The sequence below is a fragment of the Oryctolagus cuniculus genome, chromosome 5 (genome assembly GCF_964237555.1).
Source record: "Oryctolagus cuniculus chromosome 5, mOryCun1.1, whole genome shotgun sequence".
Classification (NCBI taxonomy): Eukaryota; Metazoa; Chordata; class Mammalia; order Lagomorpha; family Leporidae; genus Oryctolagus; species Oryctolagus cuniculus.
Window position 1 is genome coordinate 36,504,416 of NC_091436.1, and position 144,179 is coordinate 36,648,594.

Here is a 144,179-nt window from a genome sequence, read left to right on the forward strand (position 1 = left end):
GTTACATTAGAAACTGTCAAAAATATCTAATTAGTTATTTTACTAATAATGTGAGATTCTCATTTCTCAAATTGTACATTGTTTCTGCTGCCTATCACAAGATTTTTTTTATCTACTTTACATTCCTGGTTATTTTTTACTATGTTTGAGACATTCTACTTAAAAAATTAATGTAATGGTTTGAGGACCGATGTTATATGTCCTTTCTCCAGAGAAAATTTGCCTTCACTTCTGGTATACAACTAGACTATTGAGCAATCTTGGATTACTCTAATCTCTACTATAGAAATTGTGAAAAGTAAAGGTTGAATTATTTACCCTTGGCCATAGGAAATAGTGATTTTCCAGTTTTATGCCAAAACATTGGTGATGGATGTGACCTGGCTCATCTTTTGTTCTTTTTTTATTGTGAGAAATTCAACTTATGTTGAATTATGTTGGAAAGTAACCTATGAGATTATTCATTTTAAAAAATCAATTAGCAGTCCATCCACATCAAGATTCATTCTCAGCTCTCCCCATACACAGAAGATCAATTCAGCACACACTAAGCAAAGACTTCACCAGCTTGCACCCACACAGAACACAAAGTGAAAAATACTGTTTGAGTACTAGTTATAGCATTTTAAGGGATCCTATTTCAATGAGATATTTTGGATTTTGAGACTTCTTGGCATCCTTGACAGGCATTCAAAAAAATCAAAATTTCAAAAATCTAAACTTTGACAATTTCCAGATGGGCCCCTGGAAATTGTCAAAGACACGTCGTCTCTCATCTTGTAGAGGCACCAACTAATCAGGCTATTTGGATTATGTTAGAAAAACTGCCAAGATGTGAAGTGGTGCTAAATTTAAAGTTTTTATAATATAAAATGCACTGATACAAATGTCTGAAAGCTAAAAAGCTAATGATCTTGTGTTGGACTGACTGAGAGAGGGAGCGGGAGATGGGAGGATTGTGGGTGGGAGGGAAGTTATGGGGGGAAAAGGCCATTGTAGTCCATGGACAGTACTTTGGAAATTTATATTTACTAAGTAATAGTTAAAAATATCATAAAATAATATATCCAAATTTGATCAGTTAAAAGGTTATTATCCAAATGTTTTAGAATAAGCATATATTTAAATAACCCATAGCTCTTAATAAAAACTCAGCTGTTTTTAAATAATTAGAATTTAACAGAGACATCAAGAGAACATAATAGACTACTTTACTTTAACAGAGGATCAGATTCTATGTCATAGGAAAATAATTAATAGCTTTTGTGTCCGAAATTTCTTTCTTTTATAACCTTCTGTGACTACCACACACCCTCTTAAAATTACTTGAAACATTCTATCATTTCCATTCCAGAGTAAACTAGCCATCAGGATGAAGTAATTCTTACAAACCGTGTCCTTTCTTTATTCAAAAAAACTCTTTCCTTCTTAACCTTCCTTACCAAGAACACTCTTTCCTTCTTAACCTTTCTTACCAAGTGCACATTTCTATGCTTGTGATGTGTTCTATCTGCCAATATCCTTGATTTACATTTTGAAATAACCTGTTAAAAATCTCCAAATTAAGACAACATTTTTAAATAAAGTAACACATCAAACTTCAAAAAAAAAAAAAATCAGTTAGCAGCCGGCACTGTGGCTCACTATGCTAATCCTCTGCCTGCGGTGCTGGCACCCCAGGTTCTAGTCCTGGTTTGGACGCTGGGTTCTGTACCAGTTGCTCCTCTTCCAGTCCAGCTCTCTGCTGTGGCCCGGGAAGGCAGTGGAGGATGGCCCAAGTCCTTGGACCCTGCATCCGCATTGGAGACCAGGAGGAAGCACCTGGCTCCTGGATTCGGATTGGCGCAGCATGCCTGCCGTAGCGGCCATTTGGGGGGTGAACCAACAGAAGGAAGACCTTTCTCTCTGTCTCTCTCTCACTGTCTAACTCTGCCTGTCAAAATAATTTTTAAAAAATCAATTAGCTATTTTTTTAAGAAAAAGAATAAAATATTCTTTGGGAATGTAGACAGTGAGAGACAGAGAGAGAAGGTAGAGAGAGAAGGGTCTTTAATCCGCTGGTTCTCTCCACAAAAGTCTACAGCAGTCAGGACTGGACCAGATGGAGGCCAGGAGGCAGCAAATAGATCTATCCATTAATCATCAGTTGTTCCCGGTGTATATATTATTAGGAAGTTGGGATTACAATTGTAGCCCAGATTTGAGCCTAAGACTCCAACATGAGATATCAGCATCTCAAGCAGTATCTTCACACTGTGCCAAATGCAAACCTCTTCAACTCTCGCTTTTTCCTGTTTCTTAGATTGCTTTACGTTATTTCAACACATGTTTAGTGTTGCAACACATGTATATAGCGTAATCTGCTCAAATAATACAATTAGCATTTGCATATCCTAGTTTTTTAAAAATAATTGGAACTTAAAAACTCTTTTCTCTAGTTCTTTTTATAGTTTAGAATGTTATTGTGAACTATAGTCCCCCTGCTGTGCTATAGAACACTGGGAACTGTCATTTTTATCTAACATGTTTGATACCTGTTATTGAACATCCTTCAATAGCCCCTCTGTGTCATCTTCTCAATTTCTTTACCATTGTTCTAAGTTCCAACCGAATTTTTTAATCTTGCATACATTAGAAAGAACGTGCAGTATTTGTGTCTTTATGTCTGGCTTGTTTTATTGAACACAATGTCTTATGGGTTCATACATTTTGCTGCAAATATAAAATATAATCCTTTTTATGGATGAGTAATATCCAATTACATATACATATATATATTTCTTTATCTATTTATACACTGACAGACAACTAGGTGGATTCCACATGTTTGTTATTGTGAATGGTATTGCAGTGAAAACGGGTATGCAGATATCTCTTTGATAGTGTAATTTCCTTTTTTTTATTTGATCTCCCAATTATTTATTTATTTTTTTAAATTTTATTTAATAAATATAAATTTCCAAAGTACAACTTTTGGATTATAGCGGCTTTTTACCCCCATAACCTCCCTCCCACCTACAACCATCCCATCTCCCACTCCCTCTCCCATCCCATTCACATCAAGATTCATTTTCAATTATCTTTTTATACAGAAGATCAATTTGGTATTTACTAAGTAAAGATGTCAACAATTTGCACCCACACAGATACACAAAGTATAAAGTACTGTTGGAGTACTAGTTATATAGCATTAATTCACATTGAACAACACATTAAGGACAGAGATCCCACACGAAGAGTAAGTGGACAGTGACTCCTGTTGTTAATTTAACAATTGACACTCTTATTTATGACGTCAGTAATCACCCGAGGCGCTTGTCATGAGCTGCTAAGGCTATGGAAGCCTCTTGAGTTCACCAACGCTGATCTTATTTAGACAAGGTCATAGACAAAGTGGAAGTTCTCTCCTGCCTTCAGAGAAAGGTACCTCCTTCTTTGATGGCCTCTACTTTCTGCTGGGACCTCACTCACGGAGATCTTTCATTTAGGTCCATTTTTTGTTTTGTTTTGTTTTTGCCAGAGTGTCTTGGCTTTCCTTGCCTGAAATACTCTCATGTGCTTTTTAGCTGTATCCGAATGCCTTAAGGGCTGATTCTGAGGCCAGAGTTCTGATTAGGACATCTGCCATTCTATGAGTCTATTATGCATCTTGATAGGGTAATTTCAATTCCCTTAGATACATACCCAGAAGTGGGATAGCTGTGTCGTATTGTAGATCTATTTTGAGATTTCTGAGGAAACTGCACACAGTTCTCCATGAAAACTGAACTAATTTGTATCCCTGCAACATTACGTAAGGATTTCCTCTTCTCTGCATCTTTACCAGCATTGGTTAGCTCTTTTGTCTTTTTTGTAATAGCCATTCTAACTAGAGTGAGATGATATCTCCCTATGGTTTTGAGCTTCCTTTCCATAATGGCTAGCAATATTGAGCATTTCTGCATGTTTGTCTGCTTTTTATTTTTTTTCTCTTGCCTGACTGCTCTGGCTAAATCTTCCAGTACTGCAGTGAAAAAGAGCAGTTAGAGTGGATATCCTTGACAGGTTCCTGATTTTAGAAGAAACGCTTTCAGCGTTTCCATGTTCAACATGATATTGAATGTGCGTTTGTCATACATAGCCTTTATTGTGTCAAAGTATGTTTCCTCTATTTCTAATTCATTCAGGGTTCTTATCATCAATGAATTTTGAATTTTATTGAATGTTTTATCTGAACCTATTAGTGACTGTAAGATTTTTATCCTCTATGCTGCTGAAGTGATGTACTATGTTATTGATTTTTGTTGAACAATTCCTGTATGCCTGGGATAAATCCCACTTAGAGTGAATGACCTTTTTTGTGTGTTTTCGGACTAAGTTTGCTAGTATTTTTTTTTTGAGAATCGTTGCTTTTATATTCACTAGGGATGTTGATCTAGAGTTTTCTTTTTCTTTTTTTTTTTAGATCCTTGTTTGATTTTTAACAATTGATTTTGGAAGATTCCCAGTTGCTAAATTTTTGGGGATAGTATGAGAAAAGTTGGTGTTAGTTCTTCTTTGTAAATCTAGGGAAAATTAGTAATGTAGTCAATCAGCACTGGGCTTTTCTCTGTTGGAAAGACTTTTATTTTATTAATTATTCAGTTGAATTATTGGTTATTGATCTGTTCAGGTTTTCTATGTCTTCATAGTTCAGTTTTAGAAAGTTGTATGTGTCCAGAAATGTTCACTTCTTCTAGGCTTTCCAATTTAGTGGTATATTGTTCACAAATGTCCCTAATAATGCATTGTATTTCTGTAGTATTAGTTGCAATAGCTCCTTTTTCATCTCTAATTTTATGTATTTGAGTCTTCTCTCCTTTTTTCTTGGCTAGACTAGCTAAAAGTTTATCCATTTCATTTATCTTTTCAAAGAACCAACTCTTCATATCAATGGTATTCTGTTTTGGGGGGTCATTATTTCATTTATTTCTACTCTGATGTTTGTTATTTCTATCCTTCTACTAACTTTGAGTTTGGCTTGTTGTTGCTTTTCTAGTCCCTGGAAAGGCATCTTTAAATTATTTGAGATTTTTCTTTATACACACACACACACGTGCACATGTGTATATATATATATATAATATGCTTATTACTTTACACATCTAGTCAAAACTGCTTTTGCTGTATCCCATAAGTTTAAATTTTGATATGTTGCATTTCTATTTTCATTTGTATCAAGGAATACTTTTCTTTTAATTTTGTCAAAAACTCATGGCTTATTTAGAAGCATATTGTTTACTCTCCACGTGTTTGGATAACTCCCTATATTTCTTTCATTGTTGATTTCTAGTTCTACTATACCACAGTCAAAAAATAATATATGATATGATTTTGAGTTTTTTGAAATTTTTGAGAGTTGTGGCCTATTGCATGGTCTATCCTAGAGAATGTTGCAGTTTCTAATCCAAAGAATGTATATCCTGCAGCTGTTGGCTGAAATGTCCTATAAATATCTGCTGGATCCATTTACTTAATGGTGTAATTTAACTGATGAGTCTTTGTTGTTTTTTGTCTGGATAATCTGTCCATTGATGAAAGTGGGTGGTTCCCATAATTATTGTGTTGGAGTTTATCTTGTCCTTTAGAACAAATAATGTCTGTTTTAAAAGAAGGGAGTGTTCTGGCGTTTGGTGCACATATATTTATAATCACTACATCTTTTTGCTTAATAAATTCCTTGATCATTATATGAAGACTTTGCCCTTTTTTCAATTATTGTCTTGAAGTCTATTTTCTTTTATATAAGTATTGCTACTCTTGCTTGCTTTTGGTTTCCATTTGCATACAATATCCTTTACAATCATTTCACTTTCAGACTAGACTTGTTTCACTGGTGAAATTATTTTCTTGCAGACAGCATATCATTAGGTCTTTTTGCTTATTCATTCAGTCAGTCTATCATTTACATGGAGAATTTAGTCCAAGTACAATCAAGCTTGTTACTGATAAGTAACGACTTTTGTCATTTAAAATTTTTTTCCTATTATTCTAAATATCTTTTTGCTATTTTTCTCATATATTTTGAACTTTCACAAGTTTCCATAATGCCTCCCCTTCTGTATGAAGGACTCCCTTAAGCATCTTTTGTAAACTTGATCTGGTGGTGGTGATGAATTGTATGTTCTTTCTTCCCCTGGAAAATCTTTATTTCTCCTTCATTTATGAAGTAGAGTTTTGCTGAGTATGATATCCTTGGTTAGCAATGCTCTTTTTCTTGCAGTACTCAGAATATGTCCTTCCATTCCTTCCTAGTCTTTAAGGTTCCTGTTGAGAAATTTACTCTTAGTTTAGTGACTTAACATATTTATACAGATTTTAGAATTGTCTATGTTGTACTTTTGAGAGTTTTATTATGAAGTGATCTTTTCTGATTCTATCTATTAGGACATATCTTTTTCAGGATTGGGAAGTTGGGGCCAGTGTTGTGGCATAACTGATTAAATAGATAAAATATATTTTAAAAACAAAAAGATTGGGGAAGTTTTCAGCTATTAATTACTTATGTAAGTTTTATATATATATGTACATACATACATATATATATCTTTACTCCTTAATTCTTCTATAGAAACATTCACTATTCAAATATTTATTAATTTAGTAGTGTTCCAAAGTCTCAGAATCTGTTTTAATTCTTTTATATATTTTACTTTGTTTTTTTATGTGACCAAGATATTTAAATACTTGCATCCATGTTCAGACATTTTTTATAGAGATTTTTATTTATTTATTTGAGAGGAAAAGTTACAAGCAGTGAGAGGGAGAAATAGAGAGAAAGGTCTTCCAACAACTGGTTCACTCCCCAAATGGCTGCAATGGCTGGAGCTGAGCCAATCCAAAGCTAGGAGCCAGGAACTTCCTCTAGGTCTCCAAAGTGGGTTCAGGGGCCCAAGTGCTTGGGCCATCTTCTACTGCTTTCCCAGACAATAGCAGAGAGCTGGATCAGAAAGGAACAGCTGGGACTAGAACCGGTGCCCATATGGGATGCCAGTGCCACAGGCAGGGGATTAACCTCCTGCACCACAGCACTGGCCCCTCGGATATATTCTTTCTACTATTTGATAGTTGTGAAGACTCTTAATTTTTTTGTCTGACAGTTTTTTGTTTCCAAGATTTCTGTATTTTTTTTTGAAGATTTCTATCTCCTTGCTGAATTTCTTATTTATATCACACATTGTATTCTTGACATCATTCAACCATGTGTCTTTATTCTCTTTTATCTCCTTGAACATTCTTGTAATTATTCTTTCAAATTCTTGTTCAGCTATTTCATCAATATCACTTTCTTTGAAATCTGGTAAAACATTATTATGTTATCTGAGGGCATGGCACTGCCTGCTTTTTCATACTTCCTGTAATCGCACATTGGTTTGTATGCATCTGGCATATTATTTGTTTCTATATCTTTTAATAAGTGGTTTTGTAGCCTAAAAGTTTTACCCTCAAGATGTGTTTTCGAGTATTGATTTTGTAGGTTATTTTGGCTTTAGTCCAATTAGATGCTGCAGTGTAATCTCCCAAATCTTCTTCCATGGTAGTGGCAGTAGTGTCAGTGAATTCCTCTTAGTATCAGCATGGGCAAATGGGTCTCAGCGGCAATTCAAGGCATGTTGTCTGAGGTTCTTGGGGTGCTTCCCTCAGTCTGCATAGTTGGGGTCATGGGAGCACCAAGTTGCAGTTTTAAAGGAGTTGCTTGAATCTGTATGTTGCAGGAGCATGGCCAAGGTTATAGTAGTACCTCTCCAAAGTCAGATAGAGGTTCATGGGTCCCCACGGGGCAGGCACCAGGTTTCTATGCAATATTTTGTCACCTACCTACTTTTCTTCTCCCAGGCAATTACTCTCTCCATATTATGCGGTCTGGGGTTATGGGAGCTATGGAGTGACCGATCTTGTGTTCATCTCAACAGCAATGCTAGATCATATCCAGAGACCAGAGCCTGCCAAGACTGGGGAAACACAAGAGACCAGCATCTACTTCTTTCCAGACTTCTTGCTGCAGTGATGGACTTATGTTCCAAGGCCACAGCAACCACAGCACAGGGGATAGTGGCCAATCCAATGGACTGGGCCACTAGTCTCCACTTGGGAATGGGGCAGATCCAGATGTTCATCCAGAGTCACTGGCCTGGGCAAAAGGACCATTAATATCTTCTAGTGATGGATTTACCAGCTTCAAGATATAGCCTGTGTTCACTTAAGTGCTCCACTCCCCAGTAGCTGGAGTCTTGTTACTTACTATCTGCCCAGGATTGGAGAAGGCATGATGATGCAGTCCCTTTGTTGCCCAGGCTGACCTTGGCACAGGGGACACTATCTAATTGTGGTCTCAGCTCAGCAGACCCAGCCCTGAGCTTTAAGTTCAAGACCTAAGCTCATGTTTTACCAAACTACCAGAAATCAGAAACCTGCTTCTCTGTCCAACTGAGGATTGGGAAGGTTTGATGGAGGTAATCCCTTGGCTGCCTGTCTAAGGAAAGTCTCAAAAGTTCACTCTATAAATTCTAGTCCAGGGGCAGCGATGGCAGGTTCTTTCCAGGTGTAAATAGCAGGCCTCATGCTGAGTTTCAAGTCTAAAGTTCAGATTTATTCCCTCTTTCTCTCCCAAGCAGAATATCTCTTTCTCTCTGCTATATGACTTAGAGTGAGGGAGGAGTGATGTGGGCAACTCTTTCCTAGGACGAATGCCTTCTTCAACGCATATTTACTATTAATGTTGTACTAAAAACAGGTGCTGTAATCTCCACTGGCTTCCCTAAGTCTTGGTTGGGGGATGGCTTGCTGCATGCATTGCTGTTTGAATTTGTGTCTCTTATCTTTCTTGTTAGAATTTAAAACCTAATACTTTCCCATTAATCCAACAAAGTTGTTAAAAAGTTTGCTTATCTCTGCCAGCACCGTGGCTCACTAGGCTAATCCTCTGCCTGTGGCACCAGCACCCCGGGGTTCTAGTCCCAGTCAGGGCACCAGATTCTGTCCTAGTTGCTCCTCTTCCAGTCCAGCTCTCTGCTGTGGCCCGGGAGGGCAATGGAGGATGGCCCAAGTGTTTGGGCCCTGCACCCACATGGGAGACCAGGAGGAAGCACCTGCTCCTGGCTTCGGATCAGCGCAGCGTGCCGGCCATAGCAGCCATTTTGGGGGGTGAACCAACAGAAGGAAGACCTTTCTCTTTGTCTCTTTCTCACTAACTCTGCCTGTCAAAAAAAAAAAAAAAAGTCTGCTTATATCTTCATCAAAACTGTTTCTACAAAGTGGGCAATTGCAGCACTCTTAGTATCCCTATTAGGATGTCTGTGACCCATATAAGAGCTCCTGGACTGGAGTCCCAGCCCCACTTCACATTCCAGCTTCTCGCTAATGTGCACTCTGGAAAGCAGGAGATGATGGCTCAAATACTTTGGTCCATGCTAACCATGTCTGAGATCTGAAATGAGTTCTGAGCTCCTGGTTTCAGCCTAGCCCTGTCCTTTGTTGGGGGAAGGGGAGGAAGTGAGTTAGCAGATGGAAAGTTTCTGTTTCTTTTCTTTCTTTTAAAAACTTGCCGCCGGCGCCGTGGCTCACTAGGCTAATCTTCCACCTTGCGGCGCCGGCACACCAGGTTCTAGTCCCGGTCGGGGCGCCAGATTCTGTCCCGGTTGCCCCTCTTCCAAACCAGCTCTCTGCTGTGGCCAGGGAGTGCAGTGGAGGATGGCCCAAGTCCTTGGGCCCTGCACCCCATGGGAGACCAGGAGAAGTACCTGACTCCTGCCATCGGATCAGCGCGGTGCGCCGGCCACAGCACGCCGGCCGCGGCGGGCATTGGAGGGTGAACCAATGGCAAAAAGGAAGACCTTTCTCTCTGTCTCTCTCTCTCACTGTCCACTCTGCCTGTCAAAAAATAAAAAAATAAAAAAAATAAAACTTGCCATGGAGCCCCTAATCACCTTAAGCTTGGTGGTAAAAATAGCATTTTAAGTGTTAAAGTGATAATATGAATAGGATTAAGTGTTAAAGTGATCATTAATTGTTAAAGTGATAGGATTGTTTGGTAATAATAATAGACAGAATTAGAAAGCAGTGAATGCTCCAACATAGGAAACAGTCCATGCAGCAGACTCATAGTATGACAATTGCTTTAAGTAGTACTCTGACCTTAAAATCATCCCTTAAGGCATTCTGGTCTGGTTGAAAAGCCCATGAGAACATGTGGCAAAAAGAGTCCTACCTGAAGGGCCTCTGTGGGTGAGACCCCAGTGGAAAGAAGTGGTCATCAAAGAAGGAGGTACTTTTCTCTGAAGGGAAGTGAGAACTTCCACTTTGCTTATGACCTTGTCTAAATACGGAAGGAGTTTGTGGATTCAAAAGGCTTCCATAGCCTAGTTAGCTCATGTCAAGATCCTGGGGTGATCACTGACATCATACCTAAGAGTGTTAATTGTTAAATTAACAAGAGGGGTCACTGTGCACTAACTTCACATGCAGGACCTTGGTCCTCAAAGAATTGTACTAATAATAAAACTTGTTCTCAAAAATTTACTTCATTTTAGTGTATTAAGTGAAAGATATTCTTATGCCCCATGAGTTATAGTTAGTCTAAGTGCTCACAAAAGATGTGTCATTCTTGAGTTATTCTTTAAAGTTAATTAAGTCCCCCCCCCAAAAAAAAAAAAAAAAAAAAAGAATGCATAAAGAAAAAAAGTGAAATTAACTTGGAGATGCAACGACTTTGAACAGCCCTTGTCTCAAATGTTGAGGAACAGTTTTGGGTTTTTTTTTTTTTCATACAATTTGTTGAACTCTTTATTTGGTATAGAGTTAATCTTTTGTGTATAAAGTTAATTCAAAATAGATGTTAGTTAAAAATAAGACTGGGAATAGGAGCAGGAGGAGGAAGAGTGATGGGAGTGTGAGTGAATCACTATGTTCCTAAGATTATATTTATGAAATGCATGAAGTTTATATTCCTTAAATAAAGTTTTCTTTGGGAAAAAATAAAATAAAATTTTAAAAAACTAATGAATTAATTTTAAAATTGTAACCTCTTTTTTAAAGAAAAATAATTCCTTTCTACTAAAAAAAGAAAAAGACTTTTGAGTTCTTTTAATCTCTCAAGGTCATAGGACCTGTTTAAGTGAAAAGATAATGTCACAAGATTGGCCAGCTTTTTAGTGATGATTGGTCCTCTGCTCACAATAATTCTATCTTGACGATTTTTTAGTTCAATGAGCTTAATTTAAAATAGGTTGTTTACATTACTCTTAAAATAAATTTCCTTTCAGTAGATACTGTAAATAATACCTTTTTATCCTTAATTATTCCTGGTACAGGTACATACACGTCATTATACTTACTATTGTTTGAAATTAGAATCCTAATTGGAAATCATTAATTAAAAATATTGTAATTTTAATGCATAACTCCACAAATAGACATAAGAAAAAAGAAAAACAAATATTTATACAACATTCCTCCACCACAGTTTAGTTCCATTGTACAAAATTCCCAAGACACCAATTCCAAAATGTTATTTAAAGTATTTTATTTCAACTTATTTATTTGAAAGACAGAGAGACAAACAGAAAGGCAGAAAGAGAACTCCCATCCCAAGATTCACTTCCCAAATGCCCACAAACCAGGACATGATCAGGATGAGTTAAAGAGCTGTGAATTCACTCTGATTTCCCTACAAGGTGGCAGTGACCCCAGAACTTGAACCATCACCTGCTGCTTCCCTCGATGCACATTACTAGTATACTGGACTTGGAAGCAGAGCTGAGACTTGAACCAAGTCACCACAATATGGGATGTAGACATCTCAAGCAGCATCCTAACAACTGTCAAACAACAACCCACAAAAGGACATTTATTGAATCAACAATGTTCAGAGAACAGAATATAAAATTATACAATGCATCATTTATACTCTTTAATAGGTGGTTTTTACATTATTATAGTATTTTTGGCCCAAAAAATCTTCTTGGAAAATGAAACATACACTATTTTTAGGTGAGAAAAACTGTTGAGAAAAGTTGGAGAAATGAAGCATATACTATTTCTAAGTGACTACAGTTGGTGTAGAAATGACAACTGGTAGTGATAACTGCTAACTCTTTCATACTTTCCATTTGTGAATGATAATTGTACCAGCCTTTTTTTTTTTTTTAAGATTTATTCATTTATTTGAAAGGCAGAGTTACAGAGAGGGAATAACACACACAGGATGTGTCCATCTACTGGTGCACTCCTCAAATGGCTTCAATGGCCAGTGCTGGGCCAGGCCCAAGCCAGGAAGCAGGAGCTTCATCTGGGTCTCCCATGTGGCTGCTTTCCTAGGTGAATTAGCAGGGAGCTGGATTGGAATGGAGCAACCAGAACTTGAACCTGTGCCCATATAGGATGCTGGTGCTGCAAGGCAGTGGTTTAGCAAGCTGTGAGAGCACTGGCCCCAAGCCAGCTTTTGTGGTAGATTTTTCCACTTGCAAAATTTGGGGTCAATGTCTGAAGTTCCTGCCTATTCTCAAAACTGAATTAATTGTCTCACAATATTCTGAGTGAACATCCCAAGCCTGTTTTATAGCCAGTAACTAGAAAAAGCTTACCTCCTAGCCTCAAAACTCCTGGCACAAAAGCATTTAAGCCACAGGAAAGCAGTAAATAAGCAAATACCTGGGATGCATCATCACGCATGGAATGTCTCTGCCAGGGACCACACAAAACTGATATTCTGAAGTCATAACCCATGATATATTTAGGGTGGGCCCTACTCCAAGATAACCTGTGTGCTTACAAAAGAAGATGTCGGGTCATAGACACAGGGAGGAAGAACCTGTCAGCACACAGAAAGAAAACAGCTACCTGCAAGCCCAGAAGAGACTCTCAGAATAAACCATTCTGAAGGTACCTTGATCTTAGGTATCTTAGCCTCTGGAATTGTGAACAGTGAATTTATGTCGTATGAGATCCCAGAGTGGGGGGACTTTATAATAGGCGCTCTTGCAAACTGAGAGAGTGTAAGAAGAGACGAATGTATCTTCACCTGAAGACAAATGAGAGTTGAGCATATAAGAGAAGGCATTCAAGATTCCATGACCAAAAAGTTAGAATTAAGCAAAATGGAAGAAACAAGTACACATGGAAAAGGAAATACAGAAAACATTGAGAAAAGGGACACATGTGAACCAATGGATCATTTATTATTTAGTGTAGCAAGTATTTCTACAAAGTTTTAATCTTCATATTACTTTTTCATTGGCTAGCTTTGAAAAGTACTGTATTTCCCCATATTGAAAGCGTTTACTCATTTTTCCATCTTATTTTAACATAAAATCACAATTTTGAAAATATCATTAATTTTCAATTTAATGCTTATACTTAATCTGAAAACAAACTAAGGGTGGATGAACTATTTTTAAAAACTTTCCCACTTAAAATAAGTTTTAAGGCTTTCCTAAACCAAGGGTAAAATAAAGCATAAATTACAGGATTCATGGCTGAGTTGTAATAAGCACACCAACAGCAGATCTCATAAATATAGGCAGGGGTTATAAAGCCCATAAAAGCATCAACTAATGTTTCAATCGTATATGGTAACCATGACATCATAAATGCTATCACCGTGACCCCCAGGGTTTTAGCTGCTTTTCTCTCTCTCTTGGCTACTCTGGCTTTGTAACTCTCTGAGGATGAGTCTGCTTTGCTACTAGTAGATTCAATTTTTATTGCTTGTTGCTTAGCTACAAGAAAAATCTTACTGTAAAGAATTATCATAACAAGGGTCGGTATGAAGAACAACAGGCAATCTATCAAAACCCAGTCTTGGTTCACAGCAATTTGACAGCCCCCTATACAGTTAAGAGCAGTTACTAAGCTTTCCATCCCATCATCATTGAGACCTGTGGCGAACACGGCCCAGCTGTACACCAGGGGCAGGATCCAGGAGATGCTGATGCAAATTCCTGACACAGACATGGTGAACTTGGCAGGATAGACCAGAGGGTCAGTGACAGCAATGTACCGGTCGATGGAGATGAAGCACAAGTGGAAGAGAGAAGAGTAGCAAAAAGCCGCATCACAGCAACTGTGAAAAGTACAAAACTTGCTTCCAAAATACCAGCAGCTCTCCACGGACCTGACCATGCTGAAGGGCATCACAGTCACACCGACCAGGAAGTCGGCACCGGCCAGGGAGGCGATGAGGAAGTTGGTGGGAGTGTGCAGCTGCTTGAAATGAAGAACTGAAGTCATCACCAGGAGGTTTCCAAACACAGCCATCAGGGACCCAAAGCCAAACACTGTGTACAGGAGCACCCGGGACCCCGGCGAGTAGGGAGTTTTGATGCAAGATCCGTTCACATTCTCAAAGCAAAGCTGCGCTGCAGGCTTTGTGAAATTGCTGAGCATGGTTCTGCTTCTTAGATGCTTGCTGTGCATCTGCTTCCTTCGTGGTGGACAATCATAGCCTTGAGTTCTGAAAATTTAAAAAAATTCAAACTTCATATCTTAGCCACAGCTTTTATATATTGCCTGTAACTTTTTCCATTGTGGTTACAAAGTAAAATGAAATGAAATTTTAAAATGTAGCACTCATTGTCTCTGTCTTTAATCATGTATTTCTGTGATTATGTCCTAAACACATAGTCAACCCCCTACCAAATATACTATAGATTTGTTCAGCCCCAAATCATATTATCTGAATTGAATGAATTTTAATTTCAATACCTATTTTTCTGCTTCTGTGGAGGTCTTCCTTGCAAAAGAAAAGCACAAATAATGTAATCATATGTTTAAAAAATCACCTTTTATTGGCTTCCACTTCCTAGAATGTTATAGGGAGCCAGCCAATCAACTTCACTCACTATGGTTTCCTAACAAGGAGTCCCTATGGTGTAAGGTGTGAATCACAAAAGGAAACTTACTTCTAATCATTATAATTCATAAGTTCTTCTACAAAACATTTCTTTATTCTGTGCTACTTTGTAAAATCACATGATTTTTATAATGAGAGCATTTTTTTAAAATTTGACTATCTGAATAGTCTAGCCCAGTATTTGACACTAATGTTGCCTAAAATCTACTTGCAAGACTGTATACAAAATTTGTAAGATCCAGTGCAAAATAATAATACAAGGAACCTTGTTAAGAAATATGAAACTAATTTTCATTAAAGTAGTAATGCGTGTCACATGTGTTTATGTCTAATTTGAGTCTCAGCACGCACAAAGCCCACCAATTACCAGTTTCTCCTTCTTGCCAGTTTCTGAACCACTATGATATGGCTTGTATCACAATCTTTGACTTTCAAAACCATAAACCTAACAAACTCCTTTTCATTATAAATAACCCAATCTTTGGGATTCGTTTATACCAACAGCAGATGGATAAGATAATGAAGTATTTTAAGAGGGCAACATTGTGGCACATCAGGATAAGCTGCTGCCTGCAGTGCCAGTATCAGTGTGAGCGCTGGTTCTAGCCCCAACTGCTCCACATCTTTTTAAAAAAAAAATTTTACAGATTTTATTTATTTATTTGAAAGGTAGAGTTACAGACAGTAAGAGGGAGAGACAGAGAGAAAGGGCTTCCTTCCGTTGGTTCACCCCCAAAATGGCCGCAACAGCCGGAACTACGCCGATCTGAAGCCAGGAGCTTCTTCCTGGTCTTCCACGCAGGTGCAGGGGCCCAAGGACTTGGGCCCTCCTCTACTGCTTCCTCAGGCCATAGCAGCTTTCTGCTGGGACTAGAACCGGCGCCTATAAGGGATGCTGGTGCCAGAGGCGGAGGATTAACCTACTGCGCCACAGTGCCAGCTCCTCCACTTCTAATTCAGTTCCCTGTTATTGGGTCTAGGAAGGCTGTGGAGTGTGACACATGTGTTTGAGTTCCTGCCACCCATGTGCACATGCCTCTAAAACTAGAGGCTTTCTCCTTCTGGGAAATAATCCATCCACACTTGAGTTTGGGTCTACAGTCCCCAATCATTTCACTTCATTGCATGTTGTTACCCATCAATCTTACAACATGGTAACTGGAGGTATAAGACATCTGTGAAAATGATAAAAACTTTACATTATATAATGATTATATTTACCCAAGATAGGCTCAACTTTCTCCTCAACATGACTAGACTTACGACAACTCTGACTTCTCTTTTCTTAGAGCCCTGACTTTAGAAAAACTGTAGTTGTAAATTCTTTCTTTGTTCCTTTCAGATATAAATGTTTTTAAAAGCTTTCTGCCAGTTTTATAACCTGGATCAGTCTTTCTGAAGGACCTAGAAGCCAACCCTCTTAAATTTAATCATCCAGGAAGCTATCTCCCTATCTTCCAGTTTCTATAGGAAGGTAAGATCCTAACTTCTGAGGATGCTTTTCTCCATGTTGAAAGACTAGCTTCTGTCATGAAAATATGAGAAAGTTTACTTTAACTTCCTGTAAGACCAGTTAACAAATGCAGATGGCCTGGAATTACCTACTCTTCAGCTCTTAAAACCTCTTGAGCTCTTTGTTTCAGTACAGCTCAGCTCAAACTGAGTTCTGGCCTCTCTCCCCTGTTATGATAGTCTTGAATAAAGTCTTCCTTGTCTTTAACTTTTGTAAGACTTTGTTTTTTTTTTCTTTTAAAGATTTATTTATTTATTTGAAAGGCAAAGCTATAGGGAGGCAAAGGCAGAGAAAAGAGAGAGAGAGAGAGAGAGAGAGAGAGAGTGTCTTCCATCTGTTGCTTCATTCCCAAATGGCCACAATGGCTGGACATGGGCCAATCTGAAGCCAGAAGCCAGGAGCTTCCTCAAGGTTTCTCATGCAGGTGCAGGGGCCCAAGGACTTGGGCTATCTTCCGCTGTTTCCCTAGGCCACAGTAGAGAGCTAGATTGGAAGTGGAGCAACCGGGACTTGAACCACCACCTATACGGGATGCCAGTGCTGCAGGCAGCAGCCTTACATGCTACACTACAGAGCCAGCCCCCAAGACTTTGATTTTGACACAAAAAGATAGTATGGTGTTCATTAGGTAGCCATTTCATGTAGCTGTCACTACATTTAACATTGAGCACTTACTTCTCACACACGTGACCTGAAGCTGAGTTGGCTCTACTTAAGGCTGTGGTTACTGGGGAAGGGGAGAAGAAAACTCAAGTAACAATGCAACCCCTTGAGTGTTCTATTTTTTAAAAATATTTATTTATTTGAAAATCAGAGTTACACAGAGAGAGGAGAGGCAGAGAGAAAGAGAGGTCTTCCATCTGCTGGATCATGCCACAATTGGCCACAACAGCTAGAGCTGTGCCCATCCGAAGCCAGAAGCTTCTTCCTGGTCTCCCAGGTGGGTGCAGGGACCCAAAGACTTCAGCTGTCTTCTATTGCTTTCTCAGGCCATAGCAGAGAGCTGGATCAGAAATGGAGCATCTGTGACTTGAGCTGGCACCCATATGGGATGCCGGCTCTGCAGGAGTGGCTTTACCCGTTACGTCACAATGCCGGCCCCAAGCATCCTATTTTATGTCACTATATTCATAAAATTTTTGTTACTATAACAAAATACTTGAGATAAACTACATATAAAGAATAGAGGTCTATTTTGGCTCATGGTTCTGGAGTTTCACAGTCCATGGGTCAGGTCCAGTTGGTTTCGACCTCAGATCGGGGCAGCTGATGCTAATGGAAGAATACCTATGGAGCTTGGATCATATGGTGGGCCAAGGAGAAGAGTTGGGGTCTGAGAATACAAAATTTTATAACCAATATTTTGAGAATTACTTTCTGAGGGTTCACCATGGATGATCTAAGGACCTCTTGATAAGCCCACAACATCAACCTCTTAGTACCATGGTCACAGGACTTTGAGGTTTAAATAAATTCCTATATGACTTCAAGGGCCAAGTTGTGTACAAACCTGAACAGTCACATTGATTCTTACATTGATGGTACTGTGCTGAATGAGCAGAGTAACTAACTGACATTTTGCAAACTGAAGTCCTTGGTAAGATATGTGTTTCCTAGGAGTTTTCAGATAAGCCCTCTGTAGGTGTGGGGCCCTTCACTTTATTAATTAGGGATATCCCATCTAAAAGGAAACAAATGACATAATTTTGTATCTCTTGTACTGAAGAAGGATACACGGTGTTTGGTAGAACTCTTCAGGATCTGATGGCGACACATTCACACTTCGTAATACCACACTGGTCCATGCACTGGGTGATAAAAAATTCTTCCAGTTTTGTGTGGCCCTGAATGAGAAGACTGCAGTGGTTCTGGGGTACAGGATAAGTGCCACATAGTGTAGTGATTTTGTAATGAATAAATTTGTAGTGGAAGAAGATCCAGTGTAGATTTTATAGGTGGCTCCACTGGGAGAAACACAAGGCAGTCCTTTGGGGTTCTGGAGTAAGATTGTGCTATTTGAGGTTAAGACAACTCTTGAAAGATGGCTGTGGTATGGTACTGAGCCCAGATAGTGATAGGATACTAGACTGTGTAACATCAACTGATCATGTACCTGAAACTACTTATTATTATGAGTTTGTTATTATGAATTAAGTCTCATTGAGTCCTCAGATAAAAATGATACATCTGAGACTGAATGCTAGCTAAGCCAGGAGACACACACAACCTCCATGAGCTCAGAGCCCCCTGTTACTTAGCTCCCCTACACCAGTATCCCCTCTGCCTCACACTCAAGGCAACTAGAAAGGTGGTTTTACAGAGATCCTGTCTCTGCATGTGTGTTAACCAAAGATGAATTTCAGTTATGTTATAAGCTCATTTCGTGTTGGCCTTGCACAACTTTGTAGAGGGAAAATCTTCCCAATTGGAGTGGATTTGGATTTACCTGATTGATATTAACAGAGTGAGACTAGAAAATTGTCCCATCTAAATGAATCTTCCCTAAAATTCACTCATAGTATTTTATTATTTCTATAGATGATATTTTTCTTAACTTCTACAATTTTTCTTGTATCTTCATCTGCTACCAGCTCAGAAGGCAATCCTCTGGGAATGGTATGCTTATTGTTATACTTTCATATAAACAATTTAATTCACTCAGCAAACATTGTTTTGCAGCTCATAGTACTGGTTGGAAAGGACACAGCACAAGCAGATTGATCACAGCCTAGAACACAGGGGAGCTCCAAGGAGACAGCAGAAAGTATGGACAGGGTATGTGGGGTAGTTCCAAATGGATTTTTCTTGCTTCACAAATTTAACTAGGACAAAGTACACCAGGGATTTGTGTGTATTCTTATTTTTGAAAGGGTCTAGAATGATCTACAATGCTTATCTTGGTATTTTCTTCAGTAAATGCTGAAACAGTACCTACTGGCCTTAGATGTGTATGTGTGCTGGGGACAGGGGGACAGCGTAAGATATAAATGTCTGCTCCTATGTCTTCTCTGGAAAGATAATCTATGACTCTTCATTTCTTTTTTTTTTTTTTTTTTTTTTTTGACAGGCAGAGTGGACAGTGAGAGAGAGAGACAGAGAGAAAGGTCTTCCTTTGCCGTTGGTTCACCCTCCAATGACTCTTCATTTCTAAGACATGCTGTTGGAGGGCTGGCACTGTGGTGTAACGGGAAGAGCTGCTGCCCGCGGCTCTGGCAGCCCACATAGGCAGCAGTTCAGGTCCTAGCTGCTCCACTTCTAATCCAGTTCCCTGCAGCAGCGGATGGTCCAGGTGCTTAGACCCCTATACCCATGTGGTAGATCCCAAAGAAGCTCCTGGCTCTCAGCTTTGGACTGGGCCAGCTCTGGCCATTGAGACCATCTCAGCAAGTAGAAGATCTGTCTCTGCCTCCCTCTCTCTCTCTCTCTCTCTCTAGCTCTTTCAAATTAAAAATAAATAAATAACAAGTAAAAAAAAAAAAAAGGAATGCTGTTGGTTTTTCTGATTGATTTGATTGATTCACAATGATGGTAAACATTGGCCATGAAGACAAGCATGAATCTAAATATCCCAGCTCTGGAATTTAGAGGATTCGCCTGTCCTGAGCTTGTTTCCTGATTGATAGATCTTCTTAATTGCTAGTAACAAGAACAGAATATTAATTCTAAACACCCATGTGAAAGGAATGTAAAGAAGCAGTTTGTTCAAATGCCCTATTATTCTGTAGCAACAGGTAATCTTTAATCTGCGCATTTGGATTTCTGCTGTCTTTATTCTTAGGGAGACTGGAAGTGATCGCTTCTCTTCCGAAGTTTTCTTTTTTAATTTTCTGAATCAGCAAAATGGCTCCCACAATAGAACTCACAGCTCTTCCTGAGCCCTCATTTATAATTATAAGATAACATTTTCAATACTGTATACAATAGCCAAATGGTCTTTCTGGGTTAACAGAATTGATGATATGACCAGAAAATCAATGTTTTAAGGGTCTGTTTTGAAAATGTCTCAAATAGAACAACCTTATAGAATCCTGTCTACTGAGAACATTTAGAAAATATGAAACAAAAATATTTAGCTTATTTACTGGCTCCTTGGTCTTCAAAATTTGAATACTTAATCTGCAGATTTGTTTTACCTCATGGTCGGTACAGCATAAAATGTTAATGAGAATATTCCCTTATTATTGCCATCTTTGATGCAGATAATGCAGGACAAGAATGAAAATTTGCCTTGATTTCTGATGGGCTTGGGAGCACTCACATTTGGTTCCTAACCTCACCTGGAGTCCTATTGAGGCCCAGTAGGCCCTTCAAAGAGAAAGAGAAGGAAAGAAGATCATGAAATGGCCTTTACATTTGCATAAGGCTTTGCCATTTTCAGACTATATCTCTATGTATTTTCTCTTGATGTAAAACAACCCTGTAATATAGGCAGGAATGAGAAAAAAAGGCTTTCCAGAAAAAAAAAAAAAACCACGATATTTTCAGTGAACATTAAATTACTTGATTTACAAAGTGTAGGAATACAGGTACTTCAAGAAGTTTATGGAGCAGTGAGCATTTGGTACAGTGTTTGGTTGGCACCGCTTGGGACATCCACATCCCATATCGGAGTGCCTGGCTTGAATTCTGGCTACCCAGCTTCCAGCCCTGCTTCCTGCTAATGTGCATTCTGGGAGGCAACAGATGATGCCTAAAGTACCTGGGTCCCTGCCCAGCTTGAGTGCCGGCATCCCATATGGGCACCAGTTCAAGTCCCGGTTGTTCCACTACCAGTCTAGCACCTTGCTATTTCACCTGGGAAAGCAGTGGAAGATGGCCCAAGTCCTTGGGCCCCTGCACCCATGTGGGAGACCCAGAAGAAACTCCTGGATCCTGGCTTCGGATTGTCTTAGCTTTGGCTGCTGTGGCCATTTGGGGAGAGAACCAGCAGATGGAAGATTTTCTTTCTCTCCTCTGCCTCTGTTGTAACTCTGCCTTTCAAATAAATAAATAAATCTTAAAAAAAAAAAAAAAAAGATAAATCCTGGCTCTGCCTTTTATTAGCTGTGTAACCTTAGACAAATGACTTAACCTCAGGCTGATTTCCTCATCTGTGAAACAGATAATATTTCAGGGAAGTTCAATGGTGTTTGATATGTTAAAATTAATAAACACTTAAGATTACAATCTACACATAAAATCTGAAAACAGAATATTGATTACTAGAGACTTAGAAGGGTGGAAGGGATAAAAAGAGTAAGATTCGAAAAAAAAAAAAGGAAACTACATGTGTTTCATGTACTGTGACAAAGGTGTTAATATGAGATGTTAATAGGGGATCTGGGGTGCGGGCTTTTATGGGAACTCATTATGATACTACCTCATAATTTTTGTTTTATAAATTTAAAATTACTAATGAAATACTTTTAAGAGATAAATTTATTTTAGCTCCAAAAATCCCTTGAAATCTATGCATAGATTTTCATATTTGCATTTTCCACGAACTTTTGTGTATCTGTCTAAAGTTGAAGAATTTCTAAAAACCTGAAAAAAAAATCTAAAATACTAATATCCCGTAAACAGATCTAGTTTAAAAATACTTTGTAAAGTAAATGGGAGAAATGGGGAAAAGTAGATAAAAAAGACACAGAAAAGAAGATATGTAGGATCAACAAGTCTAGAGATCTAATGTTGGTAATAAAATTATATTGTATCAAAGATGTTTGTTAAATAAGTACCCTTAGCTACTATTGTCATAAAAATAACTATGTTGGACAATAGATATGTTCACTTCCTTCACACAGTAGCCATTTTACTATCTGTATGTATCCCATCATATCATGTTGTGAACCCAACATATACAATTAAATAAATAAATAATAAAAAAGAAAATATTATAAACATAATTAATATTCTGAATGTAAAATGGCATATATGTTATCTTTAATACTTGCATCAAAATAATTTTATTTTTAAATTAATATTAATGCTTCTGCTTTTTTTCAAATATAAATGCTGTGCTGAAGTGACTATTCTTTGATCTTTAAATAGGGTACGGTATACCAAAAAAAGAGTGAAAAGGCAAATCAAGGGTGTTTCAGCTGACAAAAACCAAGCATTGAATCTTTAAAAATTGTAAACACATGAGGGGTTCACGATTTCCAGTTATACATCAATTATGACAACAGCAATAAATGAAAAAACTCTTCAATGGGAATATTCAGTTAAACTGGGAACCTAGATATTAAAGATGGTTTCTTCTGTGCTCATCCCATGTTACTGGCAGACTTTCACAGTCGTGACTCTACTTGATAAAAGTGCTTTCCTCTTGACCACCCCTGAAGCAAACAATATCATTTGGTCTTTAATTTTTGATGTCTGAGAACTCTGTTTCAATATTTTTTAAAGATTTTATTTATCTATTTGACAGGTAGAGTTGCAGAGGGAAGGAGAGAGCCAGAGAGAGAGGTCTTCCACTTCCTGATTCACTCCTCAAATGGCCACAAAGTCCTGAGCTAAGCCAGTCTAAAGCCAGGAGCAAGAAGCTTCTGGGTCTCCCATGTGCGTGCAGGGACCCAAGTAGTTGGGCCATCCTCTGTTGATTTCCCAGGCCATAAGCAGAGAGCTGGATAGAAAGATGAACAGCCAGGACATAAATTGGAGTCCATATTGTATGACAGTGCTGCAGGCAGAGGCTTAGCCTGCTACACCACAGTGCTGGCCCCTCCATTTCAATATTTTAAAAACTATGTGAAACTCCACACAATACAGCAGTTGTCTTTTCATGTCAAGTAACGGAAAAATGCATGAAGACAAAAGCAACTAGGTATTCAGCAATATTTGTAAATAAACATGTATTTTACTAATACCAATTAAGCGTGTATTTTAAATAATAGTACATATATGTGAGTGACAGCATTTATATGGCTACCACTTGGGGGCATAAATGAATTAAATTACCTTTTTTTTTTTTCAAATGGACATTTTGAGATTCGATAATTGTTTACAGCTCCTGTCTCGAAAGTTGAGGATAGTGCCTTTTTTCTTCATTATTCACTATTTGTAGTATATTTAGTAGTGCAGGGTTAATCTTATGCATATAAAGCAAACTTGTAATGGATCTTGCAAAAAATAAGAGTGGGAATAGGAGAGGGAGGAGGAAGAAAAGTGGGAGTGTGGGCAGAAGGGAGGGTAGGGTAGGAAGATATCGCTATGTTCCTGAATCTGTATATATGAAATTTGTATACCTTAAATTAAAAAGAAAAGAGCCAAAAAATACTTCTTTATAATAGTTCTGCAGCTTTCCCTTGGCCAATGCAAACAATTTGCAGCCAAACATCAGCAGGATTCAGAGACCAAGCTCAGGAATTTGTTCTATTGTCAGATTTTATTTTTCAGAGTCTTGCAGAATGGAATCTACTTCCAAGCTTGGTGTGCCTTGTTCCAAATATATGTGTGGCTCTGCAGCAACTGTATACATAGATGGCAAAGGCATTCATAGCCTATTTGGATAAATAAATGAGGTGCAGAAGAGAGGAGTAGCATGGTACTAAAAATCTAGTTAGTTAGTTCTTTAGGGAAAAAATTAGGACTTTTTGATCGAAAGACTTCCTTTATGAAAGGTTACAGAAAGAGTAGAAAAACTAAACAAGAATATATTGGAAGGATATTTTCCATGTACTGTGGTAGATAAGTGATTGAAAACATCACTGGACAGTATTTATTTTTACAATCAGTTCACTCAAAGTTATACTTTACATAATTCAAGCGAATTGAATAGTATATGCTTTGTAAGTTCTCCTAAATTGCTTTTCTTGCCATTGGTGAGTGGCAATGTGAAGTTCACATTTGGAATCAAGAGAAGAAACACACATCTTTATGAAGACATTGCCAACTTTCCATCAAGGGGACAAAACCTTTGAGCTATTTTCTTAAGGAAAGAGACTAAGGGGACTTTACTGTGATTGTTTGAAAGGTGGTCGAGAGTTTTCCTGGAGACTATGACGTGATCCACAGTTTTTCTGCTATGAAGAATGTTATATTCCTTTCATCTTCTTTAACCTTTATATGTTTTCCTCCTAGCTATGTTCGGCACTATTTGAAAGGTATTAATGCACAAATATAAAAACAACTCACTCTTAAGTTTTTCCTGTTTCATCCACAAAACATTTACTAAGTAATACTTAGATAACTATTTTTACTTTATTATCTTTCCTTTGCCATTCATAAAACAATTTATCACAGATCATCTGTGAAAATCATCTACCAAAACAAAGACTCAAGGTAGTGATTCAGACTTGAAAATACAAATCATCCTGTCATTAGCTCATTCAAACTCCTGTACTGTGAAATATTCAACAAATATTTGAATTAAAATGAATTAAAACTCACACTGAGTTTAAAATGTTTATCAGATGAGAAAATTGAGGTTATTAGCAGAATTTATGTGGAGTCATCAAAAAAATCTATGATAAATGCATATTATGAAGAAAACTATATAAAGATTTAAAAAATTTTGTATCAAAATAAATATCTTTTACTGCCATATTTTCATGAACTTTTTGAAGCATCCTCATATAATGCCAGTTTGAGTATTCGCTATTTTGCAACAATCATTGGTTATATTTGGATCACTCTATGCATTTGCAATGTCTAATACAGTATCTGGTACAGAATAAGAACTGTTGAGTGTTTAGCACATTGGGCTTCGGACACCCATGTCCCATATCAGAGTGCTTGGGTTTGAGACTTAGCTCCACTCCAAATTACAACTTTCTGCTAATGCATAACCTTGAGAGATAGCCGGTGATGGCTCAAGTACTTGGGCCTACCACCCACATAGGAGACTCAGATGTAGTTTCTGGCTTCTGGCTTTGGCCTAACTCAGTCTTGGCTGTTGCAGCCATTTGGAGAGCAAAGGAGCAGATGGAAGATTCTCTCTTTCTCTCTCCCTCTCTCTCTCTCTCTACTTCCCCTTCTCTCTCCCTCTCTGTCACTTTCTCTTTCTCTCTCTTTTAAATAAATGAAAATAAATAAACCTAAAAGTAAAAACTTAAAAGTGAAAAAATGTTAACTTGTATTGATCTAATTTTTTAATTTTGATTCAAATTATTTTAAAAAATCTACAAAAGCCATCTTTTGGTTCACAAGCTTATTCTACAATAACAAATTACATTCTTCAAAACTATAATGTGGGGCCGGCGCTGTGGCTCACTTGGTTAATCCTCCACCTGTGGCACCGGCATTCCATAAAGACACCAGGTTCTAGTCCCAGTTGCCCCTCTTCCAGTCCAGCTCTCTGCTGTGGCCCAGGAGGGCAATGGAGGATGGCCTAAGTGCTGGGGCCCCTGCACCCGCATGGGAGACCAGGAAGAAACACCTGGCCCCTGGCTTTGGATCGGCACAGCTCCGACCATAGCGGCCATTTGGGGAGTGAGCCAATGGAAGAAGGCCTTTCTCTCTGTTTCTCTCTCTCTGTCTATAAATCTACTTGTCCAAAAAAAAAAAAAAAAAAAAAAAAAAAGCAAAAAAAAAAAAAACACTATGATGTAATGTAAAACCATACCTGCACTAATCACATTCTTTGCAAGCATAATCTCTTAAATGGAGAGGAAGAAACTCTAGTATTTAGAAAACACACAAGCTAAAGATCTTTCCAGATGACTTTCTTTTTCTTCTCTTAGAAAACTTTTATTTAATAAATATAAATTTTGAAAGTATAACTTTTGGATTATAGCAGTTCTTCCCCCCATAAACACCCTCCCACCCGCAAACCATCCCATCTCCTACTCCCTCTCCCATCCCATTATTCATTAAGATTCATTTTCAATTATCAGATGACTTTCAATCACTAGAAAGTTCTACACTTCATCTCTCTATAAAACCTTTTCAGGGGCAGGTGCTGTGGCATAGTAGGCTAAGCCTTGACCTGCAGCACTAATATCCCATATGGGCACTAGTTCGTGTCATGGCTGCTCCTCTTCAATCCAACTCTCCGCTTATGGCCTGGGAAAGCAGTGGAACATAGCCTAAGTGCTTCGGTCCCTGCACCCACATGGAAAACCCAAAATAAGCTCCTGGCTCCTGGCTTCAGATAGGCTCAGCTCTGGCCTTGTAGCCATCTGGGGAGAGAACCAGCAAATGGAAGATCTCTCTCTCTCTGTGTCTCTCTCCATCTGTAACTTTTTTTATTAAAATATCCTTGTAGATTCAAAAAAGTTTCAAGAGAAAAATACTGTGTTTACAATGCAAGCAAAATATACATTAAGGGAGATTTTTTGTCCCCAGAAATCTGGTAAATTAGGCAGGAGCTTTTATTTTCTCCTTTGTGTATTTTAGACAATTGAACACTGATCTTCAGTGTGACAGAAATGCCAAGGTTCAAATGATTTAAAGAAACAAGTAGGAATTTAAGGAAAGAAGGTAAAGGAATCAGAAAATCAGAAAAGGATACTAAATGGGAAGGATTCTACACATTTTATTCATTTATCACTAACTTCTAAAAGACAACAAATGCTTTAGAACGACTTGAATGTAGTACCCTCCTACTTGGGAAAAGATTATACTTGCCTCTCCAGATCCAAGTGTTTATTTTTTGCACTTGACCCTAATTCCAAGTTAGCTGTGAGATTCTTGAGTAATCTTTTTAATCTATATCTGCCTCTTCAGAGAATAAATTAGTGGTTGACAAATCACTCTTTAAGACTTTGCCAGTAATAATAAGTTTTACTGCCTTCCGAAACCATGGGTAAAAGAAAGCATATATCAAGGGGTTCATAGCTGAATTATAATAAACACACCACACTAAAATCTCATAAACATAAGGAGGAGTTATGAAATTCATGTAAGCATCAATCATTGCATCAATAATATATGGTAGCCAGGAGACCAGAAAAGCTGCCACAGCTATCCCCAATGTTTTGGCAGCCTTTCTCTCTCTTTTTGATACTCTTTCCTTGTAAGTCTCTGATGAGGACTCAGCTTGGCTGGCTGTACTCTCTATCTTCCTAGCCTGATGCTTAGCCACCAAAAATATCTTACCATACATAAACACCATGGCAACCGAGGGTACAAAGAACAGAAGAAAACAAAGAAGAACCCACTTTTGATTCAAGGGAGCCTGACAGCCTCCTACACAGGTGAGTGCGACTACTAATTCCTCAATCCCTTCTTCATTGGCTCCAGTGTAAAAGATGCAAAAGCTGTAGGTGACAGAAAAGAACCAAGAGAGAGCAATGCATATTCCTGAGACGGACGCTGTGAACTTGGTTGGGTAAGTCAGAGGATCAGTAACAGCAATGTATCTATCAACAGAGATACAGCATAAATGCAATAAAGAAGCAAAACAGAAGGAAGTATCAAAGCACGTGTGGAATTTACAATAGCTCTCTCCAAAGTACCAGCAGCTCTCCACCGACCTCACCGTGCTAAAGGGCATCACGGTGACTCCCACCAAGAAGTCAGCACAGGCCAGGGACGCGATGAGAAAGTGTGTAGGTGTGTGCAGCTGCTTGAAGAGAAGGACAGCGCTGATGACCAGCAGGTTTCCCAGAACAGCCAGCACAGCCCCCAGACCAAGGACTGCATAGAGCATTGCCCGAGGGCCTGGTGAATAAGGGGTTTTAATGCAGGATCCGTTTACATTCTCATAACAGAACTCCACAGCTGCCATCTCGGGGGTACCGTCCTCCATTGCCTTCTTTCAGCTATTTTCAAGTTCCAGTCTCAACACTTTAAAATAAGAAGCAGATGACAATTTCAAAAGTTTCTGAAAGGGAAAAAATAATTCTCTCATTACAACGCCAGTAACTTTGAGAACAATTTTTTTGCATAATATTTTCATTTTGGTCTTTCCAAAAATATTCCTAGGTTTTTAATGTATTAAGAGTGAGGATGTGTTGCAGAAAGACATTAAAATATAGTTAAATACATTACTAAATAAATGGCTAACAATGCACTAACTCTTGTATTAATATAAATGTAACATCTATATAATAGAGTGTAACTTGCTAATCAAAGAAAAACCACTTTGTGTGTGTGTGTTGCCTTACCTTTCGAAAATCTCAACTGAGACTACCTGAGTTGAGAAATAATTAGGCTACCAAAAGCTGAGTTTTATGTACTAACTTATGTCCCCAGAGTAACCACTTCAGTGCTAATGACAAACTAGATTTCATTTTTTCAAGAAGGAAGAAAGACATTACATCTCCTTTAAATTATAATCTCAGAGTCCCTGGAGTCTAGAGTGTGAAGAATGAGGAAGTTTACTCAGAGTAACTTTCAGCATACTCTGATAATAGATTTCTTTCCATGTTGCTTATATTTTCAGAGTTTGTCTTTTTTACCTATTGTGTTTATTCATGGTTTGGACAAAGTCAAATGATTTGAAGAACTATTCTTATCTAATTGATACAAATATCTTCAGGATAAAAGTATTTTCCAGGCGAATAGCAAGTTGTAGGTATCTAAAATCAATGAGAATTCATTAAAATAAGTAATAGCACTTGACCTTCTAATCTTTAAAAAAAAAAAAAAAAGGTAGTGTGTTTTTTTTAAAACATCCTACAGAGGTAGGCAACCACTCAGAAGACTGGCATGGTGTGTTCAAGTTATCCATGTCCTAAGGTTCAAGTAGAGATCAAGTTGCTTTCTCTTGGGTGTTGAGTCTACTCTTATACAAAGGCATATGGTCTTAAGAAGGTTTACAAGGCCTGGTATTACAGCACAGCAGGTTAAACTACTGTCTGCAATACCAGCATCCCATATCAAGTGCCAGTTTGAGTCCTGGCTACTCTGCTTCTGATCCAGCTTCTTGCTAACGCATCTGGGATGGTAGTAGAAAATGGCTTACAGAGACTAGGATGGAATTCCTGGCTTCAGCCCCTCCCAGGCCCACCTATTGTGGTCATTTGAGGAGTGAACCAGCAGATGGAAGGTTTCTCTCTATATATCTTTCTCTGTTGTTGTGCTTTTCAAACAAACACATAATTCTTTAAAAATAGAGGCTTACAGAATTCACCTAACAACTGGGGAAAAGTAATTTTTACTTCATATAATAATGAATAAGTCTCACCTTGCATTTAAATCTTAATCTTTGCACTAGGGACTAGAATCTTGTTATTACCATTTGTCCCATGCCCTAAGCCTGGGTTCTGTTGAAAGTACAAGAGCCTATAAAGAGTGATCTGCAGCTGGCACCACTGCTCAATAGGCTAATCCTCCACCTGCGGAGCCGGCACCCCAGGTTCTAGTCCCCGTCCGGGGCGCCAGATTCTGTTCCGGTTGCCCCTCTTCCAGGCCAGCTCTCTGCTATGGCCCAGGAGTGCAGTGGAGAATGGCCCAAGGACTTGGACTGTACCCGCATGGGAGACCAGGAGAAGCACCTGGCTCCTGGCTTCGGATCAGTGCAGTGCACCGGCCGCAGCGCGCCAGCCGCAGTAGCCTAGCCGCTGTGGGGGGTGGGGGTGGGGGTATGAACCAACAGAAAAGGAAGACCTTTCTCTCTGTCTCTCACTGTCTACTCTGCCTGTCAAAAAAAAATAAAAGAGTTATCTGCATACCTGCATGCATATAATTTTATCTCTGTGTCTAGACTCTCAGCATAGCTAGTCTGAGTGCTGACTTCTTCGAGGATTTTACTCATATACGTTTTGGAAAGCATCAGTGATTTTACCATTCTTCCACCCAAGCTTTACCATATATTTGTTGTTTATTGCTGCTTCAATTTTCACAGAATTCATGTTGGTAAAATGAAGAGCTCTTTTCAATCTTATTTCTTATTGTCTCCAATTAGATCCTATTAAGGAATGTTTCAGCCAGTTTCACAATGGTTTATATTGTTGTAAAAAATATTGAAACCCATGCATAGTTTTTTCATCACTGGGGTTTTCCGCTAACTTTTGGAGTGCCTCTTCATATTTTCTTGGTTTTGATGGAAATGCATTTGTCAGTTAGATATAATTTAATTAAAAATACTATAAATTATTATGGCTAAAAATAAGATCCCTAAAACACTGGTGGGAAAACATGAAGGAGTTTGGGACATATTGCTCATAATTTTTCAGCATTTTCTTATACTTCATTGAAAGTATTGCCATTCTGTTTTAAGCGCCCCCCCCCCTTAGTTTCCTGGACTCTGCTGCCCCTTTGTGGTCAATCTGTGCAACACTAAACTCATCAGACAAGTGAACTCCAAACCAAACAGGGAAGTGTCTGTATAAAAACAATCCCCACACAAACACTTTGAAAGCATGCCAGTTAGGTAACTATCTACTCTTCTGTCCAAGTTACCCACACCCTACAAAAATCACTCAAAGAAAGGTTTTTGAACTCATGTCTTTTTTTTTTTTTCCCCAGTTGTTGAATCACAGGATGTGCTCTGTTAAGATTTTTATGTCCTTCACTTGTAAGTTTTCAAAATACGCTTTTGAAATCAAGCACCCCAAAAGATTCTAGCATCCCAAAGAGCACTTTTGGATGAACACTGATCCAGGAGAAGTAGTATGGTAATAAATGAAAGGACTAAAAACTTGGAGTTAGAAGTATCAGATGCGTTGGCGCCGCGGCTCACTAGGCTAATCCTCTGCCTTGCGGTGCCGGCACACCGGGTTCTAGTCCTGGTTGGGGCGCCGGATTCTGTCCCAGCTGCCCCTCTTCCAGGCCAGCTCTCTGCTGTGGCCAGGGAGTGCAGTGGAGGATGGCCCAAGTGCTTGGGCCCTGCAGCCCATGGGAGACCAGGATAAGTACCTGGCTCCTGCCATTGGATCAGCCTAGTGCGCCGGCCGCAGTGCGTCGGCCATGGCGGCCATTGGAGGGTGAACCAATGGCAAAAGGAAGATCTTTCTCTTTGTCTCTCTCTCTCACTGTCCACTCTGCCTGTCAAAAAAAAAAAAAAAAAAAAAAGAAGTATCAGATGCATTGATTCTACTTAACAAACATCTGTAGCAAGTGCTGAGAATACAGATAAAATCCTGGCCTGAATAAGTTCAGAGTCTAGTGTGGGAGAGGCCAAGTAAACAATTGCAATGCTTTGAGATAAGCAGTCTGGAAAGAGAGAGGTAGAGCATACATAGGAGAAGAAAGGAGCAGTACAGGAAAGGCTTTGGGCAAGTCAGGCTAAAGACATTCACTGTGGAAAGTTCTCCAGGCAAAGAGTTTTTAAACTGAGTTAGTAAGGACAGGTGGCATTCAAGTTGCTAATTTGTGTGATCCTGCAGATATTGACAAATTTTCTGGGCTTCAATTTAACACTCACATAAGAAAAAAATAAGTCATATACAAGTCAATTCAAAGTTATTTGAGTCTTTATGATGCTTTTCACTTTTCCTTGACAGTATGTTTACAGTTTAAAGTTGTTAGAGTGCATTTGTAAGAGATAAAATAACCAGTCCCAAGATACCAAGTACTGCCAACCCAGTGCTTAATGGTCTTGTTTATATGTGTGATCCACACATCCTATGAAAAGCATTTTGCAAGTCTTCCAACTAAAAGAGAATCCTAACTGCCCATTGAATTTCACCTCATAATCATCAACCAAACAGAAATATATAATACACTTTTGTTTAGTCCTTTCATTGATCATGAAACTTCAGTTAACTTGTGGAAGGTGCAATAGGAAAATAGGATGAGCTAATGTGAACTTAGGGGAGACATATCTGTGGTGGTACAGTGAAAACAATCAGAAAACAAGGGACAGAGGGCATCTGAGAAAAAGAAGTGATTCTCCACCACCACAATCTACACATTTCAGTGATTCTTCTTCGGTGCCCAGGGACACAATGCCACCTCCTTCCTGTGGTCCTATGCAAAGCGACACCTGCATGCATGATTGGGGTTCTTATCTTGCCCATGAGTCTTGTGAAGATCAGTTAAGGCTTACTGAGCACTTAGCTGGGTACTGTAAAGCACACTTCATATTGTTAACTCATGGAATCATCACAAGTGTGTAAAATAACATTATAACCCCTACTTGACATGTGAAAACTGAGAACACACACTTTGAGCAATTTATTCAAAACCAGACTGTGAGTGGCAGAGGTAGAGTTCCAACCTGTGTCCTTGTCTTCTATCCTTACTGGAAGTGAACTGAAGGCATAGACATTTTAGCCCCTTCTTTTCATTAACCACCTCTATTCAGTGGTTTATGAAATGTGACACACACACACACACACACACACATACACACAGAGGTGTTAATGACTTAAAGGAAAAGAAGTTGGAAGGGGGAGTGGTTAGCAAGTGTTGAAGAGAATGTTAGCTGAGATTGTAACTAGAAATATTCTACCATCAGCGGTATATCTTCTAACTTTAGAGTTAAGGATTAGCTGATTATTGTACAAAGTGCTGCAATATTTTTATATCTATTCTTTTAAAAACTGCGCATCAGGGGTGGGCATTGTGGCATAGCACACTAAACTGCCACCTGGGATGCCTACATTCCACATCATGGTGCCTAGAATCAGTTACCACTTCCACTTTTGCTCCAGTTTCCTGCTGATGCACACCCCCGGAGGGAGCAAATGACCTACCAAGTGCTTGGGTCTCAGAGAAACTCAGATGGGGTTTCTGGCCCCTGGCTTCAGCCTCCTTCAACCCTGGAGGTGGAAGTTGTTTTTGTGTTTTTTGGGTCTTTTTTTCTGTCTCTTTCACTCCCTCCTTCTATCTCTCTCTATAACTTTCATCTCTATCTCAGTCTCTCTCTCTCTCTCTCTCTCTCTCTCTCTCTCTCTCTCTCTCCTGCTCTGCCTTTAAAATAAACTTAAAAAAGATTAACACTTTTAAATATAGAGTGTCAAAGCAATTCAATTAGTATTCAACAAATTAAAGAAAAACTTTAATCTTACCATAACAAATTGAATCTGAAATCATTCTCTCTTCAACTGCTCTGAACAGAGATTTATTTTATCTCAGGGCCGACTGACGTCCTGAGCTATGGCATTCCCACTCTCTGACTATCTACATATCTTTTATTTATTTTCACATAGGAGACAGCTCTATTTATTTTCCCTGTGTATTTTGTTAAAGCAAAAACATTGAACAGTTTAGAAGTACATAAAATAGTTACAAATTTACAGTTAGCATTCATACTCTTCAGGTGTTGCTTTTTCTATTTTTTTTTAAATTGTATCATGTCACATATCGATTTTTATCTGGATTTTTAGAAAATTTATTTATTTATTTTGAAAGAGAGAGAGCGAGAAAGAGGGAACTTCCATCTGCTGGTTCACTCTCCAAATGTCCACAACATTAGGAATGGGCCAGACTGAAGCCAAAGGCGAGGAGCTCCAGCTGTCTCTCGTGCAGGTGGTGGAGACCCAAGCACTTAGACCATCATCTGCTGCCTCCCAAGATGTGCATTAATAGGAAGCTGGATCAGAATTCAAACCCAGCTCCCTGATATGGAATATAGCATCTGAAGCTGCAGCGTAAGTATTAAATCACAACATCTGTCCTGCGGCAGAATTTTTACATTTAATATATACAGATACCTTTGGGTGACAATAACATAAATCTAGTAACAGTAGCTATGTGTCTTAGTCCATTTTCTGTTGCTAACAATGTAATGCCACAGACTGGGTAAATTATAAAATCTAAGTCTATAAAAATAAGTAAATAAAACATTTCCAACCATAAAGAATCTAAAAGCCTAGAAAATTTGGGCAGTATAAGCAGCTTTCCCTTATTTTCTCCTTAGGAAATAAATGTAAACAATATAGAAGGAAAATTAACATTGTTCTTTAAATATTGAGTCGTTCTAAAATGATAATCTTTGTCACAGAAGGAAGCACCATTATTTACTAGGATTATAAACCAATTAATTGGCTGACATTTTGCGGCTGACTGTGGATTGGCATTTGAAGAAAGAAGGCCATTTTTACCAACTGCAATTTTACAGTTTCACTTCATCCATTACCATTTTGTTTTAAACAATTTTTGTGCTTAAAAACAAGGTTCCAATGTGTTCAAGTCAAATTTTTTTCCACAGTCATATAGTTAAAAAATGACAAAATGGGTTCCGGCGCTGTGGCATAGAGAGTAAACCCACTTCCTACAGTATTGGCATCCTGTAAGAGCACCAGTTCGAGTCCCAGCTACTCCACTCCTTATCCAGCTCCTTGCTAATGCACCTAGGAAGGCAGTGGAAGGTGCCCCAAGTACTTGGACACCTGAATCCATGTGGGAGACCCGGATTAAACTCCTGGCTCCTGGCTTTGGACCAGCCCAGCTCAAGCCGTTGCGGCCATTTAAGGAGTGAACCAATAGATTAAAGATCTCTCATGCTCTCTCTCTAACTCTGCCTTTCAAATAAATAAAACTAAAATCTTAAAAAAAGTAGCAAAATAAAGTTTTAACCTAGTTTAGTCTGATTTCAAATCCTAACCTTTGCTGCCATGTAATTTATTTCTGTACTTCACTATAACTTTTAGTGTTTTGCTGACTGAAATCAAAGTTTGCTGAGTTTGATACAATTCCCATTGTTTTTCTGAAAGATATCAGTAAAAACTCTGTGATTAATTCTAAACTAATATTAGGCTGTTATAAATGCATGTAATAAACCCAAATCAACATGAATGTCTTTTTCCTGATCTCTTTTTCTTTTCCTTTCAATAAAAACTCACTCTATTAAAAAAAAAAAGTTTTATTTTGGTGCACAGTTCTGGACCAAGGTTGAGGGTCCCAAGATAGCCTAGTACATCACATGGTATGAGACAGGGAATGTGCAAGAAATCTAGCTAAATTGGCTTTTATAGCAGACCCACTCCTGAGATAATCCATTGGCTCACTAATCCACTAATCAGATGAATAGGATAATCCATTCATTAGGGCAGAGTCCTAATCACCTCTTAAAGGTCCTACCTGTGCTCACCTTTTGATATCTAATAATGGGGATCAAACGTCAGCATGAGTTTCAGAGAAACAAATCATACTCAAACCATGACACCACACTACAAAGATAATCTAATATGCAAGGCACTATATACTTTATTTTCTAATATTTATTTATTTATTTGAAAGGCAGAGTTATACAGAAAGGAGAGGCAGAGAGAGAGAGAGAGAGAGGTCTTCCATCCACTGTTTCACTCCCTAGATGGCTGTGCCAATCCAAAGCCAGGAGCCAGGAGCTTCCACGCAGGTGCAGGGGCCCAGGGACTTGGGCCATCTTCTACTGCTTTCCCATGCAAGAACAGAGAGCTGGATCGGAAGTGGGACAGCCAGGACTTGAATAGGTGCCCATACGGGATGCCGGCACTGCAGGCGGCAGCTTTACCCACTATGACACAGCACTGGCCCTGGCACTGGCCCTGGCACTATATATATATATATATATATATATATATATATATATATATTTATATATGTTTAAGATTTATTTTATTTATTTGAAAGTCAGAGTTACACAGAGAGAGAAGAGGCAGAGAGAGAGAGACATCTTCCATCTGCTGCTTCACTCCCCAATTGGCTGCAATGACCAGAGCTGCGCCAATCCAAAGCCAGAATCCTGGAGCTTCTCCAGGTCTCCCATGCGGGTGCAGGGGCCCAAGGATTAGGCCATCTTCTACTGCTTTCCCAGGCCATAGCAGAGAGCTGGATAGGAAATGGAGCAGCCGGGTCTCGAACTGGTGCCCATATGGATGCCAGTGCTTCAAGCCAGGGTGTTAACCAGCTGTGCCTTAGCCACGGCCCCCTGCACTATATACTTTCATCTAATCATTTATCTAATCCTCCCATCAAGTCCATATGGTATAGATAGCTCTCTTTACCAGATAAGAAAACTGAGGCACAGAGACGTGAACTGCCCCAGATCACACATCTATAAGTGCTGGAGCCAGAGCTGGGACCCAGGCAGTCCAACTGGAAAGAGCACATTTTTAACCATCATGCTATGTTCTGTTATCTTCATAAATGGGCACATAATTCATTGTTGTGTATGCAAGTGTTATTCATGAATCCCATTGATTTTTTTAACTTTTATTTAGTAAATATAAATTTCCAAAGTACAGTTTATGGATTACAATGGCTTCCCCCCCATAACTTCCCTCCCACTCGCACCCCTCCCATCTCCCGCTCCCTCTCCCATTCCATTCACATCAAGATTCATTTTCAATTATCTTTATATACAGAAGATCGATTTAGTATATATTAAGTAAAGATTTCATCAGTTTGCACCCATACAGAAACACAAAGTGTAAAATACTGTTTCAGTACTAGTTATAGCATTACTTCACATTGGACAACACATTAAGGACAGATCCCACATGAGGAGTAAGTACACAGTGACTCCTGTTGTTGACTTAACAATTTGACACTCTTGTTTATGGCGTCAGTAATCTCCCTAGGCTCTAGTCATGAGTTGCCAAGGCTATGGAAGGCTTTTGAGTTCGCCGACTTCGATCTTATTCTGACAGGGTCATAGTCAAAGTGGAAGTTCTCTCCTCCCTTCAGAGAAAGGTACCTCCTAGTCCAAGTGATCAATTTCAGTTCACAATTGATCACATTGATAGGTCTAAGAGTCAGAGGGATCACACAAACAAGACTAGTGTCTGCGAATACTAACTGATAGAATAAAAAAGGGAAAGAACAATCCAACATGGGAAGCGGGATACACAGCAGACTCATAGAATGGCAGATGTCCTAAACAGCACTCTGGCCTCAGAATCAGCCCTTAAGGCATTCGGATATGGCTGAAGAGCCCATGAGAGTATTTTAGGCATGGAAAGCCAAGACACTCTGGAAAAAAAAAAAAAAAAAAAAAAAAAAAAAAAAAAAAAAACAAAACCTAAATGAAATATCTCTGCAAGTGAGATCCCAGTGGAAAGAACAGGGAATCCACTGATATTTACTATTTTCATGTGTTTGCTATTTAAAGCAATATGGTTTTGTGTCATTTCAGCACATTTGTTTATGCATTTCTGTTAGGTAGCAAGAGAGACATTCGTCTATGTATGTGAGGGGGCAGAAGGAAATGGGAATTTTTGTGCAGTGGAATGAGGGAAGAAATGGAGAAGCAAGCCTTGGAAGCCAAACACACACTTTTTATTTATGTTTTTCATTAATATGAGAATAGACTTAATGTGCTTCATACATACAATTCTAAGAATGATACTTCTCTCCTTCCCCACCCCTTCATTTCTTTTTCTTTTAATTTTGTGATAAAATAATTTAAATGTACATTATACTCAAAGGTTTAATGCACCACTAAATAAAGAGATAGATAATACAGAGAAGAGATGGAGGGGGGGAAGAGGGAGAGAGGGAGAGGGAGAGGGAGGGAGGGAGGGAGGGAGGGAGGGAGAGGGAGAGAGAGAGAGAGATCTTACATCTACTGTTCACCCCCCAAATAGTTGCAATGGCCAGGTCTGGGGTCATGCTAAACCCAGGAGCCTAGAACTCCATTTGGATCTCCCATGTGACCTCCAACTGCTTTCCCAAGCACACTAGCAGGGAGTGGGATTGGAAGTTGTGCAGCTGGGACTCGAGCCAACACCCTTGTGAAATTCCAGCATAGCAGGCTGTGGCTTAACGTTCTGTGCCACAATGCACCCTCTCCCCCACCCCTACTTTTTTTTAACCCCGTGATTAGTTGATGGGCATCTAGCTTGATTTCATATCTTAGCTACTGTGAATTGAGCTGCCATAAACATGGGAGTACAGATAACTCATTACGCTTATTCCATTTCCTTTGGGTATATTATCAGGAGTGGGATAGTTGGGTCGTATGTTAGATCTATTTTCAGTTTTCTGAGGAATCTGTATATTGTCTTTCATAGTGGTTGTACTGCTTACTTTCCCACCAACAGTGTATTAGGGTACTTTTTTCTCTACATCCTTTCTAGCAGTTGTAACTTTTTGATTTTTGGATGACAGCCATTCTAACTGGATTGAGGTGATACCTCATTGTGTTTTTCATTTACATTCCCCTATGACTAGTGACCTTTAGCATCTGTGTGTATGTGTGTGTGTGTGTGTGTGTATATGTGTGTCTGTTGACCATTTGTATTTCATCTTTTGAAAAGTGCCTGTTTGTGTCCTTCGCCCATTTCTTAACTGGATTGCTTGTTTTGCTGTTGCTGAGTTTCTTGACCTCCTTAAATATATGGATATTAATCATTTATCAGATGCATAGTTGCAAATATTTCTCCTATTCTGTTGATTGCCTCTTCACTTTGTTTAGTGTTTCCTTTGCTGTGCAAAAGCATATTAGTTTAGTGTAATCCCATTTGTCTATTTTTGCTTTTTATTGCCTGTGCTTCTGGGATTTTATCCAAGAAATCTTTGCCTATGCCAAATATCATGCCACATTTTCACCATATTTTCTTCTAGTAATTTAATGGTTTCAGGTTTAGGTTTAGATTGTTTATCCATTGTGAGCTGATTTTTGTATAAAGTATAAGGTAAGGGTCTTGTTTCATCTTTCTGCATTTTGAGATCCAATTTTCCCAACACCATTTATTCAAGACGCTGCAGACCAGTGTTTGCACATCAAAGTCTTACCCCTTGATATGAAAACCTTGTTAGGTGGGTCCTATCCACTCCATGGGGGTAGGGGTAAGGGTGGGGGTAGGGAGTCTTAGAGGAATCCTCTTTGCCATTTGCCAGGGAGCTATTAGGTCCAATTACACAGTGCTGGAAGGAATTTTAGAAGTTCCACACCAGAAAGCCCTTCCCACCCAGCATTATCTCAAAAGAGATATCCGGTCTAAAACAGATGAACTCTCAGTTCTTTCCTGAGATTTCTAGTCTCACATCTGAAATCCTTTTCTTGTCTGAAGATAAGGACCTCTGATATATCCATGACCTATAACAGTCTCAGTGTTGATTTCTGATGGTTGAGTCGATAGACTGAAGAGTCAGTCTACTACACTTAAAACTTTACAGAAAGATTGCATCAATTTACAGAGCTGCCATACTAAGAGTGTAATCCATACCCATATTCCTAATCCTTGTTAAAGCTGAGTATTATCATTGTCTCTCACATGAGTGGTTTCTGAGGTCTCATAATGCTGGATTTCACCAGATCCATGAAATTCTAGAAAACAGTGATGGTTAAAGAACCATCCCTCCCCACCAACCATGTTTTGTGGACTAGGAAAGACAAAGAATGGCCCTTCCCTACTGTTCTTACTCAGACAAGACTCATACTGTCTCTGCTTGCTTCTTTGTGACAGGGCCAGACGTAGATCCTCCAAATTTCCATTCTTGGCATCATAAAAGATTGGCTGAACTTCTGATCTCCACTGATCCATAAGAACAAAATGCTTATTAATGAAGTCTCTGCTAATCAAGTCCCTAAATTTTGGATTATTTTCAGCCAGAGCTAGAAAACAGTACACCCTTCTTAATAGCCCATGCTGAGAATTAGATGGGCCTGGGGTAAAATTTCTCTGATCTATTGTGTGTTATTTTCACTTCTGTTTATCCTGCATGCCCACACCCAATTCTTTCCATTCTTATTTTCTGTTCTCTATAGACGAGAAATACTTTTGCCTAGCCCGTGAGACCCTTGCAGATCCTTTTCAAAAAGACTTATTTTGTTTATTTGAAAGGCAAAGCAAAAGAGACAGGGAGAGACCTAGAGATAAAAAGATTGCCCATTTGTTGGTTAACTCCCAAAATGACCATTGGTGGAGCTGGGTCAGGCTGAAGCCAGGAGCTTTTAACTCCATCTGGGTCTTCCACATGGGTGATTAGGGTCCAAGCACTTGAGCCATCTTCTTTTGGTTTCTCAGTTGTTTTAGTAGGGAGCTGGATCTAAAACAAAGCAGCTGGGACTCAAACTGGTCCTCTTAACCTTCTGTGCCACAATGTTGGCCTCCATTTGCAGAGCTTATGTTAAAGGGTTCTCTATTGCAGTAGTTTCTTTCCCCGATTATGGTAAACTTTCTGATTAAGTCTTTCCTTATAAAATCCAGATATTTTTATTTGACAAAACAAAAACAACAAAACATTATGTTTTACTTTTATTTCACTTACATTTGTGGATTTTTGTTCTACTACTGTTGATCAATTCAAACTCAGACACTACAAAAGTAAAAGGACTTTATTTGGAGGGTCTTAGGAATCACAGCTTGAGAGACACAGACCCAGATAGCTCTACATCAGGAAGGCAGGAAAAGTGAGTGCTTGTGTGTTAAGGAGGAAAAGAGACTGTGGTACTGACAGAAGAAAGAGAAAAGGATGTGCAAATAGAGTGGAAACATCCATCAAACAAGTTTGATGGCCTCCAGACATGCATCCAGAGGAGCCTCTGGGCCCAGTGCAACTGTCTTAGGGTCTTGACTGTTAAAGATACTGGAGGTCAAAGGGTGGAAGTGACCAAAGTTCACATTTCAGGCAGCAGCTGGAATCCTGCATAAGCTCTTTTCTAATCCCCTTTCAGTTCCATTTTGAGATGCTCTTTCAATGTTATTTTCATTGTAATTTTCCTTCTATTTTCATCATATTCAACTGTAATTATTGGCTACTTTGATTCTTTCCTGTGCAGTTTATAAACCGCCCCAGATGTACTTAGTTCTAGGTGCCTCCATGACTGCAGTCATTTGTTCTCAGGAGACCTCAGTCAACAGAGATCTTGCCTAATTAACACTGCTGGATGTCTTTCCTGTCCCACTTTGAGTCTGAGTTTCTGTGAAGCCTCCACTGTGCGCTCTGAGAGGTAATCACAGCGCTAGCACACAGCTACTCACCAATGCAACTCACAGAGAGGCTATATTTTCTCCCCCACTGTCCATCTCCATCCAGCTCTCCCACATGGATGGCAGAGGCTCAAGTACTTAGAACATCTTCTGCTGCTTTCACAGGCACATTAGCAGGGAGCTGGATCACAAGTAGAGCATCTGGGACTCAAACCAAAGCTCATGTGGGATGCCACCATTGCAGAAGGTGGCTTAACCTGCTGTGCTCCAACACCAGCCCTCACCTCTCATCCAGCCCTATACTTGGTTCTACTTTGGATCTGACTTTGCAGAGAATCTGGATAACACAACCTGGACGTGTAGGGCACTTAGTGTCCCCAGGGTAAATTTTGTTTCAGAAGAATCAATGAAGGAAATTCCTCTTTCTTCTCCCCTTTCCCTCACACTTCACCAAATTTCGTTCAAAGTCACAGTGGTTCTATAGGTTGGCCTGGAAAATGTCCCAATTCACTGATCACAGTGACTAAGCCATGTTTTCTTGAAGATAAGCCATTGTGTGTTTGCTCTCCCTTCTTCCTGGTTTCCCTTCCCTTATACCTTGCTTCTGCTGCCCTAGGATTATTGTAAAGCCTTAGTGTCCTTAGATAAAAACCACAGGAGGCAATTGTTTGGCACTAAGCATTAGCACTGGGCCCCAACAGACCAGGTTAAAAATCAAAATGGTGCTAAAGTTCACTAAGCTACTTATCTGACTTCTGAGATATGAGGATTAGAAAGAAACCAACCAAATTTCCCAAACAGGTCATTTTCATTTGGCTTGACAATGAAGTTCCCTTTGCTTTACTCCTTATATAAAAGAAGCAAACTGAAATAACCAGATGGCAACCACCACTTTCTGGCTGTTCTGTCTCTGTGTCCCCACCTTCCACAGAAAGTAACTTTAAAGGGATCAATCTGTTTTTTGGTCTTTCGTTTCTGCTTTCTTCAGTCTTTCTCTGCCTACAAAACTAAACTTCTTCTACTTAGCCCACAGGAATACTTATTCCATTTTATGGAAAGAAGTGTTGTCCAATTCTAAAGATGAAAGTAAAGCCAATCGAAATGTTTACATCTAAACTGTAATTCCACCCTTCAACAGTATAAAAAACTTTGCTTTCAGCTCTATTTTTTAGGAACTTGGAGTAAGAAGTCTGTGAGTCATCTATGTTGAGCCTTTGTAATTTTTCTTTTTTTTTAATAAAAAGCTTTTATTTAGGCCGGCACCGCGGCTCAATAGGCTAATCCTCCACCTAGCGGCGCCGGCACACCGGGTTCTAGTCCCGGTCAGGGCACCGGATTCTGTCCCAGTTGCCCCTCTTCCAAGCCAGCTCTCTGCTGTGGCCCGGGAGAGCAGTGGAGGATGGTCCAAGTGCTTGGGCCCTGCACCCCATGGGAGACCAGGAGAAGCACCTGGCTCCTGCCTTCGGATCAGCGCGGCGCGCCGGCCGCAGCGCGCCAGCCGCGGCGGCCATTGGAGGGTGAACCAACGGCAAAGGAAGACCTTTCTCTCTGTCTCTCTCTCTCTCACTGTCCACTCTGCCTGTTAAAAAAAAAAGCTTTTGGCCGGCGCCGCGGCTCACTAGGCTAATCCTCCGCCTAGCGGCGCCGGCACACCGGGTTCTAGTCCCGGTCGGGGCGCCGGATTCTGTCCCGGTTGCCCCTCTTCCAGGCCAGCCCTCTGCTGTGGCCAGGGAGTGCAGTGGAGGATGGCCCAGGTGCTTGGGCCCTGCACCCCATGGGAGACCAGGAAAAGCACCTGGCTCCTGGCTCCTGCCATCGGATCAGCGCGGTGCGCTGGCCGCAGCGCGCCAGCAGCGGCGGCCATTGGAGGGTGAACCAACGGCAAAGGAAGACCTTTCTCTCTGTCTCTCTCTCTCACTGTCCACTCTGCCTGTCAAAAAAATAAAAAAATAAATAAAAAAAAAGCTTTTATTTAATAAATATAAATTTTGCAAGTATAATTTTTGAATTTTAGCAGTTGGAAGACACATTCTTTTTTTTTAACTTTTATTTAGTAAATATAAATTTCCAAAGTACAACTTTTGGATTATAGTGGCTTTTTCCCCCCATAACCACCCTCCCACCCGCAACCATCCCATCTCCCACTCCCTCTCCCATCCCATTCTTCATCAAGATTCATTTTCAATTATCTTTATGGTATCTTATGCTGGCTCCTCTAGAGGCAGATGCAGGGAAGAACAAGAGAATTTAGGAATACTCACAGGAGCAGGTGACTAAGGAAGTGGCATGCAATGGCGAAATACCATGGATAGGGTCTTGGCCGACACCAACTTCAGCTGGATCCCAAGGGGGAGCTCTGGAGTGCGTGTTGCCCCACAGAAGTGGCTCCTCCATGAGTACATATGATGCTCCCATATTCAGTTGCATTTCACCTCCTATCCCACAGCCCAGAGTTCTAGCAAAGGAGACACAAGCATGGTTGGAAACAGCACTAGACATCATGTAGATGTAAGTACCTTGCACGACAGTTCCTTGAATGGTTGAAGTGCCTCTTTCTCAAGTTCCTCAATCACTTTCTAACTCTAAGTCCAACATACAATTTTCAATTTACTTGAACTTTCTGTGACCCAAAACATCATAGCCTGTTCCTTTTTTTTGAAATGTTTTCCTTCACTCTCTAGTTCACCTTTTTCTGGTTTATTTCTTATCTCTCCCACTCCTTTTCAGGGTTTTTCTTTTTCTGTCCCTGTCTGTTTCTTCCACACAAATAGTCCATAATGCCCCACACTTAAAGTAAGTAAGCTCTTCTCTTCCCATAACTTCAACTGTAACTCTGCCCAGAACTGTAGATCACATTTTCAAATACCCGCAAGACACCAGACATCTCAAACGTAGATATTCAAGAGTCCCATAATCTTGAAAATACCATGTCCAAAACTAACTTTCTTGTCACTTTGTTCCCTCTTCTCACCACCTCCATTCTCAAACTGCAATTGCTCTATAGCAATCTTAGCGATCAGAGAGCTACATCATGTACAGTGCAGCTTCCCACATCAGAAGATTAGGAATTACCTTGTTTACGCTACATCTCCAGTTAATTTCAAGTCTTCTTAAGTATTTCCATCTGAAGCTTCACTCCTCAAATGGCCACAACAGCCAGGGCTGGACCAGGCTGAAGCCAGGAACCTAGAATTTCATCTGGGTCTCAAACATATGTGGCAGATGCCCAAGCACTTGGGCCATCTTCCACATCTTTCCCAGGCACATCAGCAGGGATGCTGGATCAGAAGTGGAGCAGCCAGAACTTGAATAGGCACTATATGGGATGCTGACATCACAGGCAGTAGCTTAACCTCTGTGCCATACCAGCCCCCAGCAGTCTTCTTAAATATTTCTCAAGTTGGTTTTCCCATCTTCTCCAACGAATTGGTCTTAGTGTAGTCCTTCAATATCTCTGATATACAACAGCTTCCTGAGTGGTCTCTCTCATTGTCCCCAACCCTCTCCATTCTCAATATTATTTTACTTTCATTTCCTCTACTTCTCCAAAGTTCTCTTCATGGCATGGAATTATCCACACCTTACACCCTTGACTAAATCCTTTAATGGTTCAACTTTTATTAGGTTGCCACTCAACAGGACATAGAGGCTTTTTGTTACATGAATTCCACTTGCCTTTTCAGTCTCATTCCCACCCAATTTATCGACTATGCTTTCTGTAAATAAATTTATTCAGGCATCCTAGAAATTTACTCTTGCCTATGATGTTATGAAGCTTCATGTGTTCTTCCTTTCACCCACAATGTCCTTTCACATTTCATGTTCCAACAAACTCTCACACTTTTCAAATTCTGTTATCACTTCCTCTGCACAATAAGGCAACTCCATTTCTGGGTTTCCACCACGCAATGAACAGATCTATACCATAGCATATCTTATCTGTCCTGGGAAGGACCTCCACTCCTTAAGCTCCTTTGAAGAAAATACTACATCCTACTTACCTTGACATCTGCAGTACTTGGCATGTGGCAGGATCTCAATGAACATTTTCTGAATGAATGAAACAGTAGGAAAGATTCTAAATTCTGAATTAGGCTATCTGGACCTGTGCTGTTCATAATTTGTGATTTTCATATTTCTTTGGGTTTCGGTTTCTTTAATCTATGAAATGAGGAAGTGGCACTAGATTTTCCACAAGGGTCTCTCCAGCTTCAGGGGCTGTCACTGCTGCCTACTATTTGAGTTCAAACACATACTTTGTCTGATCAGAGAATGTTTCATAACAATTTGAGAACATCAAAAAAGAAAACTTCACATATCACACACACACATACACACACAAATAGAATTTCCACTATATCCCGAAAAGCAGACAATTTGACTTTATTGGCCAATATTCCCAAACATTCACAATGGTCATATCTGAATCACACTGCCTTTAGGTGAGGGTGTGCCCTCTACTTGGCCAGCAAGCCCATCTCTTTGTATTATTTCCATCTCACAGAGGTAAAGACTAGTCCTGATGTATTCAGGGATATACATGTGCATGTATAACACCAAACAGCCTAGAATTTTCTAAGTAGTACTAATTCAAAACACTTTGTGCTTAGTGTTTTGTTTTGCTTTTCTAAGTAGCCCTAGACTTCTCACTTAATCTTATGATCTTTTTGGAAAACAATGTTGCCTTGATAGGAGCAAAGGCCAAGCCATTGTATCTTCTAATTAGTTTAGTAAAGTATTTCTCTCACTTGAAGCAACTGATGCTTTTCAGGTAATACTTCCTATTGAATATTTATTATTGGAACATTCTCTTCCAATTTTAAAGTCCACGAAGATTGCTTCTTGCCTTTCAAGGATGTTTGGACTGACTTGCGTGATCAAGAAAAGCTAGTCCACTGAGTGAGTACCCGGGGTGTTCCCCTGTCCCTTCATTGTTCCTGCTAGGATGGCGTATCTGCGTTTGCATTTTCGAATGGAGCTGTGCATTCGGTCTACGGCGGAGTTAAAGGTTAGGAAAGGAGACAGGGAAGAGCCTAAGGCGGGGGCGGGGTGAAGGCACGAGTCCAGGGGGTTGGCTTCATGGGATGAAGAAGACGAATACCCTCCATTTCCTCCTCTTTTCTTCTGTATGCAGGCTAAGGCTTCCACCATTTGTGTGCCCGCCTTCAAAGAACTGCCCCCTGCAATTTTGCTGGCGCTTCCATTCCTTCGCTGTGAACCAGAGGGGGCGGGAGAGGTTCTCTGTCACTCAGTCCCTAAAGCCAATGGGTGAGGAGCTAGCCCCTCTAGCCTCGCCTTCTTCTCCGGGTTACACTGGGAGCATGCGCAGTGGGTGTTCCTGTGCCGCCGCCCATCAGCTGAGAGTTGCAGCTGGGGGCTGTGGGGCCCCGGGGTGACAGCGGCCGCTGGAGGAGGAGGAAGCCGAAGTGGTCAGGGTAAGAGAGGCGTGGGGCAGGGGGCTCTGGCTGGGCGGCCGGAGTCGCGGTGTCCCTGCAGCGTTGCCACCTGCTCTGTGCGCTTGGTCCGCCGGCCGCCGCCCTGAGCTCTGCGGCAGACTCGCGGGAGGCGAAGGGCGGGTGCTGCCCGTGCTCCCGGAGCGCCGGCCGTCCCCAAGCCCCCCGGGCCCGTCGCTGGACCCGCACTCGCGGCCGAGGTGAGGCGGTTCGGCCGGCCTCGCCAGCTCCGCCAGTCCGGCGCTTGCCGGGTGGCAGCCGCCTGGAGCCGCCCAGGGCTGCGCTCCCGAGGCTGGAGAGAACAGACAAGAGACCTCTTCCTCCTTTTAACTTACGGGTCGACAAACACATGCTTGAAACTTCCCGAAAACAGGGGCACGAGAGTCAAATGCTTGTGGTAGACAAACCCTAGACGTGTGTTCAGCGGCCCTTTGTGTTTGGCTTTGGTGACTTTGACATGCCAACTTTCTTTTTATTACATTTTTAAGGCCTTGGAAATCACAATATTTTAAGAATTCCGAGCACCTCCATACCCCTCTCTTTCTTTAAATTTAGACAGAATGGGTTAATAGGAACATTGCTTTTATGATCAAATGCTGTGTTTTCTCTCTCATATTTCTGACATTTGCTTGGCTCTTACACTTGTGTATTCGTTTTTTGTACCTCCGATCACTGTATTCGACACAGTTATATATAATTTAAATCTTGCCCGGAATCTGGAAGAAAAGGAAGTAATTATGAAATGCTGTACTGTTTAGTAATGTCGGAGGTGGGTGTTCCTTCTGCTCTGAGCTGCACCTGGGCAGAGACTGGGGGAAAAAATGTTCCACTACATCTGCATCTGGTGTTGTGGATCAGCCTCAGCCTTGTGACAAGTTAGAAATTGGGCTGTAGTTTGAAAGTGTCTAATGAGTATCATTCACTTCTACAAAGTTTATGTCATTTTTCCTTCAGATGTTTTACTTATGCTGCAGATAACAAGTCAATTCTAATTTTAGTTATGTTCCCAAACTTCAGCCAAGTACTGGTAGTTGAAAATTAAATTATATAAAATATCTGCAGTAAGTCTGAGTGAGGCTTTCCTGTGATTCCATGTAATTTGAAAGCTTAATGTGGGAAAAGTGAAAACAAAGCCCTTGGTAATGTGAACTAACACTGAGTAGTGTAATGGCTCATCCTGTGGAGGTAGTGGCTTGAGGAATGCCTCTGTTGAGCAGGTGTAGAGATTACTAAGCCGTAGTGAGCGCTCTCACTTTCATTGAGCATCTACTGTGCACCTGGTACTACACGTACCACAAGATGACAACGTTGGATATCTGTTGTGTTCCAAAGATGAGGATAGACATAAGCATATGCCAATTAAATAATTAGATAGTGATGAGTGTTAGGGAGCACTGAGAGAGAATGACAGAGTGGCAGGAGTGGTGAATTCTCACATCAGGCCTGGCTTTCTCTAGCATGTGATAGATAACTCCTGGGAAAAGTAGCCTGTCCCGTGCAGATCACGGGAAAGAGCATTCCAAGGTTGGGAAATGGCATCAGGCACAAGACAACCATAACCTTGGGGCATCCTTTTGGGATCTGAAAGAGGCTTTGGAATCCAGTGCTTTAGAAATGGAAGTGTGAATGTACATCAGAATGCTTATGTAGAAGTAGAAAGAAAAGATAAGTTTATTTTGGTGCAAAACGTTTTTGAAATTCACGCATAAATTTTTTGTGATAGGTATTTTCCATGAACTTTCTGAAGACCCCTTATATATACCCTCAGGATGGGTCCATGTCTCTCAGAAGTATGGTCATTTTATTCATTTGTTCTACAAATATTAATTGAGCACCTATTATGTACCTGAATTCTGAAAATCAAACAGTCCACACACATACACACACACAAGTTATCACCCCCATGACTCCGGGAACTTATGTATTGGTGCACAACCTGCAAAGAAATTCAGTATTATATGCTGGTGCTGATGATTGAGAAAGTGAAACTGACCACTTCTTTGCCCAGCCTAGATTTAAAGAACACAAGATCTATGCTTACTGGAATCTTAAAGGTTCTGCAGCATGGCCACTGGTAAGTGAGGACAGTGTTTGTCACCCAGGGTTCCATTTTGAAATTCCCTTTGTTCCTTTAGAAGCAGTCTGAGAAGACTCGTTATGAGTGCTGCGCTTTGATCTACCCTGCCCCTTTTTCTCTTTGTAGTGCCCAGACCTCGTATATCTCCACAAAGATAATTACCGAGGTGAGATCAGCATCATCCTCGCAGAACTTGCTGCAAGCATGGAAGTGGACGGTCCAGGAGCTGTCTGGGCTTTGGACACTAGCCACATACAATCTTTGAACCCTTGAGAGGTTGCTGTTATGACTCAGGGCTGAATTTTTCTTTTGACTTAATTGTAGTTTTAATAGCTTATGGAGTTTGTGACTACTCTGTTAGACAGTGCAGGTCCAGATAATGTTATGTAATTGTCAGTCTGAGGAATGAAACTAGGAATTCTAAATGGACTTTGAAAGGGATTCCATAAGAGTGCTTTAGGCAGTAGCAGCTTGAGCTAGGTCCTGAAAACAGATGTGGAAAGCAAACATTTGAAAAACTTGGCAACAATTTAACCTGTATGCAAAGTTCATAACCTTTTAGGTCAGTTTATAGTTAACTGTCTATTTGTGTGTGCCCGTTTTAGAGTAAAGTCATCCTTTTGGTCCCTTATTTCTCATATTTTACTCCAGAAGAACCAACCATTGTTGCCTTTTATATATTGCTTATTAGTAGAATAGGAGAGGAGTATGCTATTCAGTTGTATTACTGTGGCTAACTCACCTACTTATACCAAACCTATTTCCTCATCTTTAGAGTGGGTATGGCAAAACTTCTTAGAGGGCCTGCAAAAAGTTGGTAAATTTGACTTTTCTAATTGAGTGGGTTCACCTGTCTGTAATTTTGTTTTATTGGAAAGCAATATTATTTAGTGTTTTAAAAAAAGTAAACTATATAAGGTTTAGTTTCAAGTATTGACTCTTTTGCTGATCTTCAGCAAGTTAGTCTCAATTTCTTAAATCACAGTAATAATTATACTTAGTTCAAAGGTTTAATGTAAGGATTAACTGAAAAGTTGCTGGCACTGTGGTGTAGTAGGCTAAGCCTCTGCCCTGTCCCGGTATTCCATGTAGGTGCCGGTTAGTGTCCCAGCTACCCCTCTTCCATTCTAGCTCTCTGCTTATGGCCTGGGAAAGCAGTGGAGGATGGCCCATGTGCTTGGACCCCTGCACCCGTGTGGGAGACCTGGAAGAAGCTCCTGGCTCTTGGCTTTGGATCAGCCTAGCTCCAGACATTGCAGCCATTTGGGGAGTAAACCAGCAGATGATAGACCTCTCTCTCTCTCTCCCTCTCTCTGTAACTCTGCATCTCAAATAAATAAATAAATCCTAAAAAGAATTAACTGCAAAAATAAATGTAAAAGCCCTAGGCACTAGGGTCAGTATTGTGGTACAGCGGGTTAAACTACTGCCTGCAATGCCGACATCCCATATCAGTGCTGGTTCAAGTCCTGGCTGCTCCACTTCTGATTCAGCTCCCTACTGATGCACCTTGGGAAACAGCAGAACAGATGGCCCAAGTATTTGGGCCCCTGCCACCCATGTGGGAGGCCTGGATGGAGTTCCAGGCTTCTGGCTTCAGCCTGGCCCAGCCCCGGTTGTTGTGGCCATTTGGGGAGTGAACCAGCAGGTGGAAGATCCCTCTGTCTCCACCTCTCTGTGTAAATCTGCCTTTCAAATATATAAAATAAATCTTTAATGAAAAGAAAGTCCTAAACATCATGATTAAGAAATAGTAAGTCTTGGGTAAATGTTAGCCATTATTATTCTTCTTTAATTTTTATTTATCTTTCTCTTCTATAATTTACAAATTTCTTTTAATTTTTTGTTTTTGTTTTTTCATTTTTATTATTTTTTATGAAAGACACAGTTACAGAGAGAGGTAGAGCCAGAGAGAGAGAAAGAGGGGTCTTTCATTCCACTTTCACTCTGCAAATGACTGCAACAGCCAGAGCTGAGCTAATCCAAAGCCAGGAGCCAAGAGCTTCTTCTGAATCTCTTATGCGGGTGCAGGGGCCCAAGGACTTGTGCCATTTTCTACTGCTTTCCCAGGCCATAGCAGAGAGCTAGATGGAAAAATGGAGCAGCCAGGACTCGAACTGGCACCCATATGGAATGCCAGCGCTGCAGGCTGGGGCTTTAACCCACTGTGCCACCACGCCAACCCCCACAAATTGCTTTTCATTCTTCACTCAAGACTGAGCTAGAGTGATCACCCAGGTGCCCCTTCCCTAATTTCCACACAGACCAAGAATAGCAGCCTCTTGTATAAATGAAGCCTAATTCTCTCAGTAGAAAGAACATTCTCAAGGTTAGTTGCTTGAATGAAAAGAAAAGGAAGATTTGATAAATCCCTGGAGAGGCAAAAAAAGATAGCTTCTAATGAGAACAGTGAGAAGCTATCTTACTACGCTCAAATTGAGAAGACTATGATTTACTGTCTTTGGGGGTAAAGTGGGTCTCGTAAAGTGGATTTCAGGTGACTGTGATCTCTGATACCGATGAGGTTGGCGTACTCTTGGCTGATGCTGCCCTGCATATGCAAGAGCAGATTAGACCATTCCTCCCTGTAAGTTGGAAAAGCACTTGTTCCCTGATTGTGCATTATCTCCTGTTAATCGTGGCAGCAGCCCAAGTGCTAAGTGTCTTGCCCAAGGTAGAGATTTCTGGTTGTCACTTCCACTGAACAGGGAGTTGGGGAGTTCATGTAGCTTCAAAGACATGGAGACAATAGACAGAGTTTAGAATATTACTTGGAGGTATGGATATGAAACTCAATATGTGTTTAAGTTAAAATGGAACCATATGGCTATAGAAGCCCCCAAGGGAGTACATTAATAAGAAACAGCATTTTCTCATTCCTTGTGTTTGTGTTGGCTCTTAGATCTAGTTGATAGAGGGAAAGGAGACAGGAAGAGGTCATTGTGCCAATAGATTATTGTCTTTATACATACAGTGGAATAAAAAGTGGCAATAAAAGGAACGAAGTACTGAAACATACTACAATGTGAATGGCCCTTGAAAACATAGTTGAGAATGAAGCCAGTCACAAAGAATACATATTGTATGCTTCTGTTAATATGGACTGTCTAGAAAAGGCCAAGCAATAAAGACACAAAGCAGATCAACAGTTTCCCAGGCTGGGGAAATTGGGGAGGAATAGGGCGTAACCACAAATGGATATGGACTTTATTTTTAGTGTAATGAAAACACTTTCAAAGTAATGTGATGATGGTTACACAACTTTGTGAATATATTTTTAAAAAAATTAAATTGTGTACTTTAAATGTGTGATGTATATGGTATGTGAATTATATCTCAGTAAAGCCTTTATTATTTTTTGCAATTGAAGAATTTAGAGATCCATTTGGTGGTTTTTAGTAGGCTTGGTATAGTGGTGGTCTCAATGAATCACCAGTTCTTGTCTTGTTCTGTGTGGGCCCCAACACTTCATATAGCTGCAGGCCCAAGTTCAAGGCTTCTTGGATGGGGGTTTAACCTTGCCCTGCTACAGCAATTCATTTGTCTCAGTTGAGGTTTGAATTTACACTTTAATGTAATTTGTTTTGTGTCTACTTATAGGATGTGTTGAGGCCCAAAGGGCCCAGAACAGGTAAATGGGACCTATGGAGCAGTGAAAGGTAGTGGAGTACCTATGAAAGCTCCCAGGACCTGCAGGGCAGCCAGGCACATTCCACCAGGCACCAGGGTTCTGGGCATGGAACCAGCACTGTTCTGCTGGTCTCAACAGTTTCCTAACAAAAAAGCTGTGGATTTCATTGTGGTCTCTTTTCCCATACCAGGGATCTCCTGTGGTTTCTTATTGCGGTATATCCAAACTCAGCCTAGTATCCAGGGCTCTTCCTCTTCACTGGCATTTGTTCTGTGTTAACAAGCATGGGTAGCTTTGGAATCAGAACCCTGGAATTGACTCCCATCTCCACCTTCGGGTGAGCTCTGCTATCTTGGACCAGTTACTTAATTTTATTCTTTTCTTTCTTTTTTTCTTTCTTTCTTTATCCATGTCTCCAGTAAAAGTTTTACTGAAATTAGAACTACTTTTAAATGTCATTATTTTAACTGACGCATAGAATAATACATACTTGTGGGGTACCACATGATGTTTAGATTTAATATGCATTGTACAATGTCCAGATCTGGGAAAATCTATTTCCTCAAACATTTATCATTTTTTAATGGTGAAAACATTCAAAACCCTTTCTTCTTTTTTTAAGAATAATTGTACAGTAGTACACCAGAACTTAACTTATATCTAATTATAACTTAGTACCCACTAATCAACCTCTCCCCATCCTTCCTACTCACTACTCTCCCCAGCCTCTAGCAACCAACTGAGATCGACTTTTTAGATTCTTCACATGAGTGAGATCATGTAGTACTTGCTTTTCTGTGTTTGGCTTATTTTATTTATTTATTATTTATTTAAGATTTATTTATTTATTTGAAAGAGAGAGAGGGAGAGACAGAGAGTGAAAGAGGCTTCCCTTCTGCTGATTCACTCCCCAGATGGCCACAATGGCTGGGACTGTACAGGGCTAAAGTTGGGAGCCTGGAGCTTCGTCTGGGTCTCTTACATGGGTGACAGGGTCCTGAGTATTTGGGCCATTCTTTGTTTCCTTCTCAGGCATGTTAGCAGAACGCTGGATCAGAAATGGAACATTTGGAACTCAGACTAACATGCATGGGATGCCAGCATTCACAGGCAGACTTAACTCACTATGCCACGATGCTGACCCCTTGCCTTATTTTATTTATCATAATGACCTCCAGTTCCACCCATGTTATTGTAAGTGACAATATTTCATCCTTGTTTAAGTGACTGAATAATACTCCATTGTATGTATATATGTATATATATATGCATACATATATATGCATATCGTATTTTCTATATCCACTCATCAGTGAATGGACACTTAGATTGTATCCATTTTTTTAGCTGTTGTGAATGGTGCTTCAATAAACATTGGAATGCAGATGTTTCTTCAACAAACTGATTTCATTTCTCTGGATATATCCAGTAGTGGGGTTGCAGGATTGTATGGTAGTTCTCTTTTTTTAGTTTTTTTTTTTTTTTGTGGAACTTCCATACTGTTTTCCACAATGGCTGTACTAGTTTAAATTCCTACCAAAAATGTACAAGCGTTCTCCACATCTTCACCAACATTTGTGATCATTTGTCTTTTTGATAATAAGCGATCTGACTGGAGTGGGGTGATATCTCCTTTCAGTTTTGATTTGAATTTCTCTGATAATTAGTGATTTTGAACATTTTTATCATATACCTATTGGCAACTTATAAGTCTTTCTTTGAAAAATGTCTTTTTAGACCTACTATCCAATTATTTTCCCTTTTTTTGTTGTTTTGTTATTTGAAAGGCAGAGTGGCAGAGAGAGACAGAGAAAGATCTTCCATGTACTTGCTCACCCCCCAAGTGCCCATCAATAGCCAAGGCTGGATGAGGCTAAAGCCAGGAGCCCAGGATTCAATCTGAGTCTCTGACATGGGTGGCTAGCACCTTCACGTGCTGCCACCCATCCTATGCATCACAGGAAGCTGAATCAGAAATGGATGAGCCAGAAGTCAAACCAGGCTCTCTGATGTGGGAGGCTTCTCAGTTGATGACCTAACCACTGCACCCTGTGGCTACCCCAACTGTCCATTTTTTAATTGGGTTATTTGAAGTGTCGCCCCCACCCCGTATAGTTGTTTACATTCCTGATATATTCTGACTGATTCCTTGTCAAATGTATAGCTTGCACATCTTTTCTTTTGTACAGTGTGTTGTATCTTCACTCTCTTAATTGTTTCCTTTGGTAGAAGCTCTTTAGTTACATGAAATACTCTTTGATTTTGCTTTTGTTTCTTGTGCTTTTGGGGTCTGAGTCAAAAAATCCTTGCCCGTTGCTGTGTCCTGAAGTGTTTTCCCTATATTTTCATCTGTTCCTGAGTTTCAGGTTTTACATTTAGATATAAATAATTAAGCTTTATAAGCCATAGTTTTCTCAACATTGAAACAAGAATAATGCCTCCTGAGAATTAAATTAGACAGCCTGTGTGAAATACTTTTCATTTCACAAATACACAGTGAATGTTAGTCATTACTCTCTTCCCCTTCTGCATTTCCTCCGCTTGTCCCAGCCCTGGATCATCTTGTGTTTGTGTGGCTGAACACCTCTGCTTCCTTGGCAGATTTCCAACTGTGTGCACCCTTTCCTCCTGTTCTGGATGTATCCACCAATGTTGCCATGTACTTGCTTTTATTGTTCTCCAAGCCATTCATATCCAGGTATCCAAATCTTATGTTTCTGTTTCATAAATTCCTTCTCAACAAAAATGATAGTGATATTTCTTTTTTGTCACTCTTGCCTAACATATGACTTTTTATTGGTTTATATTGCTTTGTGTTGTTTTGCATTACCAGTATTATCCCTTCTCCTTCGTGAAAAACTTGAACAGAGACTTTATCTTTTTGTTTGTTTTGTTTGCATCTCCTAAACACTTCGTTTACTGCTAGGCATGTATAGGCTCTCAGTGGAGAGTTCGCTTCCAAATTGACCACCACCAGCTTTGCAATATTCCAGTGCATAGTTGGTAAAAATGGGTGTTAAGAGTAGTTGAAATGTTTTGCTGTTCACAGTTGTATACACAAGGACGCCCCTTCACAACCTTCTTTCCAAACCCTACGTAATGGAGAGTGGAGTGGAGTGGAGTGAGTGGAGTGGAGTGGGGTGGAGGCGAGTGGGGTGGAGTGGAGTGGATAAGGAAGGAGCTTTGTCTTCACTCCCTGCCACAACATCTGAGCTTTGCTTTCATCGTGAGAAGCAGACTGCTGGGAAAGAAGAGTGGTTTGTTCTCCATGCTCTGTCAGGAAGGTGTGATGGGCATTTTCCAGGACATTCTCTTGCTTCTTAGGACTTGGCTCTGCTATTTTAGCTTTTCCCCTTAACATTTGATACCTGTGAGTCAGAGGTTCCTGCACTGTGTTAAATTAGGTATCATGAGCTTTCTGGGGCTTTCATAGGTCTGAAACTGTGTTCCTTTTAAGGTCTTTAAATGCGTCTTCTGTGCTAAGGGCTGATTTAAATGTTAGAGAAAGACACATAGCATGCAGGGCTGTCTTACAGCTGTTTAGTTCAGGAGGAAATATAAGTATTAGACAAACTGATGCACAGAGAAGGGATTTAATAATTCTGCCTTGGAGAGATCAAAGAAGTTTATGAAGGGAATGTGCAATGTGGCACGTTTTAACCGTTACACTTGTTTAACATGACTCTGTCCTTTGAAGTCAAGTTTTTTTGACAGACATTAGAGTTTTGCTGGTTAATGCATGAATTTGCCATGCATTTGCCATGTTTGGTTGATCAGGTTTGTATTTATAACCTCCCAGATTGTTAATTCAGAAAATGTAAGCCTAAATCACTTTAAAAATATAGCTATTTGACTTCTCTTTTATGTTCTTTAGGTGACTGCTGTGAAATCTGCACAGCCCACCAACAGCTGATGAAATTAGTGAATCAGCCATGTCTTACACTCCAGGAATCGTTGGGGACCCCGCCCAGCTGGCCCAGCGCATCTCATCCAACATCCAGAAGATCACACAGTGTTGTGAGTTGAGTTTCATATTGACTCTACTGTTTTTAATTCTGAACTGAATTTGCTGGAGGTTCCCAAAGGGACAGCTGTGCTTGTAGGAAGGAGGAGCATTCCTTAAGAACAGCTTTCAGAATGACTAAGGAATAATTATATTAGGCCAGGTGACATGCACTGTATTTTTCTGTACAGGCCAGAGCCAGACACATAAGGTATTATTTCACGAATGAAATAAAGATGCAAAAGGATAACATATATTAACATTTTCCTTAAAATTATCTAGTTCTAGATGAGATTATGGGACTTGTTGGCTCAATCCCATAGTTTACAACTGGAGAACACTGTTAAGAACATAAGGAACAATGTTTATTAAAAATGAAATCTGCCTAGATCATTGATCAGGTTAATTTTACAAAGGCAAATGCTTGGTATGTTATTAAGGAGCATGGAAGAACTAAGGATGGAATTTTTTAATCTATTGAGACAGCTATAATAGTAGTGATCAGAGACAGAAAATCAATAGGCTGATCCAGTGTGGCAGTTTGCTGGTAGTTATTACTCCTCAGAATATAAAAATTTTAAAAAATCATAGTAGCAGATTTGAGCTTATAGATTTTTAAAAAATTTATATTTGTCCCTAAATCATAGCTAACAGCATTCTGTAGATTCTAGTCATCTTGCTGTGTTTGACTATTTGGGGCATTTACCTGAACCCTTCAGAGTACATTAATCCTGTTGTTTTCTTCAGCTTAGTTCCCTAAGGCTGCTCTCTTTACCTGAATGCTATCACATGCTGAGATACAGAATGTTTTCAAATTACCATGCTTGGTTTCTTTATTAAATCATTAACTTCCCAATAGACTTTACACAAATATTTTAAGGGAAATGCCAGTTTGTTGAGGTAAAGGGAATAAAATTAGATTGCAGATGATTCAAAAAATGTATCACCATGTAGAGTTGTGTGAAATAACCCTTATTCTGATTTGAGGCAGTTCTTGTTTTCTTTGGCCATTCTTAGAGGAGCAAGGAAGTGAACAGTGTTGAAGTTTGCTGTCCACGGTAGACAATGTAGGCATAGGACATCAAAGGATGGTCAGAGGCACCAGCATGGACTCTCCCTAGCTCCTCTAGCTTCAGGTCTGTTCTGGTAGGAGCCACAAAAGAGCTTTTCCTTCTTATGGCTTCCATGGTACTGGTTAGAAATACTGCTGACAGGGGCAGGCATTTTGGCACGGTGGGTTAAGCTGTCTTTTGTTACCTAACATCCCGTATCAGTGCACTGGTTCAAGCCCAGGCTATTCTGCTTCCAGCCCAGCTCCCTGCTGATGTGCCTGGGAAGCTGCAGATGATGGCTCAAGTGCTTGAGTCCCTGCCATCCATGTGGGAGAGCTGGATAGATTTCCTGGCTTCGGACTTTGGCCTACACTGGCTCTTGAGGCCATTTGGAAAGTGAACCAGCAGATGAAAGCCATCTCTCTCAGTCTCTGTCACCCTGCTTTTCAAATAAATAAATCTTTAAAAAAATTAGACAAGAAAAGAAGTGCTGCTATTCTGCCTCAGGTGAATCTGGTTCCTTGTATGGAAATGAGGGGAGCTTATAATTTAAATTTATATGTGTGGAAAATCAAGACCTTTGTAAAAGAAAGAAGGCCAAAGTTCTTCTTCCCGAAAGTGAGACAGGCATCTTGTGCTGGAAAAGTAGATAATGTCAGCGTGTCAGGAACTCTAGGAAAAGTATATGGAATGACTGTACTGTACCAAGATTACAGAAGTAGTAAGTGCTAGGTGGTATGAAAGTTACATGGGTTGGAGATTGTGTGTGAACTTGAACTAGAAGGAGGTAATGGTTAACTTAAATCAGACCAACTCTGTAAGAAAGGTTAATCCAGTTGGATGAAAAATGATAAATTGGGCCAAAGATGAATATTCACGGTATGTCTGATAGCTAAGTGTATAACTACACTGTGATCCAGTGAGAACTTGGGTTGTGGGAGGATGGTGCAATAGCCCCTAAAAGTTCTAAGTGAAGAACGGAGAGGAAGACTAGGACTGAAGCATCGTTGTGTGTGGAACAGAAGCCATGCATTCTGTACAACCATAGTGGCCTCAAGTGTATGGCAGCTCCAAGTAGTCACACTCCAACTTGAGAATGAGGAAGGGCTTTTGAATAGATTGTTAAGTAGGGAAATGCCTCTCTCAGGAGGAGGTCTCTGTTGCTGAGCGACCCAAGATGATGGTCACATGCTTCTCAGATCTCTAAGAGCATTAAACATTGGAATAATGGTTCACATCAAATGGCTTTCAATGTTGACTTCAGGCAAGAAATAATTTGAGCACCTGCTACTTGCTAGGCACTGTTTGAGACAGTCAGAATCTGAAAGTAAACACAATCTATAAGGACAAGCTCTCAATGTAGTTTACAGTGTAGGAAGGAGCAACAGGTGGTTAAAACACTTGTAAGCACTATAATTTCCTGAGAGAGTGTCGTGAGAGCAGGAACCAGGGAGGCAGCCTGAATGATGTTGAGGAGAGACTGACAGTAAGAAGACACAGGGAAAGTACATTTCAGAGAGGATAATAGCTAGTAGTAAAATCCTAAAGCACTCCATAATCCAGAGCTTCAGGTATATAGAAAATATGGGAAAAAAGAGCAATTCAGTGTGGCTTCATTCAGACAAGAGTAGCAGGAGGGGAACTAAGAGAGGAGGGCAGGGAAGGGCCTCTGGGGCCTTTTGGCCATTTGAGGAGTTTAGATTCCATTCTGAGAGGGAGAGGAAATCATTGGAAGCTTTTAGGCAACAGAGAGACACAATCATATCTACACTTTGAAAAGCTTAGAAAGTGGATGACGGGGGAGGAGCAAAGTGACGTTTTGGTTATTGCAGAGGTCTGCTGAGAGAGATGTTGGCTTGTACCAAAGTGATACAGGTGGGGATGGAGAGAAGGGACAGGTGTATTTTGGAGGCAGAGCCAGTAGGACTGCTGATGAAAGTGGGTGGCGTGGGAGGGAGAGTGAAGTCAAAGAAGACAGCACAGTTTTTGCATCAAGCAGGTGAATGATTGGTGGCAAGCATGTCCGTGATGGTGCAGGATCACAGGTCAGGACAAGTAGGAGAGAGTTTTATTTCAGACAAGTAGATCTTGAGATGTCTGTTAAATATCTTAAGTGGAGATATCAAACATCTAGGTTAGATGAGTTCAAGGTGGCTTTAGAATATAAGTGGCATTTAAAAGCAGAATTTAAAATAGTCATGATGACTAAGGACAATTAAAAGGGTTGGAGAAAAACAAAATGGTAGGGAGGTGGTGTTGTGGCACAATGGATAAAGCTGCCACCTGTGATGCCAGCATCCCATATAGGAGCAGGTTTGAGTCCCAGCTTCTCCACTTCTGATCCAGCTCCATGCAATGACTTGGGAAAAGCAGCAGCAGGTGGCTCAAGTGCTTGGGCCCCTGCTACCGATGTGGGAAACCCAGAAAGAGCTCCTTGCTCCTGGCTTCCACCTGACCCAGTCCTGGCCCTTGCAGCCATCTGGGGAATGAACCAGCGAATAGAAGATTTTCTCTCTCTCTCTCTCTCTCTCTCTCTCTCTCTCTCATGCTCTCTCTGTCCTTCTGATTTTCAAATAAGTAAATATATCTTTTAAAAAAAACATTGGTGGGCAGGACTAGAGTATTAAAAAATGTCCAAGTTAGGAGGCAGGGAGAAAAACAACATTAAAGTCTTCCAGAAGGAGTGATAGATGGCCAGAAATAAAAAAATAAAGTTTCCAGAATGAAACTGTTGGATTCAAGAATGAGTGAAGCATCATCTGTCTAATGCTGTTGAGAGACCAAGCAAATGCAGAAGATTTGATTTGGCAAACTGATGACTTTGAAAAGAGTGTTCTCATATCCATATTCCAAATGTAGAAGGTGGAAGAACGAGTTACTCTTCTCATTTTAAAAAAACTTTCCAGAGTCCTGATTACTTCTGCTTAGGTTATTGACCACAAGGCTGCACCTACTCAGAATGCTGAAAACGTGTGTCAGCCAGACTTCAGTGTACTCATTAAAATTGGGGTTACTCTGTTTCAGAAAGAACAGATGACTGAGTATTTCATAGGCAGCTAACAGACTGTGCTGTGGAAGTAGAAGAGGGTCAAAGAAAGTGTTGGCATTTTTCCACAACAAAAGAAAGATTCTAGTGAAAATATAATTGCAAAAGAAAAGTCTTTGAAGGTGAGAGGGAATGGGAAATGGACCACTATTGAGGGATTTGCCTTTTGTTCACTGTACAGAAGCCAGGCTGAGTGTGATATGAATGGAAGCATGGTGGATCTGTGTTTAAATGGAGTACAAGAAGTCGCTGGACAGAGAATGGGAGGGAAAGTGGTTCATGGAAAGAACAGGAAATGGGTTACTTATAGTTTTGGACAATTGATAGGATGGACATGCTGGGAGGTAGAGTCAGGGGAACTGGCAGGTTGAGTACACATTTGAGATTTGGGATCATGAATTTAGTCAAACCAGGTACCACTGCATACTTTTTTCTAATTCTGAAATTCTGAGTCTAAACAAATGGAAGTTTAGATGCAGATAGAGTAAGTTACTGTTAAAAGTCTAACCTAACATCCGGGATGCATTACTGATGAGAACTGTGCAGAAATCACGTGGAAGTGAAAGGCAGAAGTGTGAAATTTCAGTTCGCCTTTTCCCCCCGTCTGGCAAGGCTAATAATATTGGGTGTGATTGAAAAAACAGTGCTTTGTACCGCATTTTGGTTCTTCTCTTCATGCTACATTTGCATCTTTTGAATTTGTGTCAGTATTTACAAAAGAAATCTAAATAGACCATGGTGTAGGTAAGGTAAATACCTTTGCGGTCAGAAGATGGATATCTGTTTAGCTGAAGCTAAAGTCTTCCTCAGTACCCCTATGGGAAAAGTTTATTTTCATACTAATTTGATCAGGTAAATAAGAACTTATAAATTATTGAGTTGACTGGTTTAGTTTATACTAAAAAAGAAAATAATAATGAAAAATGATTATTAATTATTGAAAGTACAAATAGTAAAATTGAAATTTTGTTGTCTTTACTAGTATTATAGCAGTTACATTTTGCAGAGTAAGATCAGTAATACAATGTTTTTATACTGACGCCATAAACAAGAGTGTCAATTTGTTAAGTCAACAACAGGAATCACTGTGCACTTACTCCTCATATAGGATCTCTGTCCTTAATGTGTTGTTCAATGTGAATTAATGCTATAACTAATACTCAAACAGTATTTTACACTTTATGTTCTGTGTGGGTGCAAAATGATTAAATCTTTACTTAATATATACTAAATTGATCTTCTATATATAAAGATAATTGAAAATGAATCTTGATGTGAATGGAATGGGAGAGGGAGCGGGAGTTGGGAGGGTTACAGATGGGAGGGAAGTTATGGAGGGGAAAAGCCATTGTAATCCATAAGCTGTACTTTGGAAATTTATATTTACTAAATAAAAGTTAAAAAAAAAACAATGTTTTTAAATGTAAGCATTTTTGGTTAACTTTTTTGGTTAAAAATAATCCATAATCTTATGAATTTGCTTCACTGGGAAAGCATTTAAACTATATTATAGTAATATCATATTAAACAAAATATTTAAGTACTGTGAATGCTTATATATAATAATAATATGATAACTAAAATAATACAATTTCATTAGAATAAGTTAAATAAATATAACAAAGTATAGAGCTTTATTACTGAATCTTATGTGAATTTCTCTGTTAGCATTAATATGATTAAAAAAAATTTTTGTCCATTGGGACAGTGTCCTTTTGACTCCTTAGCAGAGTCTGCAAGACACTTGTCCCAATGACTGCCCGTGGAATAAACAGTTTTCTATCATTGGCCCAACATAGCAGCAAATCTCTCTCAGCTCAGGGCTCCAGGCAGCCATCCCAGGTAGACCAAAGTTGGCACTCAAATAGAACTATGCATTACCATAGGTCTGGAAGATCCTAGTATACCTAAGAAGTCTTTACATTTAGTTCTGGAACTTTGATTTTGCATATTCATAAGTAACACTTTATTAGCAACATCTGAGAATGAAGTAGATGTCCATTTACCTCTTTTCATCCTTATCACATTTTCTTTGAGATTAGATCCTACCTGTGTTTAGTATAAGGATATGGAAGCTTTGGGCATTGAAATAACTGAGCCTAACATATAAATAAGTCAGAGTAGCACGTTTTCACAGGGCCATTCATCCTTGCCCAAACACGAACAACACAGAGCACACACAGAACTCATGTTTTTAACGAAGCTGAATAAATATGGTAAAACACATTATATAAGCAAAGTTAGGATATTTTTCAAGCTTTTAAAAATATAAATATTTTGCACATAAATTATTAGAGTATAATTAATGAATTAGCTTCAAGAAATAGGATATTACCATTTCTCTGTAGCCCTTTGCAGGCTTATACCCCCTCAGCACTGTTCTTACGATAAACAATATCCTGACTTTTAACAACACTGATCTATTTTCCTGGTTTTTAAACTTTATGTAATGGAATTAAGTAGTGTGTTTCATATCGTGTTAGGCTTCTTTCTCTTGTGTTTATGAGACTCATCTATGTAATTGTTCATTTGTTGTCATTACTATGCATCATTCCATACTCCAACATACCATATTTTATTTATTCCATCTACTATGTGATCTTTCCATTTTCTCCTAATAGTTTTTGTTATTTACTATTACAAACAATGCTTCAATGAACTTTCTTGTATGTTTATTTGTTGCCCATGTGAATAGCTAGGATTTGTGTTGTTAGTTCATGGGTTATCTGTACATTGAGTTTAGTAGGTGTAGTTAAACAGTTTCCTAAAGTGATTGTCCCAGGTTATAGTCCCACTAGACAGTGTATCATAGTTCTTACTGCTCAAAATCCTTGCCAACATTTGGCATTTACATTCTGTTAAATTTATTAGCCATATTTTTGTCTCATTGTGGTTTAATTTGCAATACTCCAATTAGAATCAGATTTTTAAAAATGTAGCTAAGATAGGGAAAATCAGTGAGGCAAAGGGGAAGATTTCTCATGAGGCAAGCCATTTGTACTTATGCATCCACTTCCTGAAATCATACCCAAATAGCACAGTGAGCTTGAGTAAACTACTTAACCTTCCAGTGCATGATTTTGCTATATATACTTTTTCATGAGATGAATTATGGTCTTTTCCAAATTTAATAGACTATAATTCTAAGTAAAGTTTTAAAAAGTCCAGAAAGCTCTGCTGACATATTCAGGATTGTTCTTTTTATTATTAGGAGACCAAACTGCTCGTTTAGACCCATAATATATGCTTATAAAATCCTGTAGTAACAGGAATTCACAAGACCAGCTAGAATTCTACCAGGACTTATGTGTTATTTCTAAGTATTAGAAGATGGGACAATTGTGGACATAAAGATTTCTGATGTGAATTGTGTCACAATTAACAAAATTATTAATAAATTAAGAAATAGAAATAAGAACAGCTGATCATGAAACATAGTTCTTGGAATAACATTTTCCCTTATTTATGTATTATAGTAAGACTTATCTCTGGTACTAATGAATATTCTGGCATTGAGTATATTGTAATGAATAATCTGAAAAGAAATGGAAAATGGCTAAAAGTTGAGTTCCTTTCTCCTAGTTTTATTCTACCCATCTCTGGTTGTTGCAGGCATTTGAGGAATGAATTAGTAGATGGGAACTCTGACTCTGACTCTGTTTCTCTACCTTCCAAATATAATAATAATAATAATAATAATAAATACTGTTGTGTTACATGTGCTTCTATGTATATTTGTATGTTTTCCAGAAAATTTGGGAAGACAGAACTTTCTAGAGAGGCAGAAAAGATGAACCTAAGGGTCCAGCATTGTGTCACAGCAGTTTAAGCTGCTGCCTGAAACATCAGTATACCATATAAGCACTGGTTTGAGTGCCAGCTGCTCCACTTTCCATCCTGCTCCCTGATAATGCCTCTGGGAAAGCAGCAGAACATGGCCCAAGGGCTTGGGCCCCAACCACCTGTGTAGGAGACCCAGATGGAGTTCTGTACTCCTGGCTTCAGTCTGTCCTAGCCCCAGCTGTTCAGGCCATTTGGGGAGTGAACCAGTGGATCGACATTTTCTCTCTTTCTCTCTCTCTGTCTTACTCTCTGTCACTATTTCTCTCTTTGTCTCTCTCTAACTGCCTATCAAGTAAATAAAATAAATTATTAAAAAAGTATGAACTTGTGCCTGTATTGTGAATGTTAATAGGAGGTGACTGAAAAAGTACTTCTGTGACTCATTTGCTTCATGTTTTATCACTCGTCTCCTGTTGATTGGAGCTGTTAATTCAGCACAGATTTGTTTGAAATTGAGCAAATGTTCTTGGTGTTTTGGTGCTCTAATTAACTTCTCATGTTGTGTGTGTACTTGCCTTGTTTAGTAAGAAGGACCAGGATATGGCTCTTGTCTCCATAAAGTTCCTAGGACTTTGAGATGAAATATAAAGTTCCTATCAAAATGAGAGCCCTTTTGGGAATGAGTAGTGTTCTTTCAACTTGGGTCTGGTGAAGGGGACACTTGTTGCCCCTTAACAGTGACTGCAAATAAAAGGGAGCTGATATCATCAACAGCCCTATTTTTGGTGCCAGAGTAGGCTAATCTTTAAAAAGAGAGGTCCAGTCATGAGAAATTATGAATTTATTGAAACTATGTATTTTCTCAGGAATGAGAAATGTTTCCTTTTTTTCTGGGGTGGACTTTTGGTGGGAGGGGAAGGCATGTTATAGAAGAAAGTTGAAAGCTTGTCTCCCCTCTCTCTGGAACAATGTTTGATATACCTGCTCCTGATGTCACACATCTGCAAATATTTGGTTGGAGTGTGGAGAAGAACTTCAGTAGCTTTGATTTCATGGTTGCAATTTTCTTATGCCTAAGATGTTGACATAAAACAGAGATAGTTATAGAACTTAATATCCAATATTTTAGCAGAGATTGACAGCTTTTCTTCTCATCACTGACTTTTCCTGATGAACAGGAAAGCTGTTTTTGACTGCATGTGAGTGAGCTCCTTTTGTTTGTTTTATGAATGAAATCTTTAAGCTATGGCTCCAGGGTGCGTCAGAGACCTTTCTGTGTCACTGTTCCTATCTGAACCATCTCATTCCTCTGCCCTGAATGTGAACTTTCTTACCATCCCATATCCAGTCTGAGTGCCGTCCTGTTGATTCTACCTGCTACGTTCATCCGTTTCTCTCCATGTCCTCTGTCACCACCCAGGTCCAAGCCACTGCCAGTCTCTGGATGACTGCAGCCTCCTGATTGTTCTCCCTGCTTCCATTCCTGCAGACCTATGGTCTTTTCCATGTAGTAGTTTATTTGAAAGGCAGAGCAGCAGAGAAAGGAGATAAGGAGAGAGATCTTTCACCTGCAGTTTCACTCCCCAGATGCCCACGAAGCCAGGAGCCAGCAACTCCATCCAAGTCTTCTGTATGGGTGGAAGGGATCCAAGTACTTGGGCCATCATCTGCTGCCTTCCAGGTTGTATATTAATGGGGAGCTGGATCTGAAGCAGAAGTGGGACTCAATGCTAGGCACTCTGATATGGAATATGAGTGTCTCAAGAAACAGCTTAACTCACTGCACCACAACACCTGCCGCTGCTTAGTGTCTACTAAAATATTTTCTACTAACCATAAGTTCCTGAGAAAAGGTGTTTAATATGTCTCAGGTACAGAAGTATTTGTAAATAATTGTAATCATTCTTTTTTTTTTTTTTTTTTTTTGTGAAAGTGAGATCATACTGCATGTATTTTTGTGGTTGATTAGCTTTTTCTTCTATACTTGCTGGATAATTCCCTATTGTATGCATGTGTCATACATCATTTAACCAATCTCTATTAATGAACATGGTTTCCTAAGGTTATATATTTAAGAATTGAGGAACTTAGTGATTTATGTTACTTTCCCACATTAATACTCTGAATTCTATATAGATAATATGAGATGCTGACTATATGTTAAGAATCTTTTTATGTATACTTCTGTAGTACATTTGTTTAAACGTTCTTAGTTTTTTCATAATAAATAGTATCTTTGATTAGAATTATATTACAGAGTAGCTTCCTTTTTTATTAAATATAACTTGTGGTTTAGTTGACCTGTTCCTGATGTGGGAATCAGACAGCAGGGTTTAGGCTTGCTGCATTTAGTTTTGATTTGCTGTAATGCTTTTGACCATTGTTGTCCTCATCACTTTGGTCCCTTTTTGTTATCATCCCTAATTACTGAAAAGTATTGTTCATTAAATAGTGTCCTTTGAACTTAATCCAAACTGGATTTGTTTTTCTCTCTTTTTCAAAAGATTTATTTATTTATTTGAAAGACAGAGTTACAGAGGTAGAGGGAGCAATAGAGAGAGGGGAATGTTCCATTTGCTGATTAACTCCCCAGATGGCCATAATGGCTGGCTGGGGCTGGGCCTGTCCAAAGCCAGGCGCTGGGAGATTCTTCTGAGTCTCCCACATCGTTGGCAGGGGCCCAAGGACTTGGGCCATCTTCCACTGCTTTCCAGGTGCATCAACAGTGAACTGTACTGGAAGCAGAACAGCCACGATTTGAAATGGTGCTCAGTTTAATTTTCCCAGGCTTCTTTCTTGAAATAGTGTTGGTATGATCATTCTCTGAAGATATCACCAATGCCATAACCAAGTAATGACCTTGAGAATGACCACCTAGTTCTCTGGTGGTAGTTTGATTTTCATCCCATGTAAAGTGAAAGAATTCCCACAGACATCTCCGACATCCCTGCCAGCCCCTGCACTGCTGTTTTCCTATTTGGTTGTGTGAGATCCTTCAGCTAAAATCCGCCTGAGATCTGCTTGTTTGTGAGCACTCAGAGTGCTGCCTTATATGGGGCTTGTGTGCTAAGAGGGACAGAATAGCATAAATACATCCAGTGGTTGCAATTGTACAGTATTGCCTACACACCCTGATTATTCAGTAATTTCTTTCTGAAAGATAAATCTACAATAGTTTAAAAGGTTGTTTTTTTGTTTTGTTTTGTTTTGCTGTTTACTTACTTATTTGAAAGTCAGACAGAAAGATAGACAGAGTTCCCATTCACTGTTTCAATCTTCAAATACCTGCAACAATCAGGGCTGGGCCAGGCTGAAGGCAGGGGCCAGGAACTCAATCCAGGTCTTGAACATGAGTAGCAGGAACCCAAACACTTGAGCTGTTGTCACCTGCTGTTTCCCAGGTCTACATTAGCAGGAAGCTAGAATCAGGCACCAAGCCAGGAGTGGAACCCAGGCAATCCAGTATGGGATGCAGGTGTCCAAAGTGGTATTTCAAACACTAGGCCAAATGCCTACCCCTCGGCTAGTGCTTTTTAATTGTCTCTAATTAACCATTTATGCTTTGTATTCAGTAGTTTATGTCGAGAGCAGGATACATAAGGAATACTAATGTGGCTGTTTTTAAAAGATTTTTTTTAAAGATTTTTAAGGCATAATGACAGAGGGAGAGACAGAGAAAGAGCAAACTGCATCCATGTCTCCCATGTGGGTGGCAGGGACACAGGTGTTTGAGCCATCATCTGCTGCCTTCCCAGGCACATCCAGGACGCACGTCCAAGGCAGAATAGCCAGGCTCCGACAAGCACTCCAGTATTGGAGGTGGGCATCTCAAGTATTGGCTTATCCCACTGCATCACAATGCCTGCCCCAACATTTGTATAACCAAGAATTGAAATAACCGATAAATAAGGCAGGAGTCCTGGTGGGCAGAATGGCATTGATAACAGGAGGAAGTGTGGCATCATGAACTAAAAATGACTAACACCACACTAGGTGGCAAGGAAGGAGTCTGAGACTTCCTGTGACTTTGCACTTTCTTATGCTCCTGATCATTTCATTGTCATCTTTCAATTTTGTTTCTCTTTCTTTCCTGAGCCTCTCTAGTTTGTACCTTAGCAGTGCCTATTATCTGTTCTTCTCTTCAAGGAGTTCTTTTGTGATCTTTCTTCAAAACTGCCATTGCCTCATTGAGTTGTTTCTTTGTTTTAATTTGAGTTCTCAATTTCACCTTATCCTCTCTGGAACAGCATTTGTTCCTGCCACGGGTTAATTGTAAGGAGCTTCACATTTCTTTCCCAGATTGGGGTACCGTCTTGCGTGGTTACTGTACCGTTTCTTTTTGCTATGCATTGGAATGAGTTTAACTTTCCTGGCAGGAGATTTCTAGGAAAGGTCAAAGCAAGTGCCTGGTTTCTCTGCTGAAGAGCTCCTTTTGCATGGCCCGTGCTGTGGCATAATGAGTACAGACGCCATCTGTAGTGCACCTGCAGTGCCAGCGTGAGTCCCAGCTGCTCCACTCCAACCCAGCTCCTTGCTAATGCACCTGGAAAAGCAGAGGAAGATGGTTCAAGTCTTTGGGCCCGTGCACCTACGTGAGACCCAGACGAAGCTCCTTGCTCCTAGCTTCAGATGTACCCAGCTTCAGTCATTTTGCTGCCATTTGGGGAGTGAACCAGCGGATGGAAAATCTCTCTCTCTGTCTCTTTTTGTCTCTGCAACTCTGCCACTCAAATAAATAAATAAATATTTGAAAAACAACAAAAAAGAGCTCCTTTTCCTCCTGATTCTGCCATGAAGGAGTGTTCCTTTTTGCCTCTGCCCCCCTGTACCTGACCTGGGAGAGCTGAGTTTCCTCCTCCATCCTGCGTTCACACCAGAATGCCACAGGCCCCCAGATGCACCGCACTTCCTTCCAAGGCTGTTCCCTCCCTCAGAGAAAGTGGACAGCCCAGGGGCTCCTGTGTAGGTGCTGAGCCCCCCTTTTCCAACACCCTCACCTCTAGCAATATGCCTAGGTCCTTTGTGGCACATTTTTGAGGGGGGGAGAAAAGCAGTTTTATTTTAGCTCCAAGTTATGGTATAAGGTTGAAAGACTGCAAGTTCTAGATGGCAGAGTCCTGAAGCTGTGCAGGACATAACATGGACTTATAAAGTGCCTCTAGGAGACAACAAGCTACTTTGACTTTTATTGCAGACCCCCTGAGAGAACCCACTTAAGTGTGTCCTCGGTCATTCTTGAGGGAGAGACCTAATGACCCCTTAAAGGGACCTCCTTTTAATTTCTGATAATGGGAATTACATTTTCACAAGAGATTCAGATGGGATGAAGCAGGTGTCTTCCCTGGGTTGGTACTTAACAAATTATTTCAATTTCTGTTTGCTATGGAAGATCCTTATTTCTCCTTCTTTCATAAATGAGAGTTTTGCAGGGTACAGTAATCTGGATTGACAATTTCTTTCTCTTAGGACTTGGAGTATGTCTCACAATTCTCTCCTTGTCTGTAGGATTTGTGATGAGAAATCTGAGTGAGTTTAATCAGGTTTCCTCTTAATGTAATTTGGTGTTTCTCTCAGGCACGTTTTAGGATCTTTTCTTCATGTGTTACTGAGGAGAGCTTTGCCACTATGTGTCTAGATGAGGATCTATTTTGGTCGTGTCTATTGGGAGTTCTGTGTACTTCCTTTTTTTAAACTTTTATTTAATAAATATAAATTTCCAAAGCATAACTTTTGGATTGTAGCGGCTTTTCCCCCCCATAACGTCCCTCCCACCCACAACCATCCCATCTCCCACTCCCTCTCCCATCCTATTCACATCAAGATTCATTTTCAATTATCTTTATATACAGAAGATCAATTCAGTATATACTAAGTAAAGATTTCAACAGTTTGCACCCAGACAGAAACAAAAAGTGTAAAGTACTGTTTGAGTACTAGTTATGCCGTTACTTCACATAGTGCAGCACATTAAGGACAGAGATCCTACATGAGGAGTAAATGCACAGTGACTCCTGTTGTTGATTTAACAATTGACACTCTTATGACAGACAAGAGCCTTGGGTGATTACTGAAGTCACAAATAAAAGTGCCAATTGTGGCACTTTTGAAATCCATGAATATGAGAGGCTCTTCAAAAAAATTCATAGAAAATGCATATTTTCAAAAAATTGCATGGATTTGTAAAAAAAAAAAAAAGTCGTACCAAGATGAATTAATTCTTCAATGTTTCCATGAACTATATTTTTTAAAGTTTTATTTGATTTATTTGAAAGGCAGAGTGAGAGAGATTGAAAGAGAGAATGAGGTCCTCCTGCTGTTGATTTCACTCCCCAATGACCATAATGAATCCAGGAAACTGAAACTCCATCTTCCTTGTAGGGGCAGGGACCCAAGAACTTTGGCCATCCTCCACTGGTTTTCTCAGGAACATTAGCCAGGAGCTAGATCAGAACCAGAGCATCTAGGACTCTAAGAGGCACTCTGATATGAGATCTGGCATCACAGACTGTGGCTAACCCCCCTGTACCACAATGCCAGCCCTCCATGAATTTTTTTGAAGTACTCTTGTAGATAATGAGCTTTCTTGGGTGTGATACCCAAGTCTGAGCATGGAATTCATTTATATTCATATGTACCTTATACACATAGGCTGAAGGTGATTTTATATGGTGTTTTTAATAATTTTGTGCATGGGGGCCGGCACCATGGCACAGTAGGTTAATCCTCTGCCTGCAGCACCGGCATCCCATATGGGCGGCGGTTCTAGTCCCAGTTGCTCCTCTTCCAGTCCAGCTCTCTGCTGTGGCCCGGGAAGGCAGTGGAGGATGGCCCAAGTGCTTGGGCCCTGCACCCACATGGGAGACCAGGAGGAAGCACCTGGCTCCTGGGTTTGGATCAGCATAGTTCCAGCCATAGCAGCCATTTAGGGGGGTGAACCAATGGAAGGAAGACCTTTCTCTCTGTCTTTCTCGCTCATTGTCTAACTCTGTCAAATAAAAAAAAAAAAAATTTGTGCATGAACCAAAGTTCATGATATGGAGTTTTCCAATGTGGTGTCACATCAGTTCTCAAAGTTTTGGAGTTGGGAACATTTTGGATTTTCCAATGAGGGCTGCTCAAGGTGAAGTGAATATTTGCTGGTGCCCTTTGGAGCTCTGCCTCCTCTGCCTCCCTCTGCAGCCTTCCTTGTTCTCTGCCCCACCCATACAGCTTCCCACCCAGGAGCTGCTCGTTTCTGTTGCTTTTGGCTATATTTATACATTTTTGAGAATCTTTGTGTTTAAATTTTCTCCATATCATCTGTATGGGTTTTCTTCTTCTTTTCCCTCTCTGTTCTACATGTCTTGAGGAGGGAAAAAGAGGGAAAATTCAGAAATAAGCTTCTTCCACGTTCCTATAAGAAGCAGAAATCCAGTTTCAGAGTTTTAGAAATGTCTGAGTAGTGATATCTTAGCAGTTAGAGAAATTAGGAGAGGTAAAGGTTTGGAAATCACTGCCATATAAACTGGAGGTGAGCTTGTAACCTGGCTCATCCTCAGCTATGTTGGAGAATTATTGGGCCATCCAGTGAGTGACAGGAAGGAAGCAGGTGGAGATCGCAGGCCAAACAGGGCATCGGGAGGGCTAGAATACTCGCAGGTGCAGGACTGCACCACTGCTGGTTACTTACCTGTTTGCTTCTTGCCACATCACACTCTCAAGGGGCCAAGTCCTCCACGGGGCCCTATCACTTGTTTCTAGACTGCCTCAGAGCGGATCAACAGAGCAGGTGCATGTGATGAAATGTGAGGATTACCTTTGCTAAGAGACGGCTTGTAATGGCCCCGCCATCTAGAAAGCCAAGTTCATTGTTTACACACAGTTTTCAAATGATTTATTTTTCTACTTTGTTTAGTTTTTGTCTTCAGACTTAGCTCTTTATTACTCTACAGTAACTTTAAAATGCTCCAAATTTTATCTTTGTTCCTTCTTTTGAAGTATCTGGAAGTAAAAACAGTGAGAAACTTGAAATTAAGTCTGTTGTAAATTTGAGATTCCTCGCGGAAGCAGGATGGGCCTGCAGGACTGTGTGCCAGGAGGGAGAGCTCAGTCCCTAGTACCCTTGGTCCTGGGTTGGAGGCTCCTCCTGAGCCTCAGAATTAGAAACATCTAATTATTCTTCTCCTTCTCCTCTTCCTCCTTCTCCTCCTCCTACTCCTTACCCCCTCCTTCTTTTTATTCTTGATTTATTTGAAAGATAGAATTAGAGAGAGAGAGAGAGAAATCTTTTGTCAGCTGGTTCACTCCTCAAATGGCCACAATGGCCAGGGCTGGACCAGGCCAAAGCCAAGAGCCAGAAGCTTCATCCGGGTCTCCCACATGAGTGGCAGGGGCCCAAGCACTTGGGCCATCTTCCACTGCTTTCCCAGGTGCATTAGCAAGGAACTGGATTGGAAGTGGAGCAGCCAGTACTTGAACAGGCACACATACGAGATGCCTGTGTCGCTGGTGGTGGCTTTACCCGCTATGACACAATGCACTCTTCTGTCCCCATCTGAGCTTCTTGGTTTGAGACTTAACGATTAGAAGAACCTTCTCCATCTCCCTCCCCCACCCTTGTGATCTCTACAATCTGTAAAGCTTTTACTTGCAGAGGATAAGCATCCTGTGAAGGTCACAAGATAGAGCATGGGACACAGAACTTGTTGAAACAAGCCAATTATGAGGGTACTGCGAGAACCATATGGGAAATGCATGTTATGAAAAAATTATGCATGGATTTTTAAAAATTTTGCATGAAAATAAACTCATTTTTTATTCCATTTTCCACAACTTTTAAAGTACACTCATATTTTACTATCATTATGGTTTTTGACAGAGTTTTTCCACTTGTGATAGGCTTTTTTGATTCTAATATACTTTTCTTGCTTTTCTGGTTCTTTGTAGTGTACTTTTCTTGGTTTTTCTTGATAAATGAAACATAGCAAATTCACTTGATTTTTTTCTCAGAGCTTTCTGTGTTGATATTTACTTATTTTTTATAAAGTCTTTTCTTTGTTATTTATTTATTTGAAAGGCAGAGTGACAGAGAGGCAGAGGCAGAGAGAGAAAGAAAGAAGTCTTCCATCCACTGGTTCCCTCCTCAGGTGGCTGCAATGGCTGGAGCTGTGCTGATCCAAAGCCAGAAGCCAGGAGCTTTCTATGGGTCTCCCACTCAGGCAGGGGCCCAAGGACTTGGGCCATCTTCCACAGCTTTCCCAGGCCATAGCAGAGAGCTGTATTGGAAGTGGAGCAGCTGGGACTCGAACCAGTGCCCATATAGGATGCTGGCACTGCAGGCGGCAGCTTTACCTGCTATGCCACAGTGCCGGTCATATATTTACTTATTATTTATTTATTTATTTGAAAGAGTTACACAGAGAGAGGAGAGGCAGAAAGAGAGTGAGAGAAAGGGCTTCCATCCGCTGGTTCACGCCTCAAATGAACACAGTGGCCAGAGCTGAGTTGATCCGAAGTCAGGAGCCAAGAGCCTCTTTGGGGTCTTCCACACAGGGTGCAGAGGCCCAAGGACTTGGGCCTTCTTCTACTGCTTTCCCAGGCCACAGCAGAGAGCTGGATCGGAAGTGGAGCATCCAGAACTCAAACCAGTGCCCATATGGGATGCCAGCTCTTCAGGCCAGGGCGTTAACCTGCTGTGCTACAGCATTGGCCCCAATATTTACTTATTTTTAATAAACCACTTGATGTAAATATTTTCTAATGCTATATTCTCTGTGCACCTTGTATTTTATAATGTACTTGGATTCTAACTCAATATAGAAAACTTTCTGGTAACAGCATCTGTATTCTCAGAGATCTGTGCCATTTCCAAAATATTTCTTTTATTTTAAATTTTATTTATTTGAAAGTCAGAGTTACACAGAGAGAAGAGAGGCAGAGAGAGAGAGAGAGAGAGGTCTTCCATCCATTGGTTCACCCCCCAGATGACCGCAATGGCGCAGCTGTGCCGATCCGAAGCCAGGAGCCAGGAGCTTCTTCTGGGTCTCCCACGCGGGTGCAGGGGCCCAAGGATGTGGGCCTTCTTCTACTACTATTCCAGGCCATAGCAGAGGGCTGGATCAGAAGTGGAACAGCCGGGACTCGAACCAGCGCCCATATGGGATGCCGGCGCTTTAGGCCAGGGCTTTAACCCACTGCGCCACAGCCCCAGCCCCTCCAAAATATTTCATGTATATCTTTTTTTTTTTTTTTTAATTTATTTGAAAGGCAGAATGGCAGAGAGGAAGAGACAAAGAGAGCGATACCTTCCATCTGGTAATTCACTTCCCAGGTGGTTACAATAGCCAGGGCTGAGCCAGGCTGAAGCCAGGAGCCAGGAACTCTATCTGTATGTCCCACATGAGTACCAGGGAACCAAGCACTTGGGCCATCTTCCACTGCCTTCCCAAGTGCATTAGCGGGGAGCTGCATTAGAAGCAGAGTAGCTGGGACTACAGTGGGATACCAGTGTTGCATGTGGTTGCTTAACCTGCTATGCCACAATACTGGCCTTTCATATATATCTTAATACTTCAAACCAACCTTCAACACAGGTAGAAAAATGTTTGATAAATGAGAAAAGATTTGAGTCTAAAACAAAATTTTTTTAAATATTTCATTTTCTCTAGTCCTTTTTCAATTATATCATTTACATGCAACTGTTGGATATATGTCATTGTCAAATAGTAGCTAAATTCTTTAATTATGGATTATAACTCTCTTGTGCCAATTGATTCTTATCATTGCTACAATTCTTATAATAAATCACAGATTATTAAGTTTTAGTGCTTTCCTCAAGCATGGTTCACATTAGTTAAGGTATGTTACTAAGAGTGTTCTTATTGTTCATTTCTGCCTTCCAGGAAAATAAACATAATCCACTTCATACTATTAGCTCATTCATTGACCTCTTAGCTATATCAAGTACAGCTGCTTGCCTGCATTATTCTCAGTTAAAGTTCATGACAGCTGAGAAGGTGCCTTCTCTCTACTTGACTATTGTAACAATTAGAGCTCAGAGAAATGAGATAAAGTACCCAGTGTCAGCAGCTAAGAAGTTACATCAGTTTCCAAATCAGGGTTTCTGGGTCCAAGTTTACCTGCTGGTGTCTGTTAAATTGTACTTCATTTTCGAAGTCACCTGTCCAAGGGCTCACCAACCATAATTTTTTTTTCTGTGATTTTTTTTTTTTTTTGACAGGCAGAGTGGGCAGTGAGAGACAGAGAGAAAGGTCTTCCTTTTCCGTTGGTTCACCCCACAGTTGCTGCTGTGGCCCGTGCACTGCGGCCGGCGCACCACCGCGCTGATCCGAAGCCAGAAGCCAGGTGCTTCTCCTGGTCTCCCATGCGGGTGCAGGGCCCAAGGACCTGGGCCATCCTCCACTGTACTCCCGGGCCACAGCAGAGAGCTGGACTGGAAGAGGAGCAACCGGGACAGAATCTGGCGCCCCAACCGGGACTAGAACCCAGGGTGCCTGCTCCGCAGGGGGAAGATTAGCCTATTGAGCTGCGTTATTACAACGCAGTTATTTTGGGTTGAGCAGCAGAAATGTTTTCTTCCTAAGGAGAAGATAGTCTTGCTTAGTTATGTGGAGCCAGTTACTGGAAGGTGCACTGTATTGTAGGGACGGCCTTTGGTGCTTCTGCATCTTGGCCACTTGTTTGCCAGACAGCATTCTCAAGAGCTCCCCACTCCCCTATGTGACATTACGTAGGCGCTGATGCCAACTTGTAACTAGGATTTTATGACAAAAGTATTCTTTTTCTTGAGAACACCACTAGATGGCAGCAGACCTTCATGGAACAGAATAGGTCCGTCCATACCCGCATATCATAGTTCCTTCAAAAAACTATTCATAGTGAAAAAAATTCTAACATGAAAAGTTTTTTAATTTTCATGTAGCACGTATTTTTTTTCTTGAATTGGGTTTAGGCTAATTAAAATGGAATCTGACTATCCTATAAACTGGATGATGAAACGGACCATATATACTGGGCTTGAGAGAAGCTAGCAGAGTTGTCATTTTTTTTCCAGATCATCATGCTCTCTCTACCTCTACCTCTCTACCTCTACTTCTACCTCTAACTCCAGCTCTAAGATTATTTTTCTCAAGTATTTTTAACATAATAAAGCTGTGGCAAAAGACCCTGTGAACCACTTTCCTACTATGCTTATCTTCCACAAGCAAAAGAATTTAGGAACTAGGCAGATTTTCAAGTAAAGAGACAAAGTGGTGACAATACAGCAATTGCAAAAAAATGTTTATATCCAATACAGTGGAAAGGTAACTCATTCTGTTTCCAAGTTACTGTGAGTGGCAGGTGAAAATAACCTACTGAAGACGGCAGCTACGGGATATAATCTTTTTGAAACTCACAGAAGTTTGACTCGGTGTATGTGTATGTTCGGTGAAAATTTTGTAATATTGTTAAATATTTTCTTAGATTGATTTAGTGAAGTGATGTATACTGAGCACACTCCAGTGACATCTGAGTTAACTTTGTGAATACAAAGCGTAAGTCTTCATAATACAAGGCAGGGATCAGCCAACTTTTTCTGTAAAGGGTCAGGTAGTGAATATTTTGGCTTTACAGACCACATATGGTCTTTTGAATATTCTTTGTTTTGTTTTGCTTTGCCTTTTTTTTTTTTTTTTTTTGTTAGCCTTTAAAAAAATACATTAGCCATTCTCAGCTTGAAAACCACATGAAGCCAGGTTGCAGGCCGCTGCAGACCATCGTTTGCTCTCCCCATTACAGGAGGTTAGTACAGTAGTATGTAAAGTGCTGTCTCTCAGTCTTGCCAGTTCATAAAGCCTAAAGAAATGGCAGCATTGGTTTCCTGATCAGTTTCTGTGGAGCAGAAGAACCCTCCTAACCCACCGTGGGCTGACACTGGGGGGTCTGCTGGAAACACCCGAGCATCTCCACCCAGCTTCGTCAAACTCCTTCTCCTGGTTTGTCCTTTGCTTTGTCAACTAACACACACACACACCCAGATTATGAAATCAATATTTTAAAATAAACTTATCTCTTTTTTTAAGATTTATTTATTTACTTGAAAGGCAGAGTTACAGAGAGAGAGACAGACAGACAATGAGAGTGAGGTCATCCATCCACTGATTCACTCCCCAAGTGACCACAACGGCCAAGCCAAAGCCAGGAGCCAGTAACTCCATTCAGGTTTCCCACACGAGTGGCAGGGACCCAAGCACTTGGGTCATCTTCACAGCTTTCTCAGGCACATTAGCAGGGAGCTGGATTAGAACTAGAGCATCCAGGCTTTGAACCGGCACCCACATGGGATGCCAGTGCTGTAGGCAGCGGCTTAACCCTCAGTTGCCAAAGTACCAGCTCTTGAAATTATCTTTCAACAAGTCTTTTACTTTGTTTTTGAAAAATACCATTTTGAAAAACCAGAAATCAATGTCTTAACCCCAGCTCTTCCATAGTTACAGTTCCTCGGATAGATCAGTTATTCTTTGTGACTGTCAACCTTTTTGTTTGTAAAATAGGATTGGACTGATGCCAACCCTATTGTAGCCTATATTATTTTTTCTAAAGTTAGTAATTTCAAGTTTTTGTAAGCATAGGCCATTTATCACCTGATCAGATGATGCCTTCAATTGTTCCGCAAGTATAGGCCAGTGGTTAGTTTTCCTTGTGGCATTTATTAAATAATCTGATTAGTTCTTCACTTAATGTACTTTTTTAAAGACTTTTTAAAAGACTTATTTATTTATTTGAAAAAGTTACAGAGAGAGAGAGAGAGAGGGAGAGAGAGAGAGAATCTTCCATCCACTGATTCACTCCTCAAGTGGCTGAAACAGCCAAGCCAAAGCCAGGAACCAGAAGCTTCTTCTGAGTCTCATAGGTGGCAGGGGCCCAAGCACATGGGCCATCTTCTGCTGCTATTCCCAGGCCATTAGCAGGGAGCTGGATGAGAAGTGGAGAAGCCAGGACATGAACCAGTGCCCGTATGGGATGCCAGCATCGCGAGTGGTAGCTTAACCCGTTGCACCACAATGCTGGCCCCTGTATCTTTCTTATAAAGCAGAAGCCATGAGCACTGAGATAAATACCTACCTCTATTCTACAGAAGCCCATAGCACAGCATTTTATTATCAACATACTTTTTGAAGGTAGGGGGGCAAAACTTTAATAAAGTCCTTAGAACACAGCAGTCCAATAAAATATGTTGAGGTTGAGAGGCAAGCAGCCATAAACTCAAAAGAGCAAACAAAATTTCTCCATCCTATGAAAAGAGAATGGACACCAACAAAAGTTAAAAGAAATTTCTTTGAAACAAGCTGAATGACAGCAGTTGCTGTTGGCTGTGTGACTCCTCTCCAGGATTTGCACTCTTCACTTTGATGTGGAAGCACTGCTTATCATATCATCCTCAGTGAACAAAAGCTAGCCTGTATTTTGGAATATTTTATCATTCCCTTGATCCCATGAATAAATAATGACTCTAAAAAACTGCTTTCTTTAAATAAAAAGAATGAATGAATGAATACGAGTGTTTTCTTTTTTAAAAAAATTATTTTATTTATTTGAAAGAGTTACAGAGAGGGGTAGATCCAGAGAGAGAAAGAGAGAGAGAGACAGAGATAGAGAAAGGTCCTCCATCCACTGGTTCACTCCCCAAATGACCACAATGGCCAGAGCCGAGTTGATCCAAAGCCAGGAGCCAGAAGCTTCTTTGGGCTCTCCCACACCAGGTGCAGGGGCCCAAGAACTTGGGCCATCTTCTACCTCTTTCCCAGGCCACAGCAGAGAGCTAGATCGGAAGTAGAGCATCCAGAACTAGAACTGGCGCCCATATGGGATGCCAGCGCTGCAGGCTGAGGCTTTAAACCACTGCGCCACAGCACCAGCCCCAAAATAGGATTGTTTTCTCTCACTCTTGGAAATCTGAAACTTATTTCTACTGGATATTTCCATTACGAGAGGAGCTTTTTTCTTTTTTTTTTTTTTTTTAAACTACAGTGGTCTGAAGACTGGACTGTGAGCTTAGTATGACTTTTAAACCCATGAGTCTTCATTTTAAATTTCTAAAACTACGGAAAAAATAATAGACCATTGAACCCATTACAGGGTTCACCTATTGTTGACATTTTCCCACTTTTATTTGTTTTATAATTCTTGTCATCTGTGCAGTAATAATTTGAATTTATATCAGTGTCCTATAGTTTCTAGCATCCTTTGATGAATCTTTACCTGAATCAGTTACTCAGTAGATAACTGAAAACAATTTTTTCTAATTCTATTATTCCTTTCTCATTTTTTAAATAATATTTATTTATTTGCAGTTCAGTTCCCGAGAGAGAGAGCTCTTCCATCTGCTAGTTCTCTTCCCAAATGGCTGCAACTCAGGGCTAGGCTAAAGCAAAGCCAGGGGTCAGGAACTCCATCCGGGTCCAAGTATTTGAACCATCTTCTCTTGCCATTCCAGGAATATTAGCAGGGAACTGGACTGAGGCAAAGCAGCTGGGACTGGAACCAGCACTCCAATGGGATGCCAAGTTGCCAGGGGCGGCCTAACACTCTGTATCACAATATTGGCCCTTCCTTTTTCATTTATTAACTGTAATCCATTCACTTCATAATATAATATGTAATGGTTACAGTTATTCACGTTTGTGTCAATAAAGTGAATGTCTGTGTGCCACTGTGATCACATCTAGTTACTGTCTCAATGGAATCAGGAGGAAAATGATTTTCTGGATCATTAGTGTAGTTTTGCATATTAATAGTTCCGCACAATTTCTTCTTGAAAACTAACACATTTTGTTACTAATTAGAGTGAAATAAACCATTTAGTTTGTCTTTTTCCTGAGTGTTTTCTTTCTCTTCTGTCTTATTTGAGGTACCCAATAGCTTGTATTAACTTCTAAGTTGTTATTTATGTGACTCTAACATGTTAATTTACTATTTTAATAGCTGTGGAAATACAAAGGAGCCTGAATCAACTTGGAACACCTCAAGATTCTGCTGAATTGAGGCAACAGCTGTAAGTATTTAAACAACAGAGAAGGAAACCAACTTGTTGCTATCAGAATGTTGCTTTGAGAGTGTGTAGTGTTACCTTCCCTGGAGAAGACACTGGAAGGCTAACTTTCCTGCTGTTTTATCCAGACATTTAGGCAATTGTGATAAGGAAAATGTAGAACCAGTTTATAAACATACAAGTAGCTTTACAAAAAGTGGAAACTGTTAAGGGTTCAGTGGAGTAGCAGATTTATAGCTTCAGGAAATGTATCCATTCTTTGGCTGTAATGCATATTTTCTCGCTTTAGGCAACAGAAGCAGCAGTATACTAACCAACTTGCCAAAGAAACTGATAAGTACATTAAAGAATTTGGATCGCTGCCTACCACTCCCAGTGAACAGGTATCAAGTTTTAAGACCCATGTTGATATGTGAAAGAAATCAAATGCGTTGTGGGATCTTTGAACTGTTAATGCTAGAGAGGAAATTAAGGGACAAAAAATTCTATTTGAGATTAGTTCACAGAACACAAAACTATATTTAATTGCTCAGGTAGTATCCTGTGGTTCAATAAAGCAAAAATTATTTCCATGCATTTGCCCTGGCCCATAATTAAGTCAGTACTCAGAAAATGCTTCCTGAATAATTGTTTCCTGGCCTTCCAGGACTGACTCCATGTAGCACACATAGTCAAGATGTGAGGTTGCTAGGGGCACGTAGTTTCTTCCTTACTTACTCAGTGCAAGTTAATCTCAAAATCCTGACCCAGTCTTTAGCGGGATGAAAACTTAAAGTGAGAAATCCAGCAGAATGCGCCGTCAGCCTCAAAGCAGGTAAGAGTGCGCAGAGCTTGAACATACTGTAAAAAAGTGACCTGGAGTGGTCAGGAAGGCCCTGTCATTGGAGAGTGAGTGACAGTTTCAGGATTGAGTGTAAGACAACTGTCTGAAGTTCTGTTGACCTGCAGGGCTTGATTCTAGCAGGCTCTCCCTCCTTTCCTGTAGCGTCAACGGAAAATACAGAAGGATCGCTTAGTGGCTGAATTCACGACATCACTGACAAACTTTCAGAAGGTCCAGAGGCAAGCTGCTGAAAGAGAGAAAGAGTTTGTTGCTCGCGTAAGAGCCAGTTCCAGAGTGTCTGTAAGTATTTTAAAAGGCATTGTAAAAGCGAGCCGGACAAGAGCTCCGCAGAAGTCTACATTAGTGTGATTATACAGATAATGAGAATACCTGTCATGGAAATCAACAGCTGAATATTTATTTTATGGCTTTTCTGCTCAATTTTTAGCAGGGAGATGGTTTTGTATAACTTCTTGTTTTGTCCATGTCGTAGAACAAAGGATGATAGATTATATAAAAATATTGCAACAATTTCTCCAAAAAGATTAGGTATCAGGTCAGGATATTGAGTAAGTAGTATTCTCATACTGACTTGGTACTAAGGCTTTCCATTTGTGCATGTGCTGGTGTAGACAGCACTTTACTCCTGGCTTATACAGGGGTGATGGAGAGGAGCAGAGTGAATATTTCCTAAGAATATCAAAAATGAATATAAACCTGGGAAAAATAAATGAAAAAGATGACTTTCAAGTGGAATTTTGAGTTAAACTAATTTTCATTTCCCTCAAAAACTACACAAGTTGTTTCTTTTTCTTTAATGCAGAAATTCCTACACTACCTTAAATCTTAACCAAATAATATTTATTATTTGGCCCTTGAGAATATTCAATGAATTCCTTCTTGTTAGCCTAGGATTACTTGAAGCAGTTGACCTAAAAATATTAGAATAAGAACTTATTTTTCTACACAGACATGAACACACAAAATTCAGTTTAGATTATTAGGGAAAATGTGTTTTTTATGTTTTTGTGTTCTTGATTTCTTTGCCTATTCTCAAGCCATCTTGTTACTGAATTATTCAGGGTGGTTTTCCTGAGGACAGCTCAAAAGAAAGGAATCTTGTATCCTGGGAAAGGTAAGAAATGCAAACATTGTGTATATTGAAAGATAATTTTACAAAGTTATACATTATAGTTCCTGGAACAATATTAAGTATATATTCAGTGTGCTATGTCATAAATATCCTAAATTATTTATACATTGAAAACAGATAAAAAATTTGAGAAATTTTCAAAATAAATAATTTTTTACAAACACATATTGACTTTTTTTATATCGATCTATTTGAGAGACATAGAGTGTCCCCATTGACTGGTTCTATCCCCAAATGCCTGCACGGAGCCAGGAACTCAATCCCAATCCAGGTCTCCTATGTAGGTGACAGAAATTTAGCAACTTGTATCATCATTTGTTGTCTCCCTTGGCTGGAAGCTGGAATCAGTAGCTAGAGCTGGAAGTAGAACTCAGGCACTCTGATATGAGATGCAGATGTCTTAACTGGCATCTTAACCACTAGGCCAAATGCCAACCCCAGATTAACTTTTGACCAGATTATTTCTGTATGGGAACGCTAAGTCAACCAAAAATCCCAGTTGCCAAAATACAGCGTTCAATAATTAGTTACTCTTAACCCATATATGATAATACTAATGGAATGAAAATGAATAGACTTTGATTACTGTATCTGTTATATTTTTAGAGAACTTAAGTGAGCGATTATCTGACTTTGAAGAATAAAGTATTCTGGTTAGTATTTCTGAAATAGGAATTAAGTCCCATTGTCTTAAATACTAGTCTTTCCCCTTTCCACTTTATCTTCTTTTTATCAGCCAAACCCAGCCTCAAGTGCAGGTGCAGGATGAGGAAATCACAGAGGATGATCTCCGCCTTATTCATGAGAGAGAGTCTTCTATCAGGCAACTTGAAGTAAGCCTTGCATTGTAGAGTTGGGCTGCTCCTCTGCTCTTTGTGAGTTTGTTCTCTAGATTCTGGGATAACTCTGGGAGAGGGATCAAGAGAGAAAACCAAACAAATGTATCAGTTTGGTGGCATTTCTAGTAATTAGAATAATAATTTTTTTAAAGAAAGTCTCTTAGTATTTGTGCTGAGATGAGCTATCCCAATCTTTTTTTAATTCTGTTATATGAAAGTCACCTTAGTACTGAGAGTGTCAGTCTGTTCAGAGAACCTGGATGGCCTCCCGTGGAACACGGTACACCTCACACCAAAATGTGTAAGACTTTTTCCAGTGTCTTTAAAAGCATCTTGTTTCTCTTCAGTGTGTTTGATACCAAAGAGACCAAAGAGATTCAGGTCATATTTCTTGTGAACCTGCCTCATTCCTAGAAGGTGGGCTAAGAACAACTACAATGGCTGCAATTTGTTGAGGATCTTCCATATGCCAGACAGGATGTGATAAATTCTTTTTGTTAATCATCTCATTTACTCCTCATAAAAACTAAAAACGTTCATGGAAAACGGAATAAAAATATGTTTATTTTGATACAAAAAATTTTGAAATCCATGGGTAGTTTTTTCATTATGTGTATTTTCCGTGAACTTTTTGAAATGAGTGCTGCTGTAGTTCACTGTGTCACTACCATTGTCATTTTACAGATGGGGAGACTAAGGCACATGATGAATATGTGACTTTCCCCACCCAACTGAGCAAAATATTAGTAAAATTTTAACTTCCTTATCGAATAGTAAAATTTGTAACTTCACCAACCTGTTGTGTATTCAAAAATTTTTTTTTTCTATTTGAAGGAGAAAGAGAGCACAAGAGTGATAGCCAGGAGCCTACAGCTCCATCTGGGTCTCTTGCATGGGTGGCACTCGTCCAAGTCTTGGGCCATTTTTCCCTGCCTTCCCAAGCACATTAGCAAAGAGCTGGATCATAAGTGGAGCACCTGGGATTCGAACCAGTCCTCCAATATTCTAGTATTGTAGGCAGTAGCTTAGCTTGCTGCACCACAGTGCCACCCTTCCACACCCCAGGCATATTCGGCTATTTAATGTGAGACTTTGTGTTTATACTTAGCATTTTATTATTTTAAATTCTCAAACTGATGTGCAATTTTTCGCTAGAAGGCTGTTGTAAGACTGTTTTATGCTCTTCTAAGCAGATATGCTTGTGATAAAATTATGAGGTTGTAGGAAATCAGCTCTGTATCCCATGGCTCCTCTCTGGAAGAGATCTTTCATTTCCATCCTGCCTCACCTGACATATTTTTTATTTATTTATTTATTTTAGAGAACTGGTGACTCTTGTTCAAAGTCTGTTTATTTAGGACTGCATAGTAAAGTAGTTTCCCGACATTTCCACAATTTATGTATTAAAGCTAGAGGCATGCTCACTTACTTGTTAGTGTTGGTTTGGATCTTTTTTTAACTTTCCCCTTTCGTGGAATAAGTACTGAATTTCTGATAGTTCAATGTGCCTTTTTCTCTTAGGCTGATATTATGGATATTAATGAAATATTTAAAGACTTGGGAATGATGATTCATGAACAAGGAGATGTGATAGGTAAGTCCTACTGATTTACATTTCACAGAGTAGAAATGTGCCAGCTACTTGTGGCAACTTTCTCAAGCACTAGTAACTGCTTCTTTTCCCTCTCTTTTCAATTCTCCTGGAATCAAAAGCCTAGTCTCTCCTGTAGCACAGTATCACCCTTGGCATGATCTAAACCAGACCTTGGATTTGGCTCCTCGTGTTTGAAATGACCAGCTTCCTTTATTTCAGAAGCCCCAAATTTAATCAGGGCCCAGCATTGTGGAGACCTTGGAAGGCACCATGTAACATCATTCCAGCTTCTTTCCAGAGCCTCTGGTTGCAGTTTTATCCCAATTTAGTTGTCATAACACCAGAATTTTGGAGAAACCTGCAGTGTTTGTAGTTGCCTGCTGCCTTGTATTTTAGTTTCTAAGGAATGCTTATCCATTTGATCTTTCATTCTAATAGATTTTTGGTAAATTAGTTTAGTAATATTACTTAGATGCTAGGAATGATTTTTAAAATTATTTTTTAAAAAGAATCACTAAAAAATCTCTTAAGTTTTTAATGTAGTAGTTTTTCAATTAAGGTGTAATTGCATTGGTCAGGATCTTAGTCATTTTATCACTCTGAAATTAGCAGATACATCTGTGGGTATATCTAACACAGACAGTGATTTCTGAGTTTGGTTTAATTGAAATACTTGCACCGTTATTTTAACACAATTACTATTTGTACATTCTTATTATCCTCTGTGGCCCCAGTAAATCACAAGGTAAAATTCCAAAGTTCAATTTATTCATTCATCCAACAAATGTTTATTAAGTACTGTATGTCTGAGCGTTGAGGATTCAGTCAAAATTACAAAGCAGATAAAGGGCACTGCCTTCATGGATCTTATAATTGAGGAAACAGGGAGACAATTTTAAAAATAAAAAAAGTGGCAAATAAATGCTTTGCAAGTACCATGGGGAGAGCAAGACCAGGGTGGGCAATGGGATTACTGGGAGTAGAGGAGCTGCTGCTTTATGTAGGCTAGCCAGGAAATGATTGAGGGTGACAGATTAGTGAAGTATTCAGAGAGGCAAGGGGGAAAGAAAGAGAAAGTGTTCCAAGAGGTTTGCAAGAGTTCCTAAAGCAAGGAGCAAGTAGAGATCATGCTTTAGGTTGAAGAGGATAGCATCATGCAGGAGCCTGAGCCAGTGTGAAGACTGTGGTTATTAATCATGAATGGGAAGCCATAGGAGGATGTGAGTAGAGGACTACTGTGGCCCAGCTTGGGTTGCCATGGCTACTGGCTTGAGAATACACATTAGAGTGGCAAGACCTAAAGCAAGGAGACCAATTAAATAGCTATTGTAGTAATCCAGGTAAGCATTCATGTTGACTTGGGTCAGGATAGAAGCAGAAAAGTGGTAAAGGAATTCTGGATATTTTAAAAAAGGTAGGGCCAAAAAAGGTTTACTGACTGGCTGGGTATAGGTGAGAGAGAGAGAAAATGAGAGAGAGAGAGAGAGAGAGAGGAAGAGAGAGAGATCAAGAATCACTGTAAGGTTTTTTTTTTTTTCATTTTCAATTCTCTTTATATACAGAAGATCAGTTTAGCATATATTAAGTACAGATTTCAACAGTTTGCACCCACATAAAACACAAAGTGAAAAATACTGTTTGAGTACTAGTTATGGCATTAAATCACAATGTACAGCACATTAAGGACAGAGATCCTACATGAGGAGTAAGTGCACAGTGACTCCTGTTGTTGACTTAACAAATTGACACTCTTGTTTATGGCCTCAGTAATCACCCTAGGCTCTTGTCATGAGTTGCCAAGCCTATGGAGGCCTTTTGAGTTCACCGACTCAGATCATATTTAGACAAGGTCGTAGTCAAAGTGGAAGTTCTCTCCTCCCTTCAGAGAAAGGTACCTCCTTCTTTGATGACCTGTTCTTTCCACTGGGTTCTCACTCATGGAGATCTTTCATTTAGGTTTTTAGTTTGTTTGTTTGTTTGTTTGTTTGTTTTTTTTTTGGCCAGAGTGTCTTAACTTTCCATGCCTGAAATACCCATGGGCTTTTCAGCTGGATCTGCATGCATTAAGGGCTGATTCTGGGGCCAGAGTGCTGTTTAGGACATCTGCCATTCTATGAGTCTGCTGTGTATCTCACTTCCCATGTTGGATTGTTCTCTCCCTTTTTTATTCTATCAGTTAGTATTTGCAGACACTATTCTTGTTTATGTGATCCCTTTGGCTCTTAGTCCTATGATTATGATCCACTGTGAACAGAAATTGATCACTGGGACTAGTGAGATGGCATTGGTACATACCACCTTGATGGGATTGAATTGGAATCCCCTGGTATGTTTCTAATTCTACTGTTTGAGGTAAGTCAGCCTGAGCATGTTCCGATTGCACATCTCTTCCCTCTCTTATTCCCACTCTTATATTTAACAGCGATCACTTTTCAGTTAAGTTTCAGCACTTGAGAAGAATTGTGTATTGATTACAGTATTCAACCAAAAGTATTAAGTAGAACAAACAAAACAAAAATACTAAGAGGGATAACATATTAAGTTGTTCATCAACAGTCAGGGCAAGGGCTGATCAAGTCACCGTTTCTCATAGTGTTCATTTCACTTTAACAGGTTTCCTTTTTGGTGCTCAGTTAGTTGTCACCAATCAGGGAGAACATACAATATTTGTCCCTTTGGGACTGGCTTATTTCACTCAGCATAATGTTTTCCAAATTCCTAACAGGGATCACTTTTCAGTTAAAATTTAAACACCTAAGAATAATTGTGTGTTAATTACAGAGTTCAACCAATAGTACTAGAGCAAAAAAGAAATACTAAAATGGATAAAGTATTACATTGTAATCAACTGATCAAGTCAGTTTCTCATAGTGTCCATTTCACTTCAACAAGTTTCCCCTTTGGTGCTCAGTTAGTCGTCACCATTCAGGGAGAACATATGATATTTTTCCCTTTGGGACTGGCTTAATTCACTCAGCATGATGTTTTCCAAATTCCTCCATCTTGTTGCAAATGACCGGGTTTCATTGTTTTTGACTGCTGTATAGTATTCTTTAGAGTACATGTCCCATAATTTCTTTATCCAGTCTACTGTTGATGGGCATTTGGGTTGGTTCCAGGTTTTAGCTATTGTGAATTGAGCTGAAATAAACATTAATGTACAGACAACTTTTTTGTTTGCCAATTTAATTTTCTTTGGGTAAATTCCAAGTAGTGGGATGGCTGGGTTGAATGGTAGGGTTATCTTCAGGTTTCTGAGGAATCTCCAGGCTGACTTCCATAGTGGCTTAACCAGTTTGCATTACCACCAACAGTGGGTTAGTGTCCCTTTTTCCCCACATCCTCTCCAGCATCTATTGTTGGTAGATTTCTGAATGTGAGCCATTCTAACTGGGGTGAGGTGAAACCTCATTGTGGTTTTGATTTGCATTTCCCTGATTGCTAGTGATCTTGAACATTTTTTCATGTGTCTGTTGGCCATTTGGATTTCCTCTTTTGAAAAATGTCTATTGAGGTCCTTGGCCCATCTCTTAAGTGGGTTGTTTGTTTTGATGTTGTGGAGTTTCTTGATCTTTGTAGATTCTGGAGATCAACCCTTTATCTGTTGCATAGTTTGCAGATTTTTTTTCCCCATTCTGTCGGTTGCCTCTTCACTTTCCTGACTGATTCTTTTAATGTACAAAACCTTCTCAATTTAATGCAATCCCAAATGTTAATTTTGGCTTTGACTGCCTGTGCTTCTGGGATATTTTCCAAGAAGTCTTTGCCAGTACCTATATCTTGCAGGGTTTTTCCAATACTCTCTAATATAATCTGATGGTGTCGGGTCATAGATTTAAGTCTTTAATCCATGTTGAGTGAATTTTTGTGTAAGGTGAAAGGTAGGGGTCTTGCTTCATGATTCTGCACGTGGAAATCCAATTTTCCCAGCACCATTTATTGAATAGACTGTCCTTGCTCCAGGGATTGGTTTTGGATCCTTGATCAAATATAAGTTGTCTGTAGATGTTTGGATTGATTTCTGGTGTTTCTATTCTGTTCCACTGGTCTATCCATCTGTTTCTGTACCAGTACCATGTTGTTTTGATTACAACTGCCCTGTAGTATGTCTTGAAATCTGGTATTGTGATGCCTCCGGCTTTGTTTTTGTTGAACAAGATTGCTTTAGCTATTCGAGGTCTCCTGCATCTCTATATGAATTTCAGCATCATTTTTTCCAGATCTGAGAAGAAGGTCTTCGGTATCTTGATTGGTATTGCATTGAATCTATAAATTGCTTTTGGGAGAATGGACATTTTGATGATATTGATTCTTCCAATCCATGAGCATGGAAGATTTTTCCATTTTTTGGTATCCTCTCCTATTTCTTTCTTTAAGGTTTTGTAATTTTCATTGTAGAGATCTTTAATGTCCTTGGTTAGGTTTATTCCAAGGTATTTGATTGTTTTTGTAGCTATTGTGAATGGGATAGATCTTAGAAGTTCTTCCTCAGCCATGGCATTGCCTGTGTATACAAAGGCTGTTGATTTTTGTGCATTGATTTTATATCCTGCTACTTTGCCAAACTCTTCTATGAGTTCCAATAGTCTCTTCGTAGAGTTCTTTGGGTCCCCTAAGTTAAGAATCATATCATCTGCAAAGAGGGATAGTTTGACTTCTTCCTTCCCAATTTGTATCCCTTTAATTTCTTTTTCTTGCCTAATAGCTCTGGCTAGAACTTCCAGAACTATATTGAATAGCAGTGGTGAGAGTGGGCATCCCTGTCTGGTACCAGATCTCAGTGGAAATGCTTCCAACTTTTCCCCATTCAATAGGATGTTGGCCGTGGGTTTTTCATAGATTGCTTTGATTGTATTGAGGAATGTTCCTTCCAAACCCAGTTTGCTTAGAGTTTTCATCATGAAAGGGTGTTGTATTTTATCAAATGCTTTCTCGGCGTCTATTGAGATAATCATATGGTTTTTCTTCTGCAGTCTGTTAATGTGGTGTATCACATTGATTATTTTGCGCACATTGAACCATCCCTACATACCAGGGATAATCCCACTTGGTCTGGGTGGATGATCTTACTGATGTGTTGTTGCATTCTATTGGCCAGAATTTTATTGAGGATTTTTGCGTCTATGTTCATCAGGGATATTGTCCTGTAATTCTCTTTCAATGCTGCATCTTTTTTCAGCTTAGGATAAGCTGATGCTGGCTTCATAGAAAGAATTTGGGAGGATTCCCTCTTTTTTCGATTGTTCTGAATAGTTTGAGAAGAATTGGAGTTAGTTCTTCTTTAAATGTCTGGTAGAATTCAGCAGTGAATCCATCTAGTCCTGGACTTTTCTTTGTTGGGAGGGCCTTTATTACTGTTTCCATTTCTGTCTCAGTTATGGGTTATTCAGCTTTTCTATGTCTTCCTGGTTCAATTTAGGTAGGTTGCATGTGTCCAGGAATCTATCCATTTCTGATAGGTTTCCCTGTTTGCTGGCATACAAGTCCTTGTAGTAATTTCTGATGATTCTTTTTATTTCTGTGGTGTCTGTTGTTACATTTCCTTTTTCATCTCTGATTTTATTGATTTGGGTCTTTTCTCTTCTTTTTTTACTTAGTTGGGCCAATGAGGTGTCAATTTTGTTTATTTTTTCAAAAAACCAGCTCCTCGTTTGGCTGATTTTTTGTAATGTTTTTTTTTTTATTTTAAATTTTAATTACTATGTCATTGAGTATAATTTGCTTTATAATCTTAAAAGATTAAGTTTATACAACATTCACATTAATATAGTTTCATGCATTAAACAGTTTAACAAAAATTATTCAAGACAATACTGATTTCCCAAGAATTCCTTTGCATCTTAAGGGAGTTCTTTCCTCAAGAAACCTAGACAATTAGGTATTTCATTTTGTGAACTCAATTGAGTATGAGAATAAAGAAAAGCCTAATACCCACTTTGTAAGTGTCCAAATAATCATTACAATTACCTGATGCTTCCTGTTGTTTCAATGAGCTGCAAATCGAAGTGCTGGCTCAAAGTGATAATGCCTGAGGAGGCATGTGGAGGATGCAGAGAGAAGAGAAAGTGTGACATAGCCGTCTAGGAGTTAGGGAAATGAAGCTTGCTTGGCAGCCATGACCATAACATGAATTAAGTTCAGCATAAGGTTGTTCTTTTTTGAATCCATGTTCAACTGCATGGATGCTGGTCAGATCTTTGTCACAGAAACATAGCTAGAGCAGGGGAGCAAGGGAGCTGAGGATGATTGAAAGAAACAATTCTTGTTTAAGGGGAAAAGGAGAATGAGATAATGGAGTATGTTAGGGACAGTGAAAAGGGATTGGGATACTTGATGGCATCAGGTGTTAGAGGGAGTGAGCTGAGCAGGTGGTATTCAGAGAATTAGATCCTTGCCATTGTGATTATGGAGCAGTTGTAGTAATTGGTAATGACAACGTTTGGAATGTAACTATGAATATGGGTAGCTGGGGTAACTGACAAAGTCTTTGCAAAAGCCATAGTCCAGGCATTGAGAGATCAGGGTTTTAAAAGGATCAGCCACTGAATATTGAAATCACCAATAAGCATCATAAAAGAAGTGTTGAAGAGAGCAGCAGTGGATCAGTGTCTAAAAAGTTCAAGAATGACTGGAAAAGATCATGAAATTTATGGTTGTCTGCAACCAGGAGGCCAATCTGGATGAATTTAGCAAATCAACCATGAGCTTTAAAATGGAAAGTTGGTGGAGAGGAGGAAGAGGCAGGGGCTGTCATGTAAAAAGAGACCCCTGTTCCACCTGCATGCCAGAGGAGGGTGGGAAGGTGCTTCTGCCAGTAGAAGAGACCATGGGCCCTTGTGAAACCTAGGTTTCTGTACAGAAGTAGATTGATGATGGCTGTGGAACTCTGTATTTACTCTAAATAAAAGTTATCAGAGGCTTAGTTAGCCAGATGCCAACTAGATAGTACACAGGTATTACACTCTAATCATTTAAAGTAGGTTGCATTTACAGACACAGGGTGAGAAATTTTACAAACTATCGTGATAATTTAATATTTAAAAATATACATAGGTGACCAAATTTTAGTGTTCAGATCTTTGGGAGGTGAGGGGAGGGCTCCTTCTGTTGAAATAGTATTCTTTGGAAAGTCAAGATACTGTTTTTTTCCGACACGGTGAAGAAAGTGTTTGTTAGTGAAAAGATTTCGCACATTGGTCTTGAGAAGGGAACAAGCTGTGATGTGTGAGACTGAGGCAAGCCTTAATGCCGACCCTGGTTTGGTCATTGCTTGGTGACAGTACTTCCCCAGGGGTTGCCAGGTTACACGGGAGTTGGCAGTGCCATGAAAATCACCAGATTCTTTTCTTCAAATGTTTTATGTATTGCTTGAGTCACCTTAGAAGTAGTTAGAGGCCGGCGCCGCGGCTCACTAGGCTAATCCTCTGCCTTGTAGCGCCGGCACACCGGGTTCTAGTCCCGGTCGGGGCGCCGGATTCTGTCCCGGTTGCCCCTCTTCCAGGCCAGCTCTCTGCTGTGGCCAGGGAGTGCAGTGGAGGATGGCCCAAGGGTCACCCCATGGGAGACCAGGATAAGTACCTGGCTCCTGCCATCAGATCAGCGTGGTGCACCGGCCGCAGCGCGCCGGCCGCGGCGGCCATTGGAGGGTGAGCCAACAGCAAAGGAAGACCTTTCTGTCTCTCTCTCACTGTCCACTCTGCCTGTCAAAAAAAAAAAAAAAAAAAAGTAGTTAGAGAAAAATTATAGCCAGGTTTAAAAAATCAGCACTAACATTAACTTTGGATACTAAGCATACTTAATCTTACTTTGAATAAAATCTAGTGATTTATTACTGAGGCATCATCATACACATTTAACAGTTTTGTGGGTGTGTGTTTTGTTTTAAAGACAGCATAGAAGCCAATGTAGAAAACGCAGAGGTGCATGTTCAGCAAGCAAATCAGCAGCTGTCAAGGGCAGCAGATTATCAGGTAAGGTCATCTGTAAAAAATTTTCCTATAACTCAGCCTTTTGTCAAGAGGTAAAAGGGTGGAGGGAGAGAGACAGACAGTTAGAGGGAACACATGTGCATGCATGTGTATAATCAGATTTAAGGTGACTGGAGATATTAAATTTTAAAATATCATATAAAAGGCATCAGAAATATGCCTGTCAGTTTAAAATTGGTATTAGCCTGTATGGCCTCAGGGTTGAACCAGAGTTTCTGCAGGACACAGGAATGGGGTATTCAGTGTTTAGAGTCCTGAGGGTATAATTACTGAAATGTAGAGTTCATCAGTGACTAGGTTTGCATGTGGCTTTGTTTGGATTTTGGATTTTGGAGGATGTAGATGAATTTCCAGGTTTAAATTTCTTCTTCCTTGTGGACCCTGGACCTTAGGTCTTGGAGCTGCTCCCAAACTTAATTCCCAGAGGCCCTGAAAGGACAAGGAGAGAGTCAAGCAATATAGTGCTTCAAAAAGAGGCAGCTTTCCTTAAGTTCTACCTGGAAGTCTTGATAATAAACTTACTAAACATAAGTGTTTGCCAACTGTGATGCTTCTCGTTTGGATGAACTGTGAGCAAAAAGGAAAGGAATAAATTTTCTTGAAGCAGCAACACCCCAGGACCTAACATTATCCCATATCAGGGGAGCACCCCTGGCAACAGATGCACCACAGTGGCACACCTGTGGTGTCACCGTAAGGCACATGCTATTACCTGTCTGTCTGCGTAACCAAGTGGAGTCAGGAGAAAATATCTGTGCATGATGACATTGGAACGTTAGCAAAACTGTGTTTAATACATAAGAAGTACTCAATCGAAAAATCAGATGACTATGTGGATACTGAAAGTATTCATGATTTTCAGGGTAATTCAAAAGTTACAAATTATCTTTTGGTATATTTTATACTACTTCTAGTTGACCAAGTAAATGTATAAATGTTTCTGCTTTAATAAGAAAAAACAACTTCTACATGTTGGTGTGAGGTACACAAGCCATTAATAAAATAGAGAGACCTACAGCTGAGCCAAGAGTGGAGAATGCAACAAAATTCTTAATCTTTGTATTTTGAATATCAGCTTTATAATTGGGTTAGGTATGTAGTTTTTATTTGTATGGTGAGATCTGGAGTGCAGTTTCTATTAATATTAAACCATGGGAATGATTTGGAAACAAATTTACTTTAGAAAAAGGTTGGCAAACATTTATACCTGCTGGGATTTTCAGGAAACTTGTTTTTTAATATCAACTTTTTGATAAAGTTTAAAAATGTAAAACTTTCCGGCTGTTCTTCGCATTCATAGGTAACCTCAACCTACTGCTTAAGTCAGTAATTTTAAGTCTCTCTCTTTTTAAGCCAACCTGCAGAAAACTTACTAACAAAAATTTACTCTCTGAGTAAAATTTTTTGAAAGAGTAGTGCTCTAATGTATTTGACACATGTTTGAGAAACAAAAAACATACCCCAAAATTTGAGGGCAATAAACTATTGATCTTACTCTACAAAAAATGAACCAAATTCTTTTCAGTTTCTATAGAGATACTCCACTAAATTTATGGCTTTTTATTTGTGTTTGCATCTGCAGCGCAAATCCAGAAAAACCCTGTGCATCATCATTTTAATCCTCGTCATTGGAGCTTTCATTGTTGGTCTCCTTATATGGAAGCTGAGCAGCTGAAGTTATCAAGGAGCATACTATTGCACTACATTGTCTATCACGTGGGGAGACTCCTGTAACCACTTTTTTTTCCAAAGCTGTTGCGTAAAGGACGGTTCCCATACTTTTTGTTATTTTTATGGAGGGCTTGGGGGTAGTGGGAGTTTCCTTTGAATTAAATCTGGTATTTTCTAATAATGAAAGTTTTTCTAAATATTGCTGGTATAACTCTCATGGTTTTCAATTTAATAACTGTTAGGTTTTTGCCCACAATGTATAGGCTTTTCATTTATAATTTATTTACCCTATTTGATTTAGTTTTTGGAATTCGTCAGTTTAAAGCTGTGTGTGTTCTGTGTGCATCTCTCTATTACTCTGTAACATGTACCCAAATCTGTACCAAAATCTGTAACATTAGTTTTGGTCTGGTTCACAAACAGCACAAATGATCTCTTTCACTTTTACTGTTTGTTTTCTTTTGAGACCCTTGTTTACTCTGAATGAAATAAGTGAAAAATATCCTGTTATATCTCATACTCCTGATATGTACATAGTAAGCATTTGCTGTAGATTGTCTAGTAAAAATACTAAGGATAGATTGTTTTTACATATGGTCTATTTAAGTGTGATGTTTACAGAGAAAGTATTGTTACTATGAATGTTTAATGTAATGTGGAGAAAGAGTATGAAATATCATACCAACATTTATTCTGTTTCAGTTCTGAAGATCCCAACTTGTTACTCCACTAAACTCTCTTAACAATACCATCTGGCTCTGCAGGCTATTATTTACCTTCCATTGGGACCTATAAGATAATGATTACTTGTGAATCTGTGGGTCAGAATTACTTTTGGGAAACAGCTTTCCCACAATTACTGGTTTTGAGCACCTAATTATTTAAAATTTAGTGTTTGTTGTATGTCATTTGTACCATCCTTCCTTAGAAAAGAAATTGGATGTTTGCCGATTTCCTTGCCTTTGAAAATCAATTTTGTTTTAACTAATCTGAATACTGTAAAGAAGATAATCTTAGTTTCTAGTTTGTATTTTATAAGGTTCTAATATAGCAGTTTCATAGTAAAGGCAGTGTTTAACACAACAAGCTGACACTTCAAATGGGAACAAATGAAACCCTAAGAAAGTTAATTGTGTCTTTGCAACCACAATAAAAGTGATTTGAAAAGTGTTCCAATAGGTCTGTTTCATAAGGCAGAAGTTACTTTCACAGAGCCAACACTTAGGTCACCTTTTTGTCTGTGCTACTTAGAGTCTCACACTGTAGGTGTAACCCCATGCACGGTGACCATTCCACATCTTTCGGGATCACTGCTTTACTCACAGTTCTTATTTTGGGGATCTGGACTAGTTTTGTACTAATTGCTAGAAGCTTCTTTGCATGTCAGCAAAACTCAGTTTGTTCCACAAAAGGAACTATGGAGAATTTTTTTTTTTTTTTTTTTTTTTTTTTTTTTTGTGAATGAATGAGGAGTAATTAGAACTTTGAGGCACTGTGTTGCTGGAATCCAATTGCTTTAGTGAGCAGATGGGCCTTTCAGGGAGAATTCACACCAGTAACACCTGCTCAGTGGTCAGCAGAGGTCCACCAGGCCTGCTAGATTGTCTTTCTTTGTAAGAGCACCTCTGTTTCATGTGATAAGCTAGCATCTTCAGCTACATAGAAGTCCCAGTGGCTTCCACAAATCAAATTGTTTTATGTTGTTTGTGACAATTGCGCTTGATAGAATGTTTATTCTTATACAGCCAAGTGCATTTACTTCTGTTACTTCACAGTGAGTTCCCAGTAACAACCAGAGCATTTTTAAATATTATTTTTGGCATAATTTTAGTACTTTCATTTAAAATGAATTATTTATAAATTATTATTTTAAAAAATGATCATTTTTAATGTTTATTTACTTATTTAAAAGACAAAGTAACAGCGAGAGAAAGACATATCTTGCATCTGCAGTTTCACTCCCCAAATGCCGGCAACAGCCAGGTCAAACCTGAGAGCTAGAACTCCATCTGGGTCTCCCACCTGGATGGCAAGGACTCAGTTGCCGGAGTCATGGAGCTACTGCTTCCCGGATTGCACCATTAGCAGAAAACTGGATGGTTAGTAGAGTAACCTGAACTCAAACCAGGCACTCCAATATGGGATGCATTCCAAGTGGTGGCTCCTGCTGTGTTATAATGCCTGCCCCCTATTATTTTATTTTATTTTATTATTTTATTATTATTTTAATAGACACAAGAAACAGTGACTTAAAGCAGGAACTTTAGTGGCTTGCATTCTTTTCTCTTTTTGACACAGAAACTTTGAATTTTTTTTTTTAGGTTTATTTTACTTATTTGAAAGGCAGAGTTAGAGAGAGACAGAGAGAGAGAGAGAGAGAGAGAGAGAGCTTCCATATGCTGGTTCATTCCCCAAATAGCCACAACTACCGGGGCTGGGCCAGGCTGAAGCCAGGAGTCAAGAACCCCATCTGGGTCGCCCACGTAGGTACAGAGGCCTAAGTACCTGGGCCATCTTCTACTGCATTGGAAGTAGAGCAGACTGTACTTGAACCAGCACTCATGGGATATTGGTATTGCAGGCAGGAACTTAACCTACTATGCCCCAATGCCAGCCCCTAAGAAACACTATTTTGAGTGGAAAATTTTCACAAAATACTTGGAATGTAAGAATAGTCTTCATTAGAAAAAAAAATTAAATGAAGTACATCATACAGAAACCTTTTTTGACATTTTCCTTAAGGTCAGTTTTAGAATCACGTTGAAAGGGAAAGACTGCACTATAGAAAATAAAATCAGATATTTTCATGACCAACAGCATGTCAATCAGTTTGAGTCAAACTAAGGAAAATTCTTATCAAATGACACATCTGACCAACACAGATTAACTCTCCTCTTAAGCTGAATGATGGAGTGGCAACAGATATTTGGCCAATGTATTGGACATTAAATATTAGAAAATGTTTTGACTTTACAAAATGATTGATGGTAAAAGAATAGCGTGCTGTTTCGAGACAATGAGGCATTATTCAGTAGGCAGGGGGTCATCTGTAAATGAAGTATAATGGATGGAGCTCAGTCGGACAGGACCCCATGAACACATTGTCTGGAGTTGAGTCAGTTGAGCATGCTCAGAGCCCAGCAGCATCTGTGTTGGTGACCAAAAAACTGCTCCTTAAAGAGGTTGCCTCTGGGTCATTCAGTGTCTTCACTGCTTTTGTTAAAAATGATAAAATTGCCAGCACCACAGCTCAATAGGCTAATCCTCTGCCTGCGGCACCGGCACTTCAGGTTCTAGTCCCGGTTGGGGCACTGGATTCAGTCCCGGTTGCTCCGCTTCCAATCCAGCTCTCTGCTGTGGCCCGGAAGTGCAGTGGAGGATGGCCCAGGTCCTTGGGCCCTGCACCCACATGGGAGACCAGGAGAAGTACGGGGCTTCTGGCTTTGGATCAGCACGGTGTGCCGGCCACAGCGGCCATTGGGGAGTGAACTAACAGAAAAGGAAGACCTTTCTCTCTGTCTCTCTCTCTCTCACTGTCCACTCTGCCTGTCAAAAAAATAATAATAAAATAAATTTTTTTAAAAAATGATAAAATTGGGGCCGGCGCTGTGGTGTAGAGGGTAAAGTCACCGCCTGCAGCACTGGCATCCCATGTGGGCACCAGTTCAAGTCCCGGCTGCTCCACTTCATATTAAGCTCTGCTATGGCTTGGGAAATCAGTAGAAGATAGCCCAAGTCCTTGGGCCTCTGCACCAACGTGGGAAGACTCAAAGGAAGCTCCTGGCTCCTGACTTCGGATCAGTGCAGCTCCCACAGTTGCAACCAACTGGGGAGTGAACCAGAGGATGGATGCTCGCTCTCTCTCTCTCTCTCTCTCTCTCTGCCTCTCCTTTCTCTGTGTAACTCTGACTTTCAAATAAATTAATGAATCTTGCATAAATTTTGTACCAAGAAAGCTATGTTGTGAGTGCCAAACTAGATTTTCCACTCAGTAGACTGGATAAAGCAGTGTGTCATGAAGTTGACAGGTGAACACTTTTTTCCCCTTCATGCTAATTTTAAATATTTCACACATCATTCAGGAAAACAAAAACTACTCAGTGCATTGGAAACATAAAGCTGTAGAGAGAATCTCTGGCATCAGAGGGTGGGAGAGAGAAGGTGTTTGCAGCACTGCAGCATGGACTTCTCAGGAAGTCCCATTTAGCTTGAAGACATGCAGGGCTCCTTCTCAGTCTGCAGCCTGTGGGTCTCAAGGAGCTGTCACCCACATCTCAGCTGTTACTACCACCAAGCAGCAAGTGACTTGCAAAGGATCGGGCTGCTGTGAGGCCCCTGTGTCCAGTCCCTCCCCACACTTCTTTCAGTCACATTCTGAGGAAGGATGGCCTCTCATGGAAACACCTCTCATTGATCAACTCTTAACTTAGAGCCAAGGAGCAAAGGAGATTTGGGGAAATAGTAGTCTGGCTTCTATGCAATTCAGAGAACATTCTAGAAGGAGGAGGCAGTGGTGTTGAAGTGACCATCTAGTATCATAGTGAACTCATTGTGATATACAGAGATAGTGTAAACCACAGGAAGTGGAAACCTCATCCTATTCTTTTCTCTTCCATTAGGGATTCTTCGATGGAAAAATTCAGAACTGCTGTTAGAGGGTAAGCAAGTTCATTTTATCAATGAAAACAGAGTCTCTGTGTATTATGATCTTGGAACTGGGGCCACCATTGTGGTGCAAAGATTATGACACTTCTTGTTTCCCTGGCATCCCATATTAGATCATCGGTTCTGATCTAGCTCCCTGCTAATGCTCCTAGGAAAGCAGCTGATGATGGATCAAGTGCTTGGGCTACTGCACCCTACTTTGGAAAAACAGAAGGAATCCCTGGCTCCTAGCTTGGCCTACTTCCAAACCCCAGCCCCAACCATCACAGCCATTTTCAGAGTGAAACAGCAGATGGAAGATGTCCTTGTCCCTTCCTCTCTTTCTCTGTCACTTTGCTTTGGAATAAATAAACTTAAAAAAAAAAGGACTCTGGGGTCCCAGCACCCATGACAATTTTCTTCTATTCCTCTATTCCTCTCTTCTCTCCCTTCCCCACCCATCCCAGCCATTGCAATTGCTCAATAAATACTTGACATCATTTGGCACTGATGTGATGTCAGCATTTTGCCAGATTGCCACATGATTTAACAATAGGAAGTTTAAGAATAAACCAAAAGAATATGGTCCCTGGCCTCAGGGAACTCATATTTTGACATTTGGCTTATGAAATACTTTTGATGTGTTTAAAGAAAGAATATGGGCCGGCGCTGTGGCTCAATAGGCTAATCCTCTGCCTGTGGCACCGGCACAGTCCCATTTAGCTTGGGGCTAGTCCCGCTTGGGGCGCCGGATTCTGTCCTGGTCGCTCCTCTTCCTGTCCAGCTCTCTGCTGTGGCCAGGGAGTGCAGTGGTGGATGGCCCAAGTGCTTGGGCCCTGCACCCACATGGGAGACCAGGAGAGGCACCTGGCTCCTGGCTTCGGATCAGCACAGTGCGCCGGCCGCAGAGTCCATTGGAGGGTGAACCAACGGAAAAGGAAGACCTTTCTCTCTGTCTCTCTCTCACTGTCCACTCTGCCTGTAAAAAAAAAAAGAAAAGAAAGAAAGGATATGATAGGTGGGAAAGGGAACAGGCAAGGGAAAAAAGGGATTGAGGCTAGAATTCACTTTTTGGAATAACTGACATCTGAACAAGTAACTGGATATCTTTTTTTTTTTTTTTTAGACATTTCTCTCCCTTATTTCAAAAGTGAATCATCCCAGTAGGGATTTTTTTTTTTTAATTTTACGTAAGGTAAACAAATTTCATGTATTTGATGTATACAGATTCAGGAACATAGTGATACTTCCTACCTTACCCTCCCTTCCCACCCATAAAGCCACACTTCCTCCTCCTTCCTCTCTTATTCCCTCTCTTAATTTTTATAGTGATCTACTTTCAGATTACTTTATATTCATGAGATTAACCATACACTAAATAAAGAGTTCAAGAAATAATAAAAAAACACTGTTCTTCAATAGTAGAGATAAGGGCTGTAAACATCATTGGATCTCAAAATGTCAATTTAACTCCTATACATTACATTTTTTATATTCTATTAGTTATCAAAGTTCAGGGAAAACACATGGTATTTATCTTTTGGGGACTGACTTCTTTCACTAAGTATAATGGTTTCCAGTTGCATTCATTTTGTTGCCAAAGAGAATTTCATTCTTTTCTATGGCTGAGGAGTATTCCATACTATATATGCCCCATAATTATCCAGTTATCAGTTGATGGGCATCTGGGTTGGTTCCATATCTAAGCTATTGTAAATTTAGTTGAAATAAACATGGGGGTACAGATAACTTTTTCATATGCTGATTTATTTTTGTTTGGGTAAATTCCCAGGAGTGGGATTGCTGGATCATATGGTATATATATTTTCAGCTTTCTGAGATATCTCCATACTGTCTTTCACAATAGCTGTACTAGTTTACATTCCCACCAACAGTGGGTTAGGGTGTCTTTTTCCCCATATCTTCATCAATGTTTATTATTTGTTGATTTTTGTGTAAGACCCATTCTAACCAGGGTGATATGAACATTGTTGTTTTGATTCACATTCCCTGATGGCTTGTGGTCCCGAGCATTTTTTCATGTGTCTGTTGGCCATCTGAATTTCCTTTTCTGAAAAATGCCTGTTCAAGTTCTCTACCCATTTCTTAACTGGATTGTTTGTTTTATTGGTGTTCAGTTTCTTGAACTCTATTTTATAGATTCTGGACATTAATCTTTTTCCAGTTCCATAGCTTGCAAATATTTTCTTCTGTTCTGTTGGTTGCCTCTTCACTTTGCTGAGTGTTTCCTTTGCAGGGCAGAAGCTTCTCAGCTTGATGTAATCCTGTTTGTCTATTTTGGCTTTGATTGCCTGTGCTTCTGGCTTCTTTTCCAAGAGCTGTTTGACAATGCCAATGTCTTGCAGAGTTTCCCCAGTGTTTTCCTCCTGTAATTTGATGGTATCAGGTCATAGATTTAGATCCTTGATCCATTTTGATTTTTGTATAAGATGTAAAGGAGAGGTCTTGATTCATACTTCTGCACACAGAGATCCAGTTTTCCCAGCACCACTTTTTGAAGAGACTGCCCTTGCTCTGGAGATTGATTTTTAGCTCCTTTGACAAAGATTAGTTGCTTGTAGATGCATGGATTGGTTTCTGGAGTTTATATACTATTCTGCTGGCCTATGTGTCTATTTTTGTGCCAGTACCAGGCTCTTTTGATGATAACAGCCCTTTGTATGTCTTATTTTTTTAAAAGATTTATTTATTTATTTGAAAGTCAGAGTGACACAGAGAGAAGGAGAGGCAGAGAAAAAGAGAGAGAGAGAGACAGAGAGAGAGAAAGAGAGAGGTCTTCCATCCACTGGTTCACTCCCCAATTGGCTGCAATGGCTGGAGTTGTGCTGCTCCAAAGCCAGGAGCCATGAGCTCTTCTGGGTGTCCTGCTTGGGTGCAGGGGTCCAAGGATGTGGGCCATCTTCTACTGCTTTCCCAGGCCATAGCAGAGAGCTGGATAGGAAGTGGAGCAGCCAGGACTCGAACAGGCACCCATATGGGATACCGGCACTGCAGGCAGTGGCTCACCTGCTAAGCCACAGTGCTTAGTATGTCTTGAAATCTGATATTGTAATGCTTCCAGCTTTGTTTTTGTTGAATAAGATTATTTTAGCTATTTGGGGTCTTTTGTGTTTCCATATGAATTTTTACATCATTTTTTCTAGATCTGAGAAGAATGTTGTTGATATTTTGTTTGGGATCACGTGAATATGTAAATTTCTTTTGGTATTATGGACATTTTGATTATATTAATTCTTCCAATTCAGAAATAAGGAAAATTTTTCCATTTTTTTCGTTTCTTCTTCTATTTATTCCTTTAATGTATTGCAATTTTCATCATAGACATCTTTCACCTCCTTGGTTAAATATTTTCCAAGGTACTTAATTTTTTCTGTAGCCATTGTGAATGGAATTGATCTTAGAAGTTGTTTCTCATCCATGGTGTTTTCTGTGTATACAAAGACTATTGATTTTTGTGTGTTAATTTTACATCCTGCCACTTTACCCAACTCTTATGAGTTGCAATAGGCTCTTGATAGAGTTCTTTGGTTCCCCTTTATGGAATCATGTCATCTTCAAATAGGGATAATTTGACTTCTTCCTTTCCAATCTGTATCCCTTTGATTTCTCTTTCTTGCCTAATGGATCTGGCTAAAACTGCCATGACTATATTGAATAGTACTGATGAGAGCAGGCATTCTTGTCTGGTTCTGGATCTTAAGGGGAATACTTCCAACTTTCCCTTTGCAATAAAATGCTGGCTGTGGGTTTGTCATGCATTACCTTGATTGAACATCATTCATTCTTAAGGACAAGCCTCTTGCTTATCCTATTTTCTCCTTATCAAGTAACTGAATTTTGGTTTTTTTTTTGTTTTTTTTTTTTTTTTTTGGCTCAGTTAAAAGATATTAGAAAAGTAACAGAGAAGCGACTAATTAGAAGAGTGATCTGTGTAATGTCTCCAAAAAGGAGCCACTCTGCTGTTAGTGGTAGTGGCTGACTTCACTACTAAGTGTGTCCTGATAGTCAGGATAGATCTTTGTAGTGCATATGCAGAATTACTGTTCCTAAGAGAACACTGGGAAAAAAAAGAAGAGAGTTAAGGGAATTTGAAATCTATTATTTCATCAGAACACATTCAAATGTATTACATATACTACCTATGAAATATATATTTAACTTTTTAAATTTAACCTCATCCTATCCCTTGGGAAATCCTTTTTTATAAATGAAAACAGAATAAAGAAAATCCTGTGAATGGCTCATGCTAATTTGTTTTTCTCATAATTCAACTATTATATTAATGTGCCAATGTTAATCTTTGGTTTTGGTATTTTTTGGTTAGGATAAAAATTATATAGTATCTCATTTTTAATAATAATCCTAATTTTAAATGCAGAGATAGAACTAAGTAACTGACACACTAGATAGATTTTTATAAACACTGTTGCTTCTGGCAAGTTTTTAAGAGGTTGGTCACTTAATTACGCAGAGTGGGATTCCTGTAGGTTGTGTGTAGGCATGGTATTTTTGCTTAAAATGCAAGTGGTGGAAGGCAAAACCAGATTTCCTGTGCAGTCGTTACGTACATAACACCCCTACTTGTTTTAGTGGGAGTCTGCTAGAACTGAACTGAGTCTTTAAATAAACTTGAAAGGACCTTAATTCCCACTTTGGCCAACCCAAAGTACAAATTTTTAAGTGTTTACTGTAAGTACTGTTAGACAGCAGTTGCTAACTCCAAAACCTGGTAGCATTGATGGAAAATGTAGAAATGTAGCTATGTCACCTCAACTAAGACTTAACTAATATATACTTTCTCTGTCTAGAGCCTGCTGGAAGTTTAACTCCAACTATTTAATGGTAGGCCTAAAATACCAAACTCACACTATTATGAAGAAAACCAGTTTTCTAGAAACTGGAGATTTAACCCAAGATTACAATGCAAGCTTTTGTGCTTTTGTTTTTGTTTTGTTTTGTTTTGTTTGGATAACTTGCAAAGCCACAGGCTTGATGGCAAAAACTCTTCAGGTGAAATCTGATCCCTCCATCAGTAATGATTTTGGAAACATAAGCCCATGCTTTAGTGCAGAATATTGTATTTATTTGTCTACTTCTGTGTGCTGTGTGCTTGGTCACTTTGAGTTCATTTCAAGGTGTTTACAGTGTGCCTGACCACATCTGCCCTCTTTCTAGTGCCAGCTGTAATGTTTCAACCTCCCTAAAGGTTACCATGGCTTTAACATTTAGTTACTATTTTGCAAAGGGATATATACCAAAAGTCAAAAAAAGTAATAAGGTTTGTCATATATCATTCATCTTAATTCTATCTTGGTTGATGCAGAAAAACATTTCTAGTTCAAAATTAGGGCTCCCCTGTTGTCTTTGTATTTTTTCCTGATCTGTAATCAAATATTTTTCTTACCAATTTGTAAATTTTCTGTTTTGTTAAATTTTAAATGTGGAATAAAAGCCAGCAACCAATACTTTGCTTTGGAATAATGTGGACATTTGAAGTAAAGAACCTATTCTCTATATAAAGTGTAAATATGTTTAATGCTAATATTTGAATTAAACATCTATTTAAGATGGCTAGAGTCACATGCTGTTGTAAGATATTAAATAGATATTTCTCTCATGTACCTTTTACACAGTTACTCCCAAATTAACATTTTATGGAACTATAGAACAGTATTACAACCAAAACATTGACCTAGATACAGTCAAAATAGGGAACATTTCCATAGAGAATATTCTCCAACACAAAGATCCTTCATGATGCATTTTATAGAAACACTTGTTTTGCTCAGATCCCCAACCCCTTCTTAACATTTGGCAACCATAATCTGTTCTCCATTTTTTTAATTTCAATAATGCTATAGTAAGTAGGCTTTGGGCATTGGCTTTTTTCTTTCAACATAATTGTCTGGAGATCCACCCAGGTTGCTGTGCTTATTATGTCTATCAATAATTCCTTTTGTTAAAAAGTTTCATTTAATTATTTACTTGAAAGATGGTGTCAGAGGGAGATGGGAAGAGACAGAGAGAGATAAAGAAAGAGATCTTCTATCTGTTGGTTCATTCCCCAAATGGCTTCAACAGCTGGGGCTGGGCCAGGCTAAAGCCAGAGCCAGAAATTCTCCCATGTGGGTGATGGGGGCCCAAGAACTTGGACCATCTTCCACTGATTTTCCAGGCACATATGGGGTAGTGAAAACACAGTGGCCGCTGAATCTGCTGTGCCACACACCAGTCCCAACAATTTTTTTTTAGTGTCAGCAGCAGTATTTCATGTTATAGATATTACAGTTTATTGAGACAGTCACTAGTTTTTGAATACCATGAATAAAGTTTATATAAACATTTGTATATAGGTTTTTGTGTAAACATAGTCTTCAGTTCTCTGGGACACATGCTGGGGAGGAACATGTTTGGGTCATACAGTGTTGATTATTTAGTTGTTAAGAAATTGCAAAACTGTTTCCTGTAGTAGCTACACAATTTTATATTCAACCAATGATGAATTAATGGTAGTTTCTTCATGTGCTCGTCAGCATTTGGTGATGTCATTATTTTTTATTTTAGTTGTTCTGATAAGAGTCTAGTGAGCCTGCACTGTGGTTCTTACTCTTAACTAGGGACTAGTGAGGTTGAAATACTTATTTTTTATTTAATATAAAAAGAAGCCCTCATTTCAAATGTTTATTTTCCACCTGAATTTCTTCTTCACTGTTTCTTCTTGTCTTCCCTCCTTCTAATTGGACTTTTGTTACTGTTCACTTTTGAGTTGTTTTTTCAAATATATATATTTTAGATACTAGTTCTTTTTTGAATATGTGCTTTGCAAATATTTCCTCCAAGTCAGTAGCATGTATTTACAATGTTTATTGAGTCTTTCATAGAGCAAATTCATCCTTTTATGGATCATACTGTTTTTAGTATCAAGAACTCTTTGCCTAGCCCTAGATCCCGAAGATTATCTCTTTCACGTTTTTTTTTTTTCTTAGAGTGTTTTACATTTCTAGATCCATTTCTGAGTCAATTGTGTATAAAATGTGAGACTTAGATACAGGTTTGGGGCTTTTTGTTATGGATGTCTAATTGCTCCAACACCATATCTGTTGAAAAGGTTGTCTTTCCTCCATCAAGTTGCTTTGCTCTTTTACCAAAAATCAGCTGGACAAAAGTGAATTATTGGAAAGAAACCAGTGGGACATGTTTGTGTTGGTCTGCACCTGGGTTCTCTAATGTGTTCCATTGACCTATGCACCTTCACCAACACCAGACACTCTTGATTACTGTAATTAAGTCTAGAAATCAAATAAGTTGATTTATTCTACTTTATTCTTCTTTTCCAAAAAACTTAGCCACTTTATTTCTTTTGTCTTTCCATATAAACTTTATAGCAATTCTGCCTATATCTACACAAATATCTTGCTTGGATTTTGATAAGAATTTCTTTTTAACCTTTGTCAGTTTGAGGAGATTTGACATCTTTACCATGTTGAATTTTCCAATCTATTATACCAGAATACCACTTAGTTTATTTAGATCTTCTTTATTTTTCTTTAATTGGTATTGTGTGGTTTACAACACATACTTTTTTTAAGATTTTATTTATTTGAGAAGTAGAGTTACAGACAGTGAGAGGGAGAGACAGAGAGAAAGGTCTTCCATCCACTGATTCACTCCACAAATGGCCGCAACGGCTGGAGCTGCGCCAATCTGAAGCCAGGAGCCAGGAGCTTCTTCTGGTCTCTCACATGGATGCAGGGAACCAAGGACTTGGGCCATCTTATACCTCTTTCCCAGGCGATAGCAGAGAGCTGGATTGGAAGAGGAGCAGCCAGGACTAGAACCAGTGCCCATATGGGATGCCAGCACCACAGGTGGAGGATTAACCTACTGTGCCACAGCGCCGGCCCCTACAACACATATTTCAGTACATGTTTTGTTAGATTTATATCAAAGCATTTCACTTTCTAGCTCCCTAGAGCTAGATCAAAAGTAGAGCATCCATGACTGGAACTAGTGCCGTATGGGATGCTGGCATCACAAGCAGTGGCTTAACAGCTTTGCTACAAAGCTGGCCTCCTGGCTAATGTTTTACTAAAGATTTTTGCATGTTTATGAAAGATATCCATCTGTTGCTTTTTTTTTTTTTTTTTTTTTTTTTTTTTTTTGCTTTTTCCTCTTCTCCTTTTTTCTTCTGGTTTTGGTATCAGTAGTACCAGCTTCAAAATAAGTTGAGAAGTTGAGAAGTGTTCTGTTCTCTGATAGTTTTTAAAACAGATTGCTAATACATGGTGGGCCATTTTTTTAAAGATTTATTTATTGATTTATTTGAGAGGCAGAGTGACAGAGAGAGGAGGAAGAGACAGAGAAAGAGATCTTCCACCTACTGGTTCACTACCCAAATTGCCACATTCATATAGAATTAATTATGATAGTTTGTCTTTTTGTAAGAATTAGCTTATTTCGTCTAAATTGTCAGATTTATGTACATAGAGTTGTTTGGAGAATTCTCTTGTTTTACTTTTGATGTCTGAAGTGGTATCCCATTTCATTTCAGGTATTGTATATTTTTATAATCTCACATTTATTATTTGTAAACCTTGTTAGAAGTTTGCCAGGTTTATTAATCTTTATAAAGAAGCAGCTTTTTGTGTTATTGATTTTCTATATTGTTTTAATATTTTCAACTTAACTGATTTTTGCTTATATTTATTACTTATATTATTTCACTCCTATGGGTTACTTGGCCACTTTTTAGAATTGCGTTTTAATTTATATTGCTTTAAAAGAGTGTATCTCTTTGTGTATTACTTTAGTGGTTGTTTTCAATATTGCATTATAAATATGCAGCTTATTACATCTATAGTATCTCTTATCAGTGCTAACCAAGAATAGACATCTGGGGCCAGTGTTGTGGCTTAGCAGGTAAAGATGCCACCCGCTACACTGGAATCCCATATGGTCACCAGTTAGTTAGTGTCCTGGATGCTCTACTTTTTTTTTAAGATTTATTTATTTATTTGAAAGTCAGACTTACATAGAAAGAGGAGAGGCAAAGAGAGAGAGAGAGAGAGGGAGAGAGAGAGAGAGAGTTCCTCCATCTGCTGATTCACTTCCCAATTGACTGTAATGGCTAGAGCTGCACTGATCTGAAGCCAGGAGCCAGGAGCTTCTTCCAGGCCTCGCACGTGGGTGAAGGGGCCCAAGGTCTTGGACCATCTTCTACTGCTTTCCCAGGCCATAGCAGAGAGCTGGATCAGAAGTAGAGCAGCCGGGTCTTGAACCAGTGCCCATATGGGGTGCTAGCACTTCAGGCCAGGGCATTAACCCACTGCACCATAGCGTCAGCCCCAGCTGCTCCACTTCTGATTCAACTCCCTGCTAATGTGTCTAGGAAAGCAGTGTAAGATGCCCTACTTACCTGGGCCCCTACACCACGTGGGAGACTTGGATAAAGCCCCTGGCTCCTGCTTTTGGCCTAGACCAATTCTTTTTTTCTTTTTCTTTTTCTTTTTCTTTTTCTTTTTCTTTTTCAAGTGTTATTTATTTATTTGAAAGAGTTACACTGAGAGAGAGAGAGAGAGAATCTTCCATCTACTAGTATACTCTTCAAATGGCTGCAACAGCTGGAGTTGGGCCAGGCTGAACCCAGGAGCTAATAACTTCTTCTGGGTCTCCCATGTGAGTACAGGGGCCCAAGCACTTGGGCCGGCTTCCACTGCTTTCCCAGGCATACTTGTAGGGAGCTGGACAGGAAATGGAGCAGCCAGGTCTTCAGCCAGTGCCCATATGGGATGCTGGCATTGCAGGCAGCAGCTTTACCCATTCCACCAGAATGCCAGCCCCATGGCCCAGTTCTGACCATTGCAGCCACTTGGGGAGTGAACCAGCAGATGGAAAATCTGTTTCTCCCTCTCTTGACTGCTTTCAAATAAATAAATCTTTTTAAAATAATGTGTCCCTCACTAACCCACTGTTGGTGGGAATGCAAACTGGTTAAGCCACTATGGAAATCAGTCTGGAGATTCCTCAGAAACCTGAATATAACCCTACTGTTCGACCCAGCCATCCCACTCCTTGGAATTTACCCAAAGGAGTTTAAATTGATAAAGAAAAAAGCGGTCTGCACCCTAATGTTTATTGCAGCACAATTCACAATAGCCAAGACCTGGAACCAACCTAAATGCCCATCAATGGTAGACTGGATAAAGAAATTATGGGATATGTATTCTTTAGAATACTATACCGCAGTAAGAAACAACGAAATCCAGTCATTTGCAACAAAATGGAGGAATCTGGAACACATCATGCTGAGTGAAGTAAGCCAGTCCCAAAGGGACAAATACCATATGTTCTCCCTGATCGGTGACAACTGACTGAACACCAAAAAGGAAACCTCCTGAAGTGAAATGGACACTATGAGAAATGGTGACTTGATCAGCATAGCCCTGACTGCTAATGGACAACTTAATACATTATCCCTCATAGTATTTTTTTTTTTGTCTGTTCTACTTAATATGACTGGTTTAATTCTGTAATTATCACACAGTTATTCTTAAGTGTTGAAAATTAACTGAAATGTGATCCCTGTTAAACATAAAAGTGGGAATAAGAGAGGGAAGAGATGTATAATTTGGGGCATGCTCGGGCTGACTTGCCCCAATTGGTAGAGTTGGAAACATACTAGGGGATTCCAATTCAATCCCATCAAGGTGGCATGTGCCAATGCCATCTCACTATTCCAAGTGATCAATTTCAGTTCACAATTGATCATAATGAAAGGACTAAGAGTCAAAGGGAGCACATAAACAAGTCTAGTATCTGCTAACACTAACCGATAGAATAAATAAAGGGGAGAGTGATCCAACATGGGAAGTGAGATACTCAGCAGACTCATAGAATGGCAGATGTCCTAAATAGCACTCTGGCCTCAGAATCAGCCCTAAAGGCACTCGGATCTGGCTGAAAAGCCCATGAGAGTATTTCAGGCATGGAAAGCCAAGACACTCTGGCAAAAAGATCTCTGTGAGTGAGATCCCAGTGGAAAGAACAGGTCTTCAAAGAGGGAGGTGCCTTTCTCTGAAGGGAGGAGAGAACCTCCACTTTGACTATGACCTTGTCTAAACAAGATAAGAGTCGGAGAACTCAAGGGGCTTCCATAGCCTTGGAAACTCATGACTGGTGCATAGGGAGATTACTGATGCCATAAACAGGAGTGTCAATTTGTAAAGTCAACAACAGGAGTCACTGTGCACTTACTCCTCATGTAGGATCTCTGTCCTTAATGTGCTGTACACTGAGGCTTAATGCTATAACGAGTACTCAAACAGTATATTTCACTTTGTGTTTCTATGGGGGTGCAAACTGTTGAAATCTTTACTTAATGTACACTAAACTGATCTTCTGTTAAAAAAAAAAAAGAAAAGAAAAGAAACTATCAATTCCCAACTTGACTCTCACTGGGATTAAACATGACAATAGGTCTGATCTGATTTCATCATCATTTAAAAAAAAATCATCTATTATTTTTCACTTTATGTTTCTGTGTGGGAACAAACTGTTGAAATCCTTACTTAAGGTATACTAAGCTGATCTTCTGTATACTAAGATAATCGAAAATGAATCTTGATGTGAATGGAAGGGGAGAGGGAGTGGGAAAGGTGAGGGTGGTGGGTGGGAGGGACGGTATGGGGGGGAAAGCCATTGTAACCCATGAGACGTACTTTGGAAATTTATATTCATTAAATAAAAGATAAAAAAAAATAAAATAAAATAAAATAAAATAAAATAAAATAAAATAAAAAAATAATGTGTCCCTTTACCCTCCTGCATTTTTAATTGTCTGAAGTGTCCCTCTACAAACATTTAGAAACACATTACTGTTATAATTTTTCTTGAACCATTAACGTAACTTAGAGGACTCAAGAGGAGAAAACCTTACTGTACTTACAAATATTTGCTTTTATTGGATGCATTCCTCCTTCCTGGGAATTCCTTCATTTATCATATTCCTTCTGTTTAGAGAACTTATTTTATCCTAATACTGCTATTGTTGTTATTGCTCTGTTGGAAACAAATTCTCTTAGTTTTCCTTCATCTGAAAATGTGTTGGTTTTCCCTTCTTTCCTGAAGGATGCTTTCCTTTGATATATAATTCGAGGTTTATAATTCTTTGTTTCAGCACTTGAAAATTGAATAATCTATCGTTTTTTCAAATTAATTTCCCTATAAATATCAGTTGTCTTTTTTTTCTTTATTTCTTTTTCTGTCTTTAGTTTTTAGAAGTTTGACTGTGATGTATTTTGGTGAAGTTTCCTAGTTTATTGTGTTTGAGGTGTTCACAGCTGCTTGAATCTTTGTGTTTATGTCTTTTGTCAAATTTGGGAAGCATCATTTCTCCTAGCACTTTTTCAACCCTGTCTTTTTTCTTTTTTCCTTTGACTGTTGAAATGAGTGTTAGGTCTCTATTATAGTACCATACATCTCTCTCTATTTGGCCTTGTTTTATCTATTTTTTTAATTTTTAAATTATTTTTTATTTATTTGAGGGAGAGAGAGACAGAGAGCTTCAGTCTGCTGATTCACTCTCAAAATACCTGCACCACTGGAGCTGGGTTAGGACTGGAACCAAGAGCCAAGAACACAATCCAGGTCTTCCTCCCATGTAGGGGACAGAAATCCAATTACTTGAGCCATCACTGCTGCCTTACAGGGTGTACATTGATAGGAAGCTAAAGTCAAGAACAGAGGTGGGAACTGAATCCAGTTACTCTGATGTGGAATACAGGCTTCTTAACCACTAGACTAAACACTCACACTCCCTTCTGTCTATGTGCTCTCTGTTATTCAGAGTGGGTAATTTACATTGCTTTTACTTCAGTTTTATTGATTATTTCTTTTTCTTCTTCTTTTTTTTTTTTTTTTTTTTTTGACAGGCAGAGTGGACAGTGAGAGAGAGACAGAGAGAAAAGTCTTCCTTTGCTGTTGGTTCACCCTCCAATGGCCGCCGCGGCCAGCCCGCTGTGGCGGGCGCACCGCGCTGATCTGAAGCCAGCACCCAGGTGCTTCTCCTGGTCTCCCATGTGGGTGCAGAGCCCAAGAACCTGGGCCATCCTCCACTGCACTCCTGGGCCACAGCAGAGAGCTGGCCTGGAAGAGGGGCAACCAGGACAGAATCCGGCTCCCCGACCAGGACTAGAACCCGGTGTGCCAGCACCGCTAGGTGGAGGATTAGCCTATTGAGCCGCAGCGCCGGCCGTGATTATTTCTTCTGTATCTTCCATTCTTCTATTGAAACTATCAATTACATGTTTTATTTTACTTACTTTGTTTTTCAGTTCTGAAATTTCTGGCCCTTTACAGAAAATGTTTGCTAACCCATGGAGTACAGAACTATGATATGGTAGAGATGAGCGAATTAAACAAAAGTTAGTTTCTTTACTAAAATAAAATATACATAACTTAAAGTGATTAGGAAAACATAAAAGACAAAAATAACAAGAAGTCTATATAAATAACTTTATACCTGTCGCTCCCCCTCTTCGTGGAGGAGCAACACAGGACCCTGCCTAGGCTTCATATCCGAGTCACGGCACCATTATGTCGCTCCCCATCTTCGTGGGGGAACGACACAAGACCCTGCGCTGTTCTTTCTGTCTGCTCGGCCCTCCCCGGGTTTGCTGCTGGTTCTTCCTGGGTTGGCTACTATCCCTTCCACCTCCGTGGAAGGGCAGTTCCCCCTGGCCACATTCCCCACTTCCGCAGGGGAGCGGCACACCGCCGGCCGGCTTTCTCGGGGGCTGCACGGGTGTTCCTTCAGCTAGATGTTCCCCTTAGATGTTCCTGGTGCATGCCGTCTCTCTCCTCCTTTATAGTCCTCCTCCGCCAATCCCAACTCGGCTGCCCACACGCCGAGTACGCTGCTCTCCAATCAGGAGCAAGTCCTACAGTTTATTGGTTGAACTGGAGGCAGCTGTGCGGAAGCTGTTTACTTCTCTCCCAGCGCCATATTGTGGGAGAGCAGATGCATAGAATAAGTCTTAATTCCAGTAACTTAGTCCAGTCCGGATTGCTCCCCACAATACCACATTTTATAAAACAGATAAGATTACTGTGTTATTTGAAAAAGGCAAATTACTAAAACGATAATGAAGATGTAGTTAATTTTTACTTCTAGCAGTGTGGTTGATGAGGTATGCACAATGATAATTCTGCTAAAATACAATTATTTCTTGGATAAAATACAACACACGTATATTTAGCTCATTTCTTGTATCTTTAAAAAGCAAGATAATCACTAAGAGCTGTTACAAATGTCAGTGGGCTACAACCAAAAATTATTGGGAAACAGGAAAAGACTGTGATTTAACTATGAACTTTGGGCAAAATGAAGATACTGAACTTACGACTTTTATACAAAATCAGGAATCTTTAAAAATATGAACACAGTAACAGGTTGGTGGACTCTGATGGTTACTCTAAAAGGTGAGCTAAAATGCTCTCTGAAAGAAACACTCTCTTATTGATACTTCTACTTTTATTAATGATGAGGAAACAATCAATTTTGACTGAGATACAGCAAATTTAGATAATGAAGGAATTCATATATTCTTTTGGTAGAAATGGAATAACTATTATGAAATGCTTAGAAAAATAAGGTATGGATGTGGACATTTGGATCAATGGTTAAGTAAGATGCCACTTGGGATGTCCACAGCTCACATCAGAGTGCCTGAACTGGAAATCCAGCTTTATCTCTTATTCCGGCTCCCTACTCATGCACACCTTGGGAGGTAATAGATGATGGCTGACACTCCTAGAGGATACCTAAATTGAGTTTCCAGCTTTTGCCTAGTACTAGACTGGCTACTGCAGATATTTGAGGAGTGAACTGGTGGATGGTAGCTTTCTCTATCTATGTCTCTTAAGTAATAAATAGCTAGCTGGATAGCTAAATAAATAAATAAATTTATTTTTTAATTAAATTTTCCCTTAACTTTAATCAATTTCCCTTTGTATTATAAAAGACAAGTATCTAGAAAATATATATGAGATTATGATACATAAATAATAGAATGAGTAGGTCTAGTACTTGTTAATTGGAGTCACATGGAGATGATTTTTGAGAAATTCCAGAAATCATCAAAACAGAAATCCACATATACAAGAAGCAACATGTACAAGTAGCATAAGTAAAAGGAAACCAACATAGATTCATTATAATGAAACATCAAAAAAAAGACAAAAAGATCATGAAAGCAGCAAGAATAACAAAATATTCATGTGTAAGGGATGACAAATTGAAATGACACTTTTTTTAACTTTCCAAAGTACAGCTCTTGGATTACAGTAGCTTCCCCCCCACCATAACTTCCCTCCCACCCACAACCCTCCCCTCTCCCACTCCCTTTCCCATTCCATTCACATCAAGATTCATTTTCAATTCTCTTTATATACAGAAGATCAATTTAGTATATATTAAGTAAAGATTTCAACAGTTTGCACCCACACAGAAACCCAAAGTGTAAAGTACTATTTGAGTACTAGTTATATCGTTAATTCACATTGTACAACACATTAAGGACAGAGATCCTACATGAAGAGTAAGTGCCTAGTAACTCCTGTTGTTGACTTAACAATTTGATACTCTTGTTTATGGCACCGGTAATCACCCTAGGCTCTTGTCATGAGTTGCCAAATGCTATGGAAGCCTTTTGAGTTTGCCAACTCCAATCTTATTTAGACAAGGTCATAGTCAAAGTGGAAGTTCTCTCCTCACTTCAGAGAAAGGTGCCTCCTTCTTTGATGGCCTGTTCTTTCCACTGGGATCCTACTCACAGAGATCTTTCATTTAGGTGTTTGTTTGTTTGTTTGTTTGTTTTTTGCCAGAGTGTTTTGAATTTCCATGCCTGAGAAACTCTCATGGGCTCTTCAGCCAGATTCAAATGCCTTAAGGGCTGATTATGAGGCCAGAGTGCTGTTTAGGATATCTGCCATTCTATGAGTCTGCTGTGTATCCTGCTTCCCATGTTGGATCATTCTCTCCTTTTTCATTCTATCAGTTAGTAGTAGCATGCACTAGTCTTGTTTATGTGCTACCTTTGGCTCTTAGTCCTATGATTATGATTAATTGTGAACAGAAATTGATCACTGGGACTAGTGAGATGGCATTGGTACATGCCACCTTGATGGGATTGAATTGGAATCCCCTGGCACGTTTCTAACTCTACCATTTGGGGTAAGTCAGATTGAGCATGTGAAAGGACACTTTTAAATGACAAAAAGTTAAGCTGAAAGAAAGCTGAATATCTTCAAGGTACTAAATGAAAATAGCTGTTAACCTAGAATGAGTAGTAACCAGTGAAATTATCTTTTAAGAACAAGGATAAAAGAAAGATATTCAGGAAATATTATAAATAAAGAAGTCAATAGATAAAATAAAACATGCCATGAAAAGCCTTAATAACAGACTTGTCAAAGCAGAGGAAAGAATATCCAAACTAGAAGACAAATCTTTTGAAATACTATAGTCAAACAAACAAACAAAAAACAAGAAACAAATAGAAAACTTAAAAATAGTGTTGGAGATGTATGGGATAGTATCAAATGACCCAACATACAGGTCTTAGGAGTGCCTGAAGGTATGTAAAGAGAGAGTGTATGAAAAGTAAAATAAATACAGAAAACTTCCCCACTTTGGACAAAAAAAGGGACATCCAAACAGAGGAAGCACATAGAACTCCTAACAGACATGGCCAGAAAATATTTTTATCATGACACATCGTAGTCAAACTCTCCAAAGTAAAACATAAAAAAAGATTCTAAAATATACATGAAAGAAACACCAGATTACTTTCAGAAGCTATTCAGTTAGATTTACAGCTGACTTCTCATCAGAAACCCTACAGGCTAGATATAGTTCAAGTCTTGAGAGAAGAAAACTGTCACTGAGACTACTGTACTTTGCAAAGCTCTCATTTATGAATTAAGGCGAAATAAAGACCTTCCACAACAAATTAAAGAATTTTTGCCACTCACCTAGACTTATGAAAGATGCTTAAGGATGAGCTACACACAAAAGCACAGAAAGATAGCCATCATTATTCAAGAATGTGAAGACAGAAAATCCTCTCAGTAAATGTACAAAGAAATTAAAAGTAAATAATAGGAATATTTATGGAAAAACTTCAGGGTCAAGTCGTTACTTATCAATAGTCACCTTGAATGTAAATGGCTTCAACTCGCCAGTTAAAAAATACAGACTGGCTGAATGAAAAAAAAATCCATCTATTTGCTGCCTATATAAACACATTTTACCAACAAAGATACATACAGACTGAAAGTGGAAGGATGGAAAAAGACATCCCATGCTAATAGAAAACAAAAAAAGGCAAGTGGTGCCATCCTAATATCAGACAAAACAGACTTTAATATTAAACTATTAAAAGAGATGAAGAAGGGCACTATGTGATGACTAAGGGATCAATTCAACAGGAAGATATAACTATAACAAATATGTACACACCCAATTACAGGGTGCCTCACTATTTAAAAGAAATGTTAATGGATCTAAAGGGAGACATAGACTCCAATATAATAGAAATGGGGGGCTGGCGCCACAGCTCACTAGGCTAATCCTCCACCTGTGGCACCAGCATTCTGGGTTCTAGTCCCGATTGGGGCACCGGATTCTGTCCCTGTTGCTTCTCTTCCAGTCCAGCTCTCTGCTGTGGCCCAGGAAGGCAGTGGAGGATGGCCCAAGTGCTTGGGCCCTGCACGCACATGGGAGACCAGGAGGAAGCACTTGGCTCCTGGCTTCAGATCAGCTCAGTGCACCGGCTGTAGCGGCCATTTGGGGGGTGAACCAACGGAGAAGGAAGACCTTTCTCTTTGTCTCTCTCTCTCACTGTCTAACTCTGCCTGTCAAAAAAAATAGTAATGGGGGACTTCAACACACCACTTTCATCAAGGGAAAGATAAACCTGACAGAAAATTAACAAAGAAACAACAGAGATAATTGATGCTATGGACCAAATGGACCTGATACCTACAGAACTTTTCTCTCCACAGCTGCAGAATACACATTCTTCTTATCAGTTCATAGAACATTCTCTAGGATGGACCATATGCTAGACCACAAAGCAAGTCTCAACAAACTCAAAAAAATCAAAATCATACCATTCATCTTCTCTGACCACAATGGAATGAAAGTGGAAATCAACTACTCAAGAATTTCTAGATAATATGCAAAACATGGAGACTGAACAACATGCTCCTGAATAAACAGAGGGTCATAGAAGAAATAAAAAGAGAAATCAAAAAAAATTCTGGAAACAAATGAAGCTGACAAACATCATATCAAAACTTATGGGATAGGCTGGCGCCGCAGCTCAATAGGCTAATCCTCCACCTGTGGCACCGGCACACTGGGTTCTAGTCCCGGTCGGGGCGCCGGATTCTGTCCTGGTTGCCCCTCTTCCAGTCCAGCTCTCTGCTGTGGCCAGGGAGTGCAGTGGAGGATGGCCCAAGTGCTTGGGCCCTGCACCTGTATGGGAGAACCCAGAATGCAGCACGCTGGCTGCAGCAGCCATTGGAGGGTGAACCAACGGAAAAGGAAGACCTTTCTCTCTGTCTCTCTCTCTCACTGTCCACTCTGCCTGTCAAAAAAAAAAAAAATACTTATGGGATACAGCAAAAGCAGTGTTAAAAGAGAAGTTTATAAAGTCATTGCCTACATGAAGAAATTGGAAAGATACCAAATAAATGAGCTATCAGTACATCTCAAGGATCTAGAAAAACAACAAACCAAATCCCAAATTAGTAGAAGGAAAGAAATAATTAAAATTAGAGAAGAAAACAAAATCAGAACAAAAATTATAAAAGATCAGTGAAATGAAGAGCTGTTTTTTGAAAAAAAATAAAAATAAACAAAATTGACACACCAATGGCCCAACTAAAAAAAGAGGGAGAAGACCCAAATCAATAAAATCAGAGATAAAAAAATGAAATGTAATAATAACACAGAAATGAAAATAATCATTAGTAATTACTACAAAGAGATGTATGACAACAAATTGAGAAACCTAGAAGAAATGGATGGATTCCTATAACCAGGATGGCAATTGTATCAGTAATAAAGACCCTCCCACAAAGAAAAGCCCAAGACTGGACAATTTCACTGCTGAATGCTACCAGACATTTAAAGAATTAATTCCAATTCTGCTCAAGGTATTTAAAACAATTGAAAGGGAGGGAATGCTCCCAGACTCCTTCTATAAAGCCTGCATCACCTTAATTCCTAAGCCAGAAAAATATGCTGATATTCAAAAAAGAGGACTATAACCAATTTCCTATTAAATATAGACATTAAAATCCTCAATAAAATACTAGCCAATTGAATCCAATAACACAACAGAAAGATCATCCACCCAGATAAAGTGGAATTTATCCCTGGTATGCAGGGATGGTTCAACATCTGCAAATCAATCAATGTGATACTGCACATTAACAAAAACCATACAGCTATCTCTATAGATGCAGAGAAAGCATTTTGACAAAATACAACATTCTTACATGATGAAAACCTTAAGCAAATTTGGTATTTTAGAATGAACATTCCCTAACACAATCAAGGCAATTTATGACAAACCCATAGCCAGCATCATTTTAAATGGGGAAAAGCTGAGAGCATCCCCCCTAACATCTAGGACCAGACAATGATGCCCACTCTCACTATTGCTATTTAATAAAGTCCTGGAAGTTTTGGCCAGAGCCATGGCTGAGAAATAGGTTTTATGATCAGTTCCATTGACAGTAACACCAAAAAGAATTAAATACCTTGGAATAAATTTAACCAAGGATGTCAAAATCTCTACATGGAAAATTACTTACACTAAATGAAGAAATGGAAGAGAACATTTAAAAATGGAAAAATTTTCCATGCTCATGGATAGGAAGAATCAACTTCATCAAAATATCCATCCTACCAAAAGTAATTTACAGATTCAATGCAATCCAAATCAAAATACCAATAACAATCTTCAGAAGTCTAGAAAAAAAATGATATTAATGGGCCTGGCGCCATGGCTCACTTGGTTAGTTCTCCACCTGCGGTGCAGGCATCCCATGTGGGCACCGGGTTCTAGTCCTGGTTGCTCCTCTTCCAGTCTAGCTCTCTGCTGTGGCCTGGGAGGGCAGTGGAGGATGGTCCAGATGACTGAGTGCCTGCACCTGCATGGGATACCAGGGGGGAGCACCTGGCTCCTGGCTTCAGATCAGCGCAGCACCGGCCGTAGCGGCTATTTGGGGAGTGAACCAACGGAAGGAAGACCTTTCTCTCTGTCTCTCTCCTCACTGTCTATAACTCTACCTTCAAATAAAAAAAAAGAAAAGAGAAAGGAAAAATGATGTTTAAATTCATATGGAAACACAGGAGACCTTTAATAGCTAAAACAATCTTATATAACAAAAACAAGCCAGAGGCATCACTATACCTGATTTCAAGACATACTACACTGTGGTTAGCAGCCTGTTACTGGCACAAAAACAACTTACTAGACCCATGGTACAGAATAAAAACTCCAGAAATCAGTCCACACATTTATAACCAACTTACCTTTGACCAAGGTGCCAAAATCAATCCTTGGATCAAGGACAGTCTCTCTTTTTTTTAAAAAAAAAAAAATATTTATTTATTTGAAAGGCAGAGTTACATAGGAGCAGAGACCTAGAGAAAGGGAGGTCTTCCATGTGCTGGTTAACTCCCCAGGTGGCCACAATGGCTGGAGCTGTGCCAATCCAAAGCCAGGAGCCAGGAGTTTCTTCTGAGTCTCCCATGAGGGTGGAGAGGCCCAAGGACTTGGACTATCTTCTACCTCTGCCCCAGGGCATAGCAGAGAGCTGGATCGGAAGTGGAGTAGTCAGGACTCGAACCAGAACCCATATGGCATGCTGGCACTGCAGGCAGAGGCTTTACCAGGTAAGCCACAGCGCCATCCCCAAGGACAACCTCTTTAACAATGCTGTTGGGGAAACTAGATGTCCATGTGCAGAAGTTTGAAACCAGATCCATACCTAACACCTTACACAAAAATCCACTCAAAATGGATCAAAGACCTAAATCTATGATCTGATACCATCAAATTACAGAGAAATTGCAAGACATTTCATAGGCAAAGACTTCGTAGACAAGTCCCCAGAAGCACAGGAAATCAAAGCCAAAATAGACAAATGGGATTACATCAAACTGAGAAACTTCTTCACTACAAAAGAAACACTCAGCAAAGTGAAGAGACAACCAACAGAATGGGAAAAAAAGTTTGCAAACTTCACAACTGATAAAGGGTTTACAGCCAGAATCTACAAAGAGCTCAAGAAATTCAACAACAAAACAAAATATCCAGTTAAGAAATAGGCAAAGGACTTGAACAGACATTTTTCATGAGAGGACATTCAAATAGGCAGCAGACACTTGAAAAAATGCTCAGGATCACTAGCCGTCAGGGAAATGCAAATCAAAACCACATTGAGGTTTCACCTCACTCCAATTAGAATGGCTTTTATACAGAAATTAACACATGACAAATGCTGGCAAGGATGTGGCAGAAAAGGTACCCTAATCCACTGTTGGTGGGAATGTAAACTAGTGCAGTCACTGTGGAAGACAATATATAGACACTTCAAAAATCTGAATATAGACCTACCATATGATCCAGCTATCCTATTCTTGGGAATTTACCCAAACCAAAAGAAATCAGCATATGAAAGTCTTATATGTACTCCTGTGTTCATTGCAGCACAATTCATAATAGTGAAGATATGGAATCAACCCAGGTGTCCATCAACTGTTAACTGAATAAAGAAATTATGGTATATATACACTATGGAGTAACACTCAGCTTTAAAAATAATGAAATCAGCTGGCACCGCAGCTCAATAGGCTAATCCTCCACCTGAGGCGCCAGGACACCTGGTTCTAGTCCCGGTTGGGGCACCGGATTCTATCCTGGTTGCTCCTCTTCCAGTCCAGCTCTCTGCTATGACCCGGGAGTGCAGTGGAGGATGGCCCAAGTGCTTGGGCCCTGCACCAGCATGTGAGACTAGGAGAAGCACCTGGCTCCTGCCTTCGGATCAGAGCAGTGTGTCAGCCGCAGTGCGCTGGCCGCAGCGGCCACTGGAGGGGTGAACCAACGGAAAAGGAAGACCTTTCTCTCTGTCTCTCTCTCTCACTGTCCACTCTGCCTGTCAAAAAGAAAAAGAAAATAAATAAATGAAATCCTGTCTTTTGCAATAAAATGGACACTACTGGAAATGATGATTTTTAGTGAAATAAACCAATCCCCAAAATACAAATATATGTTTTCCCTGATCTGAGGTAACTAAACTAGAGTACCTGAAACATAATATATTGGAGTAAATTAGACATTATAAGATTCAATGATTATTGTAGCCCTTGTCTCTTTAATTAAGAACAGTGGGTTGTTTTGTTTTGTTTTGTTGGTTTTTTCTTTTCTTTTTTCTTCATACCATTTGCTAAAATCTTTTACTTAGTGTAAGGTTATCTATATGATCTAAGTAAACTGAAAATAGGTATTTGTAAAAATTAAGAGTGGAAAGGTGAGAGGGAGGTGGAGGGAGGGTTAGAGAGTGGACAGGAGGAAGGATAAGGGGATGAAATGTCATTATGTTACTAAATCTATATATATGAAATACATGAAACTTGTTTAACAAATAAAATTTAAAAAAAAACTCCACTATACAATAGGTGATATCCTATCTTGGGATCTCTTCTTAAAAACAAAAGCTTGGTGTCAAATGTCACAAAATCCTTTCTTGGATGTCTCCTCAGCACCAATAGCAGAATGGCTCTCAGGTTTCCCTGTGGAATAGCATCACTCTTCTATTGGTTAGCAGCAATGGACTCCATCCTAACTCTAGAGATGATGGGTATTACTCGACATCAATTGGTGAGCTTAGTGACATTGTTTTTGCCTCAGTGATTGGTTTAGTCATGGGCAGAAATCTAGTCTAAGCAATCACCTCATAACTTACTGTCCTTCAATCAGTGATCAAATTAGGGCAATGTGTGAAATGTGGTCCTTTGGGTTTTAAACCATACACTAGTGAAGCATTTTATTACTATGAGGGAAGATACAGCTTCAGAACTTAGTATTCACTTAGTGCTTAATAAATGTGAGCTCTGAGAACAGTTAAAATCTTACTCAGCAAATTCTAACACTAGCGATAATGAAATAGTTGATAGCTTCCACACTTAATAAAAAATACAGATTATCTCTGAAAACCTCATTCTGGCATCCAGGAAGACTTTTGTTTTCCTAATCAGGAATTTTCATTTCAGTAAAGCACAAGACAATGAAAGCATTGAATAAAAGGTTTCTTTCAAACATTTTTCAATCGACAGTTTTTCACCCCAATCAACATGATGCCCAGAGCCTTCAGAAACACAAGTAACTCTGTGTTCTGACCAAGTACTTGGCCTCAGGAAGATGAATGATCAGACCTACTCACCATATGATTATAAGGGTCAGGTAGTTTAAAAAGAAATTACAATCTGAATTGAAGCAAGGATGAACAGTGTTGCTATTGAGCTACAAATCCCAGCTAATAAGCATAACCTTGTAAAGAGAGGTTAGTGTTTGGGAAACTGCATGTTCTTGCAGAAGGGCAAAGCTTTTGCAATATAAATAGTTGTCAGGGTACTAGCTTTCATCTTTGATGCCTTACCCCTCTGAGTTTAGGGTTTTTGTATCCAAAGCTAGACTGAGGATTTTAGGCACTTCAAATGTTGAAAAGATTGTGATGACAATCCCACATGTAATTAAAAATGAAATTTATTTTTTTCCAAGTGTTATAAAACTCATATGAATACTGAGTTTAAAATACTTTTTCTAAGTTTTTGGTTTTTCAAAATACTAGCTAAATTCATCAAATCTGAACTTTTCTTAGTTATTTCTGATTCCTCTATTTTGCTTATGGCCTAAATGCTTACTTGGCATGTGGATAATAATTCAACATTGATTGCATTACAATTATCTGCTAATCTTTCTGTAACTTTCCAAATATAGATGGAGAGGAAGAATGCTATTTCAAAGAGGAAGTTTATCATTTATGGCAAAAAATTGTTTTGATTTTGGCTCCTCTAGACTTTTTTTTTTTTTTTTTTTTTACTGAACAGATCTAATGAGGAGCATCCTTCATCCTCAATGTATCCTTTTCTCAACAAAGACAGTGCAATAGGAGATTTAGGAAAATAATGTAGGTCTTAATCAAGGCACTCCAGAATGTTTGGTTAAGATTAAATGTGATTGCAGAACACACACAGGTGGGTAAGAATCATTGTGATTCACTGCAGTTCCAAAAATCAGATTGCTTTTTGCTCTGATAAAATTCAGTTTCCAAGATTGAGTACAAAGTGCCTCAGAGAAGCATTTTTGAAGAAGAATGCTTGAAGATCTACTCTTTCCTCATCCTCAGAGCTGTTTGTGACTTGTAAAGTTTTCTTTCTTTTTTCTTTTGAAGACATTTAAGAGCAAATTAATAGATGAACAGTTCCTGCCTAGTGATTTCTATATGATGTTTAACTATTGTTATTATTATGATTTTTAATCTCAAAACTTCCTTGCACTCTCTGTAGCAGAAAGAAGTTGACTCTTTGTTGGAGAGGGGAGTGATTGAATAATTTTAGTATATGTGCTGCCGAAGCAAGCACAGTGATTGAATAATTAATTGCAAAATGTTCACCTTCACCAAGGAAAACAAAAATCTGAGTTCCATATTAATGTTTTGACACTTTTTATCTATTTTTTGTTTCTCTACTTAAGACTATTTCCAAATTTGATGCTGTAATTATCTTCTATATAATGATAATATTATTGAGAAGCTATTGCTCTTTTTCAATGAAACATAATTCACTATTAGTAAATAATGACACATACAGGCAAACAAATAATGCAGGGCACAATTTTATGTGTTGAATAGAATTTAATTCACTTTAAAATATTATGCTTTTCTCTGGATCATCAATTATAACAAATTCTCTCAAATTCTTAGGGGTTTTGCCCTGGTAATTTTTTAAAAAATATTTATTTATGTATTTCAAAGGCAGAGTTACAGAGAGGCAGAGGCAGAGACAGATTCAGAGAGGTCTTCTATCTACTTGTTCACTCCCCAAATGGATGCAAGAGCTGGAGCTGTGCCAATCCAAAGCCAGGAACCAGGAGCCTCTCTTGGGTTTCCCACACAGGTGCAGGAGCCCAAGGGCTTGGACCATCTTCTACTGCTTTCCTAGACCACAACAGAGAGCTGGATTGGAAGCAGAGCAGCCAAGACTTGAACAAACTCCCACTGCACTGCAGGAGGATTTTACCTGCTATACCACAGCACAGGCCAGCCCTGTTGGCAATTTCTTTAAAACTATTGATGGCTTTTTGGGAACACAGTTAATAGAGAAAGTCCAAATAGATCTTCAAAAGCAGTATTTTTTTCTTTTCAACTTTTATTTAATAAATATAAATTTCCAAAGTACAATTTTTTAATTATAGCAGCTTTTCCCCACATAACCTCCCTCCTACCTGCAACCATCCCATCTCCCACTCCCTCTCCCTTCCCATTCTTCATCATGATTCATTTTCAATTATCTTTATGTACAGAAGATCAACTTAGTATATACTAAGTAAAGATTTCAACAGACTGCTGCAACAAAGACACACAAAGTATAGAGTACTGCTTGAGTAGTAGTTTTACCATTAATTCTCATAGTACAACACATTAAGGACAGAGGTCCTACATGGGGAGCAGGTTCACAGTGACTCCCGTTGTTGATTTAACAATTGACAGGGGATAATTTGTATTACATTATAATACTCAATTAGAGATTCTCAGAAGGAACAGGAACATTATAATTGAGCCACAATCCCTCTTAGTTTTCACAATTACTCTAGTACCCATTCCTGTTCTCTCCTTTTTAACCGAGAAAGAGATAGTTTCCTTCTACTAACACTCTCTTCAATGTGTATTGACTTCGATTCCATAGCTGATACAACCAAAGGGGAAACCCATGCTTCTTTCTCCTTACATTCCCATATAAGAAAAAATGCTCTGGATGGGTTAGATAGGCAGGGAAGATTTTATTCAGGACTATCGCAATAAGGATCAAGACCATTGCAATGAGGGAGAGATTGAACTGAACCAGACACTGAAACTAAATCAGGAAGGTTTTAAGTGTTCAAGTTCATGAAAAAGTACTGGAGGATATTGGAATGGTGGCTGGTAAATGTTGTTAGACCATCTCTGTTTGCTAATTGAGAATTGAAGTTTACTGAACTTAAGTTTCTTCTTTCTAACAGAGATGGGGAGATAGGGAGCTGTTTTTCTTGATGATTACACTTCAAAGGAATACTCCTAGGTCCTTGGGAAAAACATTCCTGAACTGTAAAAGATTTCCAAGGGATAGAGAGAGAATTTATAATTTTAAGTTTTCTAAGGTAAATGATCTAAGAGAAGGGACCTATAGATTAAAAAAAAAGCTGCTTAAATTTTAGTCAAGTTGAGGAGAAGATTCAAACTTCTTAATCAATAATTGCTACCATTTGTGTACAGGTACTAGGCTAGATGTTTTGCTTACATTTAAAGGCAATCTTCCCAACAACCCTTGGGGTATACTGTATTATGACCATACTTTCCAGCTGAGGGGGTCTAAGGTTCAAAGAGTTTAAGTAATTTAACCAGAGTCACACAGCAGATAGGTGTTAGAGCAAGAGCATGAACCTTGAGAGTCTGCTGGTCTTCATAAAATCATAATTTTAATCACTAGACCACTCCACTTCATCTACACTTCTATTGAGTCTTCATAGAACTGGCAGGATCATTGCTAAATACTTCCAGAGAAGTTGCTTATATAAAGATTTTCTCTTGTCAAGTCATGTGACAAGAATGTCCTTTTTCACTATGGCATCTTATTTACCTATCTGAACTCCAAGGTATGCAATAGCATAAACTTTTTAGTCTCAATTTTGGTAAACAGCAGTTGATTTAGTTCTATACTTGGTCATAAGGAGAAATAATTTTAGTAGAAAAATGAGCAAAGACTGGATGAAAGCATTAAAAATATAATGTTGGAATGTTAAATTGATTTAACTTCTAAAACACAAATTAACGTAATGTACCAGAATCTCATGTGATCCAGAAACTCATTTGGCAAAATACAACACTCTTCATGATAAAACATTCAATAAACTGGGAAGAAAAGGAAACTTCTTCAACCTAATATAAAAGGCATATTCAAAAAGCTTAAAGCTAATACCATCTATGAAGTGCTTTCTCTCTGAGACTGAGAATATGGTGAGGGTGTCCATTCTTAACTTCTGTTTAATGTTGTATTGATTTGGGACTTTGGAAAATGGACAGAAGTGAATTCTTGCTCATATTATGCTTTTCATTTAACCTGTTTGTCATAATTACTAATAATTATCATTGTAATTAATACCATTTAAAGATATGAAAATCAATCAAGTACACTTTATTTTTATTTCTTTATTGAGAAGGTGGAAGGGGAAGAGAGAAAGAAAGAGAGAGAGAGAGAGAGAGAGAGAGAGAGAGACACCACTCCTATCCCTGGTTAACTCCCCAAATGCCTGCATCATCTGAACCTGGTCCTGAGCCGAGGCCTGGCTGAATACAGGACCTGGAAACTAAAACCAGTTCTTCTGTGTGTGTGGTAGGAACCCAATTACTTGAGTATTCCCAACTGCCTTCCAAGGTCTACATTGGCAGGAAGCTGGAGTTAGGAGTTGGACCTGGGAATCAAACCCAGAGACTCCAATGAGGAACATGGGCATTTTAACTGGTGACAACTACTAGGCTAAATGCCATCCAGATAAATATCATCTTCAATGACTAGCATTCAAAGCTTGCTTAATATAGGACAGGCATTGTGCTAAAAACTTTTCATAGGTTATCTTATCTAATCTCCATAAAAACTTTGGGAAATAGCTATTATTTTTACATTATTTTATAAGTAGTAAACCAAGGCTAAGAAATGTATCCATGATCACATTGCTAACTAATGTATGGAAAATTGTGAACACAGACATTCTGAGTCTGAATTCTGTTTCCTCACTAATGTTCTCTGCCCCATGTCTAGATAAAGATCACAAATGCTGCTCCTCCTAGTGATTTTTAATGAGAGTCACAAAAGTGAATTTCTCTTGGATCACATTCTATCTGGCAGCTCCAGCTTTTATTGTGGGCTTCATCTCTATTGCTGTAGTTTGAGTGATGGCGCTCCTCAAAACTTCATGATGAAACAATTTCCAGTGCAACACTATTAATAGGTGTGGCTTTTGGGAGGCTGTGTGCTCATGAGATTAGCCACCTTATAAAAAGGCTTAGATGAAGAGAGTGCTCTCTTGCCCTTCCATCCATTCCTCCATGTGAGAACACAGCATTTCTCCAACCAGAGGCAGCAGCAAAGGAACCACCCTGAAAGCAGAGACCAGGCTCTTTCCAGATGCCAAACCTATCTACCTTGATATTGGATTTCTTAGCCTCCAGAACTAGGAGAAATAAATTTTTACTATTTATAAATCACCTCATCTCAGACAATTTGTTATACATACAAATGAACAAAGATATCTGTTTTTCAAGATGTTTATTTTCTTTCATTCTTAAAATTTCCCTCCGAACAAACTCTCATAGTTTTCAGTGACACTGTTGCTTTAATCATCTTGGATGAGTCTTGCCATCTTAATATTCCCTTAAGAATCACCCTTGCATTAAGATAAATGAACATCTATATCAGCTTTTGCAGGTCTGTTACTATTCTATTGCTATTTTTTTCAAGGCCGTAAACATCTTGTTTCTATAAGGATAATTTATTGTAAAATAGAATTCTTAAAATCACAGACTCAATACAGCATGGGAGAAGTTCCAGATGTCACAGAATTACCAATATATAGTTGCTGTGCTAGACACCTTTGGTAGAACTGTGTGTGATATCAGAAAGATCATCCACCCAAACCAAGTGGGATTTATCCCTGGTATGCAGGGATGGTTCAACGTTCACAAATCAATCAATGTGATACACCACATTAACAAACTGCAGAAGAAAAACCATATGATTATCTCAATAGATTCCGAGAAAGCATTTGATAAAATACAACACCCTTTCATGATGAAAACTCTAAGCAAACTGGGTATGGAAGGAACATTCCTCAATGCAATCAAAGCAATTTATGAAAAACCCACGGCCAGCATCGTATTGAATGGGGAAAAGTTGGAAGTATTTCCACTGAGATCTGGTACCAAACAGGGATGCTCACTCACACCACTGCTACTTAATATAGTACTGAAAGTTTTAGCCAGAGCCATCAGACAAGAAAAAGAAATTAAAGGGATACAAATTGGGAAGGAAGAAGTCAAACTATCCCTCTTTGCAGATGATATGATTCTTTATTTAGGGGATCCAATGAACTCTACTAAGAGACTATTGGAACTCATAGAAGAGTTTGACAAAGTAGCAGGATATAAAATCAATGCACAAAAATAAACAGCCTTTGTATACACAGACAATGCCTTGTCTGAGAAAGAACTTCCAAGATCAATCTCATTCACAATAGCTACAAAAACAATCAAATACCTTGGAATAAATTTAGCCAAAAACGTCAAAGATCTCTACAATGAGAACTACAACTCCTTAAAGAAAGAAATAGAAGAAGATACCAAAAAATGTAAAATTCTTCCATGTTCATGGATTGGAAGAATCAATATCTTCAAAATGTCCATTCTCCCAAAAGTAATTTATACATTCAATGCAATACCAGTCAAAATACCAAAGACATTCTTCTCAGATCTGGAAAAAATGATGCTGAAATTCATATGGAGACACAGGAGACCTCGAATAGCTAAAGCAATTTTGTACAACAAAAACAAAGCCGGAGGCATCACAATACCAGATTTCAAGACATACTACAGGGCAGTTGTAATCAAAACAGCATGGTACTGGTAAAAAAACAGATGGATAGACAATGGAGCAAAATAGAAACACCAGAAATCAACCCAAACATCTACAGCCAACTTATATTTGATCAAGGATCCAAAACCAATTCCTGGAGTAAGGACAGTCTATTCTACAAATGGTGCTGGGAAAACTGGATTTCCACGTGCAGAAGTATGAAACAAGACCCCTACCTTACACCATACACAAAAATCCACTCACATGGACTAAAGATCTAAATCTATGACCCGACACCATCAAATTATTAGAGAACATTGGAGAAGATGTCCCTCCAAGATATAGACACAGGCAAAGATTTCTTGGAAAAGACTCTAGAGGCACAGGCAGTCAAAGCCTGAATTAACAACTGGGATTACATCAAATGGAGAAGTTTCTGTACTGCAAAAGAAACAGTCAGGAAAGTGAAGAGGCAACTGACAGAATGTGAGAAAATACTTGCAAATTATGTAACTGATAAAGGATTAATAACCAGAATCTACAAAGAGATCAAGAAACTCCAAAACAACAAAACAAACAGCCCACTTAAGAGATGGGCCAAACTCGGATCTGGCTGAAAAGCCCATGAGAGTATTTCAGGTATGGAAAGCCAGGACACTCTGGCAAAAAGATCTCTGTGAGTGAGATCCCAGTGGAAAGAACAGGTCTTCAAAGAGGGAGGTGCCTTTCTCTGAAGGGAGGAGAGAACCTCCACTTTGACTATGACCGTGTCTAAACAAGATAAGAGTCGGAGAACTCAAGGGGCTTCCATAACCTTGGAAACTCATGACTGGTGCATAGGGAGATTACTGATGCCATAAACAGGAGTGTCAATTTGTAAAGTCAACAACAGGAGTCACTGTGCACTTACTCCTCATGTAGGATCTCTGTCCTTAATGTGCTGTACACTGAGGCTTAATGCTATAACGAGTACTCAAACAGTATATTTCACTTTGTGTTTCTATGGGGGTGCAAACGATTGAAATCTTTACTTAATGTACACTAAACTGATCTTCTGTAAAAAAAAAAAAAAAGAAAAAAAGAAATTATCAATTCCCAACTTGACTCTCACTGGGATTAAACATGACAATAGGTCTGATCTGATTTCATCATCATTTAAAAAAAAATCATCTATTATTTTTCACTTTATGTTTCTGTGTGGGAGCAAACTGTTGAAATCCTTACTTAAGGTATACTAAGCTGATCTTCTGTATATTAAGATAATCAAAAATGAATCTTGATGTGAATGGAAGGGGAGAGGGAGTGGGAAAGGGGAGGGTTGTGGGTGGGAGGGACGGTATGGGGGGGGAAGCCATTGTAACCCATGAGTCGTACTTTGGAAATTTATATTCATTAAATAAAAGATAAAAAAAAAAAGAGAGATGGGCCAAGCGGGGACCCTTGAGATCAGCATGGTGTAGCCACAGATGCAGCCTGAAGCAGATGTTTGTTTTCTTTCTTTCTTTTTTTCACTTTCACATTAATCTGTAGAAATTTCCTGGTAACCCTAAGGAACTTTTTCATACTTTAAATTCTTTATATGCTGGTTATTTTTATAAAAGGATATTAACACAAGTTAAAGTCTTTATATTTGAAACTTGACAGAGTTCACCTCTTCAGACAGAAAAAAGAAATTATTGGGGGTTGTGGGGAAAGGGGAGAAAGAAAATAAAGGGCATCTATTAATAATAAAAAAAAGAGATGGGCCAAGGACCTAAATAGACATTTTTCAAAAGAGGAAATCCAAACAGCCAACAGGCACATGAAAAAATGTTCAGGATCATTAGCCATCAGGGAAATGCAAATCAAAACCACAATGAAGTTTCACCTCACCCTGGTTAGAATGGCTTACATGCAGAAATCAACTAACAACAGATGCTGGTGAGGATGCGGGGAAAAGGCACACTAATCCACTGTTGGTGGGAATGCAATCTGGTAAAGCCACTATGGAAGACATTTTGGAGATTCCTCAGAAAGCTGAATATAGCCCTACCACATGACCCAGCCATCCCACTCCTTGGAATTTACCCAAAGGAAATTAAATTGGCAAATAAAAGAGCTTTCTGCACCTCAATGTTTATTGCAGCTCAATTCACAACAGCTAAGACATGGAATCAACCCAAATGCCCATCAACAGAAAATGGATATATAGAATGTATAGAATACAGCAGTAAAAAAAAAAATGAAATCTGGCCATTTGCAACAAAATGGAGGAATCTGGAACACATCATGCTGAGTGAAATAAGCCAGTCCCAAAGGGACAAATATCATATGTTCTCCTTGATTGGTGACAACTGACTGAGCACCTAAAGGAAACCTGTAGAAGTGAAACGGACACTATGAGAAACAATAACTTGATCAACCCTTGTCCTGACTGTCAAGGAGCAACTTACTATTTTATTCCTTTTAGCATTTTTTGTTCTAATTAATAGTATTGGTTGAACTCTTTAATTAACACAAAATTATTCTTAGGTGTTTAAATTTAACTGAAAAATGATCCCTGTTAAATATAAGAGTGGGAATAAGAGAAGGAGGATATGTACTGTTCGACACATGCTCACTTGGATTTATCCCTAATGGTAGAGCTACAAACGTGGCAGGGGATTCGAATTCAATCCTATCAAGGTGGCATGTACCAATGGCATCTTACTAGTCCCAGTGATCAGTTTCAGTTCACAGTTGATCATGAAGATAGGATTAAGTGTCAAAGGGATCACATAAACAAGACTAGTGTCTGCTAATACTAACTGATAGAATGAAAAAGGAGAGAATGATCCAACATGGGAAGCAGGATACACAGCAGACTCATAGAATGGCAGATGTCCTAAACAGCACTCTGGCCTCAGAATCAGCCCTTAAGGCATTGAGATCTGGCTGAAAAGCCCATGAGACTATTTCAGGCATGGAAAGCCAAGACACTCTGGAAAAAAAAATAAAAGCAAAACAAAACAAAAAACCTAAATGAAAGATCTCTGTGAGTGAGATCCCAACGGAAAGAATGGGCCATCAAAGAAGGAGGTGCCTTTCTCTGAAGGGGGGAGAGAACTTCCGCTTTGATTATGGCCTTGTCTAAATAAGGTCAGAGTTTGTGAACTCAAGAGGCTTCCATAGCCTTGGCAGCTCATGACAAGAGTCCTGGGTGATGACTGACGTCATAAATAAGAGTGTCAATTGTTAAATCAACAATGGGAGTCACTGTGCATTACTCCCCATGTAGGATCTCTGTCCTTAATGTGTTGTACTATGCAAGTTAATGGTAAAACTAGTACTGAAACAGTACTTTATACTTTGTGTATCTGTGTGGGTGCAAACTGTTGAAATCTTTACATAGTATATACTAAATTGATCTTCTGTATATAAAGATAATTGAAAACGAATCTTGATGAAGAATGGGCTGGGAAAGGGAGTTGTAGATGGGATGGTTGCAGGTGGAAGGGAGGTTATGGGGGGAAAAGCTGCTATAATCCAAAAGTTGTACTTTCAAAATTTACATTTATTAAATAAAAGTTTTTAATAAAAGAACTGTGTGTGAGCAAGGCGTTGGTTGGGTATAGTCTCAAACATGAAGGTGGTGCTAGCTCTGTCACATGCATTAGTCTTTACAAAACAAATGTAATTTTAGCAAAAATACAATTGTCAAGTGTGATGGACACCTGCAGCTGATCTGACCAACTGTGTTTGGTTTTTTCCATCTCTTTCCTAGAGCATAAAAACTTTTCTGACTTATAGTGAATTAATAAAACATGTGGGTCCAGATGGAATGATATTAGCTTTCCTCTACTACATCCCAGATGCTTGAAGAATTTCTTGAGAATTTTGATGTAATGTCACAGATGCTTTGAAGTGGCCTTAAGAGCCCCTGTGACACTTCTTTTTGATTACAAATGGAATCATCCCCTTAAGAAACTGGTTATGCTATGTTTTTCTTCTGAAACAACTGTCACAGTTTAATAATAAAACTAAAAGCACATTTGCCATTTGACCAACATCTCAACCTGTATCCCAGAACTTGTGAAATTTATTCCAGGAAATATGAAAAGATGCTATACTACCATGGTAGTATGTTAATTGCCACATAATAGCAAACACTTAGAAGTTATGCCTGACATAGTAGAATAGTTGAATATCTACTTGATTGTACATTATATGAAATTTACAAAAATATAATGATTTTTATGAGTAAAAATAGGATACAAAATGATATGTTCCTTTTGCTAAGAACAATTATGTATAAGAAGGAACAGACCATCCAGAACAGATTCTTCTCTGACTCCTACTTTTTCTCCTGTTTTGCCAATACTGCTGTGAGTTCCTTCTGGAGGTATTACTCAGGATAGTGAAAAACGGTCAAAACTATAGTTAACCACTCTTGGTGTCACCTTCACAATGTCAGGAGTATGTGGACTCATCTTACCTCTCAAAAGACACAGAAATTGACCACCCAGAAAAATGTAGACAGGGAATTATTACCATGCCCTGAAAAAAATTCAAGTACTTAACGCAAGAAGGTCGAGGCCACATTTTATCTGATCACTTAAATTGGGAATTCTTGAAATATAGTTTTCAGACCATGAATTGAAATAAATTCAATAAATTGTACTTGTTAAAAATGCAGGTTTAGGGTGGCCAGCACTGTGGTATAGTAGGTTAAGCCTTTGCCTGTGGTGCTAGCATTTTATATGGGTGCTGATTGAAGTCCTGGCTGTTCCTCTTCCAATCCAACTCTTTGCTATGGCATGGGAAAACAGCGGAAAATGGCCCAAGTTTTTGAGACCCTGCACCCATGTGGAAGACCAAGAAGAAGCTCCTGGCTCCTGACTTCAGATCAGCTCAGCTCCAGCTGTTACTGCCATTTGGAGAGTGAACCAGCAGATGGAAGACCTCTCTCTCTCTCTCTCCCTACATACCTACCTACCCACCTACATCTGTCTGTAACTCTGCCTCCAAAAGATATAAATAAAATTTTTTAAATGCAGATTTTTGAACCTGCACTAACCCACAACATCAGAAGTCTATGTGTTTGTGGTTTGAAAATCTTTGTTTTAACGACCTCCCCAGGAAACACTACAGGACTAACTGTGCTATTCTATCACGTTCTCGCCTTGATTGCCTCTGTGCCACTGGTGCTGGGGCTGTTTCTGCCCTTGGACCATGCTTCCCTGATTTTGCACATCATGTTTGCTATCTGAGTCCCTAACACTTGTGGATTTTATACTTCTGCTTTCCCACATGCTTTCCAACACTGTTTGGCTTTAAAAAGAAACCCTATTGAGAAGTATTCTGCTGCATCTATGCTATTTAGTATGTGGACACCATCCTCTCTATATCTTTAGTGCACCCCACCCTGTCCTCAGCCCTTCCACTTCTGAGACAGGCATGAGAATCATGAAGGATCATTCATTCACCAATGCCTTTCCTACCAAAACATCACCATTGCCTGGGTCACACATCTCTTGTGATGTGTCTCTCCCAGCCCGACTCTGTGTGGGAAAGCAAAAACAAATAAATTACGTGGTAAAGGTATCTCATTTTTATTTTAATTTATCAAAGTATTAGGAAGATTCACATAACTTCCAGAAAAGTCTTTCCTATTTTTATGTTGGACCATCCATGCAACAATAGTATTTATTTAAAAGAGGGACCAATTATATTTCACAAATTTTAAGTTAACCTTACTTTTAAGGTCTTTCTGTAAAAAACCAACATCAGTGATCTTTTCTGTTTGGGGAAAAATGAGAAAACTCTTGCTATTGATTTTCTCCATCTCTCTTCCATTTTAGGGGAAGACCAAAAATAAAAATCAACATGAAAAAGAAAGCAAGATACTTTTATTTATCTGGGCATGAAAGGACATATGAGGGCCCTTCAAAAAAGTTTATGAAAATGCATGTTATTAAAAAACTATGTAGAACTTAAAAGTTTAGTATTGGTAGACCTGAAAATTTGTTTTAACTGGTTTATAATTTTGAGGGCATTTGTGTGATATAGTTTTAAACATATTTTTATTTAAAATAATCAAGCTCATGCAGGATGAATGCAGTAAGCCTTTGAACCAAAATTAACATACATTTTAGCTTCAAATACATTATTGTGATTGACCTCTACAGCAGAAATTAAAACATTGAATGACATGCCTTTTCTTTATTCCTAGTCAAAAAGCTTAATAAAATGTCTTTTAAAAAATTGTAGTTCACATTAACTTACATCTAATTTGACTCAGCTCAATACAGGTAAAATGAAAATAGACAAAGAAGAGATTTCTCAGGGAAAAAAAATAAATATGATTAGTTCAGTAAATAACATACCTAACACTGAAAAATACATTTTAAACCAATAAATGACAGTTAATAGACATTAAGTATCTATGTTAAAACCACAGAGGATGAAATGTTAGAAAATACCAAATTTGCTTCTCAAACTTTTACCATTTAATGTTCTAAAAATACTTGAAATAAGGCAAAGTTTACTATTTACAGTCTTGGCCTAGTTTGTTTAAAATAATATTGTACAGTGGTGATTGCAACATCATTTGGCTCTATTTGAAGAATGAATATAAATGAGCGACTTTTGATGTTTGAAAAATCAACATTGTTTATATTTAAGAAAATTTGTTACAGATCTTTAAAAGATTTATTTTATTTAATTGAAAGGCAGAATTACAGATAGGCAGGGTGAGGAAGAGGTCTTCCATCTGCTGGTTCACTCCCCAAATGGCTGCAACCACCAGAGCTGTGCCAATCCAAAGCCAAGAGCCAGGAGATTCCTGTGGATCTCCCATGCGGCCGCAGGGGCCCAAGCATTTGGGCCATTCTCCACTACTCTCCCAGGCTATAGCACAGAGCTGGATCTGAATTGGAGCAGCTGGCCCTTATGGGATGCTGGCACTACAGACAGTGGCTTCATCTGCTACGCCACAGTGTTGGCCCCCACAATAGATTGTTTTAAACAATTAAATTGTTGTAATAATTACAAAATACTTAAGTAAACACTATTCTATGTTCATGTTACTTTTCTTCAATTATATTTTTCTTAAAGTTCAATAACTATAAACACTCTAAATAAAGTCGTCTGTCAAGAGCAGGCAACATTCATAATTCTTATTTACATTTTAATTAAGTTCAAAATATTTCCCTACTAAAAATCATTTTAAGAGCTAATAAAATCATTAACAATTAGTAGGTTCGTAATTAGGAAGGCAGTTATGAATACATTAACCAACTGTATCCAGAATATCCAGAAAATATAGAAACATATAAATACTCAGTTATTCTATTGAATTTCTAATTTAAAATATGACATTCAATCTTATGTACTATACAGAATACAATATAGATGTGAATTTTTACCAATGTGAACTTGGAATTAAAAATAGGATGGGGTTGTGTACTTAGGACTTGAGTTTTATGTTTATATTTTTCCTCTTTATTCCCCAAATATTTGAATGAGTGATATGTAAGAAATCAATACATATTTATTGTTTCCAACTAGGAGAGAGAAACTGAGTGAATATAATTAATGAAGTATCCCAGACACCCATAATCCAGGATTCCAAGTACAGAAGAGACAGGCGTAGTACTAAACAGGTGTTTGATATCAGTAGGAGTAGGTATAAGGAACTCCCACCCCATGGTTCTAATCAACCCTTTCATTCTATATTTCAAAAAATGTCCCAAAGGGAGAAAAGATGAACATATTGTTTTCCTGTCAGGTGTATGCTTGATGGAAGCAGGGACCCAGAGATTACTTGGTTACTTCCAAGGAAGTCCTTGGGCTTCTATTACTTGATTCTAATACTTGATTACTTCCAAGGAAGTCCTTGGGGTCCTACTTGTGTCTCTGGTCTTGCCTTATAGCCTTTCCCCTTTTCAACTGCAATACTCCATCTCTTTCACAACTTTGCTACTTCTCAGGGTATAAGTCATAAATGAATAAAGAGAATCAAGTTCCTCTTCGTCACTCAAGTTTAGGAATTCTCTGAGTTAACACAATTTTAATCTCCTCCCCTCCACTGAGACCTGAGTCTCTACTCTCAGAAGCTCTATTCCCTGTAACCCAGAAAGTGTTGCTGAGTATGCTAGTGTCTGTATAAAATTCTGTGCTAGTTCATATCAAATTTAGCTTAGATTTCTCAGGAGGTCATAGCCCAAATCCCTACTGAAATAACAAATGGAGGCACAGGCACACTGGAAAATTTTTCTCCAGGAAAATTGCATATACTTAGGTTTTATACAAACCAACAAAAAGATGTTCCATGTTCCAAAAAGATATGAGCCAGATAGCTCTATCTTATGACTATAAAGAGAACAATGAATGGAGGACGTAGCCTGCTTTCCTCCTTCTCTGTATTCAGGCAGGTGAACACACATGCTCCTATTTCTCCTTGTGTACACTCAACAACTTTCTACCTAGTGAGCTGAAAACTCATTTCAGAGCAAGTCTCAGTAAAACTGTATTATGGCTATCTCAAAGGAAGGGGCCCTTGGGAAGCTTCATATGTAACTGAATTGTAAAAATTTATTTACTCTTCTGTTTAATGTGCCAATAACAATGATGGTAGCCCCATAATTAGAATACACTGGGAGAAATCAGTCCACTCCTTTTTGAATTTTCATATTATTGTGATTAAATATTCTTGAGAGTTAAACATTTATTCTATTTTTGTAGACAGATCATTATTGCTTCCAAGTGATTTTTGATTTTTTCTCCCACTGTTCCACCACTCTCGTGGTTAAATTATAAATTTCCTGTGTAATGGCTGGTTTCATGTAACATGTGGAGCTCTAACTTTGACTTTCCTCAATGAAATGGCAGCCTCGTGGCCTTTTTAAAACATCCATATGCTCTAAGAGCCAGAAAACCCCTCCACACTCCGTCCAAGTAAATATTTCCTAGTGGTATTTCCAAGGATGATATTGCTTCAATTAAAACATCTGTTCCTTTACATTCCTTTTAATACAATAATTGGCCCTGCTTTGATCAGTGCCTTGCTGACACAATGAAAGTTTGTTAAGAGGAGAGCAAATAATAGGTCTTATTAAGTCACCTTATGGTCATTTGGAAACCAGCATACCCTCTACTTCAATAATTATAGCAAACACAACTTTATTTTAGTGAAGAGTAACCAAAAACATACTATTCTGTGGTATTTAATATAAAATAAAAGACAATGTTGGCTAAGTGTGCAATAGTAATAAAATCCAAAGACTTTGTATTCCTTTTTCTTTTTGAAGCATCCCAGTATTCCTTTGTTGTGGTTTTTAAAATTTTTATGGGGATCAGAGCTCACATTGTCCAAGTGTAAAATTAGGAAGGTGAGGGAGGAAATGCTGAACTCAGCTAGAAACATGCATCTATCTCTCTTTTCCCATTGCAAAGAATTGAAAATGTTTGTTTACATAGAAGTGATTATTCTGTTAGAAGAAGTATCAAACTTAAGTCAAAACAAGTCCTGCCTAGAAAAATGAGAAACTCTGGGAATTTGAATAACCAAAGTTTTCAACAATTACAAGCAAAATGAGTACTGTGGATGACATATGCCGGCCAGATAAGTACAAATACTGCATGTGCTCTCTCATTTGTGGAAGTTTAAAAAAATTCATTTTGGGGCCACATTGTGGCACAGCAGGTTAAGCCGCTGCCTATAATGCCAACATCCTATATGAGCACCAGTTCAAGTGCCGGCTGCTCCACTTCCAATTCAGCTCCCTGTAATGCATCTGAGAAAGCAGCAGAAGAGTGACCCAAGTACTTGATCCCCTGGCACCCATGTGGGAGACTTGGATGGAGTTCCTGGCTCTTGGCTTGGGCCTGACCCAGTTCCTACTATGTGGCTCTTTTGGGAGTGAACCAGTACACAGAACATTTCCATCTCTCTCTCTCTCTCCCTCTCTCTCTGTAACTACCATTGAAATAAAATAAATAAATCTTAAAAAAATAAAATAACATTTAAAATAATCCATTTGAATTTAGAATAGTGGTTATTAGAAGATGGGAATGGTGATGGAGGGGAGTAGAGGTTTATCAGTGAGTAGAGGTTTGTTAGTTAACAGGTATCAAAGCAGTTAGAAGTAACAGGTTCTAGTGATCTATAGCTCAGTGTGGTGACTATAGTTCCATTAATGTTTTATATTCTGTATGAAGAAATTTAAGAAAGATTGAAGAAAGGAGTTTGTAGGTGCCAAACACAAAGATAAGGAGACAGAGGTGCTAACTGTCATTTTTTTTTTCTTTTTTTTTTTTTTACAGGCAGAGTGGACAGTGAGAGAGAGAGAGACAGAGAGAAAGGTCTTCTTTTTGCCGTTGGTTCACCCTCCAATGGCCACCGCTGCAGCCGGCGCACCGCGCTGATCCGATGGCAGGAGCCAGGAGCCAGGTGCTTTTCCTGGTCTCCCATGGGGTGCAGGGCCCAAGCACCTGGGCCATCCTCCACTGCACTCCCTGGCCATAGCAGAGAGCTGGCCTGGAAGAGGGGCAACCGGGACAGAATCCGGCGCCCCGACCGGGACTAGAACCCGGTGTGCTGGCGCCGCAAGGTGGAGGATTAGCCTATTGAGCCACGGCGCCGGCCTACTAACTGTCATATTTTATGAGTCATCAGTTTATACTATATGCAGATGTGGAAATGTTGCGCTATATTGCACAAATATGTAAAAGCATTGCATGTCCATAAAAATAATTTTTTAAAAGAATGAATGAGAGGAGATCATGGTGCACACCACGCTAAATGGGGATAACTGGAACTTCACAGTCATGAAAGCTTTGAGGATAATACAGTATAATAGGAGAAGGTCTTATTAAAATAATCTGACCAAAGCTCATGCTTTAATTTCCTCTGCACTTTGATTCATTTCATAAGTATTTATTGGACACTTACTATTTGCCAGGCACTGTTTGTGTGTCCTGGGACAGTAAACAAATCGGACTAAAATCCTTACCCTTAAAGAATCTGCTCTAGTTGACATATAGATCATAAAAAATAAAATTATTAATACATTCAACTACAATAGCTAGTAAGTGGAGAGGATGGAAGGAGGATAGGAAGCATGTGAGAAACCCTGGAAATTTCAGGTAAGGTAGTAAGTACAAAATCCTTGGGGCAAGAAGGCATGTGATAAGTTTACTTCATCGCTGGTATCTTTGTTTCTGAGAAAATAGTGGACTAAAAACTGGTGAACATTTCCTTGAGAAACGTTTAAGTGCTAGATGCCATATAATAAATGCTACCTGTGTTCGATTTCTATTGTTAAATAACAAATTTCCTCAACTTAATGATTTACAACAATAATAAGTATTGGTTTTTCCCACAGTTCTTTTGGGTCAGGAGTTCAGGAGCAGCACAGCGAGAAGATCCTTCCAGTGTGGCTCACTCACATGGTTGGAAAGAGTGGATGCTGGTTGTTAGTAGAAACCTTAACTCATTCCCATGTGGCCCTATCCAAAGGCTGCTTGACTGTCCCTAAAACGTCCCATGAGAGCATGGGGCACTGTGGCAAAAAATGTCCTGCATGAAGGATCTTAGTGGGTGAGACTCCAGTGGAAAGAAGTGGTCATTAAAGAAGGAGGAGAGAACTTCCATTTTGCTTATGGCCCTGTCTAAATACTGATGGAGTTTGTGGATTCAAAAGGCTTCCATAGCCCTAGGCAGCTTATGTCAAGAGCCTCAGGTGACACTGACATCATATATAAGAGTGTTAATTGTTAAATTAACAACAGGAGTCACTGTGCGCTAACTTCACATGCAGGCTTCTGTCCTCAAAGAGTTGTATTATAAGAGTTAACAGCCGACACCGTTGGGGCACCCGGTTCTGTCCCAGTTGCTCCTCTTCCAGTCCAGCTCTCTGCTGTGGTCTGGGGTGGGGGGCAGTGGTGGATGGCCCAAGTGCTTGGGCCCTGCACCCACATGGGAGACCAGGAGGAGGCACCTGCCTCCTGGCTTCAGATCAGCGCAGCACGCCTGCCATGGCGGCCATTTTGGGGGGTGAACCAGTGGAGGGAAGGCCTTTCTCTCTGTCTCTCTCTCTCTCACTGTCTAATTCTAACTGTCAAAAAAAAAAAAAGTTAACAGTAAAACCTCTTCTCAAAGAAAAAAAAAAAAACATGAGGATGATTTCCTTTACAGCAAAGTGATCCAAGAGAGGCTAATATAGAAGCTGCTATGTTTCTTTGAGCTAATTTTGGAAGGAAAGCACTCTCATTTACATGCTATCCTAACCGTTGCATGAATCAGTCCAGATTCAGTATGAGAGAGAACTCCACAAAGATGTGAATAATAGCAAGTAAGATCATTGACAGCTGTCTTAAAAACTATAAAACACTGCCACAAAAACACAGTTGTACGCTGGAGAAATACAGAAAAGCAAATAGAAAAACCTAAATGCTATAGTGCTAAAGAGTACTGAATTAACAGTTACCTCAAGGGATTTGCCAGTCTCTGTGCTCCTGAATTTAAGGATTAGTCTGCTAATCATAGCGGTTATTACTAAGGTTAAACCCAGAAATACAGAAAATTGGAATTAAGAGTAAACACTGTAACTGGAAGCCTGAAAGTACTATGTCTATAGGAAAAAGGAACTAGAAAAATCTGTCCATGAGAGAGAAAACCAATAGGGAGTCTCATCTACATTGACTTGTGTCCTGATGGGGAAAAAAAAAGTGTCCCTAAGGATCTGTTGCAATAGCCAGACCTTCCCATGTTTTGGGGTTGGATATATACCATGCACAATTCAGGAACCCTGCACTGAAATAGAGAAAGTGGTCCTGAGTTGGTGGTCTTGGGATGCCTCACAGAATCAATTACACATCCTTTCCGAAGGAAAAAAATCTTAAAGTTGTGGTTTCCAAAATTGCTGTGTAGTAAATGCTTAGCAAACATGAGAACACAACCCAAAATTTTAAATTATAAAATGAAACAGGCATTAAGAATGAGAATTAAAAAGAACAATAAAAATCAGAATTGAACATTCAGAATTTTGGATTAAAGGTTTGTTAAAATAAGAATGTAATGTAATTCATAAAAAGTAGGAGAAATAAAAATGAAATAAACACGTAAAATAAGGTAGATTGGAACAGAAACAAGAACAATAGCAACCATGAACTAGGAATAAGTAATAATGAAAATATAATTTCATTGGGATATCTTACTTATAACATGTCAGAGTGAAAAATAAAACATATCATTTTCCCATAAAGCTGGACAAAACACCACTTCATTAAGTGCAGAAAAGCATTTGACAAAACCACAAACCACTACTAATTTATGATAAAAATATCTCAACAAATTATAAGGAAACTTCCTCAACTTAATAAAAGGCAACTATGAGAAAATTGTGGCTAACATCATACTTAATTGTGAAAGACTATTTCCTTCTTAGGATCAAGGCAGTGATGTCTACTTTCATTACTTCTATTCAGCATTGAATTGGAGATTCTAACAAGAAATAAAAGGCATCCAGATTGGAAAGGAAAAAGTAAAAATACAGTTATTCACAGATGACATTATTCTGTATTTAGAAAACTGCATGGGTCCACAAACTAAAATTATTAGGACTTGATTGGCTCTGAGATCATATACCAAGTCATCCTTATTTCTATTAAAGTAGCAATAACTTGAAAAATAAATTAACAGAACAGTTTCATTCATAATATCATCAAAAGAATTATTTGATAAAAGAAGTGCAAAAATAGGTACGCTGAAAACCGTAAAACATCACTGACAAAAGTCATAGATCTAAATTAATGGAAAGACATTTCATATTCATTGATTGGAAGATTAAATATTTAGATGATAATTCTCTTCAAATTCTCCCTAGCAGAAGAACTACAACAATTAGCAAACTCACCTTAAAATATATATGGACACGAGGAGAATAAAACTGCTAAAACAATTTTGAAAAAGAAGAAAAATGTTGGGGAACCCAGAATTCTTCATTTCAATAGTAGCATAAAACCACAGAAGCCAAGCCAATGCAGTTTTGTCATTAAAAGTAGGTCTGTAGATCAATGAATCAGAATTTGAAGTCTTGAGGTAAACACTGACATTTATAGACAACAGATTTTCCATAAATGTACCAAGGGATCTCCTTGGGCCATAAGAGTAGCTCCTTCAAAAATCACTGCTGGGAAGCTAGCTTTGCAGCATAGTGGATTAAGTTACTGCCTGCAACACTGGCATTCCATGTGGGTACTGATTCATGTCCCAAGGCTCCACTTCTGATCCAGCTCCCTGGTAATGTGCTGGGGAAAGCAATGAAAGATGATCCAAGTGCTTGGGCCCCTACCACCCACATGGGATACCCAGAAGGAGTTCCAGGCTCCTGGCTACGGTGTGTCCCAGCTCTGATGATTGCAGCCATTTGAGGAGTGAACTTGCAGATGGAAGATCCCTCTCCCTCTTCCTCTCCCTCTTCTCCTCCTCCTTCCCTTCCCCATCCCCTACCCTTTCCTCCTCTCCTTTTCTCTCTCCCTCTATAATTCTGCCTTTCAAACAAAATAAATAAATTTAAAAAAATAGTGCTGGAACAAATACAGAAAAAAAGGAATTTGATTTTGACTTCACAAAAAATCCAAAAAATAGTTCAAATAGATTATGTACCTAAATGGAAGAGGTAAAATTCTTAATTTTGTCTCTTATGTTGTCTGTACTTTCTATTGCCTCAGCTATGTAGAGTATTAGGCATGTCTTTACCCCTAAAGCTCTCCTAGATGTATAAAGCATTTCAAACCCCTCAGGTCCTTTGCCTGTGTCAATTTTTACAAGTTCCGCCAAAGCCTTCTATTCTGAGCCAGCGTAGATTGGGATTCTTCTGATTACTGAGCTGTTTAGCTATCCCTCCCTAACCTCAGGAGGGTGTCTCTTTGTCTTTTGTGTTTGAGAGCCAGCTTCATAGTTAACTAATCATTTTCTTGTTCCAGCTTATTCCTGAGAACAGATCTGTCAGAGGTAAGCTTTTGAGATTTTCCAAGTATAAAAATTCATGATTTTACCCTCATCATAACTGCTAATTTATCTGGGTATAAATTCTTAGTTCAGAAATGATTTTTCCTTTCTTATTTTTTATTTTTTTAAGATTTTTATTTTTTATTTATTTGAGAGGTAAAGTTATAGACAGTGAGAGGGATAGACAGAGAGAAAGGTCTTCCTTCCTTCCGTTGGTTCACTCCCCAGGTGGCTGCCACCGCCGGAGCCACGCCTATCTGAAGCCAGGAGCCAGAAGTTTCCTCCAGGTCTTCCACGCGGTTGCAGGGGCTCAAGGACCTGGGCCATTCTCCACTGCTTTCCCAGGCCACAGCAGAGAGCCAGATTGGAAGAGGAGCAGCTGGGCTGGAACTGGCACCCATATGGGATGCCAGCACTAGAGACAGGATTAATCTACTGAGCCACA

General features: G+C 39.3%; 3 protein-coding genes across 3 annotated transcripts; 1 reads left to right on the forward strand and 2 right to left on the reverse strand.

Annotated features, from left to right (window-relative positions):
- Nucleotides 1-13,371: 13,371 nt before the first annotated feature.
- Nucleotides 13,372-14,415, reverse strand: LOC100354791 (trace amine-associated receptor 8-like). Its single transcript, XM_008263528.2, has one exon. The coding sequence runs from the start codon at nt 14,398-14,400 to the stop codon at nt 13,372-13,374; it is 1,029 nt and encodes a 342-aa protein (XP_008261750.2). The 5' UTR covers nt 14,401-14,415.
- A 12,588-nt stretch (nt 14,416-27,003) lies between these two features.
- On the reverse strand, nt 27,004-28,119 carry TAAR9 (trace amine associated receptor 9). Its single transcript, XM_002714737.2, has one exon. It carries the CDS (start codon nt 28,048-28,050, stop codon nt 27,004-27,006), a length of 1,047 nt encoding a protein of 348 aa, XP_002714783.2. The 5' UTR covers nt 28,051-28,119.
- An 18,176-nt stretch (nt 28,120-46,295) lies between these two features.
- STX7 (syntaxin 7) lies at nt 46,296-95,303 on the forward strand. The gene is made up of 10 exons (XM_002714821.5): nt 46,296-46,425; nt 56,026-56,168; nt 79,999-80,068; nt 80,355-80,448; nt 81,051-81,188; nt 81,971-82,023; nt 82,778-82,874; nt 84,402-84,474; nt 92,362-92,444; nt 94,045-95,303. Exons 2-10 carry the CDS (start codon nt 56,084-56,086, stop codon nt 94,135-94,137), a joined length of 786 nt encoding a protein of 261 aa, XP_002714867.1. The 5' UTR covers nt 46,296-46,425; nt 56,026-56,083; the 3' UTR covers nt 94,138-95,303.
- Nucleotides 95,304-144,179: the final 48,876 nt, after the last annotated feature.

What these genes read in the sequence shown, in the direction of transcription:
- LOC100354791 (XM_008263528.2), bottom strand. Translation starts at nt 14,400, where the DNA reads ATGCTCAGCAATTTCACAAAGCCTGCAGCGCAGCTTTGCTTTGAGAAT.
- TAAR9 (XM_002714737.2), bottom strand. Translation starts at nt 28,050, where the DNA reads ATGGAGGACGGTACCCCCGAGATGGCAGCTGTGGAGTTCTGTTATGAG.
- STX7 (XM_002714821.5), top strand. Translation starts at nt 56,084, where the DNA reads ATGTCTTACACTCCAGGAATCGTTGGGGACCCCGCCCAGCTGGCCCAG. An exon ending in CTACCACTCCCAGTGAACAG is followed by an intron (nt 80,449 to 81,050) that starts GTATCAAGTTTT and finishes CCTTTCCTGTAG; the next exon opens with CGTCAACGGAAAATACAGAA. An exon ending in CAAGGGCAGCAGATTATCAG is followed by an intron (nt 92,445 to 94,044) that starts GTAAGGTCATCT and finishes TTGCATCTGCAG; the next exon opens with CGCAAATCCAGAAAAACCCT.